Below are 144179 nucleotides of genomic sequence, written 5' to 3'. Positions count from 1 at the left end.
TGAGGCCATATCTTCCAACAGATTATAAGCATCTGTAACATTCTTACTCATTAATGCCTCACAAACAACAGCATCAATCATGGTTTTTATTGACCCAACCTACCCATTGTAGAATGTCTGAACTTGCAACCAATCAGAAATCCCATGATGTGGACATCTTCTTAGTAGTTTTTTAAATCTCTCTCAAGCTTCATACAAGGACTCACTATCAAATTGTGTGAATGAGATGATATCATTTTTCATCTTTGCAATCTTTACAGGTGGAAAGAACTTTGCTAGAAACTTTTGAACCAAGTCTTCCCATGTAGTGATAGACCCATTGGGCAATGAATTAAGACAACTTTTTGCTTTATCTCTTAAAGAAATGAAAGCAATCTCAATCTAATAACATTATCAATTACTCCATTATATTTAAAGGTATTGCAAATCTTTAGAAAATTTACCAATGACAATTAGGATCATCATAGGGTAACCCACCAAACTGGACTATAGATTGAATCATTTGAATGTAAACTAGTTTAATTTCGAAATTGTTTGCATTGATGAAAGGTCTCCTAACGTTTTGGTGCAAACCTTGCAAAAAAAGAACAACATAATCTCGCAATGCTCTATTTTCTTTGAGAACTAGATTAATGGCATTATTGCCATTGTTGTTGTTATCCTCAACCATTGTCTGATTTAAAGTTGCAACTTGCAAATTCTCCCTTCGACGTCTTATAAAATTTCTTTTTATCTCATGATCAAAAGGAACAAGATTTAAGTTGTTTCTTCATTACATACAATGACCAAAGATATCTACAAGCAAACAAAATCTAATATTAAAACAAAAAAAATAAAATTTGAAGTAAGACTAAATTGCTTCATATTAACATTAGTAAAAATTCTAAAAATAATTCCCCGACAATGGTGCCAAAAACTTGTCAGTTAAAACTCTACTATGCAAGTATACATATCGAACATATAGTATATATGCAAGCAGAGTATCTATCCCACAAAGAATTGATATAAAATTTTACTAAGTACTAAAATTAGCACAATTTAATCTTATCCAAACAATCAATATCAAATAATTAAATTAACTAACTAAGAATACTTAACCAAAATTTAAACTAAGAAAAATCAAAACAATAATAACTTGAGTAATATCAAATCAAATAAGCTTAAGATTACAATGTTCCTCACACTTCATCTAAATCTTACCTCTCTTCCTTAACTTATTTCAATGGGTTGAATTGCTAACATAGAATCCTAAATTATTTATAAAGGTCTCTTGACTCATCTTATAAAAATATTTATTTTAACCAAAACACTATATCCCTATGTGAATTAAAATTAAAACAAATTCATTAAGGTCAAGCTCTAATCTAGCTACATATGGGCTATAAGTATATCACTATCCTATGCACAAATCATATTATGTTGATTTTCCTTCCCTTCTTACTCTTTTAATCTCATTTGTGTTTTCAATTTTTCTCAATTTACAAGAAATCAATTGTCTTAATTATTTTTAAATTGGGGATTTGATTTAAGAGAACTCTATTCAAAATTATAAAAATAATCCAATTCCTCCCTCTTAGAATTAATCACATTAAGCTTATTGTAGTAACAAGAACCTTTACAAAGAATAGCAAAAGTGCCTTTGAAAGGTAGATTTTGCTTAGTGGGTATAATGGAGGAAAAAAGCCTATAAAAAAGGTATAATGATTGAAATGAAAGCACATATGAAATTTTAGCTCAAAAAATGTTTTGTTTAGTTAGCTTTTCTCTTTTTCCTTTTCAAGACTTTGATTCTCAAGAGTTTGACCTTTTTCTTTCTTCTTCCTTATCTTAAAATGCTTCTAATTGGTCTTTTCATAGTTGAGGGAATCTTGGAGCCATTGAAGATGAATCAGAGAAGAATCTAATTGTTAGACACAAGTTTAGAACAAATCTAGCCGTTGCTAAAGCTTTAAGATCAGTTACAAGGCTCATAGGATCGATTATTGTTCTTCAAATCTTTAAATTAAGACTTTTATAATCGAGTATGATCATCCTTTACTTGAACCATTTCTCGAGAACATGCAACTTTGAAGTTCTAACTTTGAAGATCAACTACAGCTTGAGGGGGATCGACTACAGCTCCTTGAAATTTGATTTTTCATTATTTATTGTTCAAGGATCGACTAGCACTCGAAAAGGATCAACTAGGGCTTTCTATTTTTGAGTTTTCATGCCTCTTCTACCATTGGATCAATTAAAGCTTCTCTGGATTGATTGAAACTTTGTTTCTTCAAGATTATTTGTCATTTCAACACTTAACTTCAACTATATCTTTCTTGTGATCATATATTGAGTTGAGAATGAACTTCATGACATGAAACAACTTTGAAAAGATCAAACATCTTCAAATGCCTTACACCACCACTTGTGAACCTATCTTGCAATTTTAATGTCTCAAAAATGAATGTTAGAGAGATTAAAGGTACTTATACAACTAAATTGTATATGCTTGTAACTCCAAGAATTCAAACAATTAAAATAATCAAGCTTGTAATTTTGTAAGAACAAATGTGTGAGAGTTAAATCATTTCAAGAACTTGTCAAGGATCACTGAAATAATATTCAAGCAAATTATGATTATTTTTTCATTATCAAAACTATAATAATTTTAAAGCTAACATATGTAATTATGAATTAACCCTCACTTAATTAAACTATTTTAATTAAGTGCTTAGTAGCTTATACTTTAACCTATGAGATCGATTTCTTACTTCTTAATTAAGGAACATAGAATGTACTAGTCTCTATGCATTATTGATGTCTAGTCTTAATGATACATTGACTAGGAATAATTTAGAGGTTATGCTTTGATGCATAGGGATTTTTATAATTGTAACACTTTACAATTTCTTTGAAAGGCATGTTAATCTTATGGACTTTGTTCAATATACTTAAGAATTATAGTCTTGTTGATGAATGAAAACCTTTAATCATTCATTATAAATGATATGGTTGCATAATTGAGATTTAAGCCTTGACTAACCTCATTGGCTGTAAGGTTCATTCCTAACATGCTAATCATTATGGAATATTAGGAAACTTTTGGTGTAAAGTGGTGAACTTCTTGATTCATGTTATTAAATGACCTTATTTAGAGGCATCCATGGTGGAATGAGTTGTCCAAGTTGAATGCCTTTGCCTAGTAGCTAGCAGAGTTGAAGCCATTAACCCTTAGCATAAAGTACTATTAAAGGAAAAATAAGTTCTACTAGAGAAGTTGAAGGTGACTCTTGATTGGGTAGTGGTGCGATGTTCAAATGGTGATAGTTTAAAGGCTTTGTCAAAATGTTGATGCTATTGGCCCTCAAACATCTTTTGTTATGGTTGGCTTCCATTCCATCCGTATTAATGCCTTGCAGGTGGCATGGGATGGGATTTCCTAATGATGTGATTACGGAATCTAGTTAGACTATTTAAAATTTTCATTTCCTAGTTAGATTTCTTGGCAACGACCAAAGGCTTCCAAGCATGGCTAAGAGGTGCTTAGGAGTTAAGTAGAACGTAGCCCACTCTTTTGTTTTCAACCAAACCATAGATCCCATGATTATACCCCTTGACGTGAACTTGAACCAGGTGTTGTCCATTGATAGGATGAAAAGACAATTAGTGCCCAAGTAAATAAATAAATAGTGAAGTTTCTAAAAGGAAAGAAAATAAGGGAAATGAAGAGATGTACCTTCCATGGTTGGTGAATGCGATTAGTGGTCTTGACTTGAAGGTGCTAAGACCTTGATGAATAGTGTCGTGAAACAAAATAAAAGTGGTTGCTGGTGTCTTGGTTGTGAGTTGAGATGATCCTTAAGCATGGTACTTAATTTTTATGGTCTTTGATCAGTTCGCTATTATTGGTGATCATGATGATGAATAGCCAGGTATCTTTGTCTTAATGGCCTTGATAGTAGTCATGGATGGTTGTCACAATCTTGGCAATGAGATTTAGGTTGAGATAAGAGTTGAGACTTTGGCAATGGTATCTTAAAATGTATGCCATTGATTTGGCAATATTGGTGAATGTTTTTATGTGATAGATAAGCCATCATTAATGCCTTACTGATTGAAGTACAACCATGAAAAGATTTAGGAGAAAGGAAAGAAAAAGCTATCATTAGGAAGATTAAAGCCTAATTGGGAGAAATTTTGACAGAGTAATCGCAATGAATACCTTGAATGTTAATCTTTATGAAATTTTTGGAAAGTTTTGGCATGGTGGTGGGCTTCTTGATCCGTGCTATTGGAGGACCTTGTTTTCATGCGTTCATGGTGGAGTCAATTGTCCATGTTGAATGCCTTTGCCCCTCAGCTAACGAAGGTGAAGCGGTTAACCCTAAGGCTGCAGTACTTTTCTAGGTAAGAATATTTTACCAGACGTTGAAGGTGACCCTTGATTGGGTAAAAGTGCGAAGTTCAAGTGGGCGACAAGTTAAAGGCTTTGTCAAAGGCATTAGTGCTTTTCTCCCCCAAGCATCTTTTGTTATTGTTGGCCTCCATTCCATTCGCATTTAATGCCTTATAGGTGGCGAAGGATCTCCCCTATTGATGTGATTAAGAAATCTAGTTAGGCTAATTGAATCTTTCATTTCCTATTTCCTAGCAATGACCCAAGCCTTCCAAGCATGGCTAAGAGGTGTTTAGGAGATAAGTAGGATGTAGCTCATTCTTTCATTCTTCAACCAAACCATAACTCTCATGATTGCACCCCCAGATATGGGCTTGAACCACGTGTTGTCCCCTGATAGGATGAGAAATAAGTAGTGCCCAAGTAAATGAATGAATAGTGAAGCTTCTAAAAGTGAAAAAATTAAGGGAAATAAAGAGATGTACCTTCCATGGTTGGTGAACGCAATTAGTGGTCTTGACTCATAGGTGTTAGGACGTTGATGATAATGGCTTAAAACCAAATAAAAGTGGCTACTTGTGCCTTGGTAATGAGTTAGGATGGTCCTCAAGCATGGTACTTAGTTTTTGTGGTCTTTAATGATGTTGGAAGTTGATTAGCTACTACCTTCGATATTATTGGTGATCATGGAGACGCATTACTAGTACACTTACCTTGATGGCCATGATAATAGTCATGGATGATTGTCACAATTTTAGCAATGAGATTTATTGAGACAGTGGCAATGACATCTTAAGTACGCCATTGATTTGTGATGTTGGTGAATGTTTTTAATTGATAGATAAATCATGCTTGGTGCCTTACTGATGAAGACTCTAATAAGCAACAACTTTGGTTGACGTTTTGGATCTTCCACTTTGTCTCATGGCATCTTGAATAAGGCAAGTAACCAATGATGATCTTGATATTTGGATTTGATACACAAAATGAGTTGCGAAGAAATATCAAGTGTTAGCGTTGCTTATTGAAGTCTTGGCAATGGATTTTAATACCTATAATGTGTTACCAAGAAATGTCAAGTGTTGCTAGTGCTTGTTGAGAATCTTAGCAGCATCAATGTGGTTAAGGGATTACTACCGGGGGATCTTGGCCATGCAACATAAGCCTTGAAGGGTTATTATTTGGATACTAACAAAGGATAAGCATGTTATGATAATGTTCTTGACCTTCTATGACGTAGTACAGATACTGCCAAGATTAGAGTCTTTTTGCTAGTGGTGAAAAATCATCAATGAATAATGGAGTTGAGGTGGCGAGACCTCGCTAAGTTGACAAGGACCTTGAAAAAGTTCTCCACATAAAAGACTGCCCTGATGACTGTCGAAGTGTCAAAAGCAGTAGAGACATGAGTCGTGCTAAAGTCGACCATCTAAGGCCTGCCTTGACAACAATCGTCGTGTCAAAGTGTAGAGATTGTTTACCAAGGAGGAGTTATAACGTCCAAGAGTTACCTTACTGCTAGACTAGGAAGAAGCTGCCAGTGTGTGGGTTACCTTGCTGTTCAGCCAGGATAAAGTTACTATTATGGTTTATCTTGCTGATGATGACTAGTGGGTCGGAAAAGCCACTTTCTTCCATGGTGTATGTGGTAGTAATGATAGTAGAGGACTATCCACAGACTCATGATTTGCCAAGCTAGTCTCGAGGTGTAACAGTAATGAGCTATGTAAAAGCACCCTTGGTGTAGGAGTTTCCCAACGATAGTGGTTGATTATATAAAAAGCGGTGTTTTTGTATATAAGAGATAACTTCAAAAGTATTACATGATCAGTTGCGAAGGATGAAAGCTTGCAAGTGATTAATTATTGGGATGTCAGAGTTCTTGATTGTTTCTTAAGAGATTCCAGCTTCCTTGTAAGATCTTCGCGTGAGAGAGAGTCCATCGTTGTTGATAGGTGTATATTGTCAATGTTGGGCTCGGATGGACATGGACCTGAATGTTATGTTGAGATGAATTTGATGGTTTTAGTTGATGATGAAGTAATCACTGCTAATATTGTCCATGAATGATAAGCCTTAATTACTGCTGGGATATTAAGCTAGCTTTGTTAATTAGATAACATCATATTCATATGTGGAGCAAGGTGCAATCTGCGTGTTCAGGAGATACGGCTCAGCAGACACGCCATTTTATCCTGGGTGTCTCTTGATTTTTGAAAATAAAACATAACAAAACAAAAAGGAAATAAATATGAAAAGGTGAGGATGAGATCAGCATCAATCTTAATCCTGGATGAGCTTAAAAAAAAGGAAAAGATTAAGTTAGACTGAATCAAAACTTAAGAAAAGAATTCAAGAAGAAATATAACACATTGGCTATAAATATAGCCAAGCTTAAGATTAAAAAAAAGGAAAAAAAAAATTAAGTTTTTGGGTTTCTTGGGTTTTCAATTTTTCTAGATCTAAGAGAATCGATTAAAGGGTTGAGGGTACCAACAATATTTTTTGGTGAAACTTGATAAAATCCTGTTGCCCAACACTTATAGCCACTTTGGCTATAAAGATTGGAAAAAGTAAGAAATAAATGCAAGAAAGGGGAGTTTTCTTTCTGCATCTGTTTTGCATCAACTAAAAGCGGGCTTTATAGGTTGGATTTAATCGTTCTGACCCACACTTTGTATTTCGGCCTGCATGAACTTATTTGGGTAGCTTTAGCCCAATAATTTGGTTTTTTATTTCTTTATATTAATTTAATTACTAATTTTTTAGCATTTGTATTAAAATATCTTTGAATTATTATTATTATTTATAATTCTGATTATTTTATTTTATTTTTGTATGTTTTTGGTTTTTTAAAAATTAAGAGTTCACAAAAATTTATATAAATTCTCTAATGATGAAATCTCAAAAATGCTAAAGGAGATGGCTTCTTGGGAATTTCTAGGTAAGAAAAATTGTCAAAATTATATCATAAGAGTTTGGATATTTTGAAGAATTTTCAATAACAAGGATTTATATAAATATTTAAATAAAATAAAAATGATAAAAAAATATAGAATTAAATAAATAAATTCTTTAATGATGAAATTTCAAGTATGTCAAAAGAAGTGGCTTTTCGAGAATTTCTAGATGAGAGAATTTTTCAAAATTATGTTATGAGAGTTTGGAGATTTTGAAAAAATTTTAATACCAAGAATATTTATTTATTTTGAAAAACTAAAAAAAATAGATAAAGAAATTAAAATTGAATATTGAACTAGACTTTATTTAATAGGGCTTAATAGACACATAATTAATTAGATACCAATCAAATGGGCATTGTGAGGGTGCTAATACCTTCTCACAAGTAAAGGACTTCCAAACCTAATTTGTTTCATAAACTAGAATCTATTATTTTTAATGAACCTAAGTTAAGCCTAGTACCTCATTAGGAAAAATAGATTAACCTAAGTGATCAATCGCACCTAAACAAAAAAAATTGATGGCCACTCTTTGTTATGTCAAACGGTTGAGTTTCAAGACTCACACATTATAATAGGCTCTAAAACAAACTAGAGATGTGAAGGGTGATGAACACTGAAAATTTACATTATCTCAAAGAAAGCTTCATTACAAGGGCTGGGAATAGAGTTGGGGCTAAAACTCTTCAAAAATACTCAGGATCATAAAGCTCGCTAAAATTGAAAGTTAGAAACTTAACCTCTAACGGAAATACGCACGATTGTGAGACAAACCTTCTACAGAGGAGTTCTTTTAAATTTTCTTTGTGTTATTAAAGAAAACAACATTTGTCCCTTTTCTACTTCTCATAAGGATAATCGAACCTCAATATTGAAAATAGCTTCATAAGCAATTTTCTCTTTTCAAAAGGTGGGCGGCGACTAATAAAGAAAAACTCCTTTTTTCTTCTTTTTTGACGACTAGGTTTGTCAATTGTGAAAAGCTCATTGAATTTTAGTTAGAACGTGACTTATATGGTTAGGTCAAAATTAACTTCAACTTTGCAATTAAGCCCTCCAAATTATAACATATTATAATATTCAGCCATTACTTAATTAAATCATTTTAATTAAGTCCTTTGGAAATTAAAATCAGAATTAGTTTCCTTTATATTTTGCAATCAAGGCCTTTATAATTATACCTAAAACTTAATTAAACTCTTTTTAATTAAGTTTATTTAAGTTAAATACCTAGTATGTGATTTAAGTCCAACTTAAATCATCACACTCCTAATTCAATTCATAGTGCAATTATTGCGTGTGACCCATTAAGTTCCTAACATATTGACAATGGAATTAATTATTGACTTAATTGACTAATAGAAATTTCAATCAATTAATTTTATGATCAATTCCATAGACCAAGATTGGCATCTAGCAATGCATCATGGTCATCCAATTGTTAAGAGAGTCAAAGAGTTCTTTGACAACTTTTCAGTGTATAGTTTATCAATTTAATTTATTCCCTCATCATATATCTTGGAGATGATAAAAGTATGGTGTAGTGTCTACTCTTATTGACCTCCATATTCGTTCTTTCAGTGAAACTATTAGCTTTATAGATACTCATGAAACTTTCTTCATAATCTTCAAGTCGCCTGGGCCAAAGACTTCAATAAGCTAATATTAATCAAGAACTGTTAGGATATGTTCCCTTATTCATTTAAGGTGATAATTCCTATCTTGACTACTCATTTGCCTTAATATGCTTTGTTTATACTCAAAAACATCCTGTTTTAGCATCTTTGGTTAGACACCCGTAAGGATGAAACCAAAATATAACACTCCATAGATAAGATAATTTGGTGTCTGAAGTCTAAAGAGTAGTTACACAATTGACACATAAGAAACATTGCATAGACACTAAAGTGAAATATCAAATCCACTTCTCATGTTGTGTCATGTTCAGTGAACTTGCTCTCCTATGGCAAGCACCCACATCCTAGTTTCAAGTATCTCCATATTTCAACTTATAAAACTAGTTGTTTACTTCAAAAGTAAGGAACTAATGTAAAGAACATAAAATGTATCAACCTTTGGCCATCATTGATGTCTAGTCTTAATGATACATCGACTATGAACTATTTAGAAATTATGCTTTGATGCATAAGGATCTCATAATTGCAATCCATTACGATTCTCTTACAAAACATATTAATCTCATAGACTTTATCCGATTAGACTTATAACCCATTATAATTGATGTCTTATTAATGAAGGAAACCTTTAATCAGTCAATATGAATGATATCGTTGCATGATTAGAACCAAGCCTTAACCAATCTCAATTAGCTATAGGGCTCATTCCATCAATCTCCCACTAGAACAAAGCCAATTGCTACCTCATCATATGTGGGTCTAATTCATCTAGCAATCATGCCTTTATGTAGACTTGGTATTGCCCTTCAATTTCATTAATTGCTCTTAACTTTGTGATATCATAACATTTTGTCATATTACTACATTCAAATATAATGAGATCAAGTTCTATAAGTATGGTTTTATTGTTACATTAACAATGTTTAGAATAGTTTATTAGTTCTATGAACTAATGATCTCAATATCCTCCTATTTAAGCCTTCGATAGGATGTATATGACTTTGTTTATACACACACACACACACACACACACACACACACATATATATATATATATGATTTTGTCACTTTGAGTTATGTTGCTTGCTCTTTATATTTAGTTTCTTTCTATACACATTGCAACCCATGCAATTGTATCTTCAAGGAATCATATTCACTCCTACTAACCTCCTTACATATATGAGATAAATATACTTGTACATGTCAATAAACCTTACCCTTTGGTTCCCATTTAAAGTGTACAAACCAACAATATCCTATATTTAGTAGATTCATCCAATATGAATAACACATTTTCAATGTATCCTACTAAATCCACTAAGTTCTCATGTAGTTAATTATGCATCTTTATGCAAAAAGCATTAACTGTCAGATTCCAACGTAACATTGTAATACTAAGAAACTCTTTTCTTAGTGTCATCATGTGTCCACTAAATCCAAGATCCTTTGTGAAAGTAATATTCAAACTCTTTTGAATATTTCATGATGTTACATTCATAAATCACAATGTATATTTGGAATCATATCATTATGTAGTATTATAATGGGCTTTAGATAATAGAGAAGCATAGACCAAATCATACCATTATATAAAATTGCTTGCTTTCCTAAGCATACATTTCTATGTTTTGTTTTAAAAAAATTTCCATTTTACATGAAGCAATATTCATTCTTTTGATCAATTAATCATGATTCATAATTGATCAAACTCATTGCAAGGATAAATATGAAACATGGATAATTAAACATGACATAATTATTCCAAACAATTATTCAAACATAAAACATATAAGTTTCCACATCCAAATGCTAAACATAAATGTTTCACTAGCCATTCATATGGCAATAAATGTTTCAAAAACATTTAACTAAATTATCCAACAAATCAAAATATAAATTTAAATTTGACTAGGATTGCCCATCCATATGTAGCATCCAATGGTTCAAGTAGTTCATCCATATGGTCACCTTTTCAGCCAAGATCCTGCTCATCTTTATCTTTGGTCCCTACAATATGTTAAACATATAATAACCAACTATGAGGTATGATATACCTTTATAATAAAAAGTAGAATAACTTAACAAATAGTACTTAAATTAGAAACTTCAATAAGCTTATTCTTCTTGCTCACAGCAACTAGGTACACCTTGCAATTCCTTTTCCAATGCCCAAGCTTGCCACAATGATAGCAAATGTCTTTCTCTTTATCCTTTTTGACACCTCCCTCAGACTTCAATCTCTTCCCATTTTTGGATGTTTCCTTTTCCCTTTTTGGGTTTCTTTTTTCTTTCACTTCGTGAGAGCTTTTGAAAAAGAAAAAAGAAGCAAAGATCCCTTATTTTTCCTGATGAACTTTCCTATTGTGTTCAGCATGTTCAAAAGTTCAGGAAAAGTGGCTTCCAATTGATTTATATGGGAGTTCAACACAAACTAGCTAAAGTTGTCAAAAAGAGATTATAAAACTAGGTCTATACTTAACTCATGATCCATCACCAGTTCCAATTGTTCAAGCCTCTTGATGAGTCCAATCTTCTTTAACATGTGGGGTCTAATAAAATTACCTTTTCCCATCTTGCACTAGAATAGTTCCTTAGAGATTTCATATCTCTCAGTGCATCTTTCTTTGTTGAACAATTTTATAAAGTAAAGAATCATGGATTGGACATCCATGTGCTCATGCCACTTTTGGAGCTCAGAGATCATACTAGCTAGCATCACACATGTTGCCTAATCATCATCATCCTTATAATGTTGATATGCTTCCTTATCCTCAATACTAGCATCAGCAACAGGAACTGATGGAATAAGTGTGTCAAGGACATATGATTTCTTCTCCTATTTCAAAACGATCTTAAGTTTTTGAAACCAATTTAGGAAGTTTAGGCCAATGAGTTTATTTGCTTCTAGGATACTTTATAGTGATAGATTATTAATCATATGTAGTGTATATAAATATGCGTGAATAAGATAAAACAATTAATAAATAATATGCATAAAATATTTAAAATAAGGTTTTAGAATTTTAAATAGTTCCCTCATTATTTTATATGCAAAATGACAACCCTTAAAGTCATTTCAAAAGGTACCTTCTAAGAACTTTCTAGTGGGTTAGGACCCTGTTCAACTTACCATGACCTTGAGTGTGCTCAATAAGTAATGATATGCCTGATTGGGTAGATAACTTAGTTTATCAATCACATTTCTTATGTGACTGGTAGATTCAATTACGTGACATCACAATGTCTAAGTATAGTATATATACTTTGCCTAATTATTGCATCTAGTTTTCATAAAAATCAAGTCTCTAAGCATCTGAATTTTATAAAACTAGTTAAATAAGACGCACTAATAGCTCAACCTAGGCTAAAGAACAATATATGTGTATATGTATATATGTGAATTGTGGATGATTGCGTTGTGATGTGAGCCACATGGGTGGCTTATGTTGTGTAAGCCTAGACTAGGATGCCTGTAGGCTATGTTGAACCCTCAGGAATGGATTACCCTAGGTGATTGATTTATAGAGATGATTTAATTGAATGAGGCCTCGGATACTTAGAAGCACCTAGAATCTAATCAAGCTTACGACAATTAAAGCTCGATAAGTGTGAATTGAGGTTTGATATGGAAAATGTGAATGATAAAGGCATGATGGCCTTAATTATGAATTTGTGCTTCCGTCCAAGGGATGAATTCCAAACATTGATCTGATTTGTGGATGAATGGAGTCTGATTTGCTATGACTATGTTCGTGCCTCAAGGACGATGGTAAGTAAGGGCAATGGTTGATATCTCACCTGTGATTCCCACCTGTAGTGTACAATGCCATCCGTTAGGAGATTACGCCAGATGATGATTGTGATGCCACCTGCGTGAGAATACTCCGGGTAATTTTGATCATCAGGAGATTATTCTTGTCGGTTACTTCAACTTTTCGCTAGCTACTTCGACGTTGAGCATGGTTTGTTTTTCTACCAATTGCTTTGGTCTTGTGTGTGATTTAAATTTTCGTCGGCTAGCCATCGAGCGTGATTTTATTATGTCTTGGGGAAGATCACTCGTTGATTTGTTTCGTGAATGATGTGAGATAGCCACGGGAGGCTTGATATACATATGATATGAGTTTCATGTGATGCTACGGTAACTATAGTGTGCCATGGAGAACGGTTTAAATGATTTGGTTGGCTTTGAGGGTAAGCCCACGATATGTGATGATAATGATAACTTTTGGGAAAATGATATACCCACATATTTGGTGAACCTAAGGATGACTATATGCCCTTATATTTGGAGATGCATTAAAAGTATATATGGACACACAATTTTTTTTTGCTTCCCCTTATGGTTCATAAAATCCACCAATACACATTCAAAGTTATTTTGTTTCCACACTCCCCTAATACCAATGAAATTATTCAATATTGCTAGCTTTATAATTGTGTATTGAATAGGTCCAATTCAAACCATTGTTCAATGATGCCTAGTTCTAAACCAGTTTATTAGGGTCAAAAACACTTTAAGTTCCTTGATTGGTAGTTCACAACAAAGGGGTTTATAAGACAAATGGAGGACAAATAGAGATAATTTCATGTGACAAGAAAACCAAAATTTCGTTTAAAGTTCAAATCGTGCATGATGAAAATTTTTTTAAAAGAAGTAGAATATGGAGGCATTTGGAAAAGTGGATGATAATATTAATAAAATCAAGAGAACGATAGGGGAGATAGATGAAGTAAAAAATAAGAGAGAATCAAAGGTTAGTGCATCAGAAAAAAAAAAAGAAATTTATGGGAGACTTATGGACAACTTAGAGAAACAAAGAATTAAAGAAACAAACAAGAAGTGGATGAAAAAAGGAGATATAAACACAAAATTTTTCCAAATTAAGCCATGAGTGAGGAGAGTTTTTAGTATTTTAAGAGATCTTTTGAATAAGAGAAACTGGAGAAACCAATCTAATTTGGCAAATCTCTTAAGAAAATCACTATGATCAAGAAATGTTTCCTTAAGCTGCCAATATCAATGGAAAAGCTAAAAGCAATGATATGACAATGTGATAATTCGAAAGCCGTGGGCCCTAATGGATTTAATTTTAGCTTCTCCAAGAATGAGCGAGTAACATACAACATGAGTTGTTTTCTTTTATTTCTTTCTCTTTTTTTTTGTCATAAGTAAACTAGAAAAGAGTTTTAATTCATCTTCCATTACCTTGATTCTCAAGATCACTAATATGATGAAATTAAAAGATTATCAACCAATAAGTCTTATTAACTCCACCTATAAGATTTGTGCAAAGTTGTTAGTCGATAGACTGAAGAAAGCAACATATGCAATGATCAGTGATACACCTTCTTCGGAGGATGATAGATAGTTGACAAAATTCTATAGATAAATAAAATTATTAATAACTTGAAGAGGAAAAAAAGCACAGTAAGGGACCATCATAAAGATTGGCTTTGAAAAAGGTTACAACTTAATGGAATGAGCATTCTTGTGGTAAGTTATAGAAAGGATGAGATTTGGAAGAAGATGGATTGGTTGAATAAAGAAGAGCTTATCAATAGCATGTGTGTTAGTTCTAATTAATGGTTCGTTTGCAAAAGAGTTTGCAATGTAAACTTCGACAAAGGGATCCCTTATCCTTTTTCTTTTTTAGTAAGGTCATGGAAGCATTGCATCCCTTATTGGTAAAAGCAAAGAACTTAAAGTATTCAAAAAAGTTGAGGTGAGTGAAAAAGGGAGCTTGGCATTGCACTTACAATTTGCAAATGACACCATTATCTTCCATGGAATGGATCCAAATGGCGTTATAAATGTGAAAAGTATGTTTGTTGCTTTCAAATGTTATCAAGACTTTGAATGAACTTTAGGAAACTTATCTGTATCTTATTAAGGATACTAGAGAGCAATGTGATATCTTGGCAACAAGGTTAAATTATAAGAAATGATCACTTCCTTTTTCTTACTTAGGAATGCATTTGGTGTAAGTCTCAAAAAGAGATTAGTACGTGGGATTCAGTGGTTAAAAGGTTTCAAGACAAGTTAACAAAGTGGTTTTGGAATGCATTTGGTGCAAGTCACGTTGATTAATTTAATATTATCTTAACTTCCCTTATATTACATGTTGATGTTCAAAGCACCTACAAATGTGATTAAGAGGTTGGATGCCTTGACACGTGTTTCTCATGGGGTGAAAATGAAGTGAAAGTTATGATAATGAAAGTGAAATGGGAGAAGGTGTGTAAGTTGAAAAGGAAATGAAGGTTAGGCATTGCGAATTTGTTTAACAAGAACTTGGCACTAATTAGCAAATGGTGGTAGAAATATGGTATTGAGCAAGATTCATTGTAGAGAAAGGTCATTACCAAAACGTGCAAAATGAGAATTCTTGAATCGATTCCTTCATCAATCAATAAGAAAGGAATGTCAAAAGTGTGGAAGGATATCCTAAGAATTATTCAAGTTTAAGGGGTGTCGAGTTTCATTTGGATGGAAAGATGCAGATGATTACTTGGAAATGGGAAAAAAATCTCCTTTTAACATGACAAGTGGTTAGAAGGTACACCATTGAAAAATGTTTTTCCAAGGCATTTCTTTGTCTCAAGTAATAAAGATGCAAAGATGATGGAATATTATAAAAAAGACAAAGAAAGGCCAATCTGGATGATCGATTTTGGAAGGTTGCTATCTAAATAGGAAATTTAAATACAAAGTTGTGAGCTTTTTGACCGAAAAGGCCCCATGGTCATCAACTAGATTGCCTAGTTGAAAGTTAAAGTAGCTAAAATGTACTCAGCCTTAATGTGGATTAAGCGACAATGGACTATTTATGTGAGTTTCAATAGAATACTCCATTTCCAAGAGCAAAAACATAACCTGAAGTGGTCTTGGAATCATCTCTATTTCTTGCCCAATCACCGTTAGAGTATGTAGTAAGGAGGAAGTTTGGATTCCTAGTATAACAGATTCCAAAGTTTAAAGTGCCATTCAAATACTTCAACACACGTTTTCCAACTGCAAAACGAAGATGAGTAGGCTATTTCATAAATCTGGACAATAAACTCACAGAATACATGATATCTAGTCTTGAAGAACATATATAAAAGAGACTCCTAATCAAGCTTTTGAACTGAGAAGGATCATTTAACTTGTTTCCATTATGTAATGAAAACTTCTCATTTATTGCTAATGGTGTAACTATAGATTTGCAATTAATCATGTGAAACCTTCTTAGAACTTCATTGATATATTTTTGTTGAGATAGAAATACTCCTATATCAGATTACTTAATCTCCAAACCAAGAAAGAAACTCATCAATCCTGAATCAGACATCTCAAACTCACTTTGCATCTACTTTTTGAACAATTGTAGAATAGTATGATCTCTTCTAGTAACCATTAAATCATCTACATAAAGTGAAACAAACAAAACAGATTGTATTTTGGAGTTGAGAATATAAAATGTAGCTTTATTACTACTTTTTATGAACCTTTTAGAAACCAGATGTGAGTCAGACCCGCTATACCAAGATCGTGGAGGTTGTTCCAAGCCATACAAAGCCTTATAAAGCTTATAAACTTTGTTTGGTTCATCATTTGCAACAAATCCCTCAGGTTGATCAATATAAATTTTTTCTTCTAAAAAACCATTGAGAAAAGTAGACTTTACATCAGATGATACACTTTCCATCCCTAGGTAGTTGACATGGTTAATAACAATCAACTTGTATCATACCTAGAAACTGAAGCAAAAGTTTCCTAATAATCTACACCAGGTTGTTGGCTATAACCTTTGAGCTTTATGTTTGTTCAGTGAACCATCAGCATTCAGTTTGTTTTTGTAAATCCATTTGACCCGAATTATATTCCTATTTGAAAGTCGATCAACTAGTGACTATGTACCACTTTTGTTGATCATGTGAAGCTCTCCTTTCATAATAGTTAACCATTTTGGATAGTTAGCTACATCTGTATAGGTGGAAAGTTCTTCAATTGTTGTATAGCTTTTGTGATAGTTATCACTAGGTGATCGAGTTCCTCTCACAAGCTTTAATTAGCATCAATCTCAGTTTTTGGAACAAATTGAATTAAACTTGACCTTTGAGATTCTACAATGCCTTGCAAATTCCAATTCCAGCTTGCAGCTTCATCAATGATCCTACTAACAACAACTCTACTAAAAATTGGAAAGTAAGCTTTGTAAGCCTTGGACTTAGTGCTATAGCTAACAAAGATGACTTTTGGAGCTCTGTGCTGCAACTTATCCTTCATAGCTTCTGGTACGAAGACATAACAAATGCAACCAAGTGCTTGAGTAAGAAGTATATTATACAAATATATTGCAATATTACAAGCTTCTGCCCAAAGCTTGGCAAGAAGATTCTTTTGAAACAACAGAGTCCTTGCCATATCAAGAATAGTCCTATTCTTCCTCTCACTAACACTATTTTGTTGAAAAGAATAAGGTGGAAAGAATTGATGACAAATACCTACAATTGCAAAGAACTCAGTAAATTCTTTGGAAATATATTCTCCTCTATTGTCTATTCTAAAAGCCTTAATTTTGGAGCATATTTCAACTTCCACCTTAGCTTTAAATCTCTGAAATAACTTAAAGAATTTAGACAGCTTTCATAAAATATATCTAGTACCATCGTGTTCTATCATCAATAAAAATCAGATAATATCTGCTACCATTCAAAAATTCTACTTTCATTGGTCCAGTAACATCTGAATGGACCAAATCAAGCTTAGTTATAGTTATACTATTGCTTATAGATGGAATAGGCTTTCTTGAAAGCTTACCATATTGACATGCACTACAAACTGAGCCTTCATCAATGAACTTAGGCAAGTTTCTCAAAGAACCAGAAGCACTGAGCTGTTTGAGACCTCTGTAGTTGAAATGACCAAGTCGTTTGTGCCACGAATTTGTCAGATTTGAATCTGAATTTCTTGGTTGTAGACATAGCTGATCAGTAGTTATAGTGAAGCACCTTTTATGCATATGTATGGTCATCAAATAAAAACCAGAACCATCAAATATAACATAAGCATCATCTTTAAACAATAGTGCATAATTGTTTACAACTAGTTATCCAACACTCAAAAGATTAAAAGTAAGTGTAAGAACTAATAAGACTTTAGAGATATACTTGGGACCTATGGAAGTATGAACTCGAATTGTACCTTTGCTAACAGTAAGAAGATAAACTCCATTTCTTATTTTGACCTTTGGCTGGTAGTTTTTATCTAAACTGACAAAAATGGCTTCAATTAAAGTAACATGATTAGAACTCCCACTATCTAATAACCAATCATGATTATCAACTTCATTTTCTATGTTTTCAAAGGCCATAAACAGATTCTTTTCAAGATTAGTAGAAGCTTCAACTATTTGAAATGCTTTATCAATAGTAGGGGATTGCTTCTTGCATACTTTCTCAACATACCTCAATTCATTACAAGCTTGACACTTTGCATTTGATTTAAACCAGCAATGATCTTCTGAATGGTTTCTTTTCTTGCAATAAATATAAACTTTGAACTTATCTTTCTTGGTTGAAAATTAACCTACAAAAGAAGATTTCTTCTATAACTTGTCTCTAGTCATTTTCTTACCATGAACATCTACAGTAGCTTTCCCTTTACTTAAAGCAAACAAAGCATCTTGCACATTTGCTTCTACTAGAGATGATATTCTTTGCTTAGTGTCTAGAAATGCACTAACTAATTTTGATACTGTGAGTTATGACAGATCTTTAGTTTGCTCTATAGATATAATAATTGCTTCAAATATTTCACTAAGATGATGAGAATTTTTTGAACAAATCTAGCTTCTGACAAATCATCCTTTAGCAACCTCATTTGATTCACCAAATGATTGACATGATCTATATAATCTTTTACAATTTGTGACGCTTTCATCTTGATCAACTCAATCTCTCTTTAAAGGTTTTGAGCTTGCATTTGCTTGGTTTTTGTTGTACCAAGATATTTTTTTTTCAAACTTAGTCTATGCTTTCTTTGTAATTTTGCAACTCATAATCCTACTAAAGATTTGTTCAAATACAGCAGCTTGAATAAAGGATAAATCTCTATATCACTTTGCTACTTCTTCAAAATATTGCTTAATTTGATTTATGGTTGCATTGTCTCTCAAAGTAGTAGGTTTTTTTTCAATTTCAATGGTTGTCCAAAGGTCATAACCTTTAAGAAAAGCCTTCATCTTGATAGCCCAAACTTGATAATTTTTTTTCATCAAATATAAATGGAGATATGTGAAAAGCTGAAGGTGAAAACAAGCTAGAAATGGCAATAGATAAATCAACAAAGAAAGAAGAAAGATTCTTAGTATTCTCAGGTCCAACAAGATCCTAAGAATGCTCTGATACCATGTTAATGAAAAATATCAAAGGATATGAAGCAGTAAAATAAAAAGGAGATTGAATGTAAAGTAATTGCATCTTTCATTAAGATAACACAGAGATTATATACTATGTTGTACATGAAGAACACTTGTAACCATGCTTAACAAGTGTAAAAGAAGTTTACATACAACCTTACATGTAATGGGATAGCACAAAAATGGTATTAACTTTAAAACCAGTACAACGAAGCAAACTAATAAAAATAAAGAAAACAAAGTTAATTTAAAGGCATCCGCGTGCTGCAGCAACCATGCTAGTATTACAACTTAACACTAATGAATGAAATTATGCTTGAGTAATAGAATAGAGATTAATGGACTTGAAAGCCTTAATGAAAGTTCAAACACTTCATTGGATTAGAGCCTTGAAAAAAGAAAAAACCATCTGTGAGACAACATGGTGGGCAAACTCGAGAAAAACTAAGGGTGTAAGTAAGAGTATTGATACGAAGAACAAACAAAATGTACAATGGCTACCCCTTCGAAAAGAGTTCTTGCAATTCAATACTGACGAATCTAGTAGGGAGAAATAAAGGCCAACAAGGTTCAGGTAAGTGACTCAAATTTTGCGAAATTATATATTATTAAGACAACATTGGAGGTTTACAACCAATCAATATAGATGGGGATGAAAGCTCTGGTCATAAAATCTGACTCAAGGATGGCTATGAGCTAGGTTCTCAATCCTTTTAACAGATCATGGAAATGTTGGAGAGCGTTTCAGCATATCGATGCTCTAAGCAAATTGATAGGCTATGTACATGTTGGAACCAACATGTGTTTAGGCAAGCAAAAAGGTGTGCAGATTGTCTTACAAAAGGAAATGTGACAAGAGAGTCTTCATTTGTGACATGGATTTAGCTTGACTAATACATTAAGATAACTCATTGGTCTATGTTGTCTTCATAATTTTGTGGTTAATTGCTTACCTTATCTACTAAATGTGTGTCAATGAAGTGCATGAAAAGAATGAGGGTGATAAAAGAGAGACAAACCACCAAGTTTGATTCATGTGCATGGTAATAACAGTAAACTTGATTGTGTTGTGGTTGTAACAGGGGATATGGTATAATAGGATAAAAGTATGTTGTTTTTTGGGTTAAGTTATTCTTTCCACATGTAATATAATGGATCCAACTCTTGGATGGGATTGTGTAAGGAGTTAATGGTGTGTTTCTATCTATCTAGATGGATATTAGTAGGTGTTTCTCGAAAGGTTGAAAGGTGCATATTGTTGGGTGAGGGCTAATCATGCATTAAATACAAATAAAATGCAGTGAAAATAAATTTAAAAAATTAAATTACACCTCACCCTCCTAAGGTCTCTTTCATGCTAAATTGAGTACAAAATTAAATTAATAATAATATATATATGATCATATCACTTTACCTAAATAACAAAGGTTGATGAATCCTTTGTTAAACCACCAAATCAACCTTCAAAAAGCTCAACTACACTAGCTTGGTTGTTGCAAACCAAAGCTGTCCAAGGAGTCTTGGTGCAGCCTCTAATGGTGATCCACACCAATGAATTAGAAAATCTTTTTTTAAGGATTGGGAGTGCTATGCCTTAACAATGTACTAGCAAAGATGAGTTTCATAAACTCATAATCCACACAAAAATTTTGGAGCTGAACACATAAAAGAAATCAAGTGAATAAAAAACTATTTTTCTTCACACAAGGAGCAAGAAGGCAAAAGGAATTCTAATATCCCATTCTCTTAATTTTTCAATCGTTCTCTCTCATTTATTTGGAGGCTATAGCAAGGTATTTATATTTAGGATTAATTTTAAACCCTAATTAGAAAGCTATTTTGTAATTGTCAATTAATCAAATAATATGATTAAATAATTTAATTAAGTCCATAAGAAGCTTAGTTAACTTAATTATTTAATTTAATCAATTAAGCCCAATAAATTAATTAAACAATTTAATTGATTAAGCTTAACAATTTAATTAAACAATTTTAATCAACTAGGCCTAATGACTTAATAAAGTAATTTAATTAATTAGACCCAATGGGTTAATTAAACAATTAATTAATTAGGCATAACTTAATTAAACAATTTTAATCAAATGCTTGACAAGCTCATAACCTCTAATTTAATTAAGTCCAACTTAATCACCTTTTTCATTTTATTTTCAACATTCATTTTAAGTGTGTGACCTATTAAGCTTCCGGCATGTTGGCAATTAACTTAATATATAATTCTTAAGTTAAACTTATAATTAGACAAATTTAAACTATTTTAAATTTATCATTAATCAAGTAAACTACCTAGAGATTATAGATCAAGATTGGGATCTAGCAATCCATCATAGCCACCCCAATGTTAAAAGAGTCAAGATGGTTTGACTTAACCTTTCAATGATCAGCCTTTCAGTGTAATTCATTCCCTCATCATATATCCCGAAGATGATAAGAGAATGGGGTAGTGCCTACTCTTTTTGATCTCCATATTCGTTTTTAAAGTTTGATCATTAGCTTTATAAAGACTTATGAAACTCCTTTCATAAATTTTAAGTCGCCTTGGCCAAGGATTCTAATAAGCTAATATCAACCAAAAATAGTTAGGATATATCCCTTGAATCACTTAGGGTAATGATTCTTATCTTGACCATTCATTTTCCTTCACACGCTTCATGCTATACCTAAAAGCATCCTGTTTGGGCATCCTCGGTTAACTACTCGTATGGATGAAATCAAAGCATAGCATTCCACACATAAGACAACCTGATGTCTCAAGTTTAGAGAGTATTTACACGACTGACACATGAGAAGTATTGCATAGACATTTGAGTGAAATACTAAATGCACTTCTCATGATGGGTCAAGTTCAGTGAACTTGCTATTTTAAGCAAGCACCTATATTCTAGTTCCAGATATCTATATACTTCAATCTATAAGATCGATTGCTTACTTTCAAAGTAAAGAACATAGAATATACTATTCCCTAAGCGTCATTGATATCCAATCTCAATGATACATTGACCATGAATATTTTGATATTATGCTTTGATGCAAAGAGATCTCGTAACCGCAACCCATTACAGTTCCCTTACAAGGCATATTAATCTCATGGACTTCATCCAATTAAACTTATAATTCATTATAATTGATGTCTTATTGAAGGAAAACTTCTAATCATTCAACATGAATAATATTTTTGCATGATTAAAATCATGTCTTAACTAATCCCAATTGGCAGCAGAGCTCATCCCAACACATATTGCAGAAGTGAGAGGAGGTGATCTCCTTATCTAAAAGAGAGTTACTCCTTATAATTAATTTTCATTATCAATAAAATTATTTGATTATAAAAAAAGACTTAAATGTTAAGTAAGTGTTATAGTAGTTTAGAAAGACAAAGTTGTAGTTCAAACTCAAATACTAACATTGAAAGATAATTGTATCCATCAATTTTTGCATATTTATTGGGTTGTAATTTGATGCTAAACAATGATGATATCTATGACAATAATAATCTAAAGGACAGGTTTGCAATGTAAGAATATTCTACAAACAAACTAAGGAGTATAGGATTTCCAATTAGCAAATACAAAGTTTAATAAACAATGCAGATTAGCGCATAATATTTGAAGGATTAAACAATGCTTATAGCAATACATCTTTAGAATTTCGGCATGTCTCTCTTTAAGTCTTAGACTAGTTAGCATTAATGAACAAATTATATATATATATATATATATATATATTTATTTATTTAAAGTCTTAAGTCCGAATTTGGTCTCCTCCCTTGTACTTTCTTCTTTGTAGCAAAAAAAAAAATTATTCTATTGCTAATTCAACAGCCAAGTTACATTGTAAGAAGGAGGAACTGTGTAAATTAGTTTGTAAGTATTAAATAAATATATCCTTATCTTAAATAAGCTAGCTTGGTCCTCCAAAGTATGTGAAATATATAGGTAGACAATTATGAATTTGATAACATTGAAAGAGAGTATTGACTGACCAATAAATTTCGATAGATAAATTTTTATGTTATGAACTTTAAGTAAATAGAAGATAAGATGAGTGTTTAAACTTTTCAATAAACTTGGTTTTTTAATTAAAAATATTTATCTGGGTACTAAGATTGAATTCATACTCTTGACAATAAAAACATAAACATCCAGCGCACAAGTAATGAGAAAAGTGGTGCGTCGTGCACGTTTTCTCAAAACCTCCTATAATTAGCAAAGCAAATTTACAACCCCAAAGCTCTTATTATACGTTTCTCTTTCAAAGTAAAAACTCTTCTTCTTCCTCTTCTTATGGATCAAGTGACGACTCCAACAAGGCACCAACTTCCCTCTACCCCTGTCATAATCAAGAGAGAACTTTGCTATGCTCTGTTTTTTGTCTTCATCTTAATCTCTTCTGTCGTTGTTTTCAACCTCGGCGGCTCCTCAGAACAACTCGTTTTTTGCCGTTTTGGTTTCTTCCCTCAGAAACTAAAGCCAGACCAACACAGACCATCCTTAGGAGCTTGTGACTATTCTTATGGCCGATGGGTTCGGGACGAGAATTATCCAATTCAGTTGTACGATGAAAACTGCCCGTTTCTTGATCCTGGTTTTCGCTGTCGTCAGAATGGAAGAACAGACGTTGAGTATCTGAAATGGAGATGGCAACCCGATGGCTGTGACCTTCCTAGGTATGAAGCTTATCGACAACTTGTAAAGGATACTTGTTCATGCGTGATTCTATCCTTTCTTTTCCTTGTCCTTACCCTTTCTTTCCTTTCTCTTTCATTCTTTCGCGCGTTATGGTTTTGGTGCATTCTCTCAGGCGCTCATAAGACTGCAAGATTGATTGTAGCTAAGATTCTTTCTGTGTTCATGGATAATTTCTTACAAATAATGTTGAACGAAAGTTTTATCTTTTCTGCTGAACTATTTGATGGACAGATACTGGCATGTGCTCTTCTTTTTAATCCCTAACCATTCATATGAACATCTGATCCTGATGCCTTTTATCATACCACTTCTTGGCCTTCTGCTCGCCCTTTCCTGAACCCCTCGGATTGTTTTGGTTCTTTTCTTTCAATCTCAGATTCAATGCTAGCGAATTCTTGGAAAGGAGTCGAAATGGACGGGTGGTGTTCGCAGGCGATTCCATCGGAAGAAACCAGTGGGAGTCCCTGATATGCATGCTAGCTCAGGCAGTTAACAACCGGTCTACAATTTTCGAAGAAAATGGGAGCCCCATAACAAACACAAAGGTTATCTTTCCATCAAGTCCAAGACTACAACCTTACGGTTGAATACTACAGAACACCTTTCCTAGTTATCATCAATCGCCCGCCTAAAGATTCCCCAGCTCATGTCAGAGTAACCATTAGGGTAGACGAATTGCACTGGTATTCCAGACGCTGGGCGGGGGCAAATGTTCTAGTCCTCAATACAGGGCACTGGTGGAATAAGGAGAAAACTGTTAAGATGTATGGATTTCTTGCTCTCCATGGCCTCCGTTTCTTGATAGCAATTGCTGCCTTTATCTGCCACAAGAAAATTACAGACATTTGCATTTTTCAGGGGCTGTTATTTTCAGCAAGGAGGGAAAGTGAACATGACAATGGATGTGATGGAAGGGTTTCGAAGGTCTCTCCAAACAATCAAGTCATGGGCGACCAAGAATTTAAACCCAGAAAGGAGCCACGTTTTTCTCCGCAGCTATTCACCAGTACATTACAGGTAAGCAAACTTTGGGTCCTGGGTTTTGTATTTATCTTTTTACGAATATGGCAGTTAGGAACTCGAGTACCTAACTACTAAAGTGCCAGCAATGGCTATATCTATTATTGCATGAGCTAAATGACTGCATTTACAGGACAAATATAGGATCAATGTGTGAGGGTTTACTTTAATGAGTATATATTCAATCTATTTCTTGGAAAATAACAGCTTAAAGAGCAGCAATTTAACGAGTATTTTATGTGTGAAGTGCAGGAATGGCTCATGGAATGAAGGGGGCCTGTGTGATGCTGAAATGGAACCAGAAGAAAACTACACGATGCTTAAGGCTGAGCCATGGAATAATAAATACATTTCTGATGTAATCAAACAAATGAAATATGGGAACTGGAAGGTTCAGTTGTTAAACATTACATATCTGACAGAGTTCAGGAAAGATGGTCACCCGTCAAGGCACCGTGAGCCAGGTACTCCTGCTAATGCTCCACAAGACTGCAGCCATTGGTGCCTACCTGGGATACCAGACACATGGAATGAACTTCTCTATGCTCACCTTGTGTCAATGGGATTTAGAACCAAGTGATGACCAAACTGAGAATTAGACCAAAAGAAGAAACAAAAATGGAAATCATCTGTTACCCTATATGAGGATTGTTTCGATTTTAAGGGCTGTACAAGATCTCAACTGCTATTCAGGCATCTTCCTCCAAATTTTCTTCACAGTCCACTTCACTGGTTTCCATTTCCTTCACTTTCTCAAGCTGCCTCAAGAGATCTAGCCTTTCAGATCCATAAGTGGATGGTATCTGCCATGAAACAAATTGTTAAAGCTTGAGAAAAAGAGGTTCAACACCTCAAGCAAGACATAAACAAGAAGGATGACACACCAGAGCTGGGACATATCTTTGAATGGCAGCCAAAATGGCGGCATGCCCAACAGCAGTAACCTGCAGGACACAATTCATCCGTCAGATTTAAGGCACAATATATCAATGATAAATTAAAGTGTAAATAAAAGGAGACTGGAAATGTAGCAAAAAGCTGTATTTTTCTCTGGTTGTGTACAGGTGATTGAGGCTCTATCCCTTATTAATTCTCTTTTCATTTAAGGATCATCAAACCGTACTTACCTGATATACCATATTGCTAGATGTTTACGCTTCAGTACTTTTGATAGTTAACAAGTAAAAAAAGAAACTTATGTCAGAGAAACTTGGAAGTAGTAAAAGAAAAGTTGTGTTAACAAAGACTTGCAGATAAAATAGTAGGAAGAGTATTCTCTCTGAACTCAAATTTCAACCCCCAACTCATGTGGTCAAATTATTAGCAAAATTGTTGCTCTTTATTGACCCGAGACGATGATTTAAGCTAAGGGTCAATGATGGACTTGTCATGCGGACTTAGAAAGACGAAAGTGATTGATCAACAATGCATTGGCAGACACGATGTTGACAGAATGATGTATTAGAACTTACAGGAAGAAGCATTAGAACACCAATTGGAACAACTGATGCTAAGTCAGTTAGAGTTCTCTGGAGGGCTTTCTTTTCTTTCTCCGCTAATTCATCCCCTATCAAGACCCTTCTAAGCAACTCCATTGCAGCAGCAACATCAATGGCTAGAAGCTGAGTTCCTTGGAAGACATCCTGCTCATTGGTAAATGACTCAGATGATAGCATTCAAGAGAAAATGGGCAATGAGTTCTCAACTTGAAACCGTGATTGTATACAGCACAAAGTATTCAATCATAACATATTGATGAAGAATTTCAAACAATTAAAACTAAACATTAAACAAAGTGACCTCATCAGGGGATCAGAAAAATCTAGGCTTATAAATCTTCTCAGCTTTAATCAAAAAAGAGGGAAAAAAATGCATTTGCTATCCACAAAGTTATTTTGAATATAGTTACCGTAAGTGTAAAACCTACTTCAACATGTTTTATATTCCCATATCAAAGTCATATAGTACAGAGAAGAGATACGGAAAACAATTAAGCATCCTAACTTTAAATAAGAGAAACAGTTTTAGCATACAGAATAAAAAACAGAAACCAGATTTAGAGCAGACAGTATCACCAAAGTTTTCACAAAACGAGCTTAAACATGTTTGATGCCAGTAGGAGACAACTTAGGCACTAAACAGTTGTACAGTTTATGAGGTATCACTAGAGAAAAAAAATCATATGTTAAACTTTAAGATGCAGAAAGTTCCTCTGGCCTTAAACCAATCCAAATAAGCTCTATCATGGGTAATTTAGAAAAGTATTAAAAGAAAGATTAGTTTAATTGGTCAAACTAAATTTGGGCATGAGAAAATTGTAGTGATTGAAAATAAGCAGAAAAAAGTTTCAACAGAAAGTTGGAAGAATGCATGTGAATTAAAGCTAGAGCGACCACAAGTGCTAATTATACAAAAATAATATTTGATTTATGGAAATCCTCAAGATACTCATACCGTGGTTGTTTCTTTTATCTTGTTCAATGATTTTTCAATGACACTTTCTTTCTTCTGGACCTCAACCAATTGAGCACAACCAGCATCATCAGTAGTGATATGATTACCTTCTCTAACCTTAATATCCTGAATAAAGTTAAGAAAGGAAAAGCAAATTAGAAAGCATGCGTGAAGAATCAAGCCATTGTGAAGGTCCATAGCATATCATGCATCAACATGTTTCGTGTTCTTATAACGGTGGAATCTTTTATAGTGAAATTACAAAAGTATAACTGGTTTGCAGGTTGAGCCATATCACCTCATATGCTGACTGATCTGCACTTCTTTTAACACGTTTCTCAAGCTCAATTAGTTCATTCCTCAATTGCTCAAAACGACGGATTTCATTTTGTTCTGAATCAGCAATGCAAATATTTGAAGTATTCTCCTCAATAAATTCATTCCCCTGCATGCAACAAAATTGCAAATAGCTTTATTAGATAATGCCAACAGATTCCAACAGCATAATAAAGTGCAAGTCTGATACTAAAAAAGAACAACATGACAAACAAATGTCAAATGCTACTTGCTAAGACAAGTTATACCAATTTCTCGACAGCTGATGACTGAGTGTCAGGGTTCCTAATTGGAGGGCGTGTTAACAAGCTCCATAATCCACGAGAATTATTGACAACTCTAAGAGGAAAAAGATATAATAAATAAGATAAAGTAAAGAGCCAAGAGTAGCAGAACCCTGATATAATTGAATTAGGATTTAACATCAGTTCCAAGAATGTAAACAACAGCTATAGTCTACTGCAGAAGTTGCTACCTGTTACTTCTATCATTTGTTACAGTAGCACTCTTTCTGGGTTTTGTCTTTGGGTACTGTTGCTGCTCACCAACAGAGGACTGAGAACTACCATCACCATCATCCTGAATGAGAAAAATGATTCTTTACATGAACTAAGCTCTCAAAATGCTGTATAGGGTGTATATAAATACAAGATTCAGGCATGAAGCGCCATTTAAAAATCTAACACACATAACATGAAAAAAAAATTCCATAATTTTCACCTTAATTTCAATTTGAACTCAACTATTTAGATTGTTGCAAAGCCAGCCCAATAATTTACCAAAATGGAAAAGCCAGTCCTGTAGTCTATGGTAAATGTAGTGCTACCCTGCAACTAAAGCCATGAAATAAATTATCCTAATTTGCAAACACACATAGCAATAAAATTGCTTTGATGTCAATATTCTTGGCCATGCCCCCAAGAGCACTTCTATTGACGCAAAAGGCAAGCATTTTTCTGCTGTTTGAGGCACTGAAAAGACATCTTGCCATCATGCCATTAATTGATATTAATGGTAGGATTATATCACAAAAGAATAAGACTAGACAGCTGACACTGCAGATTTCTAGCTGATGTCTTGCTATAAAAATTTTGATTTTTTTTTTTTTTGAACTAGGTGTAGCTTGGAGCGAAAATAATAAAAACAACAAATATTCAGGGAGGAAAAAAGAAGCAACGGCATGCCTTGCAGTAAACTATAACAAAATCCACATGAAGTTGAACTCACAAGAGAGTTTATACAAAGTAGAGTAATGCATATTGAAGGCATACTAGAATACATGGTATTCAACAAAAACAAGAATAACTATTAAGAGGAGGGGGGGACTAGGAAGAAACCTGTCGAAAGAAAGCTTCTTTTGCTCTGAAAGATGCTTCCAAAAATTCAGCCTCTTTCTTTAACTTCCTTATTTTGTCAAGGTCAGAACAAGCTGCTTTTAATTGCTCTTTCCCAGAGTAAGAACTTGAAACGTGCAACTGTTGAAGCAAGTTTTCCAGTCTTTTTAGAGCTTCTTCAACACTCTCTAATGCCTGAAACCAACATAATGTCACTGCATTATCAGAACCATTTAACAAGTTTAAAATAAAGACTCATGTGTTGATTAAAATAAAGACACATGGACTGGGGGTACTACGGGAGCAACAGTCCCATTCAGACAAGTCATAACAGACAGCAAGATGAGAAAGAAGAAAGCAACTATGTCATTTACTTCGAACATATGCTAAATTCCAGCAGCATGAATCTAGAAATAATTGAATTCAACACAAATGGTTACATGGTTCTGAGTTATCTAAAGATCAACCTAGGACATTATGCTGCAGTACAGTTGATTGATAGAATGACTTTGTAACAACTACTAGTCTATATTAGATAGCAATTTTCCCATGTTTATGCTTCTAGTTTGTATGTGTTTCTGATGGATTTTCTATCATCATTTCTTCTCAGTGGTGCTCTGTTGTTCAAAGAAAAAACTACAACCAAAAAATTTCAGGGACTTCTATTTTCTTTTTGCTTTAATTAAGACATTTTATCATCTGTTCGCTCTCTTACTCATGTATATGAATGAAAAACAAACCAAATAATAAGCCTATCTACCAATGCAGCTGAACAACAGAAGATCTAGTGCACATAGAAGCCAAAACCAAGAAAAAGGATGGGATGTGGTAACATCATCCAAGCGTTCTGTGAGTACAAATGCTTTGACATCCTAAGTTTCATAAGCAAAAAGAGGAAGCAGTAAGAACAGATCTAGCTAAAGCATATGCCCACTGTGACTCAAACGTTCACCATTAGCACCAGCACAGGCACAGTAGCAAGTTCCAAACTGCATATTATTTGTTTACAAATTTAGTTTCAAAAGGCAAAAGGGAGAACCTTGTCAAAGGAATCTGACTCTTTGTCTGTTGCTAATCCAGTCCTACCAACAGAACTTGTCTCCACCATTTCCCTTCTGCATCACATTTTTTCAGGAGGTATAATTAGCAATTAGCAATCATTAAAAAAAAAGTGCCAATGTCCAATGAACACTTGTTACCATAAGAATATGTTAAAAGGTAGTAAACACAATATGCAGTGACTAAGCTGGTGCTAACCATATCCTTTTTGCACAACTTAAAAATAAATAAAATAACTATAAAAAAATAAAATGAAAATCATCCCTGTAAAAAAGTACAAACAAAATGCAAAGTACATGCTAGCATTAATAAATCACATAAAATACAATTGTGGTTGCCCTAGCATCAACAAGATCAGATGCTCTATAATGCAGAAAGAAAGGGAGAAAGAAGGAAAAAATATATACAAAGATCTTACAAATTTAAGGATACTGGAAAGATAAAGAAATATCACAGCTATTGACAATAGACGGCGGCAATGCATACCCATGACCAGTAATAGAGCAACAGGTTGCCCTATAGTTGAATCACACTGCCAAATATTCATTAAGTCTGTGGGAATTTCTTTGCCTTGTTTTAGCATTAAGTATTGCCTATGAGATGATTGAGCATCTTAATGAACTATCAGCAACATCAAACAAACATCTTATTGGATCAAGTCCATGTAAGATCATAACAAACCACATCATAATGTACTTGGATGCCCCCAAAACTAGCACTGATTTTATTGATTCAGCAAATACAAAGAAATGACCAAGAGAACACGAGGATGAGAATTGTCCCTGTTGAAACCCAAAAAAGTCTTGGAAAAGGTATTCCCTCTAAAATCCTCTGCAAACATTTTTATAAATAGCTCGTTCGTGAACTTTCTTGAATTTTTATTTCTGCAGTGTGCCTTAGAGGCCTTTCCTCCATCTCAAACACAGAAAGCTTGTACCTTCTTTCCTCTCAATTGTTCCTAATTTCAGATATCTAATCATGTTTAATTGTATATTTACTCACTTCAGTTTTTGCTATAAGTTCATAAGCATAAATGCATTTCCTAATTTTTGCAGATAAATGAATGAATATATATATATATATATATATATATAAAATGATAGAAATTTTCTATCATGGATATCAAAATTTCAGTTTTTCATATTCTTCTCAGAAACTTATTTTCAGGTGGCCATAATTTATTTGGTTGACATGTATCCTATTTTCAATTGACTGATAGACATTTTTAAAATGGGATCTACATTATATGTATGAAAAATCATAGCAAGCATGCATGTGTTCTGCATATGAGTTTGCACGCTCATGTGGTTGACTGGTTGGAGTTCTGTGTGTGAGAGAGAAGGGAGGGGGCAGGGGAAGACTACGTTAGGTTAAGCACCCATAACTTACTCTGGTATCCCGAGTTCTTTCATGCACTCCATCAACTTGTTGTGCCTAAACAATAAAGATAGCAATGCTTTCTTCAAATTACTTAACAGAGATCAGCTATAAATTGGTTTTCAACTAATGAACCATAAACTCCTTTACCCTCTAGACAGGAACCTTGCAGCCTTAACATTAGAAGGATTTTCCAGCCATCTACTGTATTTAATAAAGCTCTGCGTCCAATGAGAGCAAACATCCAACGCTTGGGAAATAGCTTTAATATTAGGAGGACCTTCCCGTTGACTTTTAAGACCATGAGACTGTTTTGCTGTGCCAACATTGCTAGGATAAAAAGGAAGCCAGTCTAGCTCTTCGCACACAACCTAATGGATTAAAAAGTATGATGAGACATTGTATTCCATCATGAAACATATTTTTCAAAAGGTAATTACCATACAACCATGCATGCTGACCTCTACATACAGTTGGTAAGAACTTATTGATGAAAGTTGAGGATAGTATAGTACACTGCCACCTATTAGGTACCTGCGACAAAAAGGACATTAAATTAAATGTGCAACTTAACCATTGAAAACCAATCCAATCATGATAGGGGGAAAAAGTTGCTGTATTCGAAAATACCTAATGAAGCCTCCAACAGGGTCATCTATAACATCAAATCCATTAGCAGATAAAAAAGCCTGTGTATTTCTGCCTAAGGCTATAAAGAACCCAAAAATGGTCAAATCCCTCTCCAAGACCTGCAGGAAATTCATTTAACTTTCAATGAAAACCTCTACATAAATAAAAAGAGATACATTACATACGTGATATGTAACAGTCCTCCAGCTTACTTTAAATTATTTCACTTCCTCCTTGAATCATCATGTTTTTGCATTTTATCCATCATTTTCTAAATAGATGTGGGGTTTAAAGCCTTATAAATCTCATATTAACATGTTCAGCCTAGACAGATATAGACTTCTTAGCTTAGTTTAGAACCTCTGACCATGATGCCATTTTTAAAGGATGAAAAGACAACAGGATGTCTCAAAATCTAGACATAAACTTTCACTCCAAACCTCAATGCTTTCAGATGTTGTTAGCCTTGACCATATTTTCTCTCTATCTATAGCTTGCTGCAGCTGCTTCTGTACAAGATCGACCCAGAAAATAACCTCCTCTGAATCTTGATCATTTTCCACTCTGCATGCTGCAGCTCGGGGACCAAAATGGACAAGAAATTCTCTGCATAGACCAATATCCTTTATAGAATGATAAGCTTGGTGTATGGGAATGAAATCAACCAGCATGTCCATCAGTCTACCACTTAAGTCTGGAATCATGGAAAAGAAATGAGAACAGGAAATTTTAGCAGGACCAAGTTTTGTGATCGCAGCAACACAAGTCAGCGCAAGCATGAGAAGAGTTTTGTCACTTGAACTTCCTGCACCCAAGGGCTTGCCTTTCCCACACCTGGGAGCATATTAAAAGTTAGCATATCATCACAACCTTCACAAGTATCAAGAGCTTCATAGAGAGCCTCACATGAAGAAGCAAGGAGGTGATTACTTACGCATCAGTGGCAGCAGTGTACCGTAGATCTCCTTCAAAATAATGTACAAAAGAGATAACCACAGCTGGAACTTGCTCAATCCAAAACCAGTCATATGCTTCAGGTTGCTTAGCTGATAATTTCTCCCTGATTAAGCTCTCCAAGGGAGCAGATTGACGCAACAAACTGCACCAATGTGATTATTAGAAGATGCTGAAAATTCGATATGAAAAGGGAAGTAATAAAAATAAGTTCGCAGAAAACTAAACGATTAGAGTTGATTAAAAATACAATAATGACCATCATAGAAACAGAGTTTTTTTACAAAAGTAGAGAAAGGGCAGAGAAAGACAATAAGCCTCCTTCAGCAAAACTTCATAGAATGAATTTCTAATGCCACCTATTACATAGTCTGCCTCCATGATTAAAGCAAAGCACAAAAGATTGCTCCTAAATTACCAAACATTATCCACTTCACATTTCACAACACAGCATAATTGCCTTTTACCATTTTGTTCTACAGAAATAACTAATTATGTAACAACCAGAGGAGACCAACTTAGATATTTAAATCATTAAGACCCCATTGTCAAATTTGTAATTTGAAATGCTGATTATAACACAAACCATATCAAAGTTGAAAAAACAATCAGATTTTCTTATTGCATAATAAGATGAAAAGTGTTTATATAAATTGATGATACTTGTGATAAATAGGTAAATACACGTGTCTGTGTGTTTATAAAGACTTGAACAGCAACAAAAAGGCCTATATTTGAACAAGATCTGGGACAAGTATCAATGAGCTACATGACATACAAAAGACATGCAATGCAGTACCTTCTTTGGACAAAAACATTTATATCCCTGTCTCTACTATCACCCCGGCATGAAATCTCACTCGCAGCTTGCAATAGGGAATACACAGCAGCCTGAGCAAAAAAAAAAAGGATTATTTAGGTAGCTTAAATGATACTTGAGATGGAAACATACATAATTTATGTGTGTATTAGCATAAGAAAATAAAATGCTTTAAAACTGTGCTGATTTATTTAAACAAGGTTAGATGTAAATAAATAAAGAAAAAGAAAGATGCTCAAAATAATAAGTCACACCTCTAAGTTGGGTGAGGAGACTGTATATTTAAAATAAATAAACAACATTATAAAAGAAAAAATGACAAATAATTCTTCTAAGAACCACACCATGAGAGCTGGTAGAACTAAAGCAAGCATCAAATTAAACACATAAATAAAAGCTCAAAGAATGAACCACAACAAACCTGATAAGAGAGTGTTTTCACCCATGCGTTCCTATCTACACCAAGCCAGGCCGTTGAAAACCAAGACATTTTTGATAATGAGCCTTGTTCTTTGATTGCTAGCTCAAAAACCCTGGCGGCATCATGTAGAGATTGAACAAGCCCATTACTATAATCTTCACCCTGCAGTGACTGATTTAATTTGACCATTATCTCATCTACATCAGTACTTGTACTTGTTTGTGGACTTCCATTGACAGTAACACCATCTTCAGCTGATGCAAGAGGAGAATGGAGTCCCTTCCTTCTTGATTTACAAAGGGCTGAAAAAGTTTTCCTATAAGCCACCAGCCTGTGACTATCTGACAAAGTCTGCCGGATAAGACAGTTCTTCCTCAAATTACCCCAATTTGTCAACAGATAATCCAAGTTAGCAATTCTTTTGCAACAAACATGGGCTCCAAACGAATTCCGTGAAATCCATGGATTTGAAGACCTGCTAGAACACCAGAACCAGGAAGAAGCAAGCGTTTTCACACAGCATTCACAAAAGAAAAAAATATTAAGTGCAGGCAGACAACTTATTTCTTAGGGATGTTAGGTCCCAGAATTGTGCGTTTTCTTATTACTTTTCATCCTCCTTCTAGAGGGTTTCCAGTTTAATCTATACAACAGTAGGCAGCTCACAGTTCTTCCATTTATTCAATTGAATTAGCAACAATATGATCAATGGCAACTTATTTTTTTGAACTTCAACTTGGCAGCAACCCCTAATACCACATTGTCTATTTAAAAGGTTTAAACTTAAAATCTCAGTAAAACAGCCTCTTATTTCTAAGTGAATCACTAAATTCACAAATAATTCACTTAATTGTTAAACTTAAATGTCAACAAGCACAATTAAATAACAAAAATTGCTTTCAACAAACACTGCAATGAGCTTTGGTACTATTTTTTCCCTTTTTTTAAAAAAAAAAAAGGAGGAAATGAAAACAAAAAAAAAACAAGAAAAGCTATCGAGCTGTTTGGCTTGCAAAGAAAAGGGAACAATTCGACAGAAAGCTAACCTAAAAGAATCGATTAATCAATTAAGTGACAAGAAATTGTCTAAAGTAGTTCGATTCTTCTTCGCCTTAATCTGCCTTTTTCGGCCCCAAATATTTCACGAGAAAAACTATTTAAAAAGTTTCGATGGTTAATTTTATACGCAATTCTTACAAATAAAAATCTAAATTACTCAGCCAAAACCACAATTAAAAGATCGTTAAGTGAAAGCAGAAAATTAAGAAGAAGAAAAAAAAAGGAAGAATTTTAAATTACCTTAAAGATACGAAGCAGCGGTGGTGAAATTCAATCGACATGTACAAATTGCGAGGTAATCAATGGGAAAACTTTTGGAGTTTGGATTGCGGGAAAAATTGCAGGGAAAATAGTGTGGGAAGAAATGAAAAGAAGGAAGAAAGTGATGCTTTGAAGCGAGAGAAGAGGAGAGGCTGACGTGGCAGAGAGGGGAACCTGTTTCTATCCACAGACGTGGAGAAATGACTAGTCACAAAACAGATGTGTCGTCTCCTTTCCTTTTTGAAAATTGAAAAAATCCACATCGTCTGATTTGGGCGGGGTTTGGATCTTCTATACTTCGGCTTACGTGTAATGATTTCAAACCTTAGGCAAACTTCTGGCTCGTTTTTAAGCTTTGGTTTTGGTTTGGGCCCTCCTTCATTTCTCATGTCACCAAGACCGTTATCCAATTTGGGCTTTTTCCGGGTAAAAGTTTTAGGAACAAATTCTTTCAGGGGTGTTTGGTTTAGGAAAGTGCAAGATATTTCTTACAAGTTAAATGGTTGTAATGATTTTGTAGCATTTGGTTTGTAACAATAAAAAAGGAATGTGATTGCAATCAGCTAAGAGAATGTCATTCTCTTAGCTCACAAAGTGAATGTTATTTTCTCAGAGTTGAGGGAAAGTTAAAATTTTTTTCCTTAAATTATTCCTGACCTCTTCTTCTTCCTTCTTCCTCTTCTTTATTCTTCTACTTCTACCCTTCATTAAGTCGATTATTGCTGGGAAAGATTGGTGCAAGAAGAAAGGTGATAAAAAAAAAAAAGAACTAGATAAAAAAAAGTGGAGTTCTTTTTTGAGAAAAATTTATTTTTTTGATGCAAAAAATTGAAAGAGAAACACTTTAAATGGTTTAGAATCAAAGGAAATTTATTAAGGAATAGAGAGGATTTGAGAGGGAGAGGTGTTTTTGGCCACGAGAGATCTATCCATAGATTTTTCTTTGGATAATAAATTTATTATTCATGAGATAATTCTAAATATTATTTTTTTAATTTTTGTAAGTTTAAGGTAAAAATAAATATTTAGAAATTTTATATCTTTTAATATTTCAATAATTAATAGTAAAATATTGTATTATTTTTATCATGTTATTATTTATTATTTTAATATATGTAAAGTTGAAAAGTTAAAATTTTACATTAAACGATATAAATTTATTCAACTTTATATTTTTATACATAAGGGTAATTTTATAAAGCTATACTACATTCCTAGTAAAAAGGTTTTCAAATCAAACATTACAATATAATCTTTTCAGCAATCGCATTTCCTATAATCATTATTTTCCCATATTATACTAAGTATTGCAAAGTTATCTTTCCAACGATCATATTGTTAAATAAGATTTGAATATTTTATAATAGAGTTTGGATAAACATTAAATAAATAAAAATATGATCATCATAATTTAATTAACAATATATAAGTATTTTCAATTCTCCAAATGCTAATCAAGTTGAATAAATGATAAAGAGATTTTATTTGTAAACCAATTATGAAACTTTTCCCGAAAACGAAGTTTTTAGGTCCAAGTTGGAATTATCAAGAAAATTGTTATGAATATTTTTGTGAATATCCATTTATACTATGTACATTTAGATTTAGCTATAAATTAGATTAGATCAATTTTAGGATTTAATCCATCCATCTAATCTCTTAGTACCTATTTGGCTTAGTTTATTTTTAACTTATCTACTTCTTAAAAGTAAAAGCTGGATCAAACAGTATTTTATGAGAAGCTCTTAAAAAATAGTTTTTGTTTAAAAAATAAAATTTAAAAAAAAAACAAAAAAGCTCTTAATAGAAGCTTTCTCTTTTTTAAAAAAAAACAAAACAAAACAAGCTAACTTCTTAAGAAAGTTATTTTTTTTCCAAAAAGATCCTATCTCAAAAAATACCTCCTTTTCCTCTCCCTATCCATCTCCCTCTTCTTTCCTTTTTTCTATAAATCATCCTTTTAGGGTTTTTTTGTTTTATAAAGATTAAAAGAAAATAAAACCCAAAATTCAAAACTACATTCAGATATTATTTTTTTTCTTTCTGTTTTTTTTTTATTTTATTTTTTATCCTTCTTTGTTTGGCTTTGAAAACTTTTTTTATTGTTTGATATTTCTTAGTTTATTGTTTGATATGAAAATTATGTGATGTTTATTTGTTCTTAACTTTTTTCTAGTGTCTATAATATTTTTTAATTATGATTGAAATAAGTAATCAAATATGTCAATGGTTGTTGAGATAAATTAGAAGAAAATTGAAAAATCGATATTTGTACTCATTTGTGATAACTCAGTTTTAAAGAATTTTTTCTTTTAGGTATAATAATAGGCTGTACTACAAAAAAATTGAAATAAACTTTAATTCCTTTGACAACATGAATTGCAGAATCCTTGAACTTTTTAGCAATGAATTCAACATTTGAGCTAATAGTACCCAACAGATGATGTGGCACTCCTTGACAAAATAAATAACTCATTAAAAAATAAAAAATATATAAAAACCAAAACCTTCTTGTTCATAGAGGGAAACTTTATTGGTGAGGACACCAAGACCTTAACAGATTTGCATGGAATTAGCATTGATAATTTCAATAGGAAAATAGGTTGTCAAATCAATGGCATTGGATCCATTATTAATACCACCTTAGGTTTCCTTCATTATATGTAACATCAATTTTTTTCAACTCCAAAGGTCATAAATTTCAAGCCAATCTTTAAAAAAGCACAACAAATATTTTTTATATTCTTTTTTCATCTTTCAACAATTCCTAATATTTTAGGGAAAATTATATTTTTTTCACACTCATCTTTTTTTATTTGATTCAAATTTTTGTCTTGATTTATTCAATACCCTTTATAATAATTTTAATCAAACTTAAAATTTACATAAGTTGTTTTGTCAAAATGCTTATCTATAAAAAATAGCTTATAAAAAGTAAATTTAACAAACAGTTTTAACTTAATTTTAAAAGCTACTATTTTTCATAAGCGCTTTATAATAGATTTTAAGCTATAAAAAAGCCAAGCTAAACATGCTCTTAATATGATCTTTATCTTGTAAATTCAATCTAAATAAGTGGTTATTAACTATAAATAGACCTTTTCATTTCATTTGTAAACACACTTAAATAAGATCTTCTTACTCCCTCTAAATACTTTCTCTTATATTTCTCTTATAGTTATTCTTTTAAGATTATTTCATAACAAGTTATCAATACGATCCTCTGATCTCTCAAGTTTTGAAATTATTTTGTTTTTATCATCCCCAAGCGTTAAAAGGATTTCAATAGTTGGTCTTTAATTTCTAGTTATAATAAATCAAATAAGTGACTCGATATCTCTTTAATATTTTCATTCTTTAAAAATCAATATTAATATGAATTTTGCTATCATGTAGTATATATTTTATTTTGTCCATTGATCGAAAAGTGAATTTGTTATTATGCAGCTATGAATGAAAATCATGAATGTTCATTTCCTAAACTTAATGTGACAAACGAGTTACTAATAAAAAATTATAACTCTATTTATTCCATGAAGTGAGTATAATATTATTTAATAATTATAGTCATAGTCATGAATCCATCCATTCCTTGAAGTGATTGTAACATCATTTAGTAATTATGATCGCTATAATAGTGTACGCTATCATTATTTTTATTCTAAGGATAGTTTTACTATCAAAAGTAGATAGATACCTTAACCCACTGACCCACTAATAATGGATAATCCACCAAAAGTGGATAACCCGTAATAGATGGATCACCCATTAAAAATGGATGGATACTTGTAACCTATCAAAAATGGATGAATAATAAATAAACAAAAGTGGAAAGAATAAAAGGAATATAGAAAACGTATTGTTATTGATGTGGCATAAAAGACCATTAGTCACATACCTATTGTACTTTTTGAATTTTATCAAGCATCACTAAAAACTTTGTAATGATTTTAATCATGGTTAAGTTGATATAGCACATAAAGATGTTTGTCCATCCTAAAAAAGGAATTGATTATATGATTGGTAATGTATATATTCATTGTTAATTTTCTTGTCCTGAAAAAGAAATTGATCATTTGATTGATAATGGAAATACTCGAGAATGAACTTAATAGTAATTTATATATTTTAGCATATCTATATTATGAAGATGCTTTAATATGTTCTTATTATATTTAAATGATATGTTCTTATTATGTGTTTTAATTATGTATTTATTGTTCTTTCATATTAACTTGTAAATTTCTTATTATATATATTTTATTTTATTGAACAAAAATATGAATATTCATCTTGTTAGATCCAAGATCCATGATATAAATATGTCTTGCAAACATTATTACAATACACACTATATTTAAAGACAAGAAATATTTTTCCCACTTGACAATAGAAGAAACCAATGTCAATATAATATTTGGTAATACAAAATTAATTAAAAGCTTCAAAAAAGTCAATATTTTACTATCTTAAAGAACAAAATTTATAATAGAGGATATCTTATTTTCAACATCCCAAAGATATTTATTAAGTTTTAAATATATTCATCAAAATGGATGTCATATTGAGAGAATAAATGAAAAAAATACTTAATACCACTATATTACATATATTATTTCGAGTAACAAATGTGTGTTGAAAAAAAAATTACCCGTTCTATTATATGGATTTTACTATACAAATATTAGAATGATTAAAACTTATAGTATAATAAACCAGAAGCTTACTAATGATTTTAATACTTGGTATGACCGGTTGGACCATCTCAGATCAATAATGATGTAAAAAATTATTGAAAATTAATGTGATCATTTATTAAAAAATCAAAAGATTTTTCAATCTAATGAATTTTCATGTGTTGATTGCTTTAAGGCAAATTTACTATAAGGCCATCAATAGTTAAAGTTGAAACTACCTCCTTTACATTTTTTGAAACATATTCAGGGTGATATATGTGAATTTATACATCCACTGTGTGGGCTATTTAGATATTTTATAATTTTAATAAATGCATGACCAGATGGTCATATCAATTCTTATTATTAACTTGCAATTTGGCATTTGCAAGAATACTTGCACAAATAATTCGTTTGCGAGCATAGTTTTCTAATTATGCAATCAATATAATTTATCTTGAAAATGTTAATGAATTTACATCTCAAGCCTTTAATATTGTAAATTAGTTGAAATAACTGTTGAATAGCCTGTTGCTTACGTTCATACATAAAACAATTTAACAGAATCGTTTATTAAATACTTCTAATTGATTGTAAGGCCATTGTTTATGAAATCTAAACTCCCAATTTCTATTTGGGGGCATGTCATTTTGGATGTAGTAGCACCTATATGTATTAGACCAAATGAGTTATTATAAATCCTCCCTTATATAATTGGTTTATGATCAGGAACTAAATATTTCGCATCTAAAAATTTTTAGATGTGCAGTTTATGTTCTAATTACTTCACCAAAACTCACAAAGATGGATCCTCAAAAGAGGTTAAGAATATATGTTGGATATGAATCTTTATTTATAATTAAATATCTATAACCCTCAATAGGATATTTATTTATTACAAGGTTTGTTGGTTATCATTTTGATGAAATATTTTTTCCAACATTAGGGGGAAAAAATAAGCAACTGGAAAAAGAAAATTTATTGGAATGAATTATCATTATCTAGTTTTGATCTTTGTACAAATCACTATGAACTTGATGTTTAAAAGATAATTCTCTAGAAAAATATAGTAAATCAATTGCCAAATGCATTTACTAACCTAAAAAGAATAATTAAATCTTATACACCAACTACAAATACTCTTATTAGTATTAATGTCCTTGCAAGACAAGGCATGTTAGAAACGTGGAGATCAATCAGTTTTAAAGATAATATCCTCGAAAAGAAAAAGAACAAATATTCAAGATGATCAGAACGAGGAAGCAAAAACTTTAGAAAAGGCCTTTGACATAATGGATAAAAATTCTAAAAAAATACAAGTACTTGAAATCATTGAAAATACAGATATCTCAATAGATTATGTCATGATAAGAAAAGATGAAACTGAAATAAAATACACGTTAACAATATCTTTGTATATAATATGATGCTTAATATTATGAAAGAAAAACTAGAATCTTGAACTTATATTTATTGAAGAATACAAACATAGAAATGATTGGCTAATGTGGAAAGACACAATTAAGGGGAAATTGTATTTACTTGCAAAACATGAAGTTTTTGGACTTGGAGTCCATACATCAAATAGTGTAAAACCAATGAGATATAAATGGATATTTGTGCTAAAACGAAATGAGAAAAATGAGATTATGAGATTAAAAACACTATTGTCGCACAAGGTTTTATCTCAAGACCTAATATTGTGAGACATATTCTCTTGTGGTGGATGCAAGTACAATTCTATGTTAATTGGTATGGTAATAAATGAGAAGATTGAAATGCATTTAATGAATGTAGTTATAGCTTATTTATATGACTCACTTGATAACAATATCTATATAAAAATTCTTGAAGGATTTAAGTTTCCTGAAACTGACGTAGAACATCTAGCAAATAATTTCTTGGAGCAGGCTAAGCATCAAAGTCAAAACGAAAAGCCCAAAAGTCATAAATGGACATATTCATAATTTTAATATTTTCCTTATTTAGTTAAGAGTCTTACATAGGAATTATAAGTATAATATAATTTTTTTATTTAATTTACTTGTATTAGGACTTTAGGATAGTCATGTTCTAATTAAGAATAAAATATTTATTTTATTTAAATCTTTTGTTAATTATTCTAATTGTACAAGACAACTAAAGATAGAGTTTTGTTAGGACTTGGGCCTATAATACTATAAATAGGACCTTTAGATTTAGTTTTTGAATCATCGAATAATATTCTAAGTTCTTCTCTCAAAACTTAAGTTTAAAGTTTCAATATTCGAAACTTGGTTATTAAACTTAAAGGGCATAGTCAGGAGCTAGTTTTTATTTTCACGTTAACTTGTTGTGTCAGCTGGTATCAAAGCAGGAAAATCTCATCCAATCTAATGGCAAGTGACCCAATTATGGTAAGCAATGATTCTCATGTCGAAGATCGGGGAACTAAGACGTTGCGATCTATAATGCAAGATCAAGAGGTGGCATTGAGGGCTTTAGAGCAACGAATGGATCTCAGATTTCAGCATTTGGAACGACGCTTTGAAAAAATTACAAATCGACTTGATGCTCTAGGCGTAGATGCCAACAAAAACCAAAATGACGAAAAGCCACGTACAGGAGATGATGTAGCTTTTGGACAACCTATTAGTAGACCTGTTCCTACAAATGAGTGTAGACAACAAGTCTACATGGAAGATTCAGAAGAAAATGATGATTATGTTGCAAAAAGATATGCTGGATATGGAAAGAATGATTATGATGATAAAGATACGCACAATTTCAAATTAAAGGCAGATATTCCTTGCTTTAATAAGAGTCCGAATATTGAAGATTTTTCATATTAGATTGTGGAAATAGAAAGATTTTTCAAATATATGAAAATTCCAGAAAGAAAAAAGGTAAGACTTGTCACTTGTAGATTGAAAAGTGGGGCTTTTGCATGGTGGGAAAGGTTACAGTCTAGAAGGATCGTGAAGGGAAAGCACCAGTTAGAACTTGGTATAGGATAAAGCAATTGTTACAGAAAAATTTTCTTCCTCTTGATTATAAGCAGATTTTATTCCAACAATACTAAAAGTGCCATCAAGGTCAGAAAACTATGCATGAATATACTACAGAATTTATGGGACTAGCAGAGCAGAATGATCTAAGAGAGACTAAAAGGTAATAGGTTGCCAGGTATCTAGAAAGGTTGAAGCCAGTTATTAGAGACAAGATAGGGGTACAAGTATTACAAAATTTATCTGAAGCACGAAATATTGCCTTAGAGGCTGAATTGATGTTACAGGAAAATAATAGACTTAATTATTCTCTCAAAAGTTATAGTAGAGATAATTATAGAGCATCCAACAACAAGAATAAATTAGTTCATGATAGTTCTGGACGCAATGACTGGTGTAAAGAAGAGAAGGCAATTGGAAAGTAGAAAGTGACAGATGCGAAATAAGGGCATAAAGCTGCAAATCCCTATGCTAAACCAAATTCAGGGAAGTTTTTCAAATGCAATCAACCTAGTCATAGATCTAGTGACTATCCTCTCGAAAAAATAGTCTATGTGGTGGAACGAGAAGAAGAAGATGATGAGAGTTGTTGTGGTCCAAATGGGGATAATGACAAGTATGAGGATGATAATGATGGCCAGAACTATGTGGTGAGAAAAATGATGTTGTCTCCAAAACAAAAGAATAATACTCAACAACATCAATTATTTCGAACCAAGTGCACCATCACTAATCGTTTATTTTACGTGATTATTGATAATGGTAGTTGTGAAAATATTATTGGTAAGGATGTTGTGGATAGTTTCGGATTTAAAGCAGAGAAATAACCTAATCCATACACTATTATTTGAATTAAGGTAGCAAAAAAGATTAATGTAACAGAATGGTGTAAGGTGCCTTTTTTCATTAGTAAATACAAGGAAGAGATATATTTTGATATTGTGGATATAGATGCTTGTCACCTGTTACTTGGTAGACATTGGCAATTTGAAGTTATAGCATAGCATGATGGAAGAGAAAACACCTATAAATTGAAAAAGATGGCATAAAGATTACTTTATTACCAATAAAAGGAAGTGCCAAGACGAAAGCTTCTAAAGTGGAGGGGCGTACTTTCTTTATCTTTACTTATTCGAAGAATGAGATAAATACTACTTTCAAGGAGTCAAAAGAGGTGCACACTATGACTGTGAAATAGGTGTTGTCAATTGAAGAGGATCAGAAAATAATAAAGCATCCAGAAATAATCAAACCATTACTAGCAAAATTTAGTGAGGTGATGCTAAAAAATTTACCTGATGGTTTACCACCCATAAGAGATATTCAGCACTATATTGACTTGATTCCTGATGCTAGCTTTCCAAAGTTACCTCATTATAAGATGAGCCTAAAATAGAGCGTGATTCTCAAGAAAAAAGTGAAGGAATTATTGCACAAAGGATATATTCAAGAAAGTATGAGTCCATGTGCAGTTTTCGCCTTATTATCTCCAAAAAAAATTAGAGTTGGAGGATGTGTGTGGATAGCCGAGCCATCAACAGAATTACTATTGGATGCAAGTTCTCAATTCCTAGGCTAGATGACATACTTTATAGATAACATGAGGCTAAAGTGTTCACAAAAATTTATCTTCGTAGTGGATACCACCAAATTCAAATTAGACCTAGGGATGAGTGGAAAACAGTTTTTAAGACAAAGGAAATGTGGTATGAGTGGCTCATGATGCCATTCGGGTTGACCAACGCGCCTAGTACCTTTATGCGATTGATAAATCAGGCACTGAAATCTTTTATTAGAAAATTTGTGGTGGTTTATTTTGATGATATCCTAATTTACAATAGATCAGAAGAAAAGCACCTTTTGCTCTTGCGCGAAGTATTAACGGTCTTACAAAAAAATAATTTGTATGTGAACTTGAAGAAGTGCAGCTTTATCACAAACAAGTTATTATTCCTGGGCTATGTAATTAGTGAAGATGGAATTCAGGTGGATTTACCAGACACAATGGAATTTCCAAAACATTCAATGTGGTGAACATTTACCCATTTCATTCATTAAGTAAACCCTTGTATCCAGATATACAAGTTAACTCGAGGTCTAGTTTTTCTCAAAAGGAAAGGACTGAGGTAGAACGTCTAGCAAATAATTTCTTGGAGCAGGCTGAGTGTCAAAAGCCAAACAAAAAGCTCAAAAGTCATAAATGGACATATTCATAACTTTAATATTTTCCAAATTTAGTTAGGAGTCTTACATAGGAATTATAGGTACAATAGATTTTTTTTATTTAATTTACTTGTATTAGGACTTTAGGATAGTCATGTTCTAATTAAGAATAAAATATTTATTTTATTTAAATTTTTTATTAATTATTCTAGTTGTACTAGACAACCAGAGGTAGAGTTTTGTTAGGACTTAGCCTATTATACTATAAATAGGACCCTTAGACTTAGTTTTTGAATCATCGAATAATATTCTAAGTTCTTCTCTCAAAACTTGAGTTTAAAGTTTCAATATTTGAAACTTAGTTATTAACCTTAAGGGGCATAGTCAAGAGCTAGCATTTATTTTCATGCTAACTCACTGCGTCAGAAACATAAATTTGAAATCTCAAGAAATTTATTCTATTAAATTAAATCTTTATAAGGATTAAAGCAATTCCAATGCATATGGTACAATCGTCTTAGTGAATATTTGTTGTAAGAATGCTATAAAAATTATCCTATATGTCCATGTGTTTTTATAAAGATTCGGATCTAAATTTGTAATAATTGTTGTTTATGTGGTTGACTTGAACATTATTGAAACTCTTAAAGAGTTATTAAAAGATGTGGATTACCTAAAAAAAACATTTAATATGAAAGACTTCAGAAAAAACAAAACCTTGTTTGGGTCTTTGGATTGAGTACTTGACAAATGAAATTTTTGTTGATCAATCAAATTATACAGCAAAAGTGCTAAAACAATTCTATATAAAACATATCTATTGAGTTTACCAATGGTTGTAAGGTTAATAGATATGAAAAAAAATTATTTTCTGACCTCATGAGGATAATGAAGAGCTTTTTAATCCTAAAGTATCATATCTTTATGCAATTGGAGCACTAATGTATCTTACTAGAAATACATGACCTGATATATCATTTGTTGTAAATTTATTAATAAGATATAGTTTTTCTCCAACTCGAAGACATTAGAATGAAATTAAACATACACTTCGATATCTTCGAAGAACATTGGATATGGGCTTATATTATTCAAATGCATTAAAATCATATTTAATTAGTTATGCAGTTGCAGAATATTTATTTAATCCACATAAGGTTCGATCTCAATCATGTTACTTTATCATATGTGAAGGTATGACTATTTCATGGCGTTCTGTAAAACAAATTATAGTTATTATTTCTTCTACCTTTGTAGAACTTTTAGCAATTCATGAGGTAAGTCATGAATGTGCCCGGTTAAGATTTATAACTCAACATATTCAAAAAATATGTAGGTTGTCAACCTAAAAATAAATTCCAACAATACTATATGAGGATAATACCGCTTGCATAACATAGTTAAATGAATGATATATTAAAGGCAATAGAACAACACATATTTTTCCAAAATTCTTCTTTCACTTATGATTTCTTAAAAAAAAAGATAATATTAGTGTTTAATAAATTCAGTCAAGTGACAATCTAGCAGATTTGTTAAAAAAGTTATTCTTGCTGCAACATTTGTAAAGTTGATACAAAAAATTGAAATGCATCATGTTAAAGATTTCTATAATGTAGTCATCAGGGAGAGTAAAATGCGCACTGTACTCTTTTCCTTCATCAAAGTTTTTCCCACTAAGTTTTCCTTGATAAGGTTTTTAAGGAGATAGTATTTCAAAACCGTATTCTTAAAAAGGAATTATGTACTCTTTTTTCTTCACTCGAATTTTTTTCCATAAAGTTTTTTTCTTATAAGGTTTTAACGAGACATATTCTTGATACAATGGATATTTAAGGGAAAACGTTATAAATATTTTTGTGAATATCCATTTATATTATGTATATCTAGATTTAAATGTAAATTAGATTAGATGAAGATTAAGATTCAATCCATCCATTTAATCTTTTAGTGTTATCTTCATCTTAAAAATTCAATCTAGATAAAAGGTTATTAACCTATAAATAAGCCCCTTCACTTTATTCCTAAACTCACTTGAATAAGATCTTCTTTCTCCCTTTAAATATTTTTTTCTCTTTAAATATTATTTTTCTCTAAATACTATCTCTTATTATTATTCTTTTAAGATTTATTTCATAATAGAAATTAAAAAAAATAAAACTCATGGAAGCCATTGTCAATGATTTATAATAACTAATTCTCATCCATATTAGTAATCAATTAAGGACGATATTATTGAGTAAGTTGATAATAACACCCCAATACAGGATGGATTAATTGGCTTTCGTGCATGTCTTGTTCTTCCAAGGAGCCAACCATACCTTATAAAGCGCCTTTGACTATACTTGTCATCTCCACAAGCTTTTGTATGTTTATGTGTATTATGTACATATATATATATATATATATAAAGTATACAAAGAAAAAGCAATTACTAGTCCCATTTGATCAGTTGTTTTAATAAATTAAGGATTAGATGAAGTTCCATTAAGTATGTATGATAAATAAAGTTTGAAAGCATTGAGCAAGTGAATGAGACACGAACGAGTGGCCTAACCTCCAAATATAAATGAAGGAACAAAAAGACGAGACGAAAGCAGAAAAAGCATCACCGCCAGGACATTTTTCGGGAATTCGTTTTCCACTCGTCGTGATTTGAGTGTCATTTTGGGGATTCGTTTTCCATGCTATACTTTTTCGTGGCCTTACCTCAGCCCATGCTTTTTGTTTTAGGCTTGTTTCTATTTTCAAGTGGTCTAATTACATCATGTAAGCTCTAAGGTCAAGAAAACCAGTACGCATATTGCGATATCATGTCATGTTGGTTCAATAATGGTTTAAACTTTAATTTTCGCACATTAAATACAATTAATTGATACTTGTTGAAGACCAACAACTCCTAGTGGTTGGAGAAAAATAATTGCTCTTGCACCGTCGTAGAAATTTATCAAAAATTAATAAATAATTTTTGTTGAAAAACACCATTTATTAATTCTATAGTGTATTAATTTTTAAAACATGTTTATTCAAAAGACACCTTTTTACAGAAAGTTGGAGATCAAACAAACCTTATATTGCGCACTTTAAAATTCTAATATAACACGAATTAAAGAAGTCTGTAATCCTCTGAGAGGTTTTTTTCATTGTTTGAAAAAAAAAATTTTATGAGGTGCATGAAGACTGTGACAATCAATGTAGAGTGCGAATTTTTTGACCTAAAAACGAAGAGAAAACTGAATGATGTGAGCTAAAATGACAAAAGTCAAAAAGTTAGGGCTTTAGATATATTAGTTTAATTAATTCTTTAAAATGATGGATGAACCTTATTTTTAAGTGTTGTGACGCAACATACACATGTTGAACTAGAGTTTTTTTTTAAAAAAAAAATTTCTCTTCACTAGACTGGCTAATCATATCACCGTTTTTCAACTTATTAATCATCAACAATAATCTCAATGCTTATGCAAATTTCAACCAAAGACAGGGATAAATTCACCTAGTCAAGCCTGAGTAACTCGGATGATTATGTTTATGAAATGCTAATTAAATTGTACAACAATTTGTTAATATAGATTACTATTCACCAAAAATAAAATATTCATAAGTTTATTATTTATTATTTGATATTATCTATGAACTATGGAAGCAATGAAGTTTACGAGAGATTGAACTATGCAAGCACATTGTAAGGAATGCAGTGTTTGGTTTTCAAATTAACCCTATGTATTAAAATGGAAGTTTAATATACTTATATATTTTTTATTATAAATTTTTATATGGTATTATCTCTTAAATAAATGTTTCAAAAAATAAACAAGCATCAGAAACAACAAATCCACGTTAATATTATTTGGAAAATAATTATTTATTTGTTAGCACTTTTGAAAATTTTAAAACATATTGTTATTATTATTATTTTGAAAAATTCAAAAATTTAAAAAAGGTAATAATTATTTTTTGTAAAGAAAAGTAAAAAAACACATAAAAGATTTCTCTTTGAAAAAAAAAATCTGAAAGTAAAAATGAAATATTTTTTATTTTTAATAGTTTATTAAAAATTACATAGAGGAAATAATTTTTATAAGTTTAAAAATTATGAGCATAAAAAGTGTAACCTATTTTTTCAAAAATTCTAAATATATTTTTTATTTCATGGATTTTCTAATATTTTATAATTTCTTAAAAAGAAAAATTATTCCTATTTTTATTGTTCTAGAATTTTTAAAACAATTAAAAATTATTTTTGGGTTTTCCAAAAAAAAATTAGAATTTCTAAAAATAAAATTTTTTTATGTTTTTGAAAATTTTATAGAATTTTTTTAAAAAATTAAAATTTTTTGTATTTTTTAATTTTTAAAATGATAAGATTTAAAATTTGGAATTTTATTGATTGATTTTTCTGTTTTCTTATATGAACTGTTAATGTTTTACTTGATTATATTTATTACTAAAATATGTAAATTCATAAAAAATTATTATATTGAATGGTTGATCTACCGTACAAGACTTTTTTTTCCTACTTGACAAAATTTGAAAATATCAAATAAAAAAAGTAAGTTATATTAAAAAGGGATTTTCGGTATAGTTTTTCTAATTAAGAACGGGTAAAAATATCAAATCAAGTTTGATAATATTATAGGGCAAGTTGCAATATGAGATTGTATTGATTTTTCAATACAATCATTAGTTGAAATATAATTGCATTACAATTTTATATTAAGTTAATTTATTTTAAAATAAATATAATATATATTAATTGAACATATTATAAAAAATATAAAAAAATAATCTTCATATCAAATGCTATTTACGTTGTTGATGTTACTCGAAGATTGATTTGTGAATTTTTTATCCAACCTAGTATTCAAAACAAAATTAGCATCCTTAAGAGTAGTAGGCTCGTTTGCATTGCCCGGCGGATTGAATTCCATTATCCTTTTTTTTTCTTTTTTAACAATAAAGGAATGTCAGCATCAATTTCCAATTAAGTAAAGCAAATAATTGTCACCTTCCGATGGTGAAAGCCAAAATGCAAAATCACTCCACGTCACAGATATATATTCCACGGCTGAGAGATTGGATTAAAAGTACCTAATCCGATCTCTCAAACGCCACTAGAGTTGACCAGTGTCGCCGCCGATTAATTAATTAGATATTAGGTGCGAGAGTGTTAAAACGTATTTCTTTAATCATCAAATCTAATTGACACTTGGTATATCCTAATTTTGATCTTTATCAACATCCGATCATTTAATTTATTAATTAATAAATAATTTTTTATTTAAAAAATTAAATTTAAATCCTCTTCTTTCAATTAAAATAAAAATTTTTGATGTCTATCCTTTCACTCACCGGGATGCATCACCAACCGCTGGACATGGTTTCCCATCCTCCCTACTAATTAAAGCCGCCGGCCGTACGGAACCATGCAACAAAAATTGTATTTTAATCTCCCTTGTAGCACTTTCGATTATCATCTCTTGGTTAATTGGTTTTTAGGTAAAATTAAACTAAATAGTCAAAAGCAAAACTATTTCTTGGATGTCAATCCCAATAAAAAGTAATTGAATAAAACAATCAGGTTGCCTCATTAAGTTATTTCTTGTTTATATAATTATTAATCACTAAAGAATTCCCCCACAGCCTATATATTTCCATGTGCCCAAGTTGGCTGCTGCATCTCTTTTGCTTCAACGCTAATCCTTGTTATTTCTAATGTTTTCTTGACTCTTATCTTAAACTAATGCTGTCTAATAAACGATATTGGAATAGCTGAGAAAACGTCAAGCAGAAAGATTCAATTTACAAGACAAATGAAAATGATGTTTCAACTCAGAAATCAGAATGGCTCATCTTTTATCTTGAAATTGCCATTGTTTGATTGATGAATGCTTGCATCATTACGTTTTTCCTTGACTAATGGAATATAGGTGCTGCAGAAGGTTCCATCAGGAGAAAAAATAAATAAATAAAAATACCTAAAATGATGTGACTTTACTTCTACCGTTGTTTAAAATATATCTTTGTACACATAAAATAAATAATGTTACATCAATAGCAAACTATATAATTTTGACAACTTGATTTTTATTAACAAATTAAATAAACAACTAAAGATGATGACAAATATTATATCAAAACAGTCAAACTTAGGGATCAAAACATTATTGAAGTAAAACTTTGAATTAAATTACGCAATTTCACTTTAATTGGCTTCTTTCAACCGCCATCTCAAATCTCAGGGCCATCTACATCTTCATCAAAGCAGCAAAAGTATCCTCAGGGATCAAAACGTTATTGAATTAAAACTTTGGAATAAATTATGCATTTGTAGCTCTTTCTAGAATTTTTAAATCATACAAGTATTAGTTTTAATTTTTTTTAATTTAAACTTGCATGTGCCTTCACAAATGGAAAACAAAACAGTTAGTTTTTAACAAATATCATGAAAATAACATGTGTTTATTTTGTTTTTTTTAATGATTTATGATTTTTTTATATCTTACAATGCAATCACATTAAAATGACGTTTGGTATTTTACTAAGAATATGAACGCTAAATATGTAATTATTGAGAATGTAATTATTAGAAATATAACATATAGTATTTCGTATACATGATAAAATGGTTATTGTAAGGAATATAATTGTTGGATACTTTACTAAAAATATAATATTAATTTACAAATTACTCTTATATAAAAAAAATTAACAATCAATATATTATTTTTAAAAAAAACCATTGTGGATTTTGATTGCTTGAAATCATTCTTGCAAAAAAAAAAAAAAAGAAAGAGGACAAGAATTTGTTAGGAATCTATCATGTATGGATGAAGTTACTCAAAACCTAATGGTTTGCATTGCTAAAATGGGTTTTCCATTTCATCAATTATGCTCTCTCGAAGTTGCATTTATTTTTTTTTGAAAAATTAAACTTTAAATTAAAGAAAAAGAGGGAACAATCATTCACTCTTAGTTCATTATATGAAGAGTTTGTTTTGCTATACCTTAATCTAGTAAAACATTCCAAAATCTTTGTCCAAATGGTAATCAACCAATCTATACATAAGAATCAAATTTCCCTTGCTGTTTTGGGTATCTCAGACTTACTCATCAACCAGGAAAAAAAAAAAACTAGAAACACACAATAAAACAAAAAAAACTCAACCGGCTCAACAATGAAGGATTTACAACAAATAAATTAAGAGTTGGAAAACAAAAGGAAACAGGGGAAATAATTTGTAATGAAAGATCAATGATGAAGGGATTCCCATTAAGCATCAATTACAACCCAGATTAAAATGAAACCAAATAAGCTAGAGTGAGCGGCTAGGATTCCTACTAGTGGCAACCAGAAGAAGAAGAAGAATAGAAAATAGAAGAAAGGCTTGGCCGCGGTAAGATGGTTTGGGAAAAAAATGTGACTTTTATTTTGCAAAAGGGAAGTTACGTTCCCTCCGTAATGAAGGGAATGACATTCTTTTTGCTTATTGTAATCATATTAAATCCATTTGTAAAAAGAAAGTTACTTTTTTTCTATAATTGGAGATTACATTAGCTTCAATATAATCACATTACATTCATTAACTATAATGTGATTGTATTATAATTATAAATTATTTTAATCTTCAAAATATATGTTAAAATATAATATAATTAGACACATTGTTAAAAATATGAGTACGTATCTCTCGTGCCAAACTTTACTAAGTAGTGTTTGGAATGAAGAAAGTAGGAGCGTATCCTCCACAATGTATCTAATTAATTTATATTTTAGAGTTTGTTTTGTATTGCAATGTAAAATTATAATACGATCATATTATAGTTAATGCATATAATGTAATTGCGGTTTAAAACCAATGTAATTAGATTGCATTGTACTTTACAATGTTATTAAAGACATTTTTATACTTTTATTTTATTACTTTGTTAAAAATATTTTACAATGTTATAACTTTTTTTTATAGATTTCGAAGGATGTATTTTTATTATTCGTAGTAGTCACGATGACTATCAATAAAATCAAATTTTTTTAAAAATTAAATTAAAATATATAATATAAAAAAATTATATTAAAAAATAAAAATAAAAAATTATAATAAAAAATAAAAATAAAATATATGATATTAAAAATATATTTAAGAGATGATATTATATAAAAATTAATAATAAAAAAATATAAATATATTAAATTTATATTTTAATAAATAAAAAAATTTTAAAAATTAATATTACATTCTTAATAAAGTAATTATAAATTAAATACTTTGATGTTATATCTTTTATATTTTAATTATTAATTTATTTATATATTAAATATTATAATATTATTTTTTTATAATTATATTATATTATAAAATACTGAACATTTTAATAAATGTGTGGAATGCTTTGCTTTAAACAGAGGAGATTCCTTGCATTAAAAATTAGCTGTAATGCGCTAATAGTTAAACTTTTAAATGGCACTTTCGTCATTAAATGCAAAGGAAAGGGCATTTACCAAATTCTTGGACTGCCATCCTCAAGTTACTACTATATAAGCCTCAAACCGCAAATTCTCCGCTCCAAACACCCAAAAAAAAAACCGCTTCTTTCAAAACAAAAGAACGTTAACACCATGGTCGGTTCCTGTACTTCGCCACCACCAGCGGCACTCTGCTCCCCCTACATCACCATCGTTGGTCAGAACACCACAGCAACAATCTCCACCCTCCATCCAGACATCATAGAGACCCACATATTGACCCGACTTGACGGCCCAACTCTCGCATCCGCCTCCTGCGCCTCCACTGACCTCCGTGCACTCACGTCACAGGAAAACCTCTGGACCAACATTTGTCACTCCATGTGGCCTTCCACTACCTATCCACGTGTTCGCCACGTCATCTCTCACTTCCCCAACGGTTCCCGCTCCTTTTTCTCAGACGCCTTCCCATTAGACACTGAACCCGCGTGTTTCGGAAACCCGTCGGAAACGTCTGACCTTCCATCAGAATTAATCTCAGCCGTTGATATTTATTACAAGAAAGAACTGATTTTTAGCAAAGTCGTCGAAACCGAAACGGTAACCGCTTGGTTCAAATGCTCACCGTTTCGGGTCGATTTATTGGATCCTAAAGAAGCAGTTTCGACCCGGATACCACACCCGGATACGGAGGACACTTGTCGAGATCTGGAGGAAGACATGGAGTTGAGCTGGATCTTGATCGACCCGATAGGAAAACGGGCGATGAATATCTCGAGTCAAAGACCGGTGGCAGTACACCGGCACTGGCTGAGCGGGGAGTTGCAGGTGAAGTTCGCGGCTGTGGTGGCCGGTGGGGAGAGTGAGACGGCGACTGAGTTGGTGCAGTGCGGCGTGGTGGTTACGTGCGGGGTGTCGGCGAGAGGGGAAATGCACTTGACGGAGGTGAGTTTGCAGGTGGAGGACATGGATGGGATGTTTTTGAATGGGAGGGACAGCTCGGTAATTTTGAAGAAGGGCTTGGACGGTGAAAGAGGAAAAGGAAAAAGGAGGGAAGCGGAAAGGAAGAAGGGATTTCTAAAGTTTTCGGAAAGGAAAAGAGCAAGGAAAGAAGAGAAGTTGAGAAGGGAAGGGACACTGGATTTGCTTTGCCTTACCATCGGGGGTTTGGCGTTTTGTTCCTTGGGATTATTTCTTCTGTTGAGATGAAAAAGAACAAATTCAAAAAAATTAATTCAATTAAGAAAAGCATAGAGAGAGGAGAAATTATTAACATATAATAATTTCGACAACAACTAGGTTGTATTGTGTTAAGAATTATAGTCGGTAATCTTTCTTTATGTTAATTATGAAATGCACTACCTATACCTTCTTCAAAGGCTCGTTCAGTCAGGATGGGTGCAAAGCAACGCATATGTCATCTTAATTTAAGGAATTGAATAGCTTATTTACTTGTAAACTTTATTCGACAAGAAAAACACTAAAGCAAGGACAGGGTTTACATTTTCTTTTTCCATTTTTCATTCGTATCGTGTAATATTTCCTGTAATTCTACAGAAAAAACACAAAGAAAGAAAGAGGATACAATTACCAATCATCAAGCATCCAGGATTTTAAGATTTTCTTTTTTGTGGGTTTTATTGATTTTGCTAACAAGTGCCACTAGACTCTATTATAAGGTTTAATTAATGTACCATTTATAATAAAATAAGATTCCATTAGCTAGATGGCAAAGGCAAAAGATGCCACTTAAGATAGTCATTTAATACATTAATCATATATATATATATATATATATTGTGCGCTGGCAAAAGGACAGCAATGAAGATGTTCGTTACTTTTCATTATAGATTGATATATATATATATATATGTATTTAAAAAAATTTACGATTTGCTCATATTATTTTTCTTTTTTTAATTAAATTCCCATCTACCCGTCTATTCAATTTAAGGCCATTAACATTTTAATCATAAATTAATTTTATTATGTATTAATCGTTTTGAGATGAAACAGTGAATATTTCCATTACCTTTTAGTAGCGAAGAAGAGAGTTTTTAATCTCAGACTTTATTTTTTAGAGTGAAAACTAAAGAGTTGTCCCTGACGATGTAGTAGATAGAAAAGAGTGGAAAGTTCAAGCTTATGTCGTTAATTAGAGTACCATATTGACTTCATATTGGCTCTTCTTCTTAAAAAGAGATTGAGTCTTAATTGGACCATCTCAATCTCGTTAAAGAATATAATCTTTAATGGAATAATAAGATTTATCTTATCTGAGTGGGAGACATTATCCTTTCCCATAATAAACTTTTTGACACATTCTTTTTTTGAAAACTTAGAAGAATAATTTTTCGAAGGTGATAAGATTTCATTTGGTTAGAATGAAAGAAAATCTTACAAAAATGAATAATATATAAAGTGAATCCTATTCATAGTTTAACTTTATTTAAGTATTGTAATTTAATTAGGTAATAGTATTATATTATAACTTTAACTAAATAATTTATATATTATCTTAATATTGTTTGCAACTTTGGATAGTGAAAATATGAGGTGAGATAGTGCACCAATTGGATAAAATCCAAAAAGTGCCTTCAAAACACTTCAAAAGAATACTTTAGTCCTCTTATTTTAAAATAATGTTTTTGATCCCTATTAATACTATTAGTCAATAATTAAAAAAATTAGAGCTAATACTGCATACATATTTTAAAATATAAATACCTTTTATATATTTTTTTAATTTAAGAATATTCTTTTTTTTAAAAAAAAACTATTTATTGTTCCTTTTAAACCTTAATAAAAACAAGTATAAAAAATTTTGATTTAAAGGCCTAAAAATTTGAACCTGTATCTACTTTAAAAACCATAAACTTCTTTCTTGATGTAAAGTCTATATTTATCATACTCTTTTTTTTTTCAACAGTTTAAGAAATTTTTCTTGATTGAAAAGAATGTATTAAAAAGTAAATTTTTTGTTCAATGATGAATATTTCAAATTTGAAGGTGTCAGATCAAGAGATTAATTTCTTAAATAATGAATATACATTCAATTCTTCTTTCACTCAATTTTCTTTTTTTTTTTTTGCTTTGAAACTTTTACTATGGTTCGACATTCCAAAACTCTTGAATAATAAAGGTTTAATTTTCCTCTTTTCCATAGCTTATTCGGAATAGTTTTACTCCTTTTATTTGAGATTCTATTTAATATATGGCAAACCGTTAATAAGGCTTTGCCCAAAATCCTTTTCTCAAACTTTAATTAAAAAGCAAAGTATTGACCACTTTCATAAGAACTCGAATCTTACGTTTCGTTACACCATTTTGTTTTGGTGCATACAGGGATGGAAGGATAGGGGTGGCGACTGCCATCATTAGTTTTTAATTTTTTTTATTATCATACTGTAAAAGGAGAAAAATTATAAGTCAATTACGTGTCGTCACTTGGACTTGATAATGTTATAAGCATGTAATTAATTATAAAATAATTAATATATTGGTTGGATTATTTCAAAGACATATAATTGAAACAATTCACTTATGTGTCATATATTTATCTCTTGAGATAATTTGAAGATAATATTTAAATTAGACCAACCAAAATTTAATTATTGATCATCCAATTCATCTCTAAATAAATTAAGGTAATTTAGAAATAATATTCATATTTTTGACCAATAAAAATTTAATTATTGATCATTTAATTTATCTCTAATAATTATATTAATTTAGAGATAAAAATCAAATTGGATTATTTTTTATCTCTAAATAAATTAAGATAATTTAGAGACAATACCTAACTTCGGCCAACAAAAATTTAAGGACTCAAAGTTCGGTCAAACAAAATACTTTTAATGAATCATCATAATTTATCTATAAATAAATTAAAATAATTTAGAGACAATTCAAAGAGACTACATTCTCATCAAAGTCTCCCACCTAGCATTATAAATAGATGGCTCCTCTAAGCAATTTTGATTCATTCATAAGCATTCGAAGATTGGGGGGTATTCGAAGATTAAGAGTATTTCAGAGATCAAGAAGAGTAGAAGATTTTTAAAGTAAAGATTAAGCAACAGTGAGGTTCACGATCAAGATCAAGTGGCAACGAAGCTCATAATCAAGATCATGCGGCAATGATGTTTGTGATCAAGATCAAACGGCAATGAAGTTCGTGATCAAGATACCAAGTGTTCGTGATCAAGATCAAGTCGTAAAGACCATTGAAGCGAAGATATCAAGCATTCGTGATCAAGATTAAGTCGTGAACCCTTAAAGCAAAGATTAAGCAAAGTTCATGATCAAGACTAAGTCCGAGTTCATAACTCTTGAAGACGACGTGAAGAAATTAATCAAAAAAATTTTCAGAGATTATCACTTTTATTATCAAATATTTGTATTTGTCTCATAATTTTCAACTTAAGAAATTTCGACGAGAAATTTGTGTGTACACATACATATAAAATTTAAGATATGTTTGTTTGCCAGCCCTAATAATTAAATCAAATAACTATTTTTTGAATAGTCATAAATTTTTTAGCAAAACCATTAATTGGTTTCGGTTCAATTCCTCTTGAGCTCAAATTTTAGAATTTTTTTCCTTTTTTACCTTTCCTTTTTGGCTGGCTAGAATTTTTTTTCTTTTATCCACTGTTTTTCTTTTTTAAATCTTTTGGAGGCTTCCCATTCATTAAATTGGAAAAACCTTTTCTTTATTTCTTTTTGAATCAATCAAATAATTATCATTTATGTAATCAAAAAAACCTTTCATCAAATCAAAAAAATCATTTCTCTCTCTCTCTCTCTTTTTATAAATCAATCAAACAATTATCATTCATGAAATTAGAAAAACCCTTCATCAAATTGAAAAATCATTCCTCTTTTTTTTTTTGTGAATCAATCAAACAATTATCATTCATCAAATTAAAAAATCCCTTTCTCCTATTCTTTGTTTTTCATGAATCATTCAAATAGTTTTTTACTCTTTTTTCTCTCCAAACCAAATATCTATTAATATGTATTGGAGTATTTAACCCTTTCTCTTATTCTATTTTTTATGAATCAATCAAAACAATTATCATTCATCAAATTAGAGAAACCTTTTCTTCCGAACAATTTTTTTTCTCTTTTTTTCTCTCCAAACCAAATGACTATTAATATGTATTGGAGGATTTGGCTTTAGCATGTATTTTCCTGAATAATTGGATAGACTAGAGTTTGAACACTTAACATAATTTTACTAGAATATTTTGTAATATTGTATATAATCTACTATGGTTCTATGTCAAAAATACAACGCTTAATAGCTTACAATAATTAATATGAAAATCTAATGTTAATTTTTTTTTTGCTTTATATCTATTTATATTAGTGAATCTGAAAACTTATATTTAAAATTTTAATGAAATTTTATATTATAATTTAATTTTATTTCAAAAGTGATAAATTTTTGCTCTGAATCAAATCATTGTCTTAATCCATGACCTTGTATGATTATCCTTTAACCACCTTTCATGCAAAATCCTAGATTCACCATTGAGCGCGTATGGAGTAGTAATCTCATGAATAATACCAGTGGATTTGAAATATTTAGGACCATAATATTCACCTCATGTATGACTTTGTAAACATTTGACAAGCAATTCACAATGCAAGTCAATTTAATTTTTATAGATTCAAAACTTCTTCATTACTTCCATCTTCAACATGCAATAACTAAACATAGTAATATCTAGAGAAATCACTTATAAATGTTACGAAATATTTCTTTCCACCAATAGATGGAGTACTATGCATGTCATAAACATAAAAATATATTAATGCAAACAATTTAGAGTTTCTTTCTACCTTAGGAAATAAGCTTTTTGTGATTTTAATAACCATCACTACTAGAGAGCAAGGTTTTTTTGACGGAATACAATTCGTTAGCAAATACTAACAGAAAGGACTTGTGAATATTACTGACGGATTACAGACCTAACACAAACGAAATTTACTAACAGAATTATTTTAGTCAGTAATAACTTTAGTGCCAAAATAAGTTAAAAGGCACTAAAATTACTAACTGAATTTAGTGGTTGGTAACTTCACACCAATGGCATTTATCGATGAAATTTATCAATAGAATTTCAGTTAGCATGAATATCAATTTAGTTACAGAATTACTGACGAAATTTTTGTTGGTATTAGCAATGGTCTTTTTCAAGTGTTTATCGATGAAATTGTTGATGAAAATTCTGTCAAAAATAAAAATTAATATTACCAACAGAATTTTCATTAGTAAACATAAATAATATGTTTATGCTTAGTTTGCCTCATCCATGCCTTTGGTGCCAACTCGTCGTTACCCATTGCCGTTTCAACCCTTTCCCATGCAAATCTTTACCATCGAGCCTCTCTTGTGTTGTCGATCCCATGCCATGAGCCTCTTCTGTGCCATGAAGCTTTTCCTTTCTTGTCTCAAGCCGTGCCCTACGGAGGTTGTCCCATCCTAAGCCTTACCTTGCCTTGTGAAGGTTATCTCATGCTAAGCCATACAATCAAGCCTTTCTTTTCCTGTCCCGAGTTATGCCATGGAAGAGTTTTTGCCATGCTCAGTCATACCGTCGAGCCTCTTTCTCTCATCTCGAGCCATGCCCTGTAGAGGTTCTCCCTTGCCCAACCTTGTTCAATTTAAGCCAAGCTTGCCCCTCTCAGTCCACCAGCAAGTAAGCATAAGTTTGTGGGTTTTTTTTGTTATTATTTGTGTTGTTTTACCATGTAATAATCTACCGTTGCTATTGTTGGTTGTATTGTGGTTGTTATTTTGTAGGGTTGTAGGATTGTAGGATTGGTTCCTATTATTTTTGAGCTTGAGAATGTTAAATGACTGTGTGATTGGTTGATATTTCGGTTGCTGTTATGAAGGCATTGCTTGACTGGAAGCTAGATGTTGTTGTCATTTTTTTTATTATGGTTGCTGTTATTTATATTATTTTGTGAAATACTTGAGCATGTAATTTTTCTTGATGGAGTTGCTTGTTAATTGATTATAGAGTATGGGGGATTATGATTGCTAAATTTAATTGAAGCATGTTGTTTTTTGTGCTTGTTTATTGATTGGAAATTGTTGTCGTTGAGTAGGTTGCTTGAGTGGAAGCTGGAAGCTATTGCCAAGTTTTTTTTTTTTGGATTGTGGTTGCTATTATTTTTGTTGTTCTGTAAAATCCTTGAGCATGAAAGTTTTTTTGATGAAGTTGTTTGTTAATTGACTGTGAAGTGAGGGGGATTGCGATTGTTGAATTTAATTGACGCTTGTTTTCTTTTTCTTGTTTAGTGACTAGAAGTTGTTGTCGTTGTTATTAAGTGTGTTGCTTGATTAGAAGATGGAAGATGTTGCCATTTTTTTTTTTGGATTGTGGATGCTGTTATATTTGTTGTTGTGTGAAATCCCTGAGCATATAATTTTTTGAATGATGTTGCTTGTTAATTGACTTTGAGCTGTAAAGTATTGTGGTTGTTGAATTTAATTGACTGTTCCTGTTGCATAGCAAATGCAATATCAAAGTTACACGTCTCTATTCATGAAAGTTAACATTGAAATTTTAGCTCATCAAAATAATTTCCTAGTATTAACCCCAACGCATATATTGAGTATTTGATTTAATAGTAGATATACCTAGTTTGAACAAAAAGAATTTGGTCACATTCATTTTTTAAAAAATATTACAATATAATAATTTTGATTAAAATTTACAATAAAAAGTTATAATTTCATGATAAATTTGATATACTATGTATACATAATTTTTATTTATTTACAATAACAAAACTTTTATAATATATATTAAATATATAATGATAAATTTGATGTAATATATATATATAATTTTTATTGATTTACAAAAATAAAAATTATATGAAAATTATATATATATATATATAATACCCGAAATATATAATGATGTACAATAACAAAAATTATATATACAATTTTATTGAATTACAATCACAAAAGTAATATATATATATAAATATATAATATATATAATTACTAATAAATTTGATGAAATATGTATCCATTAGTGTTATTGATTTACAAAAGCAAAAATTATATGAAAATTATATATAATATATTAAATATATAATGATGTACAATAAGAAAAATTATATACATATATATATGTATGTATATAAATTATATATAATGATAAATTAGAAGCTTTTCAAAAAAAAATAATGATAAATTTGATAAAATATATATCAATTATTTTTATTGATTTACAAAAACAAAAATTATATGAAAATTATATAGATAATATATTAAACATATAATAATGTACAATAAGAAAAATTATATACATACATATATATATGTATGCATATAAATTATATATAATGATAAATTTGATGTCCTATATATATATATAATTTTATTGAATTACAATAACAAAAGTAATATATATAATATAATATAATATAATATATATAATTAATGATAAATTTGATGAACTATATATCCATTATTTTTTATTGATTTACAAAAAAAAATTATATGGATATTATATATATAATATATTAAATATATAATAATGTACAATAAGGAAATTTAGAGACATATATATGTATATAAATTATATATATAATGATAAATTTGAAACTTTTCAAAAAAATAATGATAAATTTTATCTAATATATATACATAATTTTTATTGATTGACAATAACAAAAATGATAATATTATATATATTATAATATTATTTATATAATGATAAATTTGATGTAGTATATATACAGAATTTTATTGATTTACATTAACAAAAATAATATATATAAAATCTATGATGAATGTGACAAAATTCCTTTGATTATATGACTAATTCTAGTAATTAATTAATAATCAAATTAGGGTCTCTTATTATGGACAACATCATTTGTCCTTTATATGTTTTCAGAATGGAGTAAGCTTGGATTTAGATGTATTCTTGATTGCATTCAAGTGGATATCTTAGGATAGAATTTGTGTATGGCATTGAAAAATTATTTCATTTGCCTTTTGTCAATATAGATATGTCAGTGGGAATAAGATCAAATGTCCTTACTCTCGGTGTTTGAATAGCAAGTTCTTAATTGCTGATCAAGTTCAGGGGCGTCAATTTTGTAAAGGTTTTATCGGTGTGTACACAATATGCTGATCATTCCATGTGGAACAATCATTTGGACGTTGTGTTGATGATCATGTCAAAGAAGAAGTTTATGGTGCTAGAGTAGAAAATGCATATGTTGAAATGGTTATGGATGCTTTACACTTGGATTTTCAATCCAATGTTGGTAATGAAAATGAAGGGGATATTCATGAAGATCCAAATTCAAATGTTGCAACGTTCTTTTCATTGTTAAATGATGCTGATTTAGCTTTGTGGTTCAGATGCACCAAACACACAGAACTATCAGCTATGTCCCAATTATTGAATGTGAAGTTAGAGTTTAATATGAGTGAGATATGCTTTAATTGTCTGATGCATCTAGTGAAGGAGATGTTGCCATTAGATGAAGCATTACCAAAGAGCTTTTATAAAATGAAGATACAAATAAAGGAACTTAGGCTCAATTATCTGAAAATTCATTCATGTAAGAATAATTGTATGTTATTTTATAACAAATCTTCCAAGTAGTCTTATTGTTCATGTTGTAGTCATCCTCATTATAAATCGAATAAATCAAAAGAAGAACGGAGCAGAAAATTCTTTATAAGATTTTGGGATGCTTTCCACTGAACTTAGATTATAGAGAATTTATATGTTTAGAATAATCACAAAACACATGACATGACATGTTACACACCAATCCAATGATGGAGTGCTTAGAAATCCTATTGATGTTGAGACTTGACAACACTTTAATCAAATCATCCTTTTTTTGTGATTGAGCCTCGCAATGTTATACTTGGTTTATGTTTTGATGGTTTTAGTCCATTTGGCCTGGCAACAAAATCGTACTCTATTTGATCGGTAGTGTTGGTCGTATATAACTTACATCTGTGGATGTGCATGAAGCAACGATACATATTTCTTAATATGATCATCTTGGGAAGTAGAATTCTTTGACAAAACATAGATGGTTTCCTACGACCTCTAATAGATGAGTTAAAAGTTTTTTGGGAGGCAGATGTTGTCACGTACAATGCCTTTACAAAACAAAATTTTATTTTACGAGCAACACTCTTGTGGACTGTTAGTGACTTCCTTGCATATGGTATGCTGTTTGGGTGGAGCACTCGTAGACGCTTATCATATCCGTATTACATAGAACATGGGAAAAGTTTCATCTTGGAGTATGGGAAGAAGCTTTTTTTTTTATTGTCATATACGGTTCTTGCTAATGGATTATCCATTTAGTTGCCAAAGAGATAAATTTGAAGAACATGTTGAAAGGGATCCTCCAATTCTTCGTTTATTTGGTGCTGAGATTTTGGATCAATTGGATGCAATTCTTAATATCACATGTGGAGTAAAAGTTGGTGACCATAAGCTATCGGGTTTTAGTCAAACTCATAATTGGATAAAGAAAAGCATTTTTTAGGAGTTACCGTATTAGAGTACAAATCTCATTCGTTACAAGTTGGATGTGACACATATTGAGTGTAATGTCTTTAATAATATATTCAACATGATGATGGATGTTCGGGGGAAGATGAAAAACAATATAAAAGCTTGTAAAGATTTGGAGGTGTGTTGTAGGCGATCAAAATTGAATTTAATTACAAATAATGGTAAACTATATATATTGAAAGCCTCATACACTTTAACTAAAGACCAAAAGAAAGCTGTGTGTGCTTGGGTGAAACAACTATGACTACCAGATGGTTTTGCTCTAATATAACGAAGTGTGTTAATGAGTAGGAATGCAAATTTTACATGATGAAAAGTCATGATTGTCACGTTTTCATGCAACGATTGCTCCCAATTGCATTTTGCGATATGGCTCCTAATGCAATTTGGAGTGCAATTGTTGAGATTTTCCATTTCTTCCATGATACATGTGCAATCGAACTTGGTTTTGATCATATCAGTGCAAGGGAAGGAAAAATTGTGAAAATCATATGCAAATTAGAGAAGAATTTTACCCCAAGCTTTTTGACTCAATAAAGCATTTGTCGATCTACTTAGCACACGAAGCTATGGTTAGAGGATCGGTCCAGTATCAATGAATGTATCCTTATGAGAGGTATTGGGCGTCATACACGTAATTTACATATTATTTTAGTATTTAAAATTAAAATCTAATAATCATGTTGATCTTTATGTTCATGCGTAATTTGAAAAAAAAAAGTGAAAAATCAAGCATTTATAGAAGGATCCATTTGTGAAGCATACATCATCGAGGAAATAACATTGTTTTGCTCGATGTATTTCAAAACTATAATCTTAACAAGAATGACCTAGGTCCCATGAAATGATGATGGTGGAGACGTTGATGCATTCGGTTGTTTTTCAATTTTCACCCATCTCGGTTGAATTTTAGATTAGTTCGAGAAACATCGATACCTAGAGAAGGATAAGTTTTATACTACATAAGTATATGTACTAATGAATTGCAAGGAGATACTACCATACAATGAGTAAATTTAAGTTAATGGTTTTATAAGTTTAGAAAATTATGAATATCTAATGTATTAATTCATTATATGTTCCTCCCATCTCCAGGATGTTCAATGATATGATGAAAAGAGAATTATTTGGTATTTTTGACAAGAAATTAGAGAAAGTTCATAGCACAACATTCCAAAATTGGTTTAAATAATATGTATGTTATTAGTAATTAATCTAATTGATTGTTGTTAAAATAACACTTCAAATAATTATATGGCATGTGACTGTCTCGTCGGTGGCCTAACATGCGAATTAAATTAATTTTCATCTTGCTGACATGTCGCACGATCTTGGTTGTATGGCGATGTATTACAAAGCTTACTATGTGAATAGATACAAGTTCCATACATTGGACTGTGAAGAAAATTGTTTCACAATGAATAGTGGTGTTTCATTGGGAAGTTGTTATAATGATTAAGATCATGACTTTTATGCTTTGTTGATTGATATTGTTAAGTTAGAATACTTCAGTGTAAACAATCGAGTAGTTTTATTCAAATGTCATTGGTTTGATATCGAAAAGGGTCATATAGTTGATCTTGCTCATGAGTTGGTTGAAATTAGACATAACTCAATTCTCGCTAAAAATGTGCCTTTTGTTTTAACCGAACAAGCTATTCAAGTTTGCTACAATTCATATCAATCAAATAAAAGAGATCGACATGATTGGTGGGTGACATTCAAAACGAAGGCTCAGAGTTGATTTTATATTAAGAATAATGAACGGGCGTATAAAAAAGATGAAGTTTCTTTCAATACATAATTTGATGATCCTTTGAACTACCTTGACAAGTTAGTATTGAATATGAAAATGTTAATATGTTTGTTGAGGTCAAACATAATGAAGAAGATGATGAAGTTGAAAGAGTTGAAGGAGAAGACGAAGAGATAGAGAAAGATGTAGACAACAATGATGATAATAAAAATGATGATCCTAAAAATGAGAACGACGAAAATGAGTTTACCTATTCAGATGATGATTAATGGTCAATTTTTTTCATATATTTAAATGATGTAAAGATGTTGAGATGAACACTTTTTGATGGTGATTTATCTATATATTAACATCTTTCTTATGATTATGTATTACATTTATTGACAATTAATACTAATGATTATGCATTACATTTATTGTTAGTTAATAATAACGGTCCCTTGGTAATGTGTTGATAGATTTTTTGCAAAGTCATGGTTAAATACAAAACTACTATTAATCCTCAAGCATGGTCAAGTGGCGTAGGTAATTCAGTTGTGTAGCCTTCGATTCCACCTCCTCACTTTACACCACTGCTAGTGAGATCTTTAATGCCACCTTAGTCCTTGATACCATTGATGTCCATTCCGACGTCCACACTCAGCATCTACTACATTTGATTCAAAGGAAATATCGCCAACGTTGACTATTGTTGTTGGTGCATCAAACTTTGTATCACAATCTAGTGGTCGAGGGCCAAGTAAGCTTGCCCATTCTTACTAATTCGGACTGATGTATCCTTTACATCCCATTGGAGAGAGATAATTTCTAGTTATTAACTTATTTCATCATATGTAATAATTTCATTAATGTGTTTTAATAAAGATGTTTTTGATTTTGTAGTTATTTTATGGAAAGTAATGTAACTCTAATCATCACGAGAATAATCAAGAGTTACTTTAGTGTGGCCTAGCTTAAATGGAGGTTAATTCCTACCATGGTGAAAGATGCCATGTCGCATAAATTTGAGGTACCACATTGTTATTGTATATTTATCTAGATTTTCCTTAACAATATTGATATAAATATTTATTTTTAATGTAGAAGTCTTTTACGTGGGTTGCTACTGATGCTTCAATGGTCCGCAACATATATAGGAGAAGATTTACAAATACCAATTAAAAATTTTGTTAGCAGATGAGTGTGAGAAAGCCAAAAGAGACGTGAGCACTCATCATGATATCCTCTTGACCAAGAGAAGGTGCGCCCATGGATAACTGTAAAAGTTCAAGACCAACTAGTTGACAATGTGTAGGCTATGCTTGAGTAGTAGCATCAATGTGAGAAAGCCTAGTAAAACTTCCTAATAGAGAAGGATGGTAACATAGCAAAGCACACAGTTTTTACATTTTGCTTTACGTTAGAAGAAAATGGTACGTGTTTTTAATTTGTAAAGTCGATAATGTGAGCATTTTGTTGTTGTTGTTGTGTTGTTGATGACTGTGAAGTGAAGCTATGCATATGTTTTGGTGATGCATTTGTTTTTCTTATAAATGTGTTATGTGTTGTCATTATATTATGATTTTAAAACATGTTGTCATTGTGTTGTTGAAGATTGTGGAAACATGCATATTGGTGATGATGCATTTTTCTTCTTGTTGTGATTGTAGTCTAAGATGTTGCAAAGATCGATGACATTCTTTGAGATTTTCGAACGCACTCATAAGCGAGAAAAAGATACCAAAGAGTTTATGTACAATAAGTCAAGGACTGTTAATATAAGTAATAGAAATAAGTCAGTTTATTTTCATTATATTATTGAATATGTGTATATGTTACTTAACAATTTTATTAATATAAATGTCATTTTCTTTTTTATTTGTAAGAATCATGTACAGCTACTATATTGTAAAAGTACAATGATGATCCATCATTCCAGCCGAAGTTTGATCTAGTAGCATGATCTTAGGCAATTGAGGGCCGCAAACCACTCGGACCATGTCTATGAGTTTAGCACCAGGATGCAACCTCCTATACTATTTGCTTCAACTGTGACATCTGAGTTTGCTTGTGGTTCAATGCCTTTTGCTTCCGCTGCACAAGTTTCATCGTCTGAACTTGAGAGTTATCAAGAAATGAAGAGCAATGTAAAAGAGTTGAAAACTGACATGCATGATATTAAGTCCATCATAAAGGTTATCCTTGAAAACCTTCCAGATCTAGCTGGCAAGTCTTCAACATCACAATAGTCGCATCTTCAATCATAACAATAGTTGCCCCTTCCTAATGATTTGGCCTATGGACAATCGTAATTCTTTTTCTTTGTAGTATAAATTCCTTGTATTAATGTTTTTCATTGATTTTGATATAATATTTCTTTTTTAATTTTCAAAATATTTGGTATGTTTTCTCCATTATATAATACGTTTCGAGTAATTTTTCAAATAAAATTATTACTTTAATATATTAATATTATTATTATTCAACATAGGAAACACAAATTAAAAAAATTATAGAAAGTTAATTATTACTGATGGAATTCTTTTAATACGTACATATCTCATTTTTTATTACCGATGGAATTTGCTTCATTACGAACTAAACAATTCACATTACCAATGAAAGAAAAAAAGTTTTTTGTTGCTAATTTCATTGAGAATTCTGTAGGTAAATCCATTGGCCTTGCTAACCGCAAGATTCGTGGGCACATTACCAATGGATTTACTTATTGCAAACTTCTGGTCAATGTTTTTACCAATTGAATTTACTGATGGATTTCTTACATCATCGATGAATTTTTCAACTGACAGATTGGTTCCTATATCGACAAAAGTATTAATGAAAATTTTAGTTAGTAAAGTTACCAATGAAATTTTTAGATATTGATGAAAACTTATTACCAACGAGAGTATTTTCGACTAATTATCAATGAAAAAATCTATCAATAATTCCGTTGGTAATTAAAATTACTGGCGAAATTCACACTTTTACCAACGAATTTTTTTGTCGGTAAAACTTAATTTTTTAGTAGTGCATGCATGTCTTGCATATATCATTATTTCTATCAATATTAGGTATCAACTCTAATTTAGCCATATCATACGTTCTTCTGTAATGGACATGACCTAATCTATTATGTCATAGATTAGACAATGCTACTTTGCTATCATGAACATTAAATGAGAATTCAATATAAATAGAACTAGTAGCATTCTTATCAATATTAAGCTTGACTATGTTTTCATATAAGTATCCACTTCTCGCATATTGCCCACCTTTTGTATGGATGGATTTATCCATTTTAAATACCAATTTGAAGCTATACTTATTCAACAAGCCACTTGACACAAGGTTTTGTTTAACTTCTGATACATAATAGATATTGTTTAATACAAGTACTTTTGTAGAAGTAAATATGAGTTCCACGATGCCTATTCCTTTCACTTGTGTAGTGGAGGAATTTCCCATATACAACACAGTTCCATCATTAACTGTTTCCAAGGACTTGAAGAAATTCTTGTCTTTACATACATGCCTAGTTGCACCAGTGTCAATCCACCATACTCCATCATCTTGGAGAAGATTGATCTCGGAAACCATAGAAACAAACTTGTTGTTCACACATTGTGTCTTGTATTTCAAAAGTCTACATTTTGCCTTGAAGTGTCTAAGTTTGTTATAGTGGAAGCACCTTTTTTGTTCCTTTTGATCTTATGAATTTTTTCATTCATACCAACAAAATGTTTTCCTTTGTTGTATGAAATTGGCTTGATAGTTTGTGTTTCATCACATGAACTTCTGAAATCTCAAGATTCTTTCCATTAAAATCCTTTTTTTTTGTTTTGTCTTACTTGACTTCTTTTTGTTTGTAATAATCTTATTTTGTCCTTTCTTATGTTTTAGAGTTTTCTTAATGTCTCTCTATAAGGGGAAAATTTATCAATTATAAAAGACATAAAAATAGCTTTATCTATGTTAAATTTATTTTGCCTAAATCTATTAAGCATGCATTCAAGCTCATGAAATTGATTCATAACAAAATGATCATCTATGGATACGACGACTTACTTCTTTTCAACCAATATAAGTTTACTATGCATATCACACGCAATATCATTCATATCAAGTAAGGAAAGAAAACTTATCTCATAATTCGATGTAGAACCATTTTGCCACAAATGAATCTCATCCATGGATTCATCTTTAAAGCATTCTAACTTAACAATGTTGGTAGTCATATCATTTAGTGAAGTCATTTTGAATTCCAATTCCATGGAAAATAAGTCTTAAAATTGTTAGTGTAAATGAGGTTTAGATGGAATTTAAGAAATCAATAAAATTGACTTCAAGGTGAGCTTTTTAATAGACATTATCTTTAAGACTTATTTTGTTTCCACCATTTGGTATGCAAAGAGGAATTATGAGAATAGCGTTAGGGATATAAGGAAGCCAACATCTAACTTTGTTTTGCACTTAACAGGAGTGAACCGCTAGATACACCAAAGGGTTTGCAAAGTTGTTCAGCCTTATAGCCTACTTTTTGCAATAAGTAGATTATAAAGAATCTGGACTCTTTTGGTAGTAAATGAAAACTTAAGCGTTTATGTTAATTTTCAAAACATAATATTTCTATTGCTATTGATTTTTCTGCTAATGGTTGGCGGTAAGTTTTTTATATAGGTTGCAAGTGTCTTTTCTCAAAGACATAACCCTTTCATCAAAGCACCTCTTTGTCTTAAAGATACCTTTGCATTTTGCAAGACACAATCCTTAGATAAAGGTATTGTTTCATATAATCACTTTATAAAGGACAACCATTTATTCCATAAAATATAACCTTTGAGCTACAATATAAAAAAATAACTTTTCATATCCCAACTTTTGAGTTGTAGTATTTTTCAATTGTTCCATAATGCTAGTGTAATAAGCTCAAGGTGGGTGATTGGAATATTTTAAATATCTAGAAAATTTTCTTTTCAATTTCTAAAAAATGAGGTTCTTTCAAGTCAAATCTCTTTTTTTGTGAATAAACAAGATAATTGATTTCTTATCTAATAAAAGATGTTAGAAACACAAACAAGATTGAACGAGTGAGAGAAAAAAATCAACACAATGGTTTTTATAAAAGTTTGACCTCCTTACTTACATCTTCTCCTTTAGATTTGCTAAAATATTTTGAAAAATTTCTTTTCAATTCAAGAGAATGAGGTTTCTTCAAGTCAAATCCTTTTTTTGTAAATGAACAAAGATAATTGAATTCTTATCTAATAAAAGAAGTTAGAAACACAAACAAGATAGAATGAGTGAGAGACAGAAATCAACATAATGGTTTTTATAAAGGTTCAGCCTCCTTACCTATGTCTTCTCCCTTAAATTACTAAGGAGTTTAAAATCCACAATTTAGAAAAAAGATTCAATACAATGCCTTTTGTAGATCAAGTATAACCTTTCAATGAAATGCCTATTTATGATTAAAACACAACCATGCTACCTTTTATCTAAGTTAAACCCTAAAACCTAAATTTAACACATAACCTTTGAATTTAGAAGTCTTTTTTTAATATGTCACTTTTTCAATAGACATAACTATTTACATGAAAAACTTACTTACAATTTAATAATTACACTATGTGACATGACCTTTTATTTTAAAAATGCATCAACAATATATATATGTATTTAAAAAAATCATGATTTGTTCATTTTATTTTTCTTTGTTTTAATTAATTTTCATCCATTTTTCTATTCAATTTAAGGCCATTAACATTTTAATCATAAATGAATTTTATTGTGCATTAATCATTGTGAGATGAAATACTGGACATTTCTACCTTTTTGTAGCGAAGAAGAGAGGGTTTAATCTCGAACTTTATGTTTTAGAGTGAAAACTAAGGAGTTGTCCCAAATAATGTGGTAGATAGAAAAGCATTGAAGGTTCAAGCTTATTTATACTATATACGAAAGGAAGCGCCAATGGGGTTTCCACATTTGGCCACGTGGAGGCTTTATGAGACTTCCAATAGGACTCCCAAATTTTGCCACATGGACCCTTAGGAGGGGAGTTGTGATATGTTCGGCGGGTGCGCCACAACTTGAAGGGTATAAGCTGGGTGGGTTGTGTGCAACATGCGAGTTCAGCTCTAGTGTGATTAATTGAAAGCCTTGTATTGACTTCATTTTCATTTTTCTTCTAAAAAAGTGGTTGAGTCTCAATTTGATAATCTCAATCTCTTTTTTTTTTTCTTTTTTAAAGATTGCCACCTGTCCATGGAGGATAAGATACTCAATCTCGTTAAAGAATATAACCTTTAGTGGAATAATCAGATTTATATTATCTAATTCGGAGACATTATCCTATTCCATAATAAACATTTTAACACAGCTATTTTTCTAAAACCTTAGAAGAATAATTTCAAAGATGATAAGGTTTCATTTGGTTAGAGTAAAAGACAATTTTGTATATAATATAAAAGTATACTGTTATAAAAATGAATGATATATAGATATATATATATAACTAATCCTATTCATAGTTTAACGATCTATTTAAGTATTGTAGTTTAACTAGGTAATAATATTATATTCTTATTCTAATTAAATAATTTATATAATTATTTTAATATTATAAATTATCTTAATATTGTTTGAAACTTGGATAGTGAAAATATGAGGTGAGATAACACGAGAATCAAGTAAAATCTAAAAAAATCTATTCAAAATACTTTAAAAGGATACTTTGGTCCTTTTTTTTAAAAATGACATTTTTGGTCTTCAACTGTTAGTCAATCATTAAAAAAAATTAGACCAAATAATATATAAATATTTTAAGATATAAATACCTTATATATATTTTTAAAAATTTAAACATATTTTCTTTTTAAAAAGATTTGCTCATTGTTCCCTTCAAAACCTTAATAATTTTTTTTTTATTTGAAGACTTGGAAATTTGAAGTTGTATCTACCTTAAAAACCATAAACTTCTTTCTTGACATAAAATCTATTTTCATCAAACACTTTATTTTTCCAACAATTTAAGAACTTCTTTTCATTGAAAAGAATGTACTAAAAAGTAAATATTTTGTTTAATAATGGATATTTCAAATTTGATAGTGTTGGGTTAAGAGATTAATTTTTACTCGTTTACTAATTTTGTTGAAAAATTTTTACCCAAAATTTGTTCTTTGAGACTAGGTTTAGGGTGACATAATTTTAACTTGATTAGTATATATAAAAAGTTTTAAGTTTTTTTTTCTCTTCTCTGACAAATATTGAATTTATTAAGTATCAAAATGAGATAGGCAAGGATTCAATAAAGAAAAATCGTAAATTATTGAATCGTATATTGAAATAAGTTGTTTTATTGAGACACTTATACGATTCAATAAAACAAAATAAACAATCTCATATCGATTGTATACTAAAATTATTTAAGTGTTCACATTATCTATAATTTATGAAATTTTTTTTTGAAACAAAATCGTGAGACTCAATGAATTAAATGGTATAAACCCTAACATGAAACTTGTTAATCACTTGCCTTCATGGAAATTACCTTGTATGAAATGGACAGTTTGAGGTCCTATCTTGCTTTCGCATCATTTAACATATCTTTTCGAGGGAGATAGAAATTTGTGTAAATAATACAAACTTGAACGAAAAAGAGTTAATGTGGACTTATTCTTTTTGGAGTTTTTTAACATTTTCTGTTGTTCAAGCCCCATAAAATTCTCATACACCAAATACTTTACAACTAGAAAAAATTATAAAGAATAACCTTTCTTAATAAGGATATTTAAGAAATAACCATCAAAATAAATTTAACTATTTTTAACCATATTTAATCATGACTTGATAAAAATACCATTGATATTATTTCAAATAAATTAAACCATTAATCACAATTTTTTTCTATTTGTGTTTCCGATTTCTCTCTCTCACCACTATTCCACTCTCCAATTTTATCAATTTCTCTCTTCGACATTCATCTGCTATGCACTCGATTTTTCTCTTTCGTATTTTCAGATTTCTCTTTCTAGCGCTTTCAAGACACCAAGCAATAATTTTGATGTGTTTGGATGGATAGCTATTTGAAAATTTTAATTTTTAGACATTTTGAATAACACTAAAATGATAAAAATGATCATAAATGTTTGAAATAGCTTTTAATTGGATCAATTCAAGACCTACATACCAATAGACTCAAAAATTTAAAATTTATAAACCTAAGTTTTTAAAGAATTTTTTTTTTATTTTTACTTGAAATAGGTGTTTTAAATAAAAAAAATTTATGTTTTGATTTATGAAAATATGTTAGAAACATCTTAATAAGTGTCAAATTGTCAAAAAAACAAAAAGAGTTAAGAAGATTTGAAGTTTTAGCTTGTAAGTAACAACATTTTACGCATTAAAGTGTAACAAAATATTTTTTAATATGATATGTAACAATAATATTTTTTCAACATGACATGTAACAACAATATTTATTTTTTTTCAACCTGACGTATAACAATCTAAGCATGCCATGTCACGAACTAACCATAACGTGTCACATGTTTTTGTACATAACGTGTAACATGTTTTTGTACATAACGTGTAACATCATAACGTGTAATTTCATTAAAGGTAATTTTGTCCAACTTGATTAAAAATAATTAAAATTATAAAGAATGTTATTTTTAAAAACATATTATCTATAAAGGTTATTTTTAAAAATGCCCTTTACGACTATGTCTATAAAACATACCAAACATGTCTCAAAGCAGTATGAACAGTCTATAGTCTTTCTCAAACACGTGCAAATTAGTGAAACTATTACTCAAATAAAATACAATGAGTGAAAAAGAAAGGTTGGCCCAAGTTATCGTTCAAGGTCTACAATGATATTTTAGTATCACGGGTGATAACCAACCAACATGATGATGAATAAACACTTTCAATACGAGCCTCATCTATAACTCAAATTCATAAATTATTAATACAGTCTTATGATTCAATCCTAAGCCCTTGCTACTGCTGATGCCTTTAAGCTTCTTAGCTGCAAAAGATGACAAATTCAGCTTAGCCAATATCTTCACATTCAGCACCAGCACCAATCAAAACAAAAGATATCCTCCCATTTCACTCTCACCAGTTTGATCATACATGCACAAATATGAAGTAATCTTCCAAATGAAAGAAAGTCACAGGCATAAATTTGGCATACTAGTGAAAAATTAATTGCATTCAGATCATGGTAATGGAGGTACAGAAATATTCACATAAAACGATCTTACTTAAAAGGAAGATAGCTTATTGTATAAAAACAAACAAATCAGTATTGAGTATCTATTAAGATACGACACTAACTACCTTATTTGTTCTTCAAGAAGCCAGCTTTAAGTGTCCGCTACTTCAACATACTCTACGTGCATCATGCCCAACCAACTACAATAACAAATACTAAAACAACCTATGAGCTTTAGTAGCCAATGTCCTTCACAGGATTGTTTGACCACAATATTTTGATGCAAACTTCTATCAGCTCTTGCTTTCTAGTGCTAAGCAGGCCTCAGGGCTGCTAGATTGATCTGAAATGACTGTGAACCACTTTTATCATTGTGCAAATGAATTATTAGGATAATATGCTTTGTATATAACATAAGATTGTACCTAATTCTCACTGCCAGTGTCTTTGACATGTATGTATCTTTATCAAAGCAATCAGTTTTTGGTTATTGGATCAGGAGGTCCCCTGGCTATAGGTGAACCACCCAAATTAGATATGGGTTTCGCATAGTCAACAAAAATAACACGTCCATTCAGTGCCTGTCAATAATCACTTTGTTATTTCTGAAATCATTAAGATACCATAATAAAAAAGGAAGGGAAAAGAATGCTGTACCTTTCCGTCCATCCGAGTTATTGCTTTCTCAGCTTCATCTTCAGATGCATAAGTAACAAATCCAAAACCTTTTGATTTACCCGAAACTCTATCGGTTACAATTTTGGCTGGCAAAAGTAACAATGTCGGTATACTTTTAAGCGAACAAAGTCTTAAAAGCCTAAGACTATTGCTCAATATTATCACATAAATAGATCCAATCACCTACTGACCTTCCATAACTTGACCATACTGGGAAAATGCATCTAATAATCCTTTCTCTGTGGTGAAAAATGACAGACCTGTTTACAAAGGGAGTGTAATGAGCAAGAGAGTAGTACTATGAAATTAAGCAACCATTTTTTATTCAGTGTTGTAACTGTCACTATTGGATGATAAATATACCAAAGTAATCAGATGTTATAAACAGATGTATTACTTGGGTTTGTTGATTTCCAAGTAATTTCAGCCTAAACATGCTTTCATTTTCAATTACTATGAATCTATCATTGAAATATAACTTTGATTTGGGATTTCTATATAAAGGATAAGCTGCAGATTCTGTGGCAGAAAATATTAAACTAACAGATAGTAAAAAAGATTGAAATCAGTCAATAGGAAAATAAAAAAGTGGATGAAAATGAAAGAAAAAGAGTACCTCCAACGAAGAGCTTCGAGGCGATACCTCTACGGCAAATAAGAAGGGTAGGAGGAATAAGGGAAGAGTGTTTTGGGTTTCCGGTAATAAGTCTTCTGAGTGCCGCCATGTCTACTGCAAAGTGACAGAGAGCTAGGTAGGTAAGGAACAAGCCTAGTCCCAGCCCCAGTGTGTTGCCTGTTGCCAGTTGCCACAGAACAATACTATGTGATTGGGCGGGCTCAAACTAAATGAGGCAGGCCGCTATCTCCATGGGCCTGTTAAAAGTCCCTTGCCTAAATACCATTTACGCTCAAAAATCTGCATGCATCACTGCGCTGAAGATAGTTTAAACTAGTTTGAAGTTTGAATTTGATTTTGCTTCCTACTTCAGTTCCGAAGTTGTAGTCCTTTTATACCAATATTGACAAGTTTAGTCCCTAAATTTTTATTAAAAAATCCATTTACGAATAATTGATAATAGTGTTAGTACTTTTATCTTAGCTTAGATAATATAGTATTTTCGTGTACCTTATATGTTGAGGTGGATTACTAGACTACCTAAAGGGTAAGAGTGTAAACTATTTTAATTAAATAACAGTAAAGCATTTTAGAGATTCTAAGTTTTCTAAATATTTTTATTAAAAATACAATTATTTCTTATTAATGTTTAATAGTGTTATCAATTACCTGTAAATCGATTTCTAATAAAAATATAAGAATCACGTTTATTAATATCAATTATCTTTAAATGGATTTTAATAAAGGGATGAGGATTTAGTTTATTAAGATCTGGATTGTGAGATTAATAGTACAAAATTGAGATTGTGAAGGGAATAAATTTAGATTTGGATATTTTTTATACTAGGATTCAATTTCTAGAATATAAATTCACTCAACAATGGTGTTAAATAATTCCAAATCCAAAGACAAAGACAGAAGACAGGGATTGTGTAAACCCTTTCACTATTGATTGTACATTTCATACCTGAATCAATTATAGTGAAACAATCTTTAGTACTTGGAAGTTTGAAAATTCATTATTAACTACAACTAAACTTTGATTAAGCAATCTTTAGACAAAAATGGTGCTCCTGCTAGCCTAGTCTACATTTCTCAAGTGGCTAAATATAACTTTGAAGTCACATTAGCGAAGTCTTGGACAAATGCTTGCAGAGTCCTAAATATTCCCAGGAACTTACATCATACATCATAAACATTTAAGCCGAATTAAAGAAAAGAACTGCTTTTCCTACCATTACACTCCACCAAACAAACGAAACAACCATGTTACACCAAGCTTCCAATGCTTCCAAGAGACGGAAAGAGCTGACACTGACACGAGCAACTTCTCCTATAAATTGACCGGACAGAGTGGTCTTACTATAAACAGAATCAATTTTACAATCATTGAGGAATCCAAGAAATCTGGCAAGGGGAATTCCATTACTGCTTTAAGTCTGAATGCCATTTTAATCCTCAAACTCTGTTTCAATGTCCGTTCCACACCTCAGACTTTTACTTTGTTCAATTAGGCATTCAATCTTCTGTGACTGATTCGATCAACTGAAAGCAGAGCAGATTAGAGTCCACAAAGACACATGCTATCAAGCTGCCTGAAAACCCTGAACCAAGACTAATGCGGTAATTGTTCACCTTATCCTCCACTCAATACATCTGCTGCAACGTTTGATGCGGACGGAACTATGGTGGCTTGTTTGTGGGAGGAAATGAAGGTGCGAGTTTAGGTTTATTTCTATGTGACCTACAGCCTTTTTGCCACATCAGCAACTCAAAGTATGTTTTCACACCTTGTGCTCCTTTAACAATCAGGGCAGATCGAATCATGTGTCAGAGTTGAGATACCTGACTGAAGAAAATAAAAGTATATGGTGCACATGGAACATTGAAATGAAGTTTAGAGGATCAACTTTAGATGCTCAAGAATGATGCACCTTTTGCAATGCCTGGTAGAACAGGTCAATGAATTGATCATCCTGGCATAAGAACAGAAAAAAGTGTCAATCAATACCTAGAAGCCTTCATCATAAGGAGGCTTCAAATTATGAATAAATGTATGCCACCAGGACTTTATCAGTGGCCTCCCAAGCATACCACATCCAGTTCAGTCTTCAGAATGCTAGGAAGACTTTTCATCATTACCATTCCACAGGTGCAAAGATGTTCACATTTGGACAATACTAATTGCATCTCTCGTTTTCAGGGGCCTTTGCATTTTATACTCATAGTATGAAGAATAATAAGCCTTTTTCTTATCTACCTTTTTTTCTTTTTTTTGTATCTATCTTTTCGCTGAATGCTAATTAATGATATATATTCAAGCCATATTTGCCACTATTAATTAACATTATAAGTTATAAAGCACGAACCAAGAGGCAAAAAGTCATAAAAATACCTGAACAAGCATTAGTAGTGCATCACGAACTTTATCCCTGCTAATAAGAGGTCCATCATGCAAAGTAGGTGGCACACCAGGAGTCAGAGACGCAGGTGGAGTAGGTGGTGGAAAAGGTTGAAGCATTGGAGTGCCATAAGGACGTTGCAGATTGAGGGGTGGATGAAGAGCAGAGGCAGTTGGCATGGATGATGAGAGAGGCGGCATCATCAATGATGACGACGATGAAGAAGGGGGTGGTGCAAAAAATGCAGAAGGCTTAACAAGATTGGTTACCCGGTTGCTGCTACTTAATGAATCAAGCGAAGGTGGAGCAGAAAGAGTAAGGGACGAAACTGTCGGAGCAGGTGCAGGAGTGGAGATGGCAGGTGGTGCATGAGAAGACAGAGGGGTGGTTGAGATAGAATGGTAAGGCTGTATTGAATTTGCACCATTTGGAACATTAGTTCCAAGATTCATAGCAGCCTGAAATTAGTGAACAAAATAATTTGAGATCAGAGACATTGGATAAATATTAGGTCTTGAAAAGCCCAAAGATGAGTGTCAGCAGTGAACATACACTAAAGAAGTTGACAAATGATGAATCTTCAGGAGCATCAGTGGCAGGAGAGGCAGTTGCTGGTGGCTCCAAGGGGCCTTCTATCACAGACATGCTAGGAACTGCTTCTAGCTCCTCAAATTCACTGCATTACAATAACACATTAGCTTAGAAAACTTTGCATCATAAGAAGAACAGAAATTAAGCATGTGACTACCAGCATATACCACCAGGAGGCAGGAGAAGCAAGATGCTCTAAAACAAGGATACTGGATTTCCAAGGATCAACCTTAAAATCATTACATTCCATGATTGTCATTATATTACACCAAGTAGATGCTTGTTTTTTGGCTAAATATGAAATTCCAAATTTACCCATGTGCCTTAGCATGTCTTGCAGGTATTATCCATAAATTACATTATGGATGCACCTCATAGCCTATAGATATGGCAGTTAAAGCTCATTCTTATAACCATAAACTTTTCACAAGAAGCTCTTTTCTCAATCACCCACTTACAATTCCAATACTTAATTCCACCACCTACCTGTCCCCCATTCTCCACTTTCTACCTTCTATTTCCTTCACATGGCACAACACTTGATACCACACAGTTCACTGTAGTCCTCCTCAGTAACACCTTTACCTCAATCCTTCAATTGTTTGCAATGATACCACACCTCACACCAGAAGGATCCTCCACACGTCCAACACAGACAATTGACAAGACATTGTTTCACTCAAAAGAACATATGGTACCAAAAGCACTAATTATGAAACTTATATCAAATATGGACACCTCACAAGCTGCAGTGGCCAATTCAACAGGTAACCATGTTCTACGGTTTCAAAAAAAGCAATAACTTCCTTATAAATGAGTTATAGAAGTGATTACCTTTTGCTTGAAGATACTTTTGGCTTTGCAGGAACTTTTGAATATGCATTAAGTATTCTGCGAAAAAGAAAACAAATACAATGTTACAATTCAAACTACCAATGCAAGAGACCAAGAACTTCTCTTATTGATATCAAAACTCAAAAAACACATTAATACAAATTGCATTTGGGTGCTTTTAAAGTATTTTCTTAAATTAGGGGAATTTAAAGATTGCCATAAGTGCAAGGGATTTTTTTTAGAAATTATGATGAATTGCCAAATTACATATTGTGGGGCTAAGAGCACATACATCATCTGTTTGCAATATTAGAGTGCATTGACCCCACTTATCTAGAATCTTGTTACCACATTTGTTAGTAGTGAAAAATTCAATCAACTAGGAGAGTGTTGTAAAACTAAAACCACAAAGGAATGCCTCAAGTATTCAACCCTTCATTTAGGGGAAAAACAATAATAAGTGATAAATAACGCATAATATTAAGATATCAAAGATCTAAACCTCCATGTTTGAATTCACTTGGGATAACTATGCTCAAATTCAATTAAAAGTCAGCCGAATGGATAAAAATAAAAAAGATGCTATACCTGCTAAAGAGATTTGCGACATCCTCACATTCACGGGGATTGTAAAACCAAATGCCATTAACTTCTTGTGCTGCATTGCGATACAACAAGTATGGAACTTGAACCTCGTACTCAAAATCTCCCAGTAGATTCTCCACCAAATTATCTATTTGTTAAAAGCAGCTTTAATATCAAATCAAGCAAAGAAAAAAAACAGTCCACGTTCTTTCATTAAGATTAAGGATTTTGACCTGTGTTACGCCGATTCATTACAATGAACTGGAACCGAGGTTGCGTATTCCTTAAAAAACGACAACAAAATCAGAAATCATTAATATAAGCTAAACAATATCCCAAGTTAATTGCATGCTTCAAACAAAGTTAATGCTAAGAAAAATGCTCACAAATATTATATTGTTTTACCTCTTAACAACAAAGAGAGATCCTTCAACATCTTTTCGACTCTAAATTTCAAAATTAAAATATATCAAAAACAAAAAAGAGAAAGGATCTAAAACTCAGAAGTTAAGAACTTGGTAATTTAAGCAATCCAAATTCTAAACCAAAAATTAAAAAAAAAAATTAAGATTCCAAAAACTTAAAAGAGATTTGTGAGAAAGCGAACCCATTGATTACTATCGATGTTGAATTCGTAGAAGGTGACGTGAGCGGCAGTAATCAAAATCTCTTCGATGAAGGGATCGATTCGTTGGAGAACAGTGAGATTGAGCATCTTCGTGCTCTGTTGATCAAGATTCGGCATCAACTTTCCAGTCTGAGACATTCTCCGATTCGGAAATTTGAAACCCTAAACCCTAATTTCGATTTTCTTGATGATTTTCCCGGGAAAATTATTTTCTATTGTTTTGTAGAAAGGTTTTTTCTTTTGTTAGTGTTGTAACTTGACGATGATAGGAGTTGAACACTCGTCGTTCAATTCTTTAGAAATTCGGCAGTTGGCAGTGTACTTTTCTGATTCCTAAATGACCTAAATAGCCTTTCATCCTCTAAAATTTTACACTGATTGAGGAAAAATAAATCTTTTTAATTCCTAAATCAAAATTAAATTTTTAATTCAATCAGATAAATTCATATGAAACTAGTACTACTTTTATTATTTTTTTCGTACTTGCTTTTATTAAATGTACAACATTATCATATTATTTTATCTTAATCTTAATTATTTTAATTAAAATCTTATTATCTCCAAGTTATTTTAAGAAAATAAACTCTAATGATTATTTTGAACTAAATTTTTTTCATATGTTTAGAGAAAAGGGATTCGAATCTTATTTTTTTTGAAAATGAGGTTATGTATTAATCAGGGATTCAAACCCACTCCTTTTAAAAGAGAAATTATATACTAACTAATAAACTAAATACTCGAGTGCTTAATTAAAGTTTACAAACTATTAAATTTTACTCAAATTTAGTTATCAAGATTTGCCATTTTGTTAAACTAACAGTAATTACTTTTACTCAAATTTCTTCATTTTAGGAGTTTTCAATTTTTTAAAGATTGAATCAATTAGTTTAATAGAAAAAGATTTTTTCATAAATTGTTTTTTGAAGTAATGCAAGTGGTGTTCAATGTTCTACTCATGCAAGTGTATGTATCGTAAAGATAATATACAAATGAGTAGAGTGTTGATCCCACAGAAAATTGAATTAATCTTTATTGTTAACTATTAAAATTAACACACTCTAATTTTATCTAAATAATTAAAATTGAAAAGAAGATTTGAAATTATTAAATTAATAACTAAAACTGAAACTAATCTAAAATCTATTATCAAATTTACTTTATTAACTTCTAGTGATTAGCATACCTAAAATTATAATATCTCTTAATTCTTTATCTGAATATGGTTTCTCTTTCTTAACTTAGTTCAATGGATTAAGTTGCTAACCTAGAGTCTTAAATTATTTACAAGTCTATGTTGAGTTTCTTACAAAAATATCTCTCCCAATTAATTTACTATATGTCTATGTAAATTATATTGAACAGAGATTCATTAAGTTTGTACTCTAATTTTAGTTACGTATAGCTTATAGGTGTATGTTTACCCTATATACAAATCAAACCACCTAATCAACTAAGTGTATTCGATCATACGTTATTTTATTTAAAGTCTACTTAAATCTCCTTCGTTAAGGTTTAACCTAGGTTTCCAATTCAATCTAATTGGTGATCAGGCAATTAGAAGCATTAAGAACAAAATAAAATAAACAACTTAAATCTATTAAACATAAGTAAAAGAGAGATAAATAATTCAAACTACATATTGAGTCCAATTATAATCTTAGATTAAAAATTCAATTCTCCATCAAGTCACACATCATCATTGAATAAAGTTTAAACATTCAAATCAAACTAAGAAAAATAAGAAAATAACAAAAAAATAAAAAAAACTCAAGAATTGTATTCTTGATCTCCAAATCTCCTTGAATCCTTCAAATTCCTTTTAGCTTCAATCCCTTTATGGCTTGACTCTCAATTGCCAATTTGGTGTTTTTTCGTTCTCTCCTTTTCCTACAAGTTGTTTTTATATGTTTTGAAGTTATGCCAAGTTGAGTGGAGAAAGAAATCAATTTCAGCTAGAGTTTTCTCATCAGACTATATGAATTGTAGCTTTTCCCAATTAATTAATAGAAATCGTAATTATTCTAAGACTGTAATAGTGCATCAACTTTGACAAGATTTTTCACCATTTTCTAGACCGAACTGGGTAAAGTGAAAAATATGAAAGTTATAGATTTTTCTCTTATCTTTACAATGGTCAATAATTACTTCATTTGGAGCTCTATAGAGAAAGTTATAGCTGAAATACCAAAACATATGCAGTGAAAGTCTGCACCTTGAAATTGCTCTCCTCCTTCCATTAAAATTCTTTTTTTATCAAATACCTATAAAAGTACAAATAAATCAATAACAACCTATCTTATCCTACATTAACACCAAATTAAACATAAAACTAATCATGATTAGATTGATTCACTTAAAATAACTAATTTAAAATAATTAAATAAAAGTTACTAATTTCTATACATTGCTACAAGAACTAAGCTAATTGATTATCAAAATTAAACTCAAATAACTCTATATCATAAAGTTATCAGTAAGTTACTTTTACATATGATAATAATGATATAGATGATTGTATACTCATCACAAATTTTAACTTCTAAAAATTGATTGTATAAATATTATATGATTTGAATTTAATATTTGAATCCACCTTTTCCTCTATATTTTAGCTAAATTTATATGTTTTTTAATTATCATTCTTTTATATAAAGTTTCAAGAGATTGGGGCTTGTTATGTCCTTTTGCTTTTTAAAATAGTTGATGATAATTGTATGATATAATATTTTAAAACGTCTCTAAATTATTTAAAAAAATTAAATAAATTTTTACTGTTCAAGTAATATTTGTATTTTTAATTTTGAGTTAAATAGATTTTTATAATCAATGGTTGATTAATTTTCGTTAATTAAAATTTCACTTGTTATTTTTATATCACGTAATACTGATATAACGTCAATGTAAAAAGTAAAAATACTACATAATCATGCTATTATATTTTATAAATATGCCGTATCATTATCATTATGACATGTTAGTATATTACCATAACATTAAATGTCATAAAATGACAAATACCGTTGTCACTAATAATAGATAGTCAAAGAGTTTATTTGACTTAAAAATATAAAATTTGATGAAACTAATAAAAAGAATAAAAACTTATTTAAATTTTTAAAAATAATTTAACAATTTTTTAAAATTCTATGCAAAATTATATTTGCCTAATAACAAAAACTGTTAGGTTGATAAAGTATAGACTTTCAATTTTATTGCAATCAAATAGAAAGAGCCTCTCAATAAATAAATAAAGAAGATGATAAATTATAAGGTAAAATATTCCCATCTCTAAGTTTTAGTTGAAATTTCAAACAAGTACATTAATTTTTGAAATGAACACTCTTTTAAAAAAAAATGCAAATTCTATTAACAGAAATTCAAAAAAGAAAGCAGCGATCGATACTTCCCATCTAAGGAAGGTTTTTTTTTTAATTAATAAAAAAATTAATAAAATTATATAATAATAATTTTAAAAATTAAATAAGGGTAAAATTATTTTTTTACCATTACCACATCATCAAATTGATAGAAATACTAACGGTTGGCTAACGGTTAGACCTAAGTGTCTAGCGAAAAATGTTTTTTTGAGCGAAATGTCCATTTTAAAATCTAATAGATCTCCGTATAATTTTCATCAAAATTTAAAAGAGTAAAGGTATTTTACCCTAAATTATATCATTATAAAATTAATTAGTTTTCTATTTTTTGTAGCTTTATAAATAATTTAGTACCATACTCGTAGTGGGGCAAGGGGAAGGGGGTTAGTAGGCCCCCACCTCCTCTAAAAATTTTAAAATTTTTATAACAACATTTATTTTTTAAAATTTTAAAATTTTACCTTTATAATAATTTTTTATAACATACTCTTCTCTTTCTTTTTTTAAAATTTTATAATTTTGCTTTTTAGTTTATAATTTTTATAACATACTAATATGTTATTTGAATTTGTATTTATTTTGCATTTTATGAGAGAGTTGTTGGAGATAACAAATGACCTCTCCAAAGTTTTACAACTTAAGTATCAAAACATACTGAATGCAATTCATTTAGTGTCACTAACAAAAAAGCATCTACAACAATTGAGAAAAGATTGATGGAAAGCTTTATTTGTATCAATGAAGAAATTTTGTGAGAATTATAAAATTGAGATTTCTGATATAAGGGTTAGATATAAATTAGGTAAAAGTTATCTTCAAAAGGATCATGCCACAATTAAGCATCATTGTCGAGGTGACTTGTTTCTAACTGCTATTGATATTATTTTACAAGAATTGGATTTCAAATTTAATGAAAATATGATGGAGCTGCTCATTCTAGGTACGTCTTTGGACTCTCAAAATGATTTTGAATCATTTGATGTTGAAAGTACTTGCAACATTACAAATAAATATTATTTTGATGATTTTACTGAGCATGATAAAATGTATCTAAGCTATTAATTGGATCTATTCAAGCTTGACATTCTTCATAATTGGGTTTGAAAAATGTATCTACACTTTTTGAGCTGTATCAAGTGTTAAAAGAAGATGCAAATATAAAAAGTTTACTTCTCTGTTGACAAATTGATCTGGTTTATCTTATCTTTTGTAGTTTTCACTGCAAAATTAGAGCGTGCATTTTTCACTATAAAACTTGTTAAGAACAAGACTTGTAATAGAATATCAAATAATTTCTTAGAAATTTGTTGATCATACTCATTGGAAAAAGAAATCATTCGAAGCTTTGACATTGATTTAGTGATATATAGATTCAACTCTATGAAAGACTGTCAAGCTCAATTAAAGATGTCCAATCTTAGCATGCAATAGTTGTTAAAGAATATCTATATTTTGTACTTAACAAGTAGTTTGAGTTTTTTGTGTAATTTTTATATGAATTTTTTTTATCTAAGTTACTTTATGTTTTTGTCAAACATTGAACTTGTAGTATGGCTATTTTACAGACATTGTCTTTGTTCCGATAACAACCTACTCCTATGACTGTTATCAGTGCACAAGTCACATAGGCAAGCCTAAAATAACCCAACAAGCCTTTTAAATATATTAATCTCATCAAATAAATTCTTTTCGTTATCATATACTAGCAATGCTATATAACCAAAATTGCAAATTTAACTCTTAAATACTCATAAAAATTCTTAACAAAAGATTTAAAATATATGTACAACAAGTCTTAAAATGTAAACCTTCAAACATTACACAATTCAAATTTAATCAAACATTATCCAAAGGTCTCGGCCCAAAAAGTTTTATGAATACATCACTTTATATAAAAATAGTAGACAACTTCACATCTAGACAACGAAATGATATAAAGGTAGGGCTATGAGACACCAATTACTTACACAACTAATTGAAGCCCTCTCACCACCACGACTACTCCAAAAGTTTACTTATCTACCATATCAATTAGTTTGGTGAGTCTTTCATACTTAGTGAGTAGATAGGAAGAGAAACAAGCATTTGGGTAGAGCTTTTGAGAAAAACATATTAATAATAAACACGTACAATGATATAAATTGTGTATAGAGTTAATAAATGGTGCGCAAATCAATATAAGATACTTGAGTTTAAATCTCAAAATTTTAATCACTTCTGTAGCGTAAAAATCTCATGCTCAATAAAATCAATTAACCATGGCAATCTCAAACAATATAATTTTCCAAATGTCATGTAAACTAATTAATCAAAGCCATGATTTTCTCCAACAAATACAATGACAATGCCATGCTTAATTTGTAAAAACATATCAAGTAGGGTACCCTTTGGTAGGTCTAATATAGGTCATAGGCTCTCTCTCTCTTATCAATAACAACAACACCTATTCACGGAAACTACCCACGCCACCAAATGAGTCAGGGTTACAAGTCCCCCTTTACCTACTTGTGGAAACTCTTCACTTCACCAAGGATGACTCGAGGCTTCAAGTCTCCTTTGCCTACTCGTGAGGAGAGGTCCCCCTTTTACCTACTTGTGGGAACTCCCCCCGCCACCTAATATGAGTCGAGGCTTCAGGTCCCTCTTTACTTACTCGTGGGAACTCCCCACGCCATCAAATATAAGTCGGGGCTTCAGGTCTCCCTTTATTATCAATTATCAATCATCAATCATCAATAATCACTAATTTGTGCACAAAGACCACACAAATCTAGTATGGTAATAGGACTTATACCCGTAAAATTTACCCATTAAAATAAACCAATGGAATTTCAAATAAATAGAATCAATTTCAATCATAAGCTCAATAGGCATGTATGTTTGTTTAAACAACGAAAGCCGTGAGCAATATATAACCAAGTTCATTATAAAATCAGTGAACAATAAACTAGCAAGTTCACGTATGAAATCAATAAGCATGGCATAGTTAAAATATTTCACTCAAGCATCATGTAAATTGAAACCAAAGCAGAATTTAAAATGTTTATGATCAGCCTCTCCAGGGGCTTTATATGTTAAAAGGAATTACCCACTCATCTTTTTTGGTAGGAATTCTCACCAATTACGAAATCACTTAGTTTAAGCTTGGTTTGGCCAAAGACTAGCAACATCCAAACCACCACCACCCAAGCCCTTAGAAGTTCAATGCCTCAGGTTAAAGTGTCAATGACCCATAGCTTACAAACTTTGTTTGACAGAAAAGGCAATAGCTCAAACAATCACTAGCAACACACACGATGGCATTTCTTAGCATAATGTTTGATGCCAAACCTATTTGCACGTTCGGCCAACAATTACTATAGCAATTAAATTTCAAATTACATCCATTTTCTCACCTTCTTAGCTTCACTAATCTGCCCTTGGTACTAGGCCTCGGTTAGATAAAATTTCCAATAGCTTTTGCTTAGCGTTAAGGTACTAGCTCAATAGCTCCTAATCATCAACATCGCACATTCTTTAGTACATTTCCAATGCTGTATTATTTAATAATTTAAACTCTCCTTTTAACTTGCTAATTTGGCCTTCACTATAACCAATTTACCAACTCATTGAGGGCTTGTGTTAGGCTTCGGGTTGGACAGCTTTCACAGAATTTCTTTTCGTTCCTTCAAACCTTGCAACAATATTCACACATCACATCTAATTTCAAGCTATTAAAGTTTTTCTACTCAACCCGAGGGTAACTTGCAATAATTACTAAGAAATATCCACAATCATCTTACCTTGCTTGATGGTTAACTCATTCAAACATATAACTTTCAACTCTTCATTAATCCAAGATAACAAATCTGCCATATGAAATTCAGATATCATTAATCCTTTGCACTATAAAATTCAATGCCAAAATGAGGATTTCCTTACCCTTGCTTTCATTTCCACCACTAAGCCTTTATCGTGAACAGCCCAAACCCTCTCAAAAATAAATTATTATCCTCGACTGCCATGGAAATCAAAGCTCTCTTGCTTGTTTTCCTCACCACCCGTGGGATACCTTTGAATCAATCTTTGAAGTGGACTTTTGGAGGCCTTCGGGTAGCTTGTGTTTTGGAGGGAATTAACAAATTTATTTGGATCTCAATGGCTTTTGAACTCTTACTTGAATGATGAAAGGTTCTTGGGGAGGGTTTTATATTTGGTTTCAGGTAGCTTGAAGGGTGGAAGTCGAATGCCTCCAATTTACAAAGAGTGGACAGAACTTCCCAACTTTCCAAGCACCTTTTAATGTACTTTTCTCCCTTCTGCTTTAAGCTTGACTCCTTGCAAAAATTCTCCAACTCTCTTGATTTGTTTGGAAGGGTAGAATACCTTAAAACATAGCAAGGGTGCTCGGTTATTGATGGGCGGATTCGACCAAGCCCTTTTTCCTATTTCAACATTTTATTATAAAATTATTATTTTAGTTTTATGTCAACGACTCTATTTTTCCTTGATGTTTCTTATTAATAATAGTCATAATAAGTTTTTATTGATAAATATTTTTATTAAATTAATATCTTGAGAGATGAGATGTTACAATCTCTTCAAATGTGAAATCTTGATTCTACCATTGGTTGGTATATATGTAAAGTTTTGAATTAATTTGATATCTTTATCATATCAATAGAGAATATTATATTTTTTAATATATATTTAATGATTAAAATTTTATTATATAAAATAAATGGTTCAATATTTTCAATTAATTTAAAATTTGTCATTTATAATTTACATTAATTAATAAAGCATGAAACTTCGAGATTGAATTAACTAAATATAAATTATATGAAAAGATATAATAGAATGTATAAATAAATTATCAATCTAAATAAATTTCTCATAAAAATTTATCAAAAGTAAAGGAAGAGAGGTGGATAGATTTGTTGGACACCAAACAAGTTTAATATTTTCCATTAATTTGCAATTTGCTCCAGTACAACAGAATTAAACGGTATCTTAATTGTCCTCAGACAGCAAAACAATGATAATTTTAACTATTATAAACACACATTTAAAAAAAAAAAAAGGAAACATAGTAAATTAAAGCACATAATTATCAAGTTGTAACAAATGTCATGCACTTTTGCTCTCTTCAGCAATCTGTTTTAGTGCTTTTTCAGAGCAACACCAGACAGTAGGACCAACGACATCAAGACCACAACAGTCACGAAAGACGCCACCACAGCTCCGCTCACTTTCTGGCAAAAGTCTCCAAATTGTTGGCAGATGGCTAGCCAGTTTGTGTTAGGATTCCCGTTGTGGGCCAAGTACACTATGGCAGCTGCGGCGGCCCCGGCGGCTGTGGTCAGAGTTAATGCCACCTGCGATTAATATTACACGAAGAAGTTAGTTGTTCATGTTACTATGTAATGAGAAATAAACATGTCACTGAGATCAGTCCGTCATATTTATTGCAGGATGCTTACGGTGTCCAAAATGAATAGGAGGAGTCTTGGTGCAACTGCATGAGGGCGGACGATGGTGACTATGGAGAAAGGGAGGGAAAGGACGAGATAGCCGGCAATTAGTGCCATTGCGATGACAAAAAACCTGCAAACCAATCAATATTTATGTCTCAGTTTGCTACCAACTATATCTTAATTCCCATATAATCTACAGAAAAATAAAATAAAATAAATGATATTCTAACGTACATAAACGTGGGCAGATCATCATAGCTAGCTTCGAACTGGAAGAATTGAGTGAAGAAAGGGAGTGTCTCATCACTGGTTCCCATGGTGGCAGCAGCAGCAAGAGCTGCAATTATGGCTCCTAATCTCAAAAGGAAGTCGAAAATTCCCAATCCCTTCTTGAATCTGCTCTTTTGCTCCCTGGGAGTAGCAATTAGAGGTGCTTTACCTTTTGCAACTGCGCTGGACTCTGGGACATCAATGGCTGCGTGATCATCGCTCTTCATTTTCTTTTTCCTTTTTGTTTTGGGAGAGAAGAGAGGAATTAAGAGCTTCTAAGAGTAGTGGAGAGCTTAGCTAGCTGAAGCTGAGAGAAGACAAGTTGAACCTTGCTGTGATGAAAATGGCTATGTAGATGAAGTTTATATAGAGGGGGTTCAAAAGAGAAAGAATGGTTGGTTAGGAAAGCATGTATGAATAAATTATTGCTGACAGAAAAGGAAAACGTTACGTTGCTATTGGAGTAGGGTAATTCTCTGCCTACTTTTTTCATATTACTACAAATATTTAAAATATAGCATTGAAGTTGGTAGAGAAATCTCAGTGGACAGACATACAAGGCATCCATTAATGGAGGCTGGTTAACTCAGCCAAACAATTTGGATCAATATGTCTCAAGTTATTGTTATGAATTAGATGAAATGAAGTATGAAATTTAAGTCTTTTCCTCACCAATTTTGTTCCATCTTTTTATTTGTTATAAAGTCACAACGCCGCTGTACATATGCAAGTATGAAATTTCATTGATTTTTTCTTTTCATATAAGAGTATGATCAGAGAAGAGAATTTTAAAGTCAATTTACATAAGCTGAGGTTCCAAGTTTTTCTGGTCATTTGCAACTATAGCTTTTACTTGGTAAGACAGAATAAAGATGGAGTAGGAATTTGTTATTCAGTCAAACACAACTATGACAAAATACCAACTCACAAGAGCGTGTTATTCGCTTAATCAGTCAACTAAAACCCACCTGACCTCCCTAATCCAACAATACCAAGATGGATCGTTGCCTAAACCCCACAATATAAAAATGGATCTTTCTCATCTACTTCACTCTTTGGGTATGGCATGTTGTCATAGAAAATACACCTTTGATACATTCTTCAAGGTTGTCTGCAAGCTTGTATTCCATTTATGTTATGTACCATTATGTTTGATTCCCAATTCACTCAGCAATACCAAGAGGGAGAACTGTATGTAAAATCAATTGTGTAAACAACTTCCCTTCAATGTCCATCTTGGAATAACTTGAATTTCAGCCAAGCCAACTAATAACAAATCTCAGTCAACCTGTTTTCGATGGACACTAAATTCTGAAGTGCTTCATAAACAGGATCTTAATCTCATTGCATACATGTGTATTGAACAAGGGGAGAGGGGAAGCTAAGTTTAATTGTGCATCTACTATCTAGTTCATAATCTACATATTTCACAGAGGAGCTGGAGCAAAATAAAACTGTGATTCTTTCATTGACTAGAATTTGGACCAAAACATGATGAATGCAGTAGAATTCATGTCTGCTTTTTAGCTAACATAACAGGCTCTTCTGCTCAAAATTGTAGTGGTGTGGGACAACAAACAAGGTGTGACAAAATTGATTGTGAAAAAAAAGGACAACTTTTATCATGTGTAAGCCATTGGACATTTGTGTAAAAGCAGATCACTCTATTGGTAAAAACCGGATGAAACTCTGATCACAGAAGGAAGCAATTGCAAATGCTTGCCCAATAATCAAATGCTAGAAGCTGATTATGTATGAATTGTCCATCCACGCTCAGCAAGTGCCTTGATCACCTGGCTAGCAGCCTCTGCAGTATCATTTAATGGAGGATACCCCCAGCTCTCAGAAATCTGTAAAACCAAAGCATCAGAAGGAATGCAATATTACATGTTTGTCGTTGTTATTTCACATAATCCTTGTTGCATTCAAAATTTACTCTTGTTGTGCTCTGTAAAGAAGGGAGTGGTAATTACACTGGCAAGAAAAAAAAAATTGTTGTGGCTTTCCTTAATAAATCAGCAAGGAAGTGCATCAGATAACTTACATCCTCTTTGCCGGTGAAAGGGCGAACCACTCCTCGTTCCTGCAGAGACTTTTGGAAGTCTGCAAACTTCCATGTACATCTCTCAGCTCCTACAACATAGACTGGTTTTCTGAAGCACAGTGAAAACTTACTTATGGCAAGGCATGTTTAGATTCAAAAGAATCATATAAAAAGTTAATAATAAGAGGTTGGTTATGGTAGTCCAGACCTACCCAGTAGTGCAAGCCTCACTCAACATGCTTACTGAGTCAGCTGTGATAACAAAAGCATTGGCCCAAGCTAGATGTCCCATATGTGGGTTAGGACCTGAAGAACATAACATCAATCCATGGTGAATAAAGTTAGTTACTGTGAAAAGTTGGAAAAACAATCATTTGAAGACTGGAAACTGTGTACCTTCACCAACCCAGATGTAAACCTTTGGATTAGCACTGAACTCTTTCAATAAGATTTTTGATACCTATCAGTACAGGCACCACGAAGAATCTGAGTACTAATCAGAAAACCAAAATAAGAGTTCTAATTGAGAAATATAGCAATAGAAACATTCAAGTTTTACCTTCTCAGGAGTCCTTCTAGAGAAAGATATTCTAAGGCTGCCACAACTCCAAAGGACATTCTGCAGCATAGCTGTTAACTGCTTTGCAAGATCCACACCATATTGGCAGCTGCCTGCATAAAGCTTTTGATTTAGCATATGTAGTAAGACTAGTACATAAGGTTTAAAAGGTGGAATGGTAGACATTTTTGACTAAGATATCATGCATTCATTTTTGTATACCAATAGCAATTAAAATGTTGCTTTTTAAGTAATAACAGCCCAATGACACAATCACGTTATAACTAAAAGAAATTCAGGTATTTATGACTGGAAATTTGACCAAGTTCATGGATCAAGATTCTTCCGCCCATATCATCGTAAAAAATGAAAAAATATGACTATTTACTCAGTTCAACAATGACAATAGAAATACTTTCCTTTCAGGGAAAAAAGTCATAGAAGAGTATAGCTAATGCTTTTTTTATTTTTTATTTTTTGGTAGAAAGAGGTATAGTTAATGCCTGATAGAATTGGAGCAACTTGACGTAAACCATAATCATCCCACAGTTGACGAGACAAACCCAACATTTCCTTTTGTGCTTGTGAAAGTTGAGAGAGTTCTAAAAAAATACTCTTTCCATGTAACAGCATTGTTTAAGTTTTGATTGCAGCAATACCACCCCCCAAGTATACATGCACTACCAACTTTACACACAGTGAAATATCACTGTGAGGATTATTTCTAGTTCCCTTATCACCTAAAATCTCTAGGCTATATGGTCTCAATGGACAGAACAATCACCAAACCTATATTGTAGCAAGTTCTTAAATTAGTGAAAAAACCTAAATGTTTGTAGAAACTTCCAAAGTTCAGGATAGTAAGTGGAATGAAAAATAACTAGTATTTTTAGGTTATCGACAATTAATCCTTCATATTCTCTGTCCAACCAAATTAGTCAAATGCACAAAGTCAATTATCTTTTCATGAATATCTGCCAGCATCATGTTCTATTAGGTGCAATAGAGTCTGACAAATTCCAACATATTCAAAGGATACATTAATAATGAACCAAAAGAAAAAAAAAGCATATATTAATATGCTTTAAACTACAGTCGGCTTAAAAAAAATCACTAAGTATCAACTAACGTATGAAAGACTGCAAAATCCAACAAATAGATACTTAGAAAGATGATAAATTGCAATTGATAACAAACTCCATGATGCACAGAATATTACTTGTTGGCCCTCCAATGTTGACAACAAGCAAGGGCTTTGGAAGTGGTGACAGTTCATAGTGCCAGACAGAAGCAGCACTTCTGAGAGCAGCAGAATCAGCCTGATGAAGAGCTCCCACAGTTAGAACCTGATATTCAGAAAACCATTGCCATGAGCTAGATACCAACCCATAACCAACAACAAGAGCAGCTAAACTATAACAGCCACCAAAGATTTTCCTACATCAAGAACCATCCAGAGTGAGTACTTTACAACTGAAATACGTACCACACATCTATCAGGAGGTTCACGGGGAGTTATCCACCTCCGGAGAAACCAAGGAATTTGTTTCTGTGCATGAGGAGTCAATGGATAAAAATCATGACGTGGAGTAATAACTAAATCAAACCTATTCAGCTGTGACCGTGGATGTTGTATCTGAAAAATGAAATCAAAGAAAAGAAACTATTAGAGCCATACATTGCAGTATTTGCATTTGAAAGAGAAAAAGTTAACATACTCATGATCATATAATAAAGGTGGACACGAGAAAGGCTGGAAATGTAAAAAATCATACCACCATAATGAATAAACAAGAGCTGCAACTCTTTACTAAAATATAAAAGTACTAGCTGATGACTTCAAGCCACTTTTCTAGGAGTTTTTCTTATGCAAAATATGAAAGTCAACATACATCCAGAAAGAAGTATAAAAAGATTGAATCTTCTGACCACCTTTTAACCAGCTATGAAATTAATAATGTAAGACAGTTAAATAATTTCACAGGAGACATACAAAACACCTTGTCTATCAAAATTTTGGAAACTCCAATAAAATATCACGCTCAAATATAAACAAACAAAAGAAATGAGAAAAAAAGTTTAACCTGAACAACAAAAACATTTTCTGGAGCTAACCGTTTAATGGAGCTCGCAACAGGAATTGTATCCCGACCAGATGCGACCACCAACAGAGGACCATCCCTAAAAGGGTGAAAAAGAAATACGACATAATTTAGTCAGAAGAGAAGAGATGAGGCTAAATGAGCCATAAGTACTACGTGAGTTCATGTATCTAAACGAAAAACATAGAAAATGCATCTAAACATAAAAAAATTAAGGAAACACCTATAATAAGAGAAAACTAAGCCATCTAGTTCCAAGTTAGAAGAATATACTTGTCAAATGTATCACGAGCCATCTTTGCAATTTGCTTGGCATCAGCTTCTAGAACATTGGATAAGCCTACAGTACAGCCATTCTCATATGAATTTTATTTGTTTGGGTTAAACAAATTAACCAAACCAACGACTTTTCAGCAAAAAAGAGTGCTATGCTTAGTGCTATAATATGAAAACATATAGTTAGAGAGCTCAAAGCAAAGTTACCTGTTTTTTGAACTGCAAAAGGCACCACTTCATCCCCTCTAGCTTCCATTTGAAATGGTGAATAAATTTGCCTCATAATATAATTCACCTTTTTATGAAGAGAAACTGGAAGCCAATGAAGCCACCCATTAATCCCTCCTCTTGGCCTTGTAACACGCTGCATAATAGTATTAAATAAACCAAATTTTTGTTTAGCTCTATTTTAACATAAATTTGAATCTTGGGACACGTTAAAGAAACAAGGAAAAAGAAAAACTGAACTTTGAAAAAGAGCTACAAAAAGAAGCTTACGTATAAGGAATGACAACCCGAGAGGCCTAAAGCCCGAACCAAGCCGATGCATTGACTCTCAGCTCCAGAGAAGCCGTTTCCAATCACAACAACCCGTTTTATTGCCCCATAAATCCCACCTTCGAACACCTCCGCCCTGCTCCTCCGGCCTACGGACTGTTCAGGAAGCCTGATGGGTCTCATTAGCCGCCTCTGAAATGATCCAATCACTTCATACTTGAAGAAGACCTTTGTTCTTTTCAAGGAAACAGGAAAAGAAAGTTGAGGTTCTTCGGCACCTGAGAGTTCAAAAACATTTGCCTTTTTTGGAACATGAAAGTGGAAGCTTTAGGGCCGGGTTTACCCTTTAAAGAATTAAAGTCTATCTTGAAAACCATCAGGCCAGGCCCAAGTAATCTTACTATATATACCCCTTCGAAAGTGCTTCCTCTTCTCTGCTCTCTCTTCTTCTCTTTTACAAAATCCAACTCCCCGTGTTGGATTGTAACAGCCAAATAGGCCACTGAATTCGTTGTCCTAACAAAAACCCTTTCTTTTTTCTTCTCTTTGAAAGATGTGGGCAAGTTCAGAAGGAGGTCCACCAGAGGTTACTTTAGAAACCTCCATGGGCTCCTTCACTGTTGAGGTAAAACCTAACTTTTTTTTTTTACTGAGCTTGTTTCAGTATATATTGGGTTTATAATCAGTAGCTTAAGCCTGTTTTTAATTTTTTTTTTGCGTGTGTTTCTTACTGGGATTTTCAGCTATATTACAAGCATGCACCAAGAACTTGTAGGAACTTCATTGAACTTTCCAGGAGAGGTTATTATGACAATGTCAAATTCCATAGAATTATCAAGGTTCCTTTTTTCGTTTTTGTTCTTTTAATTTATGTCATTGGATTTTTGAGTAACTCGTTTATTGAAGCTGTATTTGGCTATTATGATGTAGGATTTTATAGTTCAGGGTGGGGATCCAACTGGGACTGGCAAAGGTGGAGAATCTATATATGGGTATGCCTCTTTTTTTCTTTTCTTTCACATGAGTTATAGTTCATAAATTTGTTGTCATTAACTAAGGGCTTAATCTTTACTTGGTTTATTGACTTTTTCATAATTGATGTTGGAGAATTCCCGTGATTTTTTTTGTTCTTTATTTATTTAATGTGATCAAAGCTGATGCTTTTATTATTGTTTTTGGCACTCGAAGTTACATTGTAAACAGTTTCATTAACATGGTTTTATATTGTTTTGGCATCTGGTTGGTTTAATTGTTGGCAGCTTTGGTGGTGTTTTATTGTGGAAAGAAGTTAAATTTCTATTTCTGATTTTAAGTTTCTTCGTTTTTAGTGGATGATTGTCTGATTTTTGTTTTTGTCGTTGATTTCAGTCCTGTGTTTGATGATGAGATAAGGTCTGAGTTAAAGCATACAGGAGCTGGTATTTTATCTATGGCTAATGCCGGTCCAAATACAAATGGAAGTCAGTTCTTCATTACTTTGTCACCAGCGCCATCTTTAGATGGTAATGATGTTATTCTTCATGGCTACAATAAGAATTATGCCTTTTTTTTTAAAAAAAAAGAAGAATTATGGTATTCTTCTTAGTTACAATAAGAATTATTTGGTCGACCTCTGGAGAAAATTGTTGGAAGCTGTTGATTCATAAGACCTAGCTAGTACTTTTTCTTTTTGAATGTTGAGATCCTTTTTTTATTAGCTACTTAATAGTGTGATGTCCAACCTGAAATGTTGCTGCCAACTGTATTGGGTTTTTTCTGCTAATGCTTTTACTTGTAATTTCCATGATACCTCTGTATAGAGAATTGTAACTGTTCAGAATTTAGAAGTTTTATTAAGGTGAAAGCTAAAAGCTATTTAAGATTTAAGGTGACGGTCACAATTACATAGATAATTTTGTCTGTGAATCGAGTTGGAATTTGTAGCAAGGTAAATTGGCCCAATCTATTGGGAGCAGACTCTCATCCCAAATTGTTTTGGAATTGTTGAGGTGATGGTTAGACTTCTGTGGAAAATTATTAATGCACTGGGTTGGATTTGTGTCAAGACCAATTATTCAACCTATTTGGGGCGGACTCTCATTCTAAACTATATCTGAGCTATTATCCTGCTTATCATTTATAAAACAAAAATCTTTAGAGCTTGTCAAGAAAAGCAAAGGCAGTGGAAGCTGGTTGATATTTTCAGGGGTTTTCAATTTTCTATGATGTGCTTTGGATCAATTAGTTGTCTAACCCTCTGACCTTGAAGACCAAACTAATTATATAAATTGAGATGATGACAACAATTTTCATTTCTGAATGGTATTTACTATCTGCATCCTTTTTCCTTTTGATAAACTATGAGGTTGTTTCCCACAAGAAACTTAAATCAGTGAGTTTTGGTATGAGAACTACAAGCTCGGTTCTTTCCCTTATGGTGTGTGATTTTGTATGTGGACAATTTGGTGTCCAGTAGTTTTACTCATTTGGCTAATCATCTGATGGAGTTTCCTTGTGCGTAATGCTTTGACTGGCGATTCTGTCTACAGGTAAACACACAATATTTGGAAGGGTATGTAGGGGAATGGAAATTATCAAGAGGCTTGGTAGTGTCCAAACTGACAGCAATGACAGGTAAGTTCTTTGCTCATAGATAATTTTTGCTTGTATTTATTGCCTCAATGACAGCAATGGCTAGATAGAGTAATTCTTTCTCACAATTTCCCAGTTGACAGATAAAACTAGTTAAAAGTGGGTGGAAGTTAATATATTTATGGAAGGAAACATGCAAACAGCAATATTTTGTGAGGAAAAACAATTTCCAGTAGATCTTGATAAGAGTTTAGACAATCTTGTTATCAGAAGAACTATTATGTTGAAAAAGCAAACAAAATTTATTGCCTCAACTCAGGGCAAATGGAATTATTATCCCTGTTATGTTACATTTTGAAAGTAAACTTCACAAAATTTTCTTTTCAAATTATTGGAAAAGGGAATGCATAACTTGGATTTCGTCAACCACTTTTGAGACATGATTTTGTGTAGTTCATTAGTTCAAAGTTGCAAATTTACTTGAATTTAGTAATAGCAGTTTATTGTCAAAAAGCCATTTCAAGCATTACAAAATAAACCTAATGAATGAGTAATAACTGATATTAATAAGAGCGCAAGGGTAAAATAACAATCATGTTTAGGTTGCTTATTTAATGGAATCATTTTATGTTAAATAGGTTATAATTCTCTCTATATTACTTATTTTCTAATTATTCAATAAATGAACTAGGTTAAATAATCATATCCATGTCAAGTCTACCTCAAAAGATCTATTTAATAAAAGGGTTACTAGAGCTGGGTTATTTTACCAGTTTAATAAAGAATGTGTTATGGTTGAGCATTTCAATACGATTAACTGAACGGGTCATCATAGTTTGACCTATATCTTATTATACTCTTATTGCAACAAGACATTAATACGGATTGCCACCCCTAGCCAGGGCATGCTAGCAGTCTTATTTGTCCAATTCTTATTTTCCAATGCACTAAAGTTCATACACTCAAATAATGACCAAAGTTTGTTATATTAGAAGTTGCTCTAGGATGGACTTCCGCATTTAGATGAGTTCATGTTTAACCGTTTTTCCCTGTTTATGCAGGCCCATTCATGATGTGAAGATGTTAAGGGCTTCTGTCAAAGACTAGCACCAGCGCTGCAATGATGAAAATTCTAGTGCTTAGGAATGCTTTTCTTTTCCCTGACTATTTTGGAACTGGATCATTCGTAAATTTGTTATCCATTGTGTTAAGAGTTAATTTAGCTGAAGTGGAACTACCGGCAATTCCTTTGGAGCTTCTCTTTACATTTGTCTTATCTTCTATGGATTCTGGTGCCCCCTCTTCTTTGTTTTTGAATATCAAATCTGATTATGGCCTTGTGCCCGGTAGCCTATAATTATCGTCTTCCAGAAGGCTTACGGTCTTGCTTTCTTATGATATGTACCCATTTGAACTGCCAGGTATGAATAGGTAAGAGGCTTCTCTCCACTGTATTGTTACCACCTAAATGGAAAGAAGTCGATTATCATTAGCTTGATCTTGTCAACTACAACTCCCCATCTGTATGGCAGTATGTAGGAATTGATTTACCTCGACCCCAAAACCGTACGTGGTACCGAAGGCAAATTTTCAAGACAAGGGAAGGGAAACATCATGGATATGCAGTTGGCATTGCAATTCAAGCTCAAAAATACCAATTTTTGGCATTAAAAATAATGGATTGGAGTACAACTTTGACGGTGCAAAGCCATATAAATGCCTAAAGATTAGGTTGTTCTATTTCATCAAATTTTGTGAGTTTATAGGACGACAGTAATACATGAAACTATAATATAACACCACCTTCCAGCAAGCCAACCAACAATGCCACTACCAAAACCACTAAAACACAAGCCATGCTAAAGGGGTAAAAATAAAAAGTCTCCTCATAATATACAAACCAGGCTAAATTTCTACAGTTCCTCTAGTTCAGGAGGAAAAAATGCAACAGCAATCCGGGTATCTATATCAGTAGCTCATAGCATCATCTCTTCCCAATCCGCTATTCCTTAGTATGGCGCACAATAAAATCATATTCTACCAACTTTCGCCGGCATTCTTTCTCCCCAAAAAAAATTGGAATCCTATTTAAGGTGGAGTGCAACTATAGTTATCCACCAGCCTCAATTCCTGTGGATAATATGACCACAATAGTTGTACCTTACAGGGGATTATCCCCCATGGAGGTAATGACTTCGTTTCTGAGTTCAAAAAACCACCAAAGTGTTACGACATATGCACCAAAATTTAAATGTCAGCTAAACTTGCCTGAATTTGTAGTCTGGTTCAATTGACTCCCATTCTCTTCACAACTGGTAAGATTCAGCATAGGCAATGGAATCTGATTAAATCCATTAGACTTGACTGATCCAGTGGAGGTGTCTTTCAAGATTGTGATCCTTTCTGTTTCAGAGGTTTTGATAGTTAGCTCTTCAGGAGCACCTTCTTTTTGTAGCATTTCCATACACCGCAAAGATGGGACATCACCCTTACAGTACCTGCGCCACATATTCCGATATGTTGCCTCCAAACCGCTGATAAAGTTCTTTCCATCACAAACAGATGATTTAGACATAAGGTCTCGAAGACTCATTCTCAGGTTCTGGAGAGCAGTGACATCTGAGGCCAGTTGTAGTGCCAACTGGACATATTCATCTTCATTTTTGGCTATCAGACGTCCTAAACCTACATTGCAAATACCCAGCATGCTACATCATTTAGCCAGGGGTATAAACATCACAGAAGAATAAATTAAAACCATCTCAACCAACACTAAGAGACAAGTCCGGCCTGGGATGTTCAAATAATTTGAATGCTAGGTATATCAGAGTGAAAGCCATAAGCAAAAACAATAAAAAGGCCAAGGACATAACATATGCCAGACAAAAACAACATAAATAGATAATAGATATTGCAAGAGAAAGTGAAGCCCATTACCAACTTTGCTGAGAAGACTGACACCAACATTATGAGCATGTACTGATCCAGCCATGGTAACGCATGGAACTCCCATATATAGAGATTCACACGTTGTCGTTGTTCCAGCATATGGAAAAGTGTCCAAACTACATAAGATATGTAACAAAAGTTAGAACATCTAAAAAGGATGCAAATAGAAACCAGGACCAACTAAAAAATGAATTTATTTCCTAAGTAAAACACTTAGTAAACTCAATCAAAAGGGGAGAGGAGGGTGGAACTAATAACAAAAGAACAAGTTGCTAGTGACTCATAATAATTGATGGGTCACACATCTACAGTCAATAAAAAACTCTTATTTTTAATAGAATATCGAGAAGCATCCAAGTCTTCATATTATACAGAGCTATCAGCCTATCACTTGAAAACCAAAGACCTAAACCCATTTTTCCTCATGATCAGTGTTTAACATCTTTGCCATAACTGATTGAACTGGCCTGCAAATTCCAGATTTTAACAAACCTGCTATCTTCACTTCCCTTATGCCCTATGCGCTTCCCAACAAATAAAGAAAATCCTTGATGGCTAATGCTAAAAGCCCAGTATACCATGAAGCAGAGAGCTTTATAACAAGTGGTTTTCATGGTTTCAAACTTGAGAAGACACAAATCAAGATGAGATGGAAATGAGTAAAATCAGGGAACAGCTGAAGAAACAAAGGTAAAGAAAATGACAGGGACAAGACAGGAATAGTTATGCCACAAGGAAAGAGAGATAAGAAGAGAAAAAAATTGTGAACTTGGAAGTGCCAATAACACAAAGTGTGCAATTAGATTTTACCTGATGTCCATAAGAGAATAAGCTTGCATATGATCATGATTAAGAAGAATTAGAGGGAGAAGATCAACACGGAGTGATTCTAAACCCAGCTGCTCTAGTGTCGTAAGAAATTTCTGCCTAACACTGTCACAACAAAATGGCTTGCATTTTACCACGAGACGAGAGTTTGGAACTGCACATAATATCCTTGCCCAAACTTGCAAGACCTTGGGTGTTATCTGGAAAGGTTACAATAAGAGGTTTATAATGAATGCTATAACTAATTAGAAACACAAAATATAACTTTAGGTTGTAGTTACCCAAACAATACCTTTGCCAGATTATTGAAGCTACCAAATGTAATGAAGCCATTGGATAGAGCAGGAGTTGGTGAAACAGGCCCAGCCTCTGGGGAAGGGGTATAACAAAGAAAGCATTCTGGTAGTCGAACTAACTCCTCAACATGCCTGCCATTTGGTACGATTAGTGTCCAAGTAAGTAGAACTCATTTTGCATATCTCATCTAACACTAATTCTAACTGAAAATGCAGTCAGCTGAAGTAAAAAACAGTACTTCTGCTTCGTATCCGGAAGATCTGCAAGTGGATCAGTGATTCGATAATCAATGCTAGGCAAACCAGTAGTATTGGGATAGCCAATCCAAGTCACCTACAGTGAAAAATATGAAAGAAATGAGAAAGATATAGCAAATACCTAGTTTACAAATCATGCATACCGCAAAAGTAAAATCACCATGCATAAACCAAACATCCAAAGACCAACTCAGGTTTCACTCCAAAAGATTTCTTCTATTATGAAAATTCTTTTAGTTCCATTGATGACAGAAGAACTTAAACATGAAATGGTAAAAAAAAAACAAAAATATGGTACCTTTAGCATACCTGAACAGGTGCTGGTCGACATGCCATTGTTCCCAACTTATTGTTGGCTGTATGACCAGTAAGCTCTACCAAGATGTCAATTTTATCATCTCTAACCATGCTCGCAACCTTCTTTTCATCAATACCATATATATCTCTCCATACCCCACCCTTTTTCATGACTTTTTCCCGAAATCTATTAGTTTTTGCATCAGCCTGCAAAATCATAAGAATGTAGGTTCAGAGAGAAAGACAATCCATCATATAAAAAAAGAAGATATTACCTTTACTAAGTTGTTTGTAATAATAATAGAATATCAAAAGTCATAGCTCCAGACTTTTGAGTAACTTAAACACATATTACTCTTTTTTTTTTTTGGAAGACAGGTAGGTGGACATTGAATACATCACACTGACTTTTTGAACAAATTACTTGCATGATAAATATTGATGAGATAGTGACAAGAACAGTACTGCTTAGAGGATGACAGTTTATGAAGACAATATAACGTCAGACATAAGAAATTAATTGTAACGAAGTTAACTTCTTAGGCACAGCCATGAGAACTGGCATTGATGTAATCAAGGAGATTCCTTTCAATGGCTGGTGAAAATAGAGGTAAATTAAGGGAGTGGTAACAGTCCTAATGCATTCTCTGTGCCACATCTGTTATAGAAATATCATTGAAAATTGTCCATGAGCTTCAAAAGGGAAGACAAAGCAAGATTGGCCATATTCAACTAAATATGCAAACAATTCTAGTTTCTGTAAGATTACAGATGGTAGGTGCTGAAGAAATCACTAAGCAATTGACATAAATATATCCCAAGCATTAGTACCTTCACTACTGCTGAATAAACGACCACCTGGTAATTCCCATAGTCATGATAAACAAGAGGGGCTTCAATAAAATAAGACACAGAATGAGTAAAATAATCTGGAGAAATATATCCAATCACAAGAGGTCGTTCTGGATCTTTTGGGTTGTCCCATGAATTGTACTGTGGATATAACCTCATAAATCGCCTTCCCCAGTCCCTGTGTGTGAAAAATTCAATTTAGAAAGCCTCCAGAAAGCTAGTTTGAGATTTGTCAAAAGATAAATTTAAATTTCAACCAGTTTTAAGAAGGTGCCAATACTTGTATTCACATATAAATGGTCAAACATTCAGCCAAGAATTGTATAATTCGTCAAACAGGGCATAAATCAAAACACAGCTTTGAGAAGGAAAGTAAAACGGGATATCTAAATCTTTTCTTCTGGCATCTGTTTAGCGCGTACATAGCAGGGTATTGGAGATATCTCACTACACTTAGGATAAAATTCTCAATGTAGCTATTGCTATCATCATCCATTTCTTTCTAAAATTCTGGACCATCCCAAAGTTTTCATTTCTACTTTTCTTGGGTAATCTTTTTTTAAAAAAAAAGAAAGAAAATAGATATATTTACAAAGAATAGATCAAACTCTACTTTCAGTCTTTCAAAATACGTTTTACTTGTCAGGAGAAGAAAACAACAAGGAAACTGAGAGAATGCTGGCATTATGGCTTAAAGTATGCATTTGTATGTTGCATGGGAAAGAATTGCATCAGGTAAAATGCTTCAACAGTAGAGTAACACATCCCAAAGCAAAAGTGCATTTCTGAAACAAACAATTATGACAAAGAAGCTACATGGCCTAATGGCACTAAAAAGCCATTGCTAAAAGCAGGATTATGGCATGGCTGATACAATATGGTTCAATATTTAACAGTATTTAACAGTTTTGCACTACGTATTAGCTCATACTTATATACATGAATGCTTAGACAAATGCCTGATAAATAAGAAATAAATTACGTATTAGCTCATACTTATATACATGAATGCTTAGACAAATGCATGATAAATAAGAAATAAATTACGTATTAGCTCATACTTATATACATGAATGCTTAGACAAAAGCATGATAAATAAGAAATAAACTAACTAAAGATAGCAATCCAATAATAGCAAGAAGAATATTTGTAATGATGCAGCTAATAAACAGACTTGCAATTAGTTGATGTGATCATTCTTGGATGCTCCCAGAAATGCCACAAACTAATGCCAACCAAATGTTAAAATGATACTAATAAAAAATTTGACATTAAATGCAAGCTAGGTTGATAGGAGTTCAATAAACCTGTGAGCCTCAAAAAGTTTATCATCATCTCCTTCATTAATGTAATTCATTGCAAGCAGCCGATTCTGCAAAAATTGTGAAATAAGATACAAACAGAAAGAATCAATAAATAAACAAGGACAACTGAAAAACCAGTGTGGAACTAGCATAGGCATCCAGTAACTAACATAAACCATCTTCTATGACTCACACCAGTGCCATCAATGAAAAATGTATCAAAAAGAGCATTTCAATGGAAAAATCAAAGATGCTCCAAGGTAACTAAACCTGCAACATAAAGACTCATGTAATAATACCTGTCCTGCATTACGAGAATCAGGATCTATCTTAAGGCATTGCTCATAAGCTGTGATAGCCATGGATATATTGCCAGCATCTCTGTAAAGAACCCCTGAACAAAAAGGATGCGAAGAATAAAATTATAAATAAACTAACAAAAATAAAATTATCTCCCAAGGGAATTGATGCAAGATTGTATATCTGTGAAAGCGAGGAACTGATGGTGCATTACAAGGTGCCCTAGCATATAGATTTCAGAACAACATAAGAAGCAAGAGCTAAACCTAAATTATTATATGCTTCTGCATATGTGGGATTAGCAATGATAGCTTTCTCGATCATGCTAGCAGCAGCATCCATTTTACCCTGTCGATAGTAAGCACATAGTCAATCACTGTTTGAGACATTGTCATGTCTAATAGTTAGAATTTAGAGGTGAAAAATGGGCGGGTTGGGTCTGGTCACCTTGGGGTTGAAGTAAATTCAAGTCATTTCAGGTTCGAATCATCTAGGGTTGACACTCAAAATATTTGGATTTAGGTCATTCACGTTCCAATCATTTCAGGTTCAAGTTGTTGACTTTTAAAGTAAAATCAATTTAGGTTCAAGCCGTTTCAAGTTGGTCTTTCAGATTGTCTGGGTTCAGGTCATGTTGAGTATAGATCGTTCAGATTGAAGTTGTTAACTTTTTCTGATCAAATTAGGTTGGATCAGGTTCAAGAAGGTCAAAAGTGTTTTCCAGGTTTGGATCCTTTTTGCCAGCTCTAAGCTAGATATATAATTTCACTTCAAACCTGAACTGTGTAGACAACACCAAGGTTGTTCAATGACTGAGAGAAGTTCGGTTTGATTGACAACGCCAACTGCAAGAAGATATTATCATAAATAACGATGCCCAAGGAACGCAATAGAGAATGAAGGCTTGAATTGTTACACAAACATCAAATATTACCTGGTAACACTCTACAGCTTTATCAAGGTTGTCTCTATCTTTGTATATTACTCCTAAATTGTTGCATGCCTCTGCGCAATGGGGGTTGAAGTGGAAAGCAAGTTCATAGAAAACAATTGCCTGCACATCAAAAGTTTGATGGTTAGATTGTTATCTGATGCAAACAATACAGAAACTACCTATAAAGTATGCATGTATCAAACTTTCACCATTAATGACAAATAGAAATTCAGTTTCCCAAAGAAAATTATGCACTTCCAAGCAAATAAATCTTAAGTAATTACTTACCATATCAAACTTCAGCATTTCACCATAAGCAACCCCAAGATTATACATAGCATCTGCATAGTGCCAATTATAATACAAAGCCTTCTTGTAATATGACACACCTTGGTTGATGTCTCCCTCTAACTTAACCTGAACAGACATATCACTGGATGCAAAATCAGGGATAGAAAATCTACAAACTTACTGATAATAAAGAAAGCACAAAGTGACTTCCACATATAAGTCCATAATAGTTGCCCATAATGCAAGAAAGCATATTGATCTAATGCAAGTGTTGGTTAAAAACCATGAATGGAATGTGCTAAGAGATTCTGCAAACAATTCCAAAATCAATACTATTGAGTCACAGGCAAATAGTAAGTTAAGAAAATTATGTTTGACAATCAAAGATGCAAAAATCAATAAATAGAAGGGCAGCATTTAAATATTTTGAACAAAAGCACCTCTGTTTTCCGTTAAAAGTTGTCTCCAAGTATAGGACCCATGTTTAAATGCTTCTGGTTCTCAGAATATCAAATAATAAGAAGTCACCGAAGATAGTCTCTCCAATACAAAAATATAAATACAGATAGACAAATACTTATATGTTTGAAACAACATAAACAAAAACATGTAATGAGCATCTCCATTCTGAACTCTAAGCAGTTTCATGCACATCTACGTGTATTTGATGCCTTGCTGGTCACAAAGCTAAAAACATGATTTTACATTCTATCTAATTAACAAAAAGTATTCTACCAAAAGCTATAATCCCCGGACACAAACACAAGCTTCTGGCTAGACACTGACACCATATGTTGAAGACAGCAACCTCAAAAAATCTAGACCATAGAGAAACTATCTATTACCAAACAAAATCTTATCATGTAATACGCAGATATTCAGCAACCACCAAATGTCGACTTGTCATTATCCAAACCATAGATGAAGACAAAATTAGTAAAAACAATAACAATATATAACTTTCTTCTAGAAAATGCAATGGCCTCCCACGGAACTCAAATAACCATTTCTGTGAATTAAGCTAAATTCTTATATAAATGACTGTACATGAGCAGGACACAGGTGGACACAAGTCCCGAGTCCTCGAGTGTTGAAAAGGTCAATTCTCAACAAACTAAACATCCTGTAAACTATAGGCCAAAGGTCATGAAACAAAGTTGGGAACAAAACTACAAAGGAAATGAAAAACCTCAATGGATGATGCTATTTAAAACGAGGGGGAGAAAGCACCTTTGTTCCCAAATCTGTCAAGGCAATAGCCATATTATTTTTTGCAATCTCAAAGTTAGGCGACACAGCTAGACACCTGGCAATAAAATAGTCAAGAAAAGAGAGCATCAGTTGAGATGGAGACATCGCTCAAATACACCAACTATATGTGAGGCTTAGCAGGCAACAAGCTTGAGCAACTAAATGCACACTACCTCTCATAACAGGCAATGGCAGATTCCAAGTCACCACGGTTTTTGTAAATGACACCCATGTTGCAATATGCTTCAGCATACATAGGTCTCTCTAGTGCAGCCTTCTCATAGCAACCAAGGGCAGTTTCATATTGCATCATCTCAGAATAGACAACACCAAGGTTATAGTATGCCGGCTGTATAAATTAGGTATTAGCATAAGGATATAAACTCAATGTAAAAAGGAAGACTATATAATAGCAGAGCTTGAGAAAATGGGGAATTAGAAAGACCGTGACTGCATATAAAAATTTAAATTACGACAAGGATTAATAATGGAGGATGAGAGAGAATGGAATTACAGCATAGTGTGGATCTATTTTAAGAGCTTCATAATACTTCTGAATTCCCTCCTGTGTATTGCCAGCAAGCTTTAAGCTGGTTCCCAGATCAGTTAGAACAATGGCTAGGCATTCTGCAGCTGGTTTGTATGAAGAGTCTGCTCTCAGAGCTTTTTGATATGACTGCACAAGTAAAACAAAACAAGTAAACATGTGTAGACTCGAATTGTAGAAACCCACAAATGAACCACTAATCAATGATCCAAACACAATTAATGGTTACAAATCTCATGAGAATACCTCAGCAGCATCTACCAGACGACCCTCATCTTTGTACAGTATACCGCAGTGAGTGAGAGCACAAGCATTCTGAGGATCCAACCTAATGGCTTCTGCAAAGCTCTCAAAAGCAGGCCTTCCCATGCTCTGCATCTGCAGGCATATCCCTTTTCCGATGTGGGCTTCAACACTCCCACTATCTTTCTCCAAGACACTGTCATACAGGGCAAGTGCGTCGACAAACTTGTTCCTGGACCGAAGAATGTTAGCATAAGAGAGAGCATCCTTCCCTTCAAACACCTTCTGTGCTGGAGTTGCATCAGCTGTTGAAATACTTGGACCAGAAGAAGACTGCGGTTCTTTTAAGAAACCATTTTCTGCAATCAGGTCCTTCTCTCTCCCATTTACATCTTTCCCAGTCCAGGCCATCTAGGTAAAACTATATTCTCAAGTTTCTGTACAGATAAAATCAAAGATAGCAAAATATATTAGTCTTAAAAGGTAACATCTTTTAGTTCAAACTGTTAATATAATAGTTCTCCTGTCATGTGATATAAAGCTTACTCTAAAGCTGATCAAACGAGTATAACAAGAACAAGTTTTGAAATCCACAAACAAGTCTCTAATTATTTCAAACATGATTAATCAATTAAATATAATATAAATTTCTTAAAATTATAAGTGATGAATCAGAGTCTTCTGAATTGATTACTTTAACCCAAAATCTATTGTTGGTTTCAGGGCAGAATTTGAATGCTTTTCTTACCACATGCTATCCTCAAGTCAATCCAACAACGAACAACAAATGAAGTTTTAAACTTTTGATCCACCAGTTGATTGCATGTGAACTATGCGCCAGAAACAAAAGTAATTAACCAATTTGGCTGAAAATCTAAACATTTTTTAGGTTTAACTAGAATTAATAGAACTTCTCTGACTGCATGAAACAATGCTAATAAAAATTTGGTCAAACAATTAAAAAAAATGGAAAAGAAAATTAAGGTTTTGAACTTTGCTTAGTAATGAGCCAAACCAAACTAAATCTCAACCAAGGCTCGTCCAACTCAACAAAGCTAAACCCATTAAAGAAAAAATGACTTTGCATCATTCTAATAACTTCAAGAACACGAATTGAAACCCTAAGCAAAGCAAAATGATCCAAGTAGGCATTCCATTTTAGCAAACTGATCAAAACCCAAAAAAGCTTAAAACCCTAATAAATAAACAAAACTAACAATCGCACTTTAAAACCCAGAAAAGCTTGAAACTCTAATCAACCAAAAAAAATTAGGGTTTCCTCATAAAAAATGAAACTTTATAAACCCAGCAAGGAAAACCAAAACAGAACAAAAAGATTGGGGATTTAACACTTACTTCTGAAGCAACCGAGCTTTGCCCCAAACTAACACAACATAGCTAATGCCAAAAACCACCCAAAAAGAAAAGGGTAGGACGGGTGTAGGACGAAAGAAAAGGTGGATGTAGTTTAAGCCTAAGACTGAGTTAGTTCAAGTTTAAGAAACAAAGAAAACAGGGTAAGTTCTAGATTAAGAAAGGCGGGTGTTTTTCTTGGAATAATGAAAAGAGGAAAAATGGAGCTTTGAAGAGTGGGCACCCTCTCGTTTCTCAGACAGAGAGGTGGGGAGATGGTGTTGGGGTTGGGGGTGTTGGATGTTCTCCCAAACTGAGACGAAGAGAGAGAGAGAGAGAGAGCCCCTGGTGGTGTATGTTCGTTAATTACAACATTTTTGGGCATAACAGGGACAGGGCCTTTGTTTCTTAGCCCTTGCGTTTTCTTTGTATTTGCATCTTTTACCACTTCAATCTCCAATGGCTCATGGCTGCGGCTCTACTCACTTTGGGGTTTGGTTTCCAAGTTTCATGGGTCACTGTCCGTTTGGTATGTCAAAAAATTTCTTTGTTGTGTTTTGCAGTTTCTTAGTTTTTTTAGGACAAAAAAAACAAGAGTAATGCAAACATAAACATAGCATAATTGTAACCTTTTTACTTTTTAACTGTAATTATGAAAAGACATTCCAATTTAAGTACAGTAGTGAAAATTATGTAAGTTGTTGATTCTATGAAAGAAGAATTTACGTAGAATTCTTCCACTATATTTCCACATTGAAAATGAAGCTTCTTTCCTTCTCCATTTAAAGTAGTAGCTCATTTTCACTCTTTTCTGTTAACTTTGATTGCATGCCAGTACTCAACTCTAAGCTGTCAAAAGTATATTTTCGGGGATACTGCTTTAAGGCTGCCAATAATTTAGCTTTCGGCAAAGGAAGAGTACTTTTTATGCATGGTGGTTTGTTGTTGTTACCTGGCATGTGGGAAACATACTCAGCTCAAAGAGATTTGATGGCTACCCAATTCTAGCTTTGCATAACGTCCAACCTTTTAACATGCTTGCATCACTCTGTCTAAATAAGAGAAGATCCATCTCTCATCATTCATCCTAGTTTTATTCTACTTGTTTAATCTAGCACTTAATTTATTTGGAATTTGTACTTAAATTAAAAGCGATTTAATAAAACTATAGAAAGATCAAATATACTTTTTGAAAAAAAAAATTAACAAGAGATTTATATATAATTAATAAATTTGTTAAGATAATACCTTGATTTTATGTTGAATTTTGTCAATGATATATTATTGATGTCTATAGTGTTATAATATATAACAAGTCTCGTTCATAGACCAAACTACTTATCTAGTATTATATTTTTTTTATAACAACAAATTTTGACATGTTTTATGTAATGAGATCATTCCCAAAGAGAAGAAAAAGAAGATGAAAAATGTTTTATATCCTTTTTGAACATAACATTTTTTGCCTGTAAAACATTTGATATTCATGGTAAGAAAAAACCTGAAAAACTTAAAAAATAAAATAAAACTTTTAAAGCTTGCGTAGTTAGACAAAAATTTGGTCACATAGAATCATTCCGTGATGGTTTAGTTGTGAAGTGGTAACGGATGTTCCAAAAGAGCGTGCATTTTTAATGTGTACAGGTCAACACAAAACATCACATCCATCCCTCATTTGGATGCTTCAATGCATTCTCTTCTTTTTGCAGACAAACCCATTGAATTCTGTCGTTTTTCCTTGTCATGCCCCCAAACGTGCAACGAATGCAAAAGTCTAAGATTTTACTATACAATTCCCAAAGGCTTCTACTTTTTAGTTTTTACACTGCCATGCCCCTTTTTTTTTTTTTTTATGTTTTACCTTTCATTATCATTATTTCAATTAAATTTAATTTTGAATTCACTCGTGCCTTTGGCTCTAATTTAAATCGTTATAGTCATTGCCAATTTTTTGTCAACAAATGTTGCTGAGTGAGTAGGTTGATTGTTAGCAATATTTATGAACAACAAGCCACAATTTAACAATGATTTATTCCTGAAACCAATATGAAAATGTATGTCCTACAAGAAAAATATTAAGCATACTTTTAATAACTTGACCATTTATATTGTTAATATGATATCATGCTATGAATAATATCAAGATTTTTAACAGTAGTGTAGGTGTAATAGTAAATAGCTTCCACTTTTACATACTAGTGTATGATTTTCACAGCTGGGTTGGGTTATTTAGTTCAAAGGAAATCTAGAAACAACCTACTGAATAAATCACAAACAAATCATGGAAATTAAAGAGGATTTATTGTAAGGTTTTGATCCGTTAAGTAACTCAAAATAGGCTCACTCCAAACCTCCAAGGGCGAGTGACCTTTTTGCAGAGCAACAGTCATCTTGCAAATACTAGTATGGAAAAAGGAAAAGTGAGGGAACAAAACCCCGATAGTCATTTAATCTTCACCAAGCAAAACCATAATTTAATGACCAGTCAAAACCACCATGTCGGCAACTAAATATCCTTTACTTATACTGAGTAGTAACTATATTGCAACATTTATTTTTCTTACGAACTAAAAGAGAAGAAAAACAAACATAATCTCCAATTCTAGGGCTTGGCCTACAATTTTGGCCTTTCTAAATTATTCTCTCTAAAGGATCCCATTAACCATAAGATGAACTTGGTGGCCCTTAATTCCTAATTCCTAGTCAAAGATCGATTAATAAACCATGGCATGGATGAAATGATTAATATAACAATTATAGTAATCTTCTTGGTTTCTCTTTTGAGACTATATCTTTTTGGCAAAAAACTAGTAGCTCTTCATTGATAGAAGCTCTGCGTAGCTAGAAAATGCCAGCTGTATTGTAAAATTTGCAAAGCTTCTGTATGATTAATAATCAAATTAATTACAAGAAAAAATATGAAATGGTAAGGTCTTTGGAGAGGTTTGAGGCATGAAACTGAGTGGCAAAATCTTAAAGGAAAATGGAACTTTTTGCTGAAAAATGGGTTTGGCCATACAACAACAAATTCCCTTGCAAGGCTGCACATTGATTTTATATTTTGGATATCAGAATTGATGTCATATTTGCAACTATTTCAAATTTTATAATGCTCCATAGAATATTTCAAAACACTCTCTTTTCCCCGTCATTTGTCAACAAGAGAAACAAAATTCACTTACATCAGTTAATTTACAAAAATTTTACTAATAATATAGCAAGAGTCATATGCTTGGTCAAACAATGACAGCTATTAGGAAGATGAGTTGGAAATTTTTTATAGGTGTAGAAAATACCAAGATTTAAGTAAAGAATTAAATTACCTGATAACTAATTTGTTTAATTGCTTGATGAAAATAAAAGACTACATAGGGGTTATTTATAACAACCAACTAGACTTAAACCTACTTGGTGTGTAACTAAAATGAATAGCAAATAAGAAAATATTCTAACCCTAAACTTCCTTGGAGTACAAATAAAAAAAAATAAAGATAAGATTATATAAGGAAATATTCTTTCCAAGACATTCTCTCTTTGATTTGAGGATACTTATATAATTTGTTACAACCTCCCTTAAGTAGAAGTGGATGATAAGTTCAGACTCTACTGAGCTTGCGATCGATATTGTGGGTATTCACCTTGTGCCTTTCTCAACTTAGTGGAGAGTGAACCTTAACAAACTTGACAATGGGAGCTCATTATTTGTCTCCATCAAGATTGCAATCAGTTAATCAAATTAAGTTTGAGTTAATCCTATTGGATTTAGATCAATTTGCTGTTGATTTGCTTGTTGTTGGGAATGTATGTATTTTTTCCTCTTCTACCAATTTGGTGGATATCCTACAATCTCAAAATAATTTTCTTTTATATGACTTGTCTTCTTACAATTTTCAACATATACTTTGAATGCTACTACCTCCACAATTGGCCTTGCCATCGCCACCTCTTGTGAACTCAATAGAGAATAAGCAGTTGTTAAAGTTGGTAATGGATCTCTGTAGAGAATATTCGATCTTATAACAATATAGGAATCATTCAATCCCATTAAAAACTGATGCAATTTTTTTTTCTTTTTCCCTAACTAAGATTCCACATATACAACTCCTACATCTTTATCCATGAGACTTTAAAAACTTTCAAATTGATCCTTAAGTTCCTTTATTTTTGCATAATAAGCTAAGATTGTCAATTCATCTTGTCTAGTGCTGACTATTTTTTTTTCAGTTCATGAAATTTGACATCCATTTCCTTGTAAAAGGCTCTCTTTAAGATCTTTCTAAATATCATAAGCAGTGTCATGATATGCAACACTGTTATATAATTGAGTGAGCTTAACTACCATGTTACTACTATAACATTTCAAATCAGCCAACCATCTTCTTCAAGATCTCATTTCTAATTTTGGTAATTTTTCATCCATAAATACTAACTTGTGTTTCGATTCAAGAACATTGACAATAACTCTTATCTATGTTGAATAGTTAGGCCCTTTTAGTGTTTGGGATACCAATAAATCACCTGGTCTATCAGAATTACTCAAATAATAGTGGAGTGACTTGTTGTTCATGGTTTTAGTAGAAGATTTACTTGGATTTCTATTGGTTTTTTATATCATAGAAAAAAAATTTTACAAGAAAGATCAATTAGACTCTGATACCATGTAAAAAATACCAAAAATTCAAGCAAAGAATTAAATTCCTTGGTAGCTAATTTGTTTAATTGCTTGATAAAAATAAAAAATTATATAAGAGACTATTTATAATAACCAACTAGACCTACACCTACTTGGTGTGCAACTAAAGTAAATAATAAATAAACAAGTATTTTAATCTTAGACTTTCTTAGAGTATAAGTAAAATAAAAAGAAAATAAGAAAAGATTATAAAAAGAAATATTCTTCTCAAGATATTCTTTCATTGTTTTGAGGATACCCATATATTTCATAACAATTGGCTTAGAGAAATCATAAAGAAAATTACAACCTTGCAATTATGTTTTGACATGAGCCAAACAAAAAACAAGTGGATCCAATACAAGAATAATATTGAGCTGAGAGTATAATGTTGTATTAGAATTTTAAAATAATATAGCAGCTAATTGATCCTTAATCAATCTATGAAAAAAAGAAAGAAGAAAAAAAATAACTTGCATCTGTAAGGACAAAGATGTAGTAGGAAAGAGACAAGTTAAAAGGAAAAACCTTTAATTAATCCTTTCACTCCCGTTAGTTTAGCTCAACATATTTCTTGTCAAGAAAATAAAAATTATCTCTACATTTTTTTCTCAGTTGCATGTCATGATATGTAATGCATATGCATCTTTATCCATATGAAATAAATTAAATATTCAAGTGCAACAATAAATTTTAATTTATTTTTGAAATGCAAAGAGAAAAAAAAGAAAATAATCAGTTCAATGATGGCAAAACACACTTTTAAATCCCAATTGATGAAATTAAGCTGTCAAGCTAAGAGTTAAAGACTTCAAGCATCTGAAAAAATACATAAAAGAATCAATTCTTTCACCATGAAAGAATTTCATGAGGAATTTTTGAAAATTTGCTACATGAAGAATTTTTGGATTGGTTGTTCTGGGTGTCATTTATGCAATGGGTGCTAGTAAAATAGTTGTTGGGTGGATTTATAAGCTATTGTCATTTTCTAAGTTGCAGACCAAAAGTTTAAGGCGTGGTGAATACTTTGTGTAGTTTTACTGAGATATACTTTATCATAGTGAAATGACCTGTGGATGACTTAAGAACTTTTTTTTGACTAAATAATTATTTTTGGTAAAATGCTTTTGGTATATATTGGAATTGTACAGGGTGTTGTTGTTAGATTTAGCATGCAAGTTGTCACGAACTACACTCTTTGGCTTAAGTATGTGACAGTCCATGTGGTGCTTGAGTGAACACTTTCACGTAAGCTAGCCAATAACTTATTTATATCTGATCAAATATCAACAATAGCAACAAATTAGATTAAGGCGTAAACACCATTTTTTCGACATTATCTTTTTGCATATTCAACTAGGAAATTAAACTTAAAATGGCTCAAAACATAACAAAGCATGATTAAAACAAAAGTAAAAAAAAAAACTCATTTTGAAAAAATAATATATAAATAAAAAATGATAAAAAATAAAAAAATCATGATTTTCTTCCATGCTTGGAATGGCAGTTGAGGCAGTTCCTGTGGTAGCTAGCCAAAGCTAGACTGCCACGGCAATATACCTTTTATTTCCCTAAGATTGAATTAATGCTTTTTTCTCCAAAAGCAGGTTAATTTTAGCGAAGCTTTCTTCCTTTTGACGATTTACCCTACTTTTCCCTTTTCTTTCAAATTGTAAAAAGAAAAAATCAATTTTAAAAAGTCAAGGGTTTGGCATTAAGCTGCCAAACCCAAAGGCGCTGCCATTGGCAACATGTAACCACCAAAACGTTGCCAATGGTAGCAAACAAGGAGGAAAGATTTTCAAAATCCTTTTCTTCTTATTTATAAAATGAGGGGCCAAATTTTTTAGGAACTCTAGATGGAATCCAAAATAAAAAATCATAGAAGCTAGCTTTTAAAAAAAATTTAGAAACCCCTATTTTCAAAAAATCCTAGAACAAAAAAATAACCTTAATTTCTATTATTTGAAAATCACAATCAAAGTAAAAACAAAAAAAAAGGCAAAAAAATGCATTAAACAAAAAAACCAATGTTTATAAAAAAAGAGATCTAGGAAATGGGTTTGATTAGGGATTGATTGTGAGGGTGAACGGAGGGCTCTAGCAATGTGAAGAAGAGTGAGAAAGTTAAGGTTTTTGAAAGATGAAAGGAGAGTTTTTGAAGAGGTGAGGAAGAGAGGAGAAGTTTTTGTGAAGGTGGTGCTGTTGGTGGTGGCGAAATGATGGTGGATAGGGTTTAGGATTCGAGTTGGAGTTTGGAGAGAGTAAGAATATTTTTAAAAAGAGGAAGGTAGAGAGAGAAAATATGAGAGTAAATTGAAAGGAGGAGATGAAAAGAAGAGTTCTTATACCTAGGGTTGGAAAGGTAAAATGGGTCGTTTTGGAGGTTTAGTAGAGGACAAGCGAAACGGCATAGTTTTGGGAAGAGGATTGCTAAAGTGGACCATGCCAAACTTAACGGGTGCTATTAGGGTCATCGGACTTTGGGCTTCAACAGTCCAAATTTATTATGGACTTTTTTTTTTGACTTGATTATTTGGGTTATTTCATTGGGCTGAGTTATATTACCATCTATTTTTATTAGGACATTTAATTTATTAGCTTAATTTTAGTTAGTCATGTGTGTGTATGTGTGTGTATATATATTTAGCTTACGATAAGAACATAAAAAATAATAGAAAACTATAGGTAGAAAAAATAATTGATAAAAACTTGGTTGAAAAATAAATAAATGAAATATCTAGTAAACAATTTTATAGATTTAGATACATACTGCAAACATACATATAAACAATGAGTAAATGTTAGTAGCAAAAATAACATATGTAGATTTGGTTAGGTAAAAAAAAAAAAATGATAGAATAATACACATATGGGAAGTAAATAACATCCATAATTATTTAAAACATATGTAATTTTAATGGTTAGGAAAGTAGAATATTTAGGTAAAGAACATATATATAGCACTAATAGTGAGGATAATATCTTATTATTTAGATGGGATTGATGATGGAATATTCATTCAAAATGTGAGAAATTGAAATCTCAAATGAATTTTTCTAAGTTAAAGATTTCGATTAACACCCCATTAGCATGATGGGAGGGTTTTAATCTGGAGTCTCAATGTTTTCAATCTTAAGTGAATAAAAAAATACATTAACTTAATTACTAATCAAACAAAAATATAGAAACAAAAAAATGAAGTAATGAAAATAATAAATATAATAATAAATACAAGAGGGAATAGATGAAATATAGAGTTTAAAAAATATATTGAATCATGCAAAATAATGATATTCATGATGATAAATAAATAGTAAAAAATAATAAAATTTCCAAAGATGGTAAATTTATAATAATGAATATAACTAAAATATAAAAAGTAAATATTTAGTTATAAAAAATACATTTATAAGAATATAAAAAAGAAGAAAATAATGTAATAATTATTCAAAAAGAAAATAGGTTAGATAATTAAAAAATAGGAAAGAAGTTGAACTAAAAAATGTATATACTTAAATAATAGTAATCATGAAATAAAATATTTTGTTTGAAGGATATAATATATAGGTAAAAAGAGAATCTACATAGCAAAATAGGTAGATACTGAAATAAAAAAAATACATAATAAAATAAGATAAAGAATATAGTTAATGATATATATGCATACAAAGAAAAATAATAAAAAAAGTCTCAAAGAAATAACAAAAGAGTTGTAGGAAGGTTAAGAAACAAATATTGAAATTTATGGGCACTTCATGCATCATCATTACATTGTTAAATGTCATGGCATGCAGACATGTTATCTACACAAGTCAAAACCTCGATGATGGGACCTTCTGAAGGAGTTTGCGAAGGTGAATTCCTTAGAAAAATTTCCTAAGTGAATGGACATCTTTAAGTCTCACCAGTATGATAGGAGGGCTTGGAGAATGTCTTTATTAAAAGGCTTTCGCTAGTATTAGGGCTTGCATTCACAAAAAATATTATTTTTAAACATGGATGATTACTCTGATGATGGGATTTACTCGATAAACTTATGAAGGCGAGTTTTCTCAAGTAATTCTCTAGATGAGTGGTTATCCCAAAGTCCCACCAGTATGATGGGCGATCTGGGTAATAACCTCAATAAAAGGTTTTCGTTCGACATTTTGTTAGCATTTACACCATGCAATTCTTAATTGCATCATTTGCATGATGCAATAATAAGTTATAATCTAATTTAATAAAATAAATAATATATAAGGAAACACAAAAATAAATAAAAATTGAGGTATATATAGGATAAATATGATTAAATGTTACCGTTTGTGGAACGGTTGTCATGGGGATGCTAATATTTCCTCGTGTATAATTGTATTCCCAAACCCTCTCTAAAACTTGTAGACCAATTTACTATTCCCTCAATGGACCTAAAATCAATTTAAGACTTTATTGACAAGAACAAAATCAATAGGTGGCCAATAGTACAAGACAAAAAAGGTTGGTGGTGTCTCCTTAAATTTTTTATGTTTAGCTGTCGAATTCCCAGACCCGCATGTTACTACTTAAGGCAACGCACATCAAAATCATAAGGCATATTGAATGCCATATACGCAACCACTAAGGCCAAAAAAATGTTTTATTAATATGAAAATGAATACAAAAGGACCAAGACACGCCATCGTCAAGCCATAAGGGAAGTCTTAGATGATTCGCTACAAACATACCTTTACTAGTGAGGCAACCCACCAATCCTCTGACTGTTCACTCCTTATAAAGAGTTTACACGATTTTACAGGTATTTCACTAATAGCCATTACAATGCTTCAGATGGGGACATCTCTTTATTAAAAGGTCTTCCCTCTAAAGACTTAATAAGAATTTCTACAAATGTCGCCAAGTGCCATTACAATGTTTGAAAAGGTAAACATCTCCCTCAGAAGCACAAAAGAGTTAAACTCTTAGGGAATTTTACACTGCCATGGTCCAATACAAGTTTGGCTCAAGATATCCTCCCCCACTCAATCTGTCGATGTCCTAGTTGACTAGTTGGCTTGGAATTCTTTGATTTTCTACTTGAAGATGCGTAGGTCTACTTCCTTTTCCTGAGTGATTTCATCCAGCCTTTAACTTTTGCATTTCATTAAATACTTATGTTTTGGTCATTGGTTGATTATTGTCGTCCTTTTTGCCAAAATCTCCTTTACTCTGCTTTCTAATGGTGGTTGGTGCTAATGGTGGCTCTGGTGGCTTGACTCATGCTTGCGTCTGTTAGATCTGCATGGAATGACTTCAGGTTGCTGATGTGAAACATGAAGTGTACTTTTATCCACTTTGACAAATCAATCTTGTTGAAAGTCTTCCCCACTTTTGCAATAAGCGGTATTAGACCTTTATACTTTTGTATTAGTTTTCGATCTATTTTCCTTAGGAATTAGAGTTGTTTAAGTACAAACTTGACTAGCATCAAGTCTTTCACCTTAAACTGTTGCTTCTTTTAACCTTTATCTACCCATTTTTTCATATAGTTGGAGGCTTTCTCTAAGTAGGCTTTTCTGATGTCAATGTTTTGTCTTCACTTTTTAGTAAAGTTGAATGTTAAGGGACTCTTTTCGCTATATGATTCTATTGAGGTATAAAGAAGTCTAGGCTATTGTCCAGTGACAACTTCGAAAAGGGTTTTATTAGTGGCAGAGCTTTTTTGTGAATTGAAATATAGTTGAGCCACATCTAGCAAGTTGAGCCAATTCTTTTAGTTTATTTGTGTAAAGTGTCATAGATATTTTTCTAGCAATCCATTGAAGCATTATGTCTGGCCATCTGTTTGCAAGTGATAATTGGAAGAGATGTTGAGTTCTGACTCTTGGATCCTTGTCACTGATAATACTCTTGGATCCTTGTCACTAATAATACTCTTAGGAACACCTCAATATTTTACCACATGTACAAAAATTGTATAAGTTGTTTCTTCGACTAAAACAAACTTCTGCATCGGGATGAATGTCATGTCTTTTGGGAAAATAGTCCACCATTTTCAAGATCACAGTCATATCTCCTTCTTTGGGAAGTCCTACTATGAAGTCCAAAGAAATACTTTTCCATGGTACTGGTAAAGGTTTGAGCATTCCCATCGATCTTTGTCCATCCACTTTCTCTTGTTAGTAAATGAACCACATCTTAGTATAGTCTATCACATCTTGTAGCATATGAGGCTAATAGTAATCTTGTTTTTGTAGTGCAATGGTCCACTACTAGCCTGGATATCCTACCCAAGGGGTGTCGTGACATTCCCACATCAACTTCTGCCTTAACTCTCTTGTTCTTGGAACAAATATGCATGGTCCTTTCGTTTGTAGGATTTTATTCTCCACCCAAAAGTATTTCAACTTTTCACTCTCCACTAATTTCATAGTGGTGATTGCTTGGGGATCTCGATGCAAGTTTTCTTTAATCAAATTACAGATAATTGCGATCACTTTGCTAGTTGTCATTGGCACGATCACCATGAGAGTTACAAATTTGACCTTCTTACTTAGGGCGTTTGCCATAGGGTTCACTTTCCCGGCTTTATGCTCGGAAAAGAAATCAAACTCGGTCAAGAACTCTTGCCATCTTATTTACTTGGCTATAAGTTTTGGTTGGGTGAAGAGGTGACTTATAGTAGTGTTGTCAGTCTTAACTATGAATTGTGATATTAGTAAATAATGTCACCAAGCCCATAAACAGTGAATCATTGTTATTAATTTTTTATTCTGTGCAATGTATCTCTTCTCAACTTCGTTCAACTTATGACTTTTAAATGCAACCGAGTGTCCTATTTGTAACAACACTCCTCCAAGGGCAAAATTTGATGCATTCGTCTGTACCTTCAAGGTTTTTAATATCAAGAAGTGCTAAAATAGGGTTGGTCATCATTGCATCTGTCAAGCCTTCGAAAGGTCCTTGGCACTACAACGTCTAACTTCATTTTTGTTTTGTTTTTAGTAAATCTGTGAGTACTATAGTCTTTTTTGAATATCCTTCCATGGATTTTCGACAATAATTTGCTTGCCCTAAGAACGAACAAAGCTCAATTATATTCTTAGGGGTGGTCTATTCTTTGATATCCTTTACCTTCTGCATATCCATCTAGATGTGCCTTTGTTCAATTATGTGGCTAAGGAACTAAATTCAGGTTTGCATGAATGAACATTTCTCTTTTTTCACATACAATTGGTTGTCACGTAACCTTTGGAAGACCTTCCGCATGTGTTTTTGATGCTCCTCCAAAGTTGAATTATATACCACGATATCGTCCAAGTAGATTATCATGAACTTGTTCAGATAATCATGAAAAACTTGATTCATCAATGAGTAAAAGGTGGTAGGAGCATTGGTTACTCCGAAAGGCATAACAAGAAATTTGAATGCACCATACCATATCACGTAGGTGGTTTTTGGTTCATCCCCCTCAATAACTCTTACATGATGGTAGCCCAATCTCTAATCTAATTTAGAGAAGTACTTTGCCTAACTCAGCTAGTCAAAAAGGTTTACGATAAAGGGAATTGGATATTTATTCTTAACTGTGACATTGTGCAGCTCTCTATAATCAATGCACAATCGTAAACTCCAACTTGCTTTTTCTAAAAGAGTATTAAGGCCCCAAATGGTGCCTTAGATGGTCGGATGAATCAAGCTTGAATCAGCTTTTTTAATTGCTTCTTTAAGTTTACTAACTTTAGGGGAGCCATCCTATAGGCCTCTTTGAAGGCGACTTAACGCTTGTGAGTAATTCTATTTTATGATCGATAGCTTGGCGAGGTGGTAGAACCTTAGGTAGTTATTCTAGCATCATATCTTGAAATTCCTCCAAAATTAGCTTTACTCCCTCAAGTATTGGATTTGTATTAGCTCCACTTTTGTAGATAGGCATGGCCACATAGAAAGGGTCTCATTTCTTGAACTAGATAGCTAATATAATCTTCTTTCCATTATTGGGTAAAATTGTAGCCTGTACCACACATGTTTGTTCCTCGAAGGACATTAGACAACTCATAGCAGGGAAAAGGATGGCTTGTGCTTTTGTCATAAAATCCAAGCCTAAGATAAAATCGAAGTCATCTATAATGGCTACAGTTATGTTCACCTTCCCTTCCTACAGTTATGTTCCCTATAATAGTTGAAGCTAGCGAATTAATTACTTTCATATGCTCAAAGTCTTTATCAACTTTAAGCTCGCATCTCTTTGCTTTTTTGAGGGTGATAAAGGTGTTTGGGGCCCCGATGTTGAGCATGACTTTAGTTTTTTTCTTATTCAACAACACCACTACATACATTAGACACTATTAGGGCTTTTTCTCTATTTTTTCTAAATGCACTTATAAGGTGTTGAGGAAACAAATGGAACCTATTCGTGCTGTCTCTTCCTTGATTTCTTCGATTATGGTGTGGCGTGGTGGTGCATCAACATTGACAGTGCATATAGCTCTGAGAGTTGTGCGGTGAGGACAATTAGTTACTTGATGTAGTTTTTTGCATAGAAAACAAGATATAGGAAGTTGTGGCTTGAAGTTCCATGGTTTGTTTGTTCTCAGTTGGGGTGAGTCTCTAGTAAATGGTTTCCTATCACCTCCTCTGCTCGAAGGTCTGCTAACTTTAAAAAATTTTACCTCACTATTTGAGCTAGAGCTGTTGGTCCTAGATGGAGGATTCTTCCTTTTGTTAGAGTTTTCATTATAATTAGTAAAGCATTCGATAGTCACCATTTTCGAAGTCACATATTGTACTTTTTATCATTGTAACTCTATCCTTGCCCCTAGTTTTAGACCTTTAAGGAAATAGAACAATTTATCTTTTTTAGTCATATTCTTGATATCTAGCATTAAACTAGAGAAGTTTCTCATAAACTCCCATATTGATCTCATTTGTGACAACTTTCACAACTTCCGTTATGCCATATACTCAACATTCTCAAGGAAAAATTGGTTCTTCAGTTCTTACTTGAGGTCCATCCAAGTGTTGAGTTGGTACTCACTATTAATGAATTGGGAACACCACCATAACTTCGCATCCCCAACAAGATACATTGAAGCTATCACCACTTTGTCCTCTTTTGACTTTGTATGCATAGCTCAAAAATACTGCTCCATATCAAAAAAGTTCTTCAACTCTTTAGCATCTCTAGCCTTTTCATATTTCTTGGGCTTTGGCATTGTCGCATTTTTATCTTAATCTCCTGAATTTGCACTAACATTACCTATAGCAATAACCAAAAGATTTACTTGAGCTTTTAATTCTCTAATCGCGTCTTAAAGAGTGCTTAATACATCCTTGGTCTCATCATTCAAGGTATTAATCGTCTCAAACAGTTTTCGTTGGACTGTCACAGTTCATCTATTTGCTTGTGCAGAACATTTGAGCTATTACTATAGCAACCATGGCCCTTGGCTCATTAGTCCTCTGATGATCCTCTGTTGAGCTCCACATGGTCACCATGTTTACTCTTTAGCTCAATACGTCTCATCCATGCTCTGATACCAACTGTCACAAATTACGCTTCTTCGCTTAAGTATGTGATAGTTTGTGCGACACTTAAGTGAACACTTCCATGCAAGCCAGCTAATAACTCATTTATATCTGATCAAACCTCAACAATAACAACAAATTAGAGTAAGGCAATACACATCGAAATCATTGGGCATACCAAATATCATATACGCAACCATTAAGACTAAATCAAGGAAAATGTTTTATTAATATGAAAATGAGTACAAAGGGACCAAGACATGCCATCTTCGAGCCATAGGAGTAACCCCAGATGATTCGTTACAAACATATCTTTACCAGAGAGGCAACCCAACAATCAGTCGACTACTTATTCCCTATAAAAAGTTTGCAAGATTTTACAAGTATTTCACCAATAGCCATTACAATGCTTCAGATGGTGACATCTATTTCCTAAAAGGTCTTTTCTTTAACAACTTAATAAGAATTTTTACAAATGTCATCAAGTGTCATTAAAATGTTTGAAAAGGGGAACTTCTCCCTTAGAAGTACAAAGGACTTAAACTCCTAGGAATTTCTACCTTGTCATGGCCCTATACAAGGTTGGCTCATGGCACGAGTGCACATATCGTTAATAAGTAATATAATGGTAAAATAGAATGTTGAATCCCATAGAGAATTGTACCAACTTTTGCTAAGTACTAAAATCAATGCAACTTAATCTTATTTAAACAACTGTATTAAAGTAATTAACTAAAAACAAAACTAAAAGTAAAGGATAACAAAACTAAATCTAAGAACTGATTGGCAAAACTTTACTAGAAAAATTCAATCAATAAAATGCCTAGGATTACAATATCTTTCACATTTCATCTATATCATCTTTTTCTCTCTTAACTTGCTTCCATGGATTGAGTTGCTAACCTAGAGTATTAATTTATTTATAAGTCTCTGTTGATTAATTTACTATATGTCTATGTACATTCAATTGAGGAGAGATTCATTAAGTTCATGCTCTAACCTTAGCTACATATAACATATTGGTATACGTCTATCCTATATGCAAATTATATCACTTAATCAACTAAGTGAATTCGAACATATGCTATTTCATTCATGGCCTACTCTAAACTTTCTTCGTCAAGTTGTATTTAGGTTTTTAGATCTACTAATTAATGATCAAGCAATTAAAAGCATTAAACACAAAATTGGAATAAATAACTCATATTCCATTGAGCATAAGCTAAAAAAAGATAAAGAATTCAAACTAAATGTGGAGTTCAATTGAAATCCTAGACAAATAAATATAGTTCATAATTACTACTAAAAACATCACCCAAAAAAACTTAATCATCAATACAAGTTAAAGAAAGTGAAAGATGAGCAAAACTAGACAGAGAAACTAAGATTTGTCAAATCTTGAGTCTTCAATCTTTCTTGATTTTCATTACCTTCTTGCTTGTTTATGTTGGTATTTGCCTTAGAGTCAATTGGATTGATCAAGGGATATATTGTCATTTAATGCATACTTAATCACATAACACTATGTGATAGAGGTTTTCTTTCATGTTCATGCACTAATAAGGAGTTATTAAGTACTAATTGGATGAAGCCCATGGAACATAAAGGCTTTGTAAGAGAATTATAAGGTTGTTACGACTATGAGATCTCTATGCATTAAAGTCGTGTTTCTTAAATAGTTCCTAGTCATTGTATTATTAAGACAAAGCATTAACAATGCTTAAAGATTAGTACATGTTAAGCTTCTTTACTTAGAAAGTAAATAATCGATCTCATAGATTGAAGTATATGAGATACTTGGGGATAGCATATGGGTGTTTGCTAGAGAACAAGTTCATTGAGCATAACCGGCTGTGAGAACTCCATTTGGTATTTCATTCAAGTGTCTATGGAATATGTTCTCATGTTATAGCTGTGCAACTAGTCATTGGATTTGAGACACCAGGTCATCTTGTATGAGAAATTACATAGTTTGATTTTATCTTTACGAGGTCTGAAGGTGACCAGATGCCTAAATAGTGTATTTTTAAGTATACCATAAAGCATACAAAGGTGGGTGAGTGGTCAAGAGAGGATTCATCACCCTAAGTGATATGAGGGGATGTATCTCACTTGTTCTTAATTCTAGATTAACTTGTATAAAGTCTTTGGCCAAACAATAATGAATTTAAGAAAAATTAGTTTTCTAAATTCATAAAGTTAGTCATGAATTATGAGAATTAATATGAAATGTCATAAGTAGACATTGAGCCATGCTTTATGACATATCTGGGATATTTGATGAAAGGATTGTATAACACTAAAAAGCCTATCACTAAAGGGTTTTGTCAAATTCTTTAATTGACTTTCTAACATTTGGGTAGCTATGATGTATTGCTAGATGCCACTCATAATTTATAAATATAAATCAATTATTAAATTGATATTTGATTGTGATTTTTATTTATTGCCAACATGTTAGAAGCCTAATAGATCACACACATTAAGTGACATGATTGAGATTAAATAAAGATAATCAATTAAGTTGGACTTAATTGAAATAAACCAAAATAAAATAGAAAAATTAATTAAGTTCACAAGGACTTAATTGAATAAAAATACAAATGTTGTATCAAGGTTTACAACTTAGTTTGGCTATGTAAATATCTTATGTTATCCAAATAAATTATGATGATAAAAACTAACCTTCAACCACTTCTTAGCCGTTTCATGAAAATAAGAAATGAAAAAATAATTTACTTTGTTTGATTGAAATAAGATTCAACAAGAACTTTTGATCTATTTTGTTCTTGAAATAAAACTTGCTATTACAAGAAAAATCCTACCTCTGAGAAAGTCTTATTCGGTCATTGTGTGGATTTTGTTAAAGGCCAAATACTAAGGTGGTTGAATATTTGACAAATCTTAAAAGTGAAAAAGCAAAGATTTTGACTGTAGGATTTTAAACTAACTTATTCTCTTTTCAGGTTTTTTGCTTCATTACAAGCCCTGTTGGATTTAATTGGCTCTTGATTATGACATTTAGAGCAAGGTATGTAATACTTAAACTTATTAATGTTCATAATTAATTTAAAAATTATATGAAAAATGCAAACATTAATCTTGTAGGATTTAGCTTTTTCTTTGATTAAATGCATGTGTTATTTTTCTGCAGCATTATGTTTTCAATTTCATGATTAAGTTCATGTTTGAGTATGAGGTCGAGTCCAAATAGTTTGACGGCTACTTTTTTCTCTAGAAAACCATCTTTGAATGTCTTATTTAATTGCTCTTAAAATCCCTTTTTAAATAGCCCTCAAAACCCTGGTTAGAATAAAATTCAAAAAACTAATGTCTGAGTTATTAGGTTGGCGTTGCAACCATGGTCTTTGGGTATCATGATGCCTTACCCATAGCTATTTGTAGTTCTTTATGGCACCAAAATGTTCCTTCATCATACCCACGGCATTGGCCTCTCTAGTTGTATTATGATGCCTTTCACATCCCGGCGTTATGGCCCTGGCCTCCCTAAGGCTGCAATGCTAGCTCCTTATTGCTGCTTTGTATAGTTTCTATTGCAGTCTATCCTCTTGTGATGTAATTTTCTCCTTGATTTGATCTGAATTGGGAAAGTGATAAACATGAAAGTTGTGACTTTATCTTTTAAATTTTCAATGACTCAAGAATCACATCAATTAGACTTCTGAAATGAGAGTTGTGCTCAAAATAGTGCAGCATGTACAAGAAAAACTCTAGCTATACTTGCATGATTCATTACCAATTGAGGTCTCTTCATTTGAGAACCTTCAAAAGCAATAGACTAAATCAGTAATAATTAAAGTTATGATAATTTAACATAAAGTTAAACTGAAATAACTTAAATTAAAATGACTCAACATGATTTAAACTAAATTAAGAAAAATAGCTAAAAATATCAAACTTCCAAACTAAATCACAAGAACTTAGCCAATTTAATAGTAAAAATGTAACAAAATAACTCTATAAAATAGAGTTATCACACCTCCAACTTTAAGATTTTTCTAGTTCTTGAGCAAAATGTAAAAGAAAATTTAAACAAAACAAAACATGTAAATGATGAAAGCAATTTAAATAAAGAAAACAGCTACCTAGCTAGAGATAAGGCTCACTGAGCCAATGATCTCCTATAATTTCCTCAAATGTTATCTTAAAATCTCAACTCTATATAAAACATGGATATCATTTAAATTCATGTTTCAATTCAAATTCAAGCTTGTTCTTGAATTGATTTCTGTGTGTGTGTAATTTGTTTACACAGAATATCATGCAATCTGGATAAATTTATGCTCATGCAAATTCAAATTAACACTAGAATTTCATAGGTTTGCTTTTCATCTCTCTCTCCCCATAAATGTAGACTAACACTTAATCAAGAATCGTTAGCACGTTATTAAGCTTGTAATATATGGCTAGGGTTAAGGTAAGATAAAGGATATTTATAAGGCTTAACTCACCTTACGCACATGATCATTCTAGGACCTATAAGAGCTCTATTCACATTCCAAGAAACTCCATTTAATTCAATCTTCAACCTTCCTTTAGTTTAAACACTTATTATTATTATTATTTTTCTTTTTTTTCTTCATTACAATTTTACACTACTAAACTTATTTCTTTCTATTATGGGTAGTGCGATGAATACTAAGCAGAACTGAACGTTTTTTTTTTAATTTTTTATTATCAAGTCCACCTTTTCTACCTTTATTCATCATAAAGCTCAACATAATTTCCTAAAATGATCAATATATTTAGGAGTGAAGGAAGTAAAATTGGAAATTTATTCATAAGCTAGGCTAAATATTTGTGTTTAATAAAGAATAGGTAACATTAGGCTTAAGGGCCTATACTAGGGATAAAATTATGTTAAGGTTAGCTCGAAAGGCTCAAAAAGTCCAAAGATGGCTTAATTCATATCCTTAAATAAGTATTACCTTTTGATAACTCTATGGTATAGAGTTATTTGAGCTTAATTGTGATTAACGTAGTCTTATAGTATTGCATAGAAATTAGTAAGTTTTATTTAATTATTTTAAATTAGTTATTTTAGGTGAGTCAATCTAATCTTAGTTAATTTTATACTTAATTTAGTGTTAATGTGGTTAAGATAGGTTGTTACTGATTTATTTGTGCTTTTGTAGGCGTTTGATGAAAGAAGAATTTTAATGGAAGAAGGAGAGCAATTTTGAGGTGTATACTTGCACTACACATGTTTTGGTATTTTGCCATAACTCTCTCTACAATGCTCCAAATGATATGGTTTTTAGACCATTAGAAAGACAAGAGAAAAAGATACAACTTTTAGGTTTAACATTATGTCTAGTTTTGCCAAGAAGGTGGTCAAAACTCTTGTAGAAGTTGACATACTATAGCATTCCTAGAGCAATTACGATTTCTGTTAATTAATTAGGTAAGGCTGTGACCCACATAATCTGATGAGGAAATCCTATTTGGAATTGACTTCTTTATTCACCTAACTTGTCCTAACTTTAAAGCCTTATAAAATAACCTTTTAGAAGACTTTGAGAAATAAAAAAAAAACTAAACACTAGATTGGCAGTTGAGAGTCAAGCCACAAAGTCATTAAACCTAAGAAGAATTTACAGGATTCAAGGAGATTTAGAGACCAAGAATACAATTTTTGAGTTTCTTTTATCTTCTTTTATTCTCTTATTCTTTTGATTTTGGTTTTAATGTTTAAACTTTATTCAATGACAATGTGTGACTTGATGAGGAGTTAAACTTTTTGTCTAAGATTATGATTGAACTCAATATATAGTCTGATTTATTTATCTCTCTTTTACTTATATTTGATGGATTTAAGTTGTTTATTTTATTTTATTCTAATGCTTCTAATTGACTGATCATCAATTAGATTGAATTGGAAACTTAGGTTAAACTTTGACGAAATAGATTTAGGTAGACTTAGAATAGAATAGCGTATGATTGAATACACTTAGTTAATTAAGTGGTTTGATTTGCATATATGATAGACATACACCTATAAGCTATACGTAGCCAAAACTAGAGCATGAACTTAATGAATTTTTCTTCAATTTAATTTGCATAGACATATAATAAATTAATTGAGAGAGGAATTTTTATGAGAAGCTCAACAGAGACTTGTAAATAATTTAGGACTCTAAGTTAGCAATTTAATCCATTAAACTAAGTTAAGAGAGAGAGACAATAATCAGATGAAGTATTGAGGGACATCATAATCTTGGGTCTGGTAGTTAAGTGAGTTTTATGAAATAAATTTACTATCTAATTTTAGTTTTAGTTTATTAGTTTTAATTGTCTTTTTTAATTATTTTAAATTTAATTATTTGGATAAGATTAAGTTGTTACAATTTTAGTAGTTAGCAATTGGGAATTAATTCAATTCTTCGTGGGAACGAATTCTATTTACTATTATCTTACTTGTTAACAATATATGCACTTGCGTGAAAAATCAACAACACCTTTCTACAATTCAAGACATAATTTAGAAATTCACTTTCATATAAATCTTGTCTAGATGTGCACAACAATTCTAAGCAAAAGATATAGTGTTCAATTAATGAGAAATCTCATCCTAATAATGATGCTTAACATAAGAATTTCACACAAACTCAAACAATATTCACATTTACTAAGAGCCTATATATTAATCAAAATTATCATTATTGGATAGATAAATCAAAGAAATTGGTACAACAAACTCTAGCTCAGCTTTTCAAAATATGCAGAAAATTAAATGATAAACAACTAAATGAACTTAAAATCTAAAAACATAAATGCAAAAGATTAAACCAAAGCTTAAAAATTTAAAAGTATCTTCAACTTCAAGCTAACATTGTCCTCAATGTTATAAATACAAAGAGAAAGGTAATAGAATACTCCCTTAGGAATATGGAGAGACGTTACTCTTCTTCTTTACTTTCATCATTGTCACTAGTTTGAGAAGCATAGTAAGGTGGGAAAATTTTTCATGCCCATACCCATATGGAGTGCACAAGCTCTAAACATTTGTTCTAGTGCATGATTGCATCTTTACTTGATGAGAATGTTGTCGAGTGCTTTACAGCCCTAAGCATTCCATCCTCTAAGGTCCAGTCAAATTCCAAGGCTGGGTAGGTTGAGGTGGTAGTGGTGTAGAAGATGAACTTCCCTTAGCAGTTGAGTATTCATGGGCATAAAACCAGTTAATGATTCCTACATTGAGAGGAACTTTGGGATTCAATAATTCCTCACTACTATCTCATTGAACTCCAGCTTGTTGACACAATGAACTTATTAACAAAGAAAACCACAGTCCATCTCGAGGTGAGTAGGTAGCGTGGAGGATATTATTAAAGATCAGTTTACCAACATTTATGGACTTTCCAAATACAATAGCATAGAGCAGAATTGCTCTATTCTTTGTAACATCACTAATAGGCTTGACTTGGAGCATCTCGGTCACCAACAAATACCACCACACTTTATAGTCATTACCCATAACATTTTCTTTAAATGAAGTTGGCACTCTTTTTGACATTTTCCATTCAGTGCAAAGATTGCATAGCAGATTAGTAACTTCATCCAAATCAACATTCGCATTTAGATATTGCCCATACTTATCATTCTCAGTCTCTAGAGTATTGTAGAATTGATTAATTGTTTGGCTGTCAAATGCTACTTGACGGCCTCTAACAAAAGCTTGCCCATTGACTGCTCATAAGCATTGGCATAAAACTCCGTGACCATTGGCATTACTACTGCCTTTGGCTGTGCATAGAATTTATCCCTTGACTTTCATTAATAACATCATGAATGTCACTATAAAGTGCAGGGAAAATGACAATACCATTTCCTAAAATTAGAAACTTTTATAACAGAGATTGAGAATGTCGTAAAGCATCATCAGCTGACACGAATTTGCTTCTATCAAAAGTGCTACTACTACCACTACCATGAGCTCTCTTTGTTGCCATGATACTATGCTAAATAAGTTGTGGCAACCAAACCCAACTTTGAATAAATTTGTGCAACAAAGAATTCAATTCTCACACCGATGCATTATTACAATTAAGATTATCACAAATTCCACAAATCTCAAGTAAGTGTAGCAACTTAACCTAATCAAATTCTAATATTCAAATGCTCAATTCTCCAAGGTAATAAAAGAAAACAATTAAATCCTTAATTGCAATTACCAAATTCACACATTGATCACAAACCCAACAATTTCTACCACAAACTCCTTTCTCATTACCAAATTCCACAAAAGATGATAAATCTTTAAAGAAATTTATGTACTTACTTGAAGTTTTTTGCACTTGAAGGTTATTAGATAAATTGATGATGACTGAGTCCTCTTTTGGTGTAATTTGATGTAAAAATTTTGAAGGTTTAAGAGTGTGTAGGTGGGGTAATTCTAGAGAGAGAAAATCTACAGCTTAGAGAGAAAGAGAAAGAAAGCCTAATTTTAAAGATGAGGGCTGCAAAAGAAAGAAATTTGTTTTAAATAAAAGGCTCGATCAGGCCTCGCTGCCTTAACTTTTTGGTGTTGCAGCACTGTGGTCTTAGCCTAAAGAGTTGGGAAGGGTACATCAAGGCACAATGGCTGTGGGTGATGGGCACCGTGGCACGTTCTTCTTGGGGAAATTGTATTAGGGAAAAGGGCATCACATGGGCACCACAGCCTTGTGGGGCTATGGCCGCGATGTCTTTTAGGTTTTTTTTTTAGAATAAAAAAAATTAACTAGTACCTGTAAAAGAGAAATGAAAACATTAGCAAAAAAGAAAGAGAGTAAAGATAAATAAAATTAAAAATTAACTACTAAAAAAATAAGTTTAGACAACTTAGGTTGCCTCTAAAAAAGTGCTTAATTTATAGTCACCAACCTGACTCTTTTTAGGTTTTGTTGGGTTAGATCAAAGTGATTGAGGATCTTTGATGATCAATTTCATGTCCTTAATAATGCTTGAGATATTGTCCATTCACCTTGAGTCTCTTATTTGACTTCACATCAATTACTTCCACTGTTCTATGAGGGAATGCTTTCATAACAATGAAAGGTCTTGACTATCTCGATTTAAGCTTCCTTGAAAATAATTTCAAATGAGAGTTATACAATAGCACATGTTGGCCTAGGTTAAAGTGGTGTTTAATGATAACTCTGCTATGTAGAGTGATTTTTAACATATTTTGGGAACTTTAGTAGCTAGACCTTTAAGTTTAAAAACGAATTTTAACTTTTTAAGCTCTTGTTATGGTGTAAGTTAGATTATATGGTGAATAGTTAAATTAGTTGGTTTTAATTTAATTTGAGTTTATTTTGTCATAATTTACTATAGGAAAAGTTATTGCCGATTTTTCTCATAGTTTTATGCAAAATATGATGAGCAAGGTGAAAGAAAGATATGATAGTATAAGTGAGGTGAAAGTGTCATTTGTATATGTTGCTGTAATTTAAAGATGACTTTAGTTGTAGGAATTCGATTAATGTAATTTTGATTCATTGGAAAGATAAGAGAATGGGCTACAACTTTCACGTTTTCCATTTTACCCAGTTCGGACTAGATTGAGGTAAACATCATGTTCAAAGTTGGACAGATGTAGTCTGCACTTAGAGTAGCATGGGTAGAATGTTGCGGTGCAAGAGAATCATGGCCACAGCCCTACAAGTGAGACTACCAAAGTGTTAGAGAACTATGGCCTTGGCATTGAGCATCTTGGGAGCATCATACAAAAACCTGAGAGCATAGCACCGTTGCACTACTTCCTAATGACAGAGGTGTGCTAATTCGTTAAGGAATAAGGTTAATCGATTAAAGTATAAGATTTGAATTACCTAAAAGAAAACATCAAAATTCAAATTTAAAGTGAAGTTGACAGTTGAAGGGAGCTAAAATGAAAAAAAATGCAAATTTGAAGAATTTTTAATTGGTTGAAGTTTATTTTAATCGATTAAAGTTGGAGGAAGAAAAACTCCAATTAGTTAAATGAATGACTAATTAAAGGAAGACTGTTAGTTAGAGAATTCTAAAAATAAAATGCTTTTAATTGGTTAAAGCCATCTTTAACTTGTTAATATAGTAGAAATAGCTGCCTGACAATACAAGACAGAGAAGGCTTAATCGATTAAGGCTTACCTTTAACTAGTTAACAGAAAACTATTTGCCCATTTGAATTTAAAATGATAAAAGACAAAATAATGGCTAGAAAGGCATTAGAGATGCTCACAACGACTAGAAACTGTCTTTGATAGGAAAATTTAAGTCTTCAAGTGTAAAAAGAAGTTTCCATGGTCAAAAAAAGAGGACAGAAGCTACCAAGACTACATTTTGAGCAAAAAGCCAAAGAACCTTCTTTTACACACCTGGTCTTCATTCATATTCTTGTAAAATTGTTTGAGCTTTATTGCATTTTTTTTAGATTAGTGAGGATGATCACATATATTCTTTTTTCTTCTTTATTCTTGGTTTATTAAAGTGTGAAAAGCATTCTAGGATTTATTGTAAGGGATTAGAGCTTGGGTAAGAGCTCACCTTGTAAAAGCTTGGTTAAAGTTGTTAATTCCATTGGTTTAATGAAGTTAGGTTGAAAATCTTTGATTAAGAGATCAAGGTAATGGATGTACGTTAAAAAGACCGAAACATTCTAAACACTTGTATTTTGTCCATGTCTCTTTACCTCTTCCTTACTTGGTTTGTTTTTAACCTTAACAAGTTTTAAACCTTCCATTAGTTATCTTACAAAAAAGATTTTGAAAAGAAGAGCAGTCTTCAAAATAATTTTAAAGTGTTATTCACCCCCTTCTGGCATTTCATTGGGATCAACAAGTGGTGTTAGAGCCTAACCTTCAAAATTAAGGCTTAACATCTTTAGAGAATATCCAAATAGCTATGCAAAAGTCTGTTGTTGCTGAGAGCTAATCCATAAATATGCTTCTTTTATTTGATGGATCAAATTATGCTTATTGGAGCTCTAGAATATCTATTTATATTAGAAGTCTTGACTATGAAATATGGGATATCACCATAAGAAGACCTTATATTCCCAAATCACCTAACTTTGTGAAAGGAAAGAAAATTCCCAAAGCAAGAGCAGAATAGACTGAAACTTATGTAAAAAAAGGTTCAGGCCAATTTTAAAGCTATTAACACATTCTATTGTGCTTTGAATCCCATTGAATTCAATAAAATCTCTAGTTGTTCCATAGTCAAGGAAATTTATGAAAAACTCAAAGTCATCCATGTAGCGACTTCTCAAGTTAAAGAGTTCAAAATTACTATACTCATCCATAACTATGAAATGTTCAAAATGGAACTGGATGAAGATATTCTTACCATGTTTGATAGGTTTACCAATATTTGGTGAAGCCATTTTTTAACATGAGTTAGTTAAGAGATTGCTTAAATTCCTTCTAGAAAGCTAAAAACCTAAAGTCACTACCATTTAAGAGGCTCAAGATCATATTGTAGTTACTTTTTATGAAATCTGTGGGTCACTCTTCATACATAAACTTAAAATAAAAGAAGAAGAAAAGAAGGAAATGAAAGAAGCCAAAGAGAAAAAGAAAAATCTTTAAAGATCAACACACTTGAGGAAGAACTAAAAAATCTATCAAGTGATGATGTTAAAAAGTTAGCCATGATGGTTAGAAGATTCAAAAAGCTCATGGGGCAAAAAAATAGAAGGATTGAATGAAAGAATTATAAGAAGAATCAAGGTCCTTCATGGAAAAACAAGCACAAGGGTGATCTTAACAAAAAAGATGAAATAGTTTGCCTCGAATGTAAAAAATTTGGACATTTTAGATTTGATTACCCATTGCTAAAGAAAGAATCTTCAAAGAAAATGAAAAACCAAAAAGAGTAACGGTGGTAGGAACTTGGTCTGACAGTGATTTTCAAGCTTAGTGGAAGAAAAATAAAAATTGGAAGAAAGAGCAAACTTCTGCTTGATACTAAAAGAGGAAGAACTTGAGGTAACAACTAACTCTTGTAATATTTTTTATGATAAACCTCAAGATGAGTATAATTGCTTATATGTTGAATTTGAAAAAGTAGCATTGAAGTATAAACTATGAGGAAGAAAGCCATAGCATGGGATGATGAATTAGAAAAAATCAAGCATGGTTTTAACTATTTTTTTATCAAAGGAATATGCTTAAAATTGAACCTAAACATCCAAAATAGATTTTGAACTCTTAAAGTTGGAACTAGAGAGCAAAAATATAGTCTTATAAAAGGTAGTGGATGAAAATGTTGTCCTCAAAGCTTCAAAGGAAGAGAGTTCAAAATTGAATTTAAAAAATGAGGAGAAACCAAACAAGATTACAATTCTCAAAAAGAAAAGTGATGCATCCTAACATCGTTGTTATGTGTGTGGCAAAAGAGGTCATTACTCTTATGATTGCTATCATAATGGAAGTAACCTTCCTAAAACCAAATTGGTTTGGGTGCCTAAAGGATCTCATAGGCTTGCTAACCCTCAAGGATACATCAAAGTATGAGTACCTCTAAAGAAAACAAAAAATTTGTTTTGTAGGTTGAGCAAGAGTAAAAGGATCAATGTTTTGAAATTTAATGAAAGGAAAGCCAGCCTTGGTATTTGAATAGTGGCTGCTTAAGACACATGACTAGCAATGAGAAATTATTTACAAAGCTTGATAAGAAAAAGAGTGGTAGTATTTCCTTTAATGATGACCTCAAAGGTATTGTGCAAGGAATTGGAACCATTAGTAACATTTTTCAAATCCAAATCAAGCATGTTTTATTTGTTAAAGGTCTAAGACATAACTTACTAAACATTTGTCAGCTTTGTGATAAATGGTTTAGAGTTTGCTTCGATTCCTATGGATGCCAAGTAATTAATGTTGACATTAACAAAGTTGTGTTTATTGGTAAAAGAATTAGGAACATGTATGTCATATTTCTTGATGAAATTAAGGCTAATAGTGAATCATGTCTTATGACCAATGATATATGTGATAATTGGTTGACATAGAAGATTAGGACATGTTAGCATGCACACTATTTCAAAACTCTTAAGTAAAGACCTAGTCATTGGACTGCCAAAGATGATTTTTGAAAATGACAAAGTTTGTGATGCATGTCAATTTAGAAACAAGTTAAAAGTTCATTTAAATCTAAAAGGGTGATCTCAACTTCTAGACCACTTGAACTATTACTTGTTAACATATTTGGACCAATTAATGTCACTAGTTTAGGGGCAAGTCATATGGCTTAGTTATTGCCGATGATCACTCAAGATATACATAGGTATGTTTTCTTGCTTACAAAAATGATGCATTGCCTACTTTTTTTAAACAATGTAAAAGAGAGCAAAATGAAAAAGGTCTTACCATTGTTAATGTTAGAAGTTATTGTTGTTGAAAAAGCTAGTATCCTAATTTGGCTATGCATGGCAATTGATGTATGTCTACTTGAATAGCGAATTGAATCACCTATAATATGTGATCATACACTATTCAAATTTTAGTTCAATCTAACATTTCTCTGTCAAGTCTTAATTAGATTCACAAATCAATTAACTATTATCAAGCAATTAAAAACATTAAGAACATATTTAGATAAGCACAAACTATACCCATGCATGATAAATAAAAGAGAAACTAATATTCAAACTACATATTGAAATCCATCATAATCCTAGAAAAATAATTTAGTTCATGATATCTAAGTAAAACATTATCCAAAGAAATTTAACCATGAATTTAAGTCAAGAAAATAAAAAAAAAACACAAAAGAGAGACAGAAATTAATGTTGAAGATTTGTGATCTCAAATTTTTCTCAATTTCTCTTATTTTCTTTCTTGATTCTTAGCCGTAATTCTTTAGAAAAGCAACTGCTGTTCTCTCCCCTTGAATGCTCAAAAAAAATCCCCCTAAATAGGTTTAAATTAAGCCTAATTTCCATATTCCCACATAACAAACTATTTTTGGAAAGTAATGTGGCACCGCGATCTCGTCCTTCTTGATGCCGAGACGTTCTGGCCACAGGAATTTTTATGATGAACTCCATTCTTCCAGTGCCGTGGCCATGTTTTTCCCAGTGCTACAGCCTTGAGTAACTCAAGGCCACGGTTGTCATTTAACATGCTACCTTGTGGAGAACTGCAATAGTCTAGCATTTTTCAACATCATTTTCACCTTTATTTGATTAGAATTGGGAGAAGTGGGAAAACACGAAAGCTTTATCCTTTTTCTTAGCTTTGTAATGGATCATGAATCTCATCAATTGGACTTATGTAGCTCAAGTTATCCTTGAAATATTGTAACATGTACGAATGGAGCCATAATCATACTTGTGAGGTTGTTCATCAAATGAACCTTTTTTATCAAGTATCCTACAAAAGTAATGAGAGAAATCAACAATAACTATTCTTAAAGTAAATTAAAGCAAAGTAAAGTAAAATTAAACTACAATATCTTAAATTAATTGATTAACATGTAATTAAACTTAAATTAAAAAAACACTTAAAATGCTAAAATGCAAATTTAAAATCTCAAAGATCTAGCTACTCAAGCACCTAAAATGTGTCAAAATAACTTTATATAATAAAGTTATCAATGACCATGGTGGTGAATTTGAAAGTGATAATTTTGAAATCTTTTGCAATTGAAATGATTTTGGCCATAATTTTTCAGCTATTAGAACTCCACAACAAAATGGAGTTGTTGAAAGAAAAAATAAGACTTTAAAAGAAATTACAAGGATAATGTTTTATGAAACAATTTGCCAAAATATTTTTGGGTTGAAGATGTGAACAAAGTAGCTTACACTTTGAATAGAGTTTCCATTAGAGCCATTATTTTTAAAACCCCTTATGAGCTTTTATAAAGGGTGAAAACTAAACATTTCACTTTGAAGGAGTTTTGAGTGCAAATGCTTTGTTTTAAATAATGAAAAATATACCTTAGAAAGGTTTGAAGCTAGAAGTGATAAAGCTATATTTTTAGGTTATGTATTAAACTCTAAAGCATATAAAGTATTTAATAAAAGTACTTTGGTCATAGAAGAATCAATTAATATTGTTTTTGATGAAACTAATGCTACACAAAGAAAGATAGTGTTTGATGATTATAATGTAGATAATATTGAGAAGAAAATGGAAAAGATGAGCTTGAACTACAAAAAAAATGATGGAGAGAATTCAAAGGAGAAAGACGGAGAAAAACCATTTTTAAAGGACCTGTGAAGAATTGAAAATCAACATAATGATCTTTCTAGAAGCTAGAGAATGTAAGAAATTATCCTCAAGAACAAATTATTGGCGATTCCTTTGTAGGTGTCAAAACTGAAAAAGGACTAAGTGGAATTTGTGAATATTTGGTGTTCATATCACAAGTGACACTTAAGAACTTTGAGGAAGCTAAAAAATGAAGAGAGTAGGATGATTGCCATGCAAGAAGAACTTGGTCAATTTGAAAGGAACAAGGTTTGGACCTTAGTTCTAAGGCCACCGAACCATCCAATTACTGGTACAAAATGGATATTTAAAAATAAGTTGGATGAGTTAGGAAATGTAGTAAGGAACAAAGCAGTTTTAGTTGCTTAAGGCTATAATTAAGAGGAAGGTATTGATTATGATGAAACTTTTGCTCCTGTAGCTAGATTAGAAGCAATTAAACTCTTGCTTGCCTATGTTTATTTCATGAATTTTAAATTGTTTCAAAGGGATGTCAAAAGTTTATTTCTAAATGGCTTTATTAAAAAAGAAATGTATGTTGAACAACCTCATAGTTTTAAAGATTTTGAAAAAATAGATTATATCTGTAAACTACATAAAGCTTTATATGAATTGAAATAAGCTCTTAAAGCTTGGTATGGAAGACTTTCAAAATTTTTAATTGAAAAAGGATACTTTAGGGAGAATGTAGATAATACTCTTTTCATAAAGATAAATGAAAATGATTTGATTGTGGTTCAAATATATATTGATGATATAGTATTTGATGCCAATAATGAAAAGTTGTGTGAGAACTTTACTATGGAAATGCAAGGTGAATTTCAAATGAGCATGATAGGAAAGCTAAAATTCTTTCTTGGTCTACAAATCTTACAATGTGAGGATGGAATATTCATCAACCAAAAGAAATACACTAAGGAAATGCTAAAAATAAAACTAGTGTGATGAATTTGAAATCAATTGGAACTCCTGTGAGTCATTCTACAAAGTTTGACAAAGGAAAAGATGTGGATCAGAAACTCTACAGAGTTATGATAGGTTCACTTCTTTATTTAACTGCAAGTAGACCTCACATTTTGTTTAGTGTCAACCTATGTGCAAGATTCCAATCATGTCTCTAGAAATCACATTTGACCATAGTGAAGAGGATTTTTAGATATCTCTTGGATACTCAAGGGTTAGGCCTATGGCATCTAAAAAGATCAATTTTTAATCTTCTTGGCTATTCTGATATTGATTTTGCTGACATCAAAACTAATTGGAAGAGCAGTAGTAGCACTTGTCAATTCCTTGGAAACATGCATGCGTCCTAGAATTGAAAAAAACAAAATTTAGTTGCTTTTTCAACCATTGAGGTTGAATATATTTCATGAGGTAGTTTTGGTGCACAAATATAATGGATTAGGCAATAGCTAAATGATTTTGGGATGTCTATATATAATGTTCCTATTTTTTGTGACAACATATATGCCATAAATATATCCAAAAATCTTGTTCAATACTCTAGGACTAAGCACATCAAAATTAGACATCATTTCATTAAAGATCATATGTTTAAGGGGGATGTTAAAATAGAATTTGTAGATACGTTGCATCAATTAGTTGATATTTTCACAAAACTCTTAAGTGAAGTCTAATTTTGTGGGATTAGAAAAGAATTAGGAATACTTGATGCTAATGAATTATGATTAAGTTGAATTGAATATGTTTTTAATGCTCTATTGTGTGATGTTTGATTTTATTTGTTATGTTAATAGATTGGAAAAAGTTCTAATTAATTAAAGAAAACTTAGGAAGAAGAGAAGATTCACATTGATTAGTTAAGGCCCTCTTTAATCAATCAGAGTAATTCTATGTTGAAGTGATAGGCCTAAGTCAGTGAGGTGTTAATTAGTTAAAAATTCTCTTAAATAGTTAAAGCAATTCTGGTCATTAGAAACATTCCAAGTTAGTAGCATTTTAATTAGTTAAAGCCTATTCTAACCGATTAATGCACCTTAGATGAAGAGAAAATTGTCACGCAGGAATTTCTGAAAATTAAAACAAATGAGGAGTGAGAGGTACAGGAAAACCACCCACTCAAAATGTGGGCTAACTAGTTGCAAACCCACACCTCAAAACTCTTCAGCTTTTTAAAAACCCACAATCTAGAAATCAAAACACAAGCACTCAGATTTCTTTTAAAATTCATTATCTCTTTTTTTAGTTTTAAGTTAACTTGAGAAAACTTAAGCCAAAACCTCACTCACCATCAAAGTTATTAACAAGGGTAAAGAAAAGAGACTAGCAAAGGATTCTTTTACTCTATCACCTAAGAAAAAGGGTAAAATGGTGCCATATCCGTCAATTGAAATGAAAGGAGAAAGACAGAAGAAAATAAGGCCAAAGACAAAAGGACTTGCAGCAACAAAAAGGCATTTCCATTGATAAGGGATAGCTTTTAACCTCATGATTTTGGAACCAAGAACAAGCTGATAGGCATAAGAAAATAGAAAATGCCATTAAGGGTCTAAGTACCTTTAGAGATAGGTATTATAGCGTTACCCTTGTTAGGAAATTTTACTTTAGCAAAGCCTTGAATTAAAAAGAGTGGAAAAATCTTAATGATTTTGTGGAGAATGGGCTGAATGTGTTCTTGAGTGGAAAAGAATTTAAAGTCACTACTATGGATATTGGAAAGTTGCCAAATTGAGTGGGAGTATTCTTAATTCCCCCAAGCTATGGCCCTTCACCCATATGGGAGATAACCACGAGAAGAAAAGAAAAATACCCTTAAAAAAGTTATGCAAGTGATTTAGAAAATGCACAAATAAAGACCTTTCATTATTTTTTGGCTTCCATATTGCATGAAAGGAATAGTAGTTTTAGCTATGTTAGCTCTTAGGATCTGTGGTTGATGGAATCTACAGTAAATGAAATCCCTCTGAGTGTAGCATAATACATGATAGAAGGAATGAGAAAAAACCTGCTTAGAAGATAAGACCAACCTACCGTACGGAAACATCATCTCCTTTCTAGTTAAGAAGAAAAAAATCTGGAACATTAGGTACCAAGCTTATTGGACCAAGAGTAAGGATTAGGTTTCTTTCTTGGAAACCTACAAAAAATGGGATATAAATGTGAGTGAAATGAGTGTATCAAAACACTCAAAGGCACATCGGCCTTTGGAACTGAAACTCCCTCCATTCCTTACTTTAGAGTCAATTAACCTTTCATTCAAAATGACATGATCTTCAATTTGTTGATGAGAATTGAAGGAAAACTAACTGAGCAAGTTGAGAAGATTATGAAAATTGAAGAAAGATTGTAAAATCTTGAGAACTTAGTTCTTAAAGAAAAGGAAGTTGAAACCCTTGCACTCAAAGATCAAGTAGGAGTTAAGAGCTTTTCAAGTGAGAAATCGCAACAGAGTAGTTTAAAGTTCAAGCATATAATCTTGAGGATGAAATTGGCAATGCAAATGTTAAAAATGAAAGAAAGATCTAAGATGAAGTGGTGGCCCCTGAAATAGAAACGGAAATGAGAATTGAGAAAGAAAAAGAAGGTGAGGAAATGACAAAGAAAAATTATTAGGAACCAAAAAAAGAAAAAGAGATAGAAGTTGGATAAGAAAATCAGAATGAAGCAGAATCAGAAACTACAAAAACAAATGAAAAATCTCTTGAAGAATATAAAGGGCTACTGCTTTCGGATTTCATTACTAAAATACTTAAGGAAGTTGCAACTGATCAAGGAAAAGTAAATGAAAAGATGGAACAAGAAATTCAATCAGCATAAAAAGAAAAAGAGGAGATTGTACCATAGCAAACTCAAAACAAAGGTAAGGCAACAGTTAATGGAAAACCTTCTGGCATATTTAAAAAGACAATGGCAACTAAAACTACCTTTCTTAGAAAAAGGAAGTTTGTATGACTAGCATTTTCTATTGTCAAACCACCCTCCAAACTTGGACCTCCTCAGATCACATCCTCAGCA

At 32.0% G+C, this 144179-nt stretch overlaps 9 protein-coding genes and 1 non-coding gene across 22 annotated transcripts; 4 read left to right on the top strand and 6 right to left on the bottom strand.

Annotated features, from left to right (window-relative positions):
- Positions 1–139: 139 nt before the first annotated feature.
- Positions 140–246, top strand: LOC149526935 (small nucleolar RNA R71). Its single transcript, XR_016351502.1, has one exon. It is a non-coding gene; the product is annotated as a small nucleolar RNA R71 (small nucleolar RNA).
- Positions 247–23445: 23199 nt separating this feature from the next.
- On the top strand, positions 23446–25761 carry TBL8 (TRICHOME BIREFRINGENCE-LIKE 8). The gene is given in 6 exon segments (XM_021433386.2): positions 23446–24062; positions 24461–24615; positions 24618–24644; positions 24647–24848; positions 24943–25101; positions 25357–25761. Coding segments are annotated over 6 exon segments (1254 nt in total). The 5' UTR covers positions 23446–23679; the 3' UTR covers positions 25685–25761.
- Positions 25367–35998, bottom strand: LOC110420174 (uncharacterized). Of its 2 annotated transcripts, none has more exons than XM_021433383.1 (19): positions 35789–35998; positions 34490–34967; positions 34048–34139; positions 33229–33393; positions 32735–33128; positions 32295–32413; positions 32126–32198; positions 31815–32035; positions 31677–31721; positions 30268–30343; positions 29232–29423; positions 28370–28473; positions 28143–28233; positions 27857–28003; positions 27559–27684; positions 26577–26747; positions 25989–26048; positions 25741–25907; positions 25367–25613 (listed from the first exon to the last, which is right to left on the bottom strand). In XM_021433383.1, exons 1-18 carry the CDS (start codon positions 35827–35829, stop codon positions 25794–25796), a joined length of 2709 nt encoding a protein of 902 aa, XP_021289058.1. In that variant the 5' UTR covers positions 35830–35998; the 3' UTR covers positions 25367–25613; positions 25741–25793. The 2 variants fall into 2 exon arrangements, with proteins under 2 accessions (XP_021289058.1, XP_021289059.1); XM_021433384.2 differs by having other exon boundaries at positions 34490–34964; positions 35789–35997.
- An 18216-nt stretch (positions 35999–54214) lies between these two features.
- LOC110420603 (F-box family protein) lies at positions 54215–55683 on the top strand. Its single transcript, XM_021433981.2, has one exon. It carries the CDS (start codon positions 54253–54255, stop codon positions 55306–55308), a length of 1056 nt encoding a protein of 351 aa, XP_021289656.2. The 5' UTR covers positions 54215–54252; the 3' UTR covers positions 55309–55683.
- A 19529-nt stretch (positions 55684–75212) lies between these two features.
- On the bottom strand, positions 75213–77101 carry LOC110420596 (RNA binding (RRM/RBD/RNP motifs) family protein). Of its 8 annotated transcripts, none has more exons than XM_021433966.1 (6): positions 76944–77101; positions 76519–76587; positions 76307–76413; positions 76075–76230; positions 75775–76001; positions 75213–75460 (listed from the first exon to the last, which is right to left on the bottom strand). In XM_021433966.1, the coding sequence occupies exons 1-4, from the start codon at positions 77050–77052 to the stop codon at positions 76126–76128; spliced, it is 390 nt and encodes a 129-aa protein (XP_021289641.1). In that variant the 5' UTR covers positions 77053–77101; the 3' UTR covers positions 75213–75460; positions 75775–76001; positions 76075–76125. The 8 variants fall into 8 exon arrangements, with proteins under 8 accessions (XP_021289641.1, XP_021289642.1, XP_021289645.1 ...); XM_021433967.1 differs by having other exon boundaries at positions 75775–75992; XM_021433970.1 differs by having other exon boundaries at positions 75772–75849.
- Positions 77102–78043: 942 nt separating this feature from the next.
- Positions 78044–82286, bottom strand: LOC110420853 (mRNA-decapping enzyme-like protein). Its single transcript, XM_021434240.2, has 8 exons — positions 81963–82286; positions 81761–81801; positions 81589–81638; positions 81359–81503; positions 80771–80827; positions 79898–80021; positions 79339–79803; positions 78044–78919 (listed from the first exon to the last, which is right to left on the bottom strand). Exons 1-8 carry the CDS (start codon positions 82119–82121, stop codon positions 78863–78865), a joined length of 1098 nt encoding a protein of 365 aa, XP_021289915.1. The 5' UTR covers positions 82122–82286; the 3' UTR covers positions 78044–78862.
- Positions 82287–90501: 8215 nt separating this feature from the next.
- On the bottom strand, positions 90502–91402 carry CASP4 (casparian strip membrane protein 1). Its single transcript, XM_021434076.2, has 3 exons — positions 91051–91402; positions 90823–90946; positions 90502–90717 (listed from the first exon to the last, which is right to left on the bottom strand). Exons 1-3 carry the CDS (start codon positions 91311–91313, stop codon positions 90502–90504), a joined length of 603 nt encoding a protein of 200 aa, XP_021289751.1. The 5' UTR covers positions 91314–91402.
- Positions 91403–92471: 1069 nt separating this feature from the next.
- Positions 92472–96753, bottom strand: LOC110420087 (fission ELM1-like protein (DUF1022)). Of its 5 annotated transcripts, none has more exons than XM_021433255.2 (11): positions 96566–96753; positions 96275–96431; positions 96065–96131; positions 95774–95870; positions 95176–95325; positions 94909–95035; positions 93690–93802; positions 93527–93590; positions 93343–93436; positions 93131–93239; positions 92472–92936 (listed from the first exon to the last, which is right to left on the bottom strand). In XM_021433255.2, the coding sequence occupies exons 1-11, from the start codon at positions 96746–96748 to the stop codon at positions 92835–92837; spliced, it is 1263 nt and encodes a 420-aa protein (XP_021288930.1). In that variant the 5' UTR covers positions 96749–96753; the 3' UTR covers positions 92472–92834. The 5 variants fall into 5 exon arrangements, 4 of the variants coding, with proteins under 4 accessions (XP_021288930.1, XP_021288931.1, XP_021288933.1 ...); XR_002445515.2 differs by having other exon boundaries at positions 92877–92936; positions 93131–93256; XM_021433256.2 differs by lacking the exon at positions 92472–92936 and having other exon boundaries at positions 93131–93219.
- Positions 96754–97049: 296 nt separating this feature from the next.
- LOC110420088 (Cyclophilin-like peptidyl-prolyl cis-trans isomerase family protein) lies at positions 97050–100493 on the top strand. Its single transcript, XM_021433259.2, has 6 exons — positions 97050–97190; positions 97309–97404; positions 97496–97557; positions 97934–98067; positions 99094–99178; positions 100198–100493. Exons 1-6 carry the CDS (start codon positions 97119–97121, stop codon positions 100241–100243), a joined length of 495 nt encoding a protein of 164 aa, XP_021288934.1. The 5' UTR covers positions 97050–97118; the 3' UTR covers positions 100244–100493.
- A 342-nt stretch (positions 100494–100835) lies between these two features.
- Positions 100836–111217, bottom strand: SPY (Tetratricopeptide repeat (TPR)-like superfamily protein). Its single transcript, XM_021433251.2, has 18 exons — positions 110844–111217; positions 109491–109924; positions 109212–109373; positions 108871–109046; positions 108677–108752; positions 107444–107572; positions 107156–107275; positions 106998–107066; positions 106488–106569; positions 106221–106315; positions 105925–105989; positions 104596–104794; positions 103777–103971; positions 103449–103543; positions 103206–103341; positions 102896–103113; positions 102074–102201; positions 100836–101821 (listed from the first exon to the last, which is right to left on the bottom strand). The coding sequence occupies exons 2-18, from the start codon at positions 109896–109898 to the stop codon at positions 101391–101393; spliced, it is 2784 nt and encodes a 927-aa protein (XP_021288926.1). The 5' UTR covers positions 109899–109924; positions 110844–111217; the 3' UTR covers positions 100836–101390.
- Between the last annotated feature and the right edge of the window lie 32962 nt (positions 111218–144179).

The sequence above is a fragment of the Theobroma umbraticum genome, unplaced genomic scaffold (genome assembly GCF_002168275.2).
Source record: "Theobroma umbraticum cultivar Fairchild unplaced genomic scaffold, ASM216827v3 scaffold_86.0, whole genome shotgun sequence".
Classification (NCBI taxonomy): domain Eukaryota; kingdom Viridiplantae; phylum Streptophyta; class Magnoliopsida; order Malvales; family Malvaceae; genus Theobroma; species Theobroma umbraticum.
This window is presented reverse-complemented; position numbering and strand designations above follow the sequence as displayed.

Coding starts and splice junctions, on each gene's coding strand:
- LOC110420174 (XM_021433383.1), bottom strand. CDS start 35,829: ATGTCGATTGAATTTCACCACCGCTGCTTCGTATCTTTAAG. Junction 32,199..32,294: donor CCTGTTGGAGGCTTCATTAG/GTATTTTCGAAT, acceptor TTTTTGTCGCAG/GTACCTAATAGGTGGCAGTG. Junction 30,344..31,676: donor AAAGAACTCGGGATACCAGA/GTAAGTTATGGG, acceptor AATGTGATGCAG/AAGGGAAATGGTGGAGACAA.
- LOC110420603 (XM_021433981.2), top strand. CDS start 54,253: ATGGTCGGTTCCTGTACTTCGCCACCACCAGCGGCACTCTGCTCCCCC.
- LOC110420596 (XM_021433968.1), bottom strand. CDS start 77,052: ATGGCGGCACTCAGAAGACTTATTACCGGAAACCCAAAACACTCTTCC. Junction 76,588..76,943: donor CTCGAAGCTCTTCGTTGGAG/GTACTCTTTTTC, acceptor CTTTGTAAACAG/GTCTGTCATTTTTCACCACA. Junction 76,414..76,518: donor GTATGGTCAAGTTATGGAAG/GTCAGTAGGTGA, acceptor TACTTTTGCCAG/CCAAAATTGTAACCGATAGA.
- LOC110420853 (XM_021434240.2), bottom strand. CDS start 82,121: ATGTCTCAGACTGGAAAGTTGATGCCGAATCTTGATCAACAGAGCACG. Junction 81,802..81,962: donor ACATCGATAGTAATCAATGG/GTTCGCTTTCTC, acceptor TTTGAAATTTAG/AGTCGAAAAGATGTTGAAGG. Junction 80,828..81,358: donor GTCGCAAATCTCTTTAGCAG/GTATAGCATCTT, acceptor TCTTTTTCGCAG/AATACTTAATGCATATTCAA.
- CASP4 (XM_021434076.2), bottom strand. CDS start 91,313: ATGAAGAGCGATGATCACGCAGCCATTGATGTCCCAGAGTCCAGCGCA. Junction 90,947..91,050: donor GATGATCTGCCCACGTTTAT/GTACGTTAGAAT, acceptor ATTGGTTTGCAG/GTTTTTTGTCATCGCAATGG. Junction 90,718..90,822: donor TCCTATTCATTTTGGACACC/GTAAGCATCCTG, acceptor TATTAATCGCAG/GTGGCATTAACTCTGACCAC.
- LOC110420087 (XM_021433255.2), bottom strand. CDS start 96,748: ATGAGACCCATCAGGCTTCCTGAACAGTCCGTAGGCCGGAGGAGCAGG. Junction 95,036..95,175: donor AACCTCCTGATAGATGTGTG/GTACGTATTTCA, acceptor TCTGAATATCAG/GTTCTAACTGTGGGAGCTCT. Junction 93,437..93,526: donor TTACATCTGGGTTGGTGAAG/GTACACAGTTTC, acceptor TATGTTCTTCAG/GTCCTAACCCACATATGGGA.
- LOC110420088 (XM_021433259.2), top strand. CDS start 97,119: ATGTGGGCAAGTTCAGAAGGAGGTCCACCAGAGGTTACTTTAGAAACC. Junction 97,558..97,933: donor GGTGGAGAATCTATATATGG/GTATGCCTCTTT, acceptor CGTTGATTTCAG/TCCTGTGTTTGATGATGAGA. Junction 98,068..99,093: donor ACCAGCGCCATCTTTAGATG/GTAATGATGTTA, acceptor TTCTGTCTACAG/GTAAACACACAATATTTGGA.
- SPY (XM_021433251.2), bottom strand. CDS start 109,898: ATGGCCTGGACTGGGAAAGATGTAAATGGGAGAGAGAAGGACCTGATT. Junction 109,374..109,490: donor GTCTGGTAGATGCTGCTGAG/GTATTCTCATGA, acceptor TTACTTGTGCAG/TCATATCAAAAAGCTCTGAG. Junction 109,047..109,211: donor AAATAGATCCACACTATGCT/GTAATTCCATTC, acceptor TAATTTATACAG/CCGGCATACTATAACCTTGG.